The 144179-nt window shown below is 45.9% G+C and overlaps 2 protein-coding genes across 8 annotated transcripts in view; one reads left to right on the forward strand and one right to left on the reverse strand.

Moving 5' to 3' along the window:
• Nucleotides 1–2668: 2668 nt before the first annotated feature.
• SERPINF1 (serpin family F member 1) lies at nucleotides 2669–85030 on the forward strand. 2 transcript variants are annotated; one of them, XM_069226132.1, is made up of 8 exons: nucleotides 2669–3103; nucleotides 17559–17644; nucleotides 18628–18826; nucleotides 20097–20252; nucleotides 24565–24768; nucleotides 28360–28502; nucleotides 33877–34087; nucleotides 84327–85030. In XM_069226132.1, the coding sequence occupies exons 2-8, from the start codon at nucleotides 17567–17569 to the stop codon at nucleotides 84578–84580; spliced, it is 1245 nt and encodes a 414-aa protein (XP_069082233.1). In that variant the 5' UTR covers nucleotides 2669–3103; nucleotides 17559–17566; the 3' UTR covers nucleotides 84581–85030. The 2 variants fall into 2 exon arrangements, with proteins under 2 accessions (XP_069082233.1, XP_069082232.1); XM_069226131.1 differs by having other exon boundaries at nucleotides 2846–3103; nucleotides 17535–17644.
• Nucleotides 85031–106235: 21205 nt separating this feature from the next.
• The window catches only part of SMYD4 (SET and MYND domain containing 4), a 128209-nt gene continuing 90265 nt past the window's right edge, over nucleotides 106236–144179 (reverse strand). For 5 of the 6 annotated variants that reach the window (XM_069226136.1, XM_069226133.1, XM_069226134.1 and 2 more), the window contains 6 exons: nucleotides 139980–140162; nucleotides 120597–120757; nucleotides 120081–120213; nucleotides 116068–116184; nucleotides 115091–115214; nucleotides 106236–109834 (listed from right to left, as the gene is read on the reverse strand). In XM_069226136.1, coding sequence (XP_069082237.1) covers nucleotides 109666–109834; nucleotides 115091–115214; nucleotides 116068–116184; nucleotides 120081–120213; nucleotides 120597–120757; nucleotides 139980–140162 — 887 coding nt within the window. In that variant the 3' untranslated portion in view covers nucleotides 106236–109665. Of the gene's footprint in view, nucleotides 109835–115090; nucleotides 115215–116067; nucleotides 116185–119096; nucleotides 119550–120080; nucleotides 120214–120596; nucleotides 120758–139979; nucleotides 140163–144179 lie in introns of those variants that run through there. The other variant, XM_069226138.1, reaches the window with a different exon arrangement.

A 144179-nucleotide genomic window follows, 5' to 3' on the forward strand; every position in this document is an offset into this window, starting at 1 on the left:
GGGCTGCAAAATGAAGAAAAAAAACTGCTTTATTTAAAAAGCAGTCACAGACATGGAGGTCTGCTGACTTCAGCAGGCCACCATCCCTGTGAGTGCAGGGACTCGCTATGGGGTCGCAAAATGCGACCCACCTCATGAATATTGATGAGGTGGGTCTGTGCGACCCCATAGCGAGTTGCAGACGGTGTCTGAGACACCGTTCTGCATCCGGGATTGCGACTCGGAAATTGCGAGTCGGACAGACTTTCTGGTCCCCTTGTACCCCATGAGGACCAGTTGAAGGAAGATCTGAACTCCACTACCACCCCGAGTGCCAGGAGGCTCTGGGCCTTGGGAGTGTGAGCAGTAGGGTGCACTGCTGGCTGGTAGCAAAGGGGAAGCACAAGAGACCCCCGCCAACAGGGGAGCAGCACCAGGAGCCAGGATAGGAAAAGACTGTCATAAGGAGCCAATAAAACCATGAGCCTGGAGGTAGCAGAAGCAAAATGAGCCACAGAGCAAGGAAATCGGCCCGATAACTCACAGTTTTGGCCTGCAAAGACTTAACCTTTTGAGAAAGGAGCATGTGTGGCTTCCCTGTGTTTCTCAGAAATTCCCCCGGGGTCGGCGCTTGTTTAATCATTGCATTCTCCCAACTAGGGGACCCCTTCCACGATACCCAATGCAAGGAGACACCCCTACAGGATTGGTACAACTGTGTTGTGGAAATTTATGGGAGAAGGGGTGTGGGTGTACCTTCCAACCCTATACTCACTTTAGCTCCAGGGACCCCACTCACAAGTGCACAAAGCAGGATGAGGGCTGCACAGTCATGGAGGATATCAGGACCCCAAGACCCAGCAAAATGGCCTGAGGAAGGTACTGGTGGGCGGCCTCCCCACTTCCTGTGTCATTCCTGGCGGGAACCAGACACCACACATTGCTGCTCTGGATGCAGCCAGGAGTGGGCTCCCCGAGGTGCCCAGGTGGGCAAGGGCATCTGGGTTTAAAAAAAAGAAAAGGCCTGTGTGGCCTGAGGCTTAAAGAAATGAGCATGGGAGACCCGCTGATTAAATATGCACATGTAATATGTACCCCAAATGCCCTGCAGGGGCTAATTTCAATATCCTATGTGCTTTATGGTGGCCCTGGGAGGGGCATGGGCACCACCAATGTTTTGCCATGTGTTGTGAGTGAGCTGCAGGAGGCACAGGACCCTCACACTGCTTTTATAAAATTGCACTAAGTTTCTGGGGACTGGAATAGTATGACCTTACCAGCAAAGCCATCTTATATTCTTTTCAAAAGCACTCCTTAAGCTAAACTTTTGTTCTTGTGCTCTGGAGTTCAGGGACTCAGTGGTTGGTGTTATGGCTATATTACATGGCTTGAGCAGAGTAAAAGAAATACTCAGACACCTGTATGTTTCTTGAATGTAATGCTTTACTTAAAATGCTTGAACATAGGAATTCACTTGTTGTTGAATGTATTGGTGTTAATTGTGATAATAAAATGTGTAGTAACCCTGACAAAGCCAATAAGCTTGCTTTATATATTGATGAGGTGCCACCTTGACAAAGCCCATAGGCCAGCTTGATTTAAAATGACAGCTCCTTGTATTGTGATGTTGCTTCTGAAATTGGTGGGGGTATTGAGATTATGGAGTTTATGACCCACTAGTGGTCAAATGAGATACAAGGGTGTCAGCAAAGGAATTTCCATCTGCCTGATGTATTTATTTGTACATTACTGTACAGTACTTAGTAGTGGGTGTGCAAGTAATGTACTTTTCCTTTCCAAAGAAAAAGCACCGAATCGACAATAGTGTATTGAGTGTTGTGGGCCAGTGCATGGAGATTACCAGCTTACACCTCCTCTGAACAGGCCTTAGCCTGCTCTGTTTTGCTACCCTGAGAGACTCAAGTGCTACAAGGGTGTACTCAGGAAGGAGACAATGGTGGACCTATTAGTTGCAGGAGTCAGTCACCTCCTGCACAACTAATAACCCGTCTTCTGCTCACGCCTTCAGCTCTCTCAGAGTTTCGCACTTTCCTGTCTTCGTCAGTCCTCTGTCTTCACAGCTGCTCGGAAAGCACCGAGTCAGCGCCTGACAGGGGGCTGTCACATAACTCGCATCACGCGCACACGTGTGGTCCCGGGGTTCCTTATACGTGGCCTCTGAAAGAATCGAGAAGATACGGATCATCTTTCACGTGTGATGGGAGATTGTATCTTTCGGAGTAGGGGTGGTTATTGGGAGGTAGTGGGGGAGGGGTTAAAAACTGTTCTTCAGCTTTCTTACATAAATTCTAGGGTGCGTTCAGGAATAAAAGGGAGGGGACGTGAGGTAACGCGCCCCTCGTGCTCTCTTCCTCTCCGCCACTCCCCTCCCTCTCCCCACATCTGTTCAGCCACTCCCTCCGGTGCCCCCATATCTTTCTGCCTCAATAATAGGCGAGCCCTTTATACCTCCTTCTGGCATGCTTCTCCCTCCTTTCTGAAAATGTTTCCTTTGCTGCGCACAGGATGAGGCACTAAGTTAGGCATATCGTTAAATAGCGACATATGAGATTGAATTCGCCTCTGACCCTTTTCACCCTCATTCTCTCTGCCCCTTGTGATCTGCTCTCTCCTTACTCGAAATCTCCTCTCCTCCATCTACGTTCGCTCCTCCCCCCCCCCCCCCTTCATTCCCTCTCTTGCCTTTGCTGACTTCTGAGCCGTTCACGATATCCATCCTTTCTCTAACCCTTTGTCTCCCTTTTCCCTCCCCCTTCCCTTGCCCCCTCACTTTCTCCCTCCGCCCCACAGCGTGCCTCGCTCTCTCCACTCCCTCCTGCTCGGGCTTGTTCGCGGCCCCTGGCTAATCCCTGCTCTCAGACTGAAACTTGTCAGAGGCAGTTCGGACCGGGCTCCCACGTCAGCCAGCCCCACGGGCGGGGAATAAAAAGGTGAAGGGGACCCGCAGCACCCGAGGGAGGAGAGACTGTCAGTGTGGGCAGCCCCGGGAAACCGAGAGCAGCACTCGGAGAAGAACACGGTCTGGGGCTCCAGGGAGCCTGCGCCTAGAAGAGATATCGAACAAGAGTGGTGCTAGGTCCCAAGGGAGGGCATTGACTTACAGGTGAGTAAAGGGGCATTTGTCTCGTATCCTGCACTCGGAACAAAACGAAGGGACGTTTATATTTTTGTGGCTCGAGTGTAGCGCTAGACTGAGCAGCACAGAGCCTGGGGTATGTAAAGATACGAGATGACTAGGTGCTTGAACCCTAGCTTTTTCGATATCAACTTGATGCATCCTGGGAGTTGTCTGTTTGGTTAATTTCAATTGATCCACCTAGCCTAACACAACTGGAAAAATGACTTCTAAATTAAACCCCAATGCTGGAACCTGGGGTTTCTGGCGACATTGTCGTCAGATATTTAGGAGTATACTAACTGCCCACATTAGCCATCGGTGCCTCCCGCTGGGTTGGACTGGTTAAAGGGGCGCCTTCGGTGTTTGGCCCCTCCGCTAAAGGCTTCGGTGAGAAAAGAGACAAGAGAAGTGCCTATTACGGGGCTCTCAAGTTGCGCTTGTGATAGTGTATGCGTGGAAGCTGAGAGGGTTGCAGGGAAAGGGGTGGGAAGGTAGTTATCTGTGAGCCCAAAATCCACAGGCCCAAAGAAAAGTAGCTTTTCCATGCATTTTCTGATTTTTAAAGCAAACGAAGTACATACCGGTGATACCCCCTGCCGACTTACGTCAGACCGAAACTTGGCTGGAAGTTACAGGGCAGGAGCCTCCAGATGCTGCAACACCTGTCAATCAAGCTCGCTCTTTTCCAAAGTCACCCCCGCCCCCCAAACTCTGGGTTCCTCATCTCAGCTCTACATGAGCCTCCTTTGTTTTATACTGACTCCCTCCCTCCCTCTCACCACAACCGTGTTTTATGTCCTGAGGGCTATTCTGGACTCTTGTTCAACCCAGAGGAACCCCCTCTCCTCTCCCAGTCTAACATTCCTTTGCCTTCCTCTTTATCCTTCCCTCCCACCTCTCCATTTATCCCATTTGGATCGCCCTCCGGTTCATTGTCCAAGACTGATCTTTGATCTCCGCTCTCTTGCGCCTCAAGCTGCCCCCGCACCTCTCTCTTCCGTCCCCGCCTGCTCTCTCGACGTGTCTTCTAACCTTCGCTCTCCCCTTTGCATTGTCCCAGAGTGACCTCTCTCCTGTCCTCTTTCTCATCAAGCTCACCCCGTGACACGCGCTCCTTTGTTCCAGCCTATCCGATGTCTTGACCCCAGGCTGACTTCTCTCTTGCCCTATGTCCCCAGCTGTCCTTTTTCATATCAGCCCCAGGTGTACCTCCGCGACCTCTAATCTGACCTGTCCTTTGCACCAAGATTTGCTCTCTCCTGTCCTTTATCTAAGACCAGCCCCCCACCTTTCATTTATTCCGGACTTGCCCTCCTTTGACAAGGTTCCTCCCCTCTGATACTCTGTGCTGTGCATTCCCCGTGTTTTTTTATCTTTTCATTTTTAAGTCTGGAATTATATACATTATACACACATTTAAAGGCTGCCAGTCAGCCCTCTTCACGGACTGGTCTGTTACAGTGGAATTCACATTTAGTTTTCGCCCACGACAGCATGGAGCAATATGTTGTTTTACATCAAAATTATAAAAATATTCGGTTGTAGACAATATATGTTGTCATGCAATGGTTGCCTTCATACAAAAAGCATTCATAAAGAAAATAAGCATTGGCGAAGCCAAAATGTCAGCAGCCAACGCCAGACCTGTTGGCTTTGATAATGCATGTTAATTTTGGTGTTAGCCAGTACTTTCTGGCATCCCTTTTCATCCATTGGCTTGCTACTGTGTCATTCACATTTTTTTTTTTCAACCGACTACTGCAAACCACATGGGCGAATGGGTCAGTTGAATCCAGTCATTAGGCAACTCCACAATGAGTGACAAGGTACCCTTTCACAAGGAGCACATCCCCTCAAAAAAGTAGTTCCTTTCAGTGGCAAAGATTACTATTGCACAGGGTGCATTCTGAAACTCAAAAACGTTTTTGGTTTTAGGCGTTTTTTTTTTTTTTTTTTTTTTTTATCGGACCGGCGTCTTCCCCAACATCAAAGTTTTTAAAAAAACATGACACAACAAGCACACTTTGACAAAGTCAAACGGTGGGCAGTCAGCGCCAGACCTACTGGCTTTGCCAGTACTTGTTTCCTTCAGTCCCTGGTTAATGCTTACATTTAGAAGACTAGTGATCCCTCTAAATGAGTGCAGTACAGAATTGATCTTGAATGTGGCATTTGTACCACCTGACCATATAGCCAACATACCTTATGTCATTATTGGCATTGTGTCACACAAAATAATGTATGTGAATTTACACAAGTGTCTTCTAAGCACTTCTAAATTAATTTTGTACAGTGTTGCAGCCTCACTCATCAACTACAAGCACTATTCACTCACAATTCATTTAAGTTGGCACGTTGACCTAACATAGGAACAAACCCATTTATACTTCTGATAACACACCTCAACAAGACAAATCAGGCACCTGACTGTGACGGAAAACTCAGAACGATTTGGAAAAGAAACTCCCAGTCAACTGAACGCAAAGCAATCTCATAACAGTGCAGATCAAGTGCTCCACAACTGCCAATAACCTAATGTATTCTATTCGGAGTTGTGAGGCTGTAGCTATATCTAACGATTCCCTCATATGTGATTGAAGCTGACCAGTTCTGATTTATTCAGGCTTTAGTCACCACTGAGTGCTTGGTTTTTGATGACTATTTGCCATCATAAGGTGTATTTGTAAAGGGTACACTCACCCATGGGTTTCTTGGCTCTGAATAACAGATGTTTATTGTTACTTGACTTAAAAGTGCTGATTTTATTAGCCTTGAGAGAACGAAAGGCTGAGTAGATCACCTATGGCCATGGGGAGATCACTGGAGCGGATGCTTAATCTACTAATCCATCAGACCCAGCATATATCCTGACATGAAAAAACAGTGGCCCAGATTTAAGAGGGCCTAGCGCCATCTAATGACACATTAGCATCATTTTTATGACACTAATGTGGCCTTAGATGGTCAAAAACGCTTCGTCATATTTACAAAGTGGCACAATGTATGCATTGGACCACTTTGTAACCCCTTGCACAACATTATGCCTGCGCCAGGCATAATGTATGCAAGGGGGGCGTTCCTCCATTTGGGGGGGCAAAACAATGCGTATTTTCTTCCGGCATTTTTTAACGCCTGCTCAGTGCAGGCGTTAAAAGGGGGCACACCTTTGGTTACAATGGGCCCCTATGTACTGTTCGGGGATAGTGGCAACATTTTGGTGCTAACCCTGAACAGTACATCAATAGCGTCAATTCAAAAATTGACGCTATTGTCCCCTACCTTGTTCCATGACGCACCGTATTTCAAATATGGCGCACACGTGGTGGTGGTAGTGGTGCACTGAGGGTGCATGGAAAGTGGCGCTACACTGGGTGCAGGGCCACTTTTTTAAAATATGCCCCAGTGTATCATTGGTGTGAGTGCAAGGATTTCACAGGGAAATCTATGAGCAAATCATGGCTTGATTTGAAACAATATTCAGCATAAACGGAGTACCATGAGGGTCCCTTCACATGTTGGTAATATCAGGTTAGGTTATGTTGTTTCTTGTTTGGTGTTATATATATTCCTTAAACCTATGAAAGCACTGAAAGGGGACAGGACAGATAAAAGAAAGGAAAGGAGGGAATAAGAGAGAAGGATGAGGCTTTGTAAATGCTCAGGATGGAGGCACAAAGACAACAAAACAAAACACTCAGCAGAAGAAGGAAGGAGCAGATGAAATATTCAAGGTCTAAACGAATCATTGAGGTGGAGCCTGACATTTAGAACTTCTAGGAAAATGCTGTAGGGGTTTATAGAAAACAAGAAAAAGCCTAGGAAAGCAGGAGTCGTTTTATTCTGGCATCTCTCGCTGACAATTTACCTGTCAGTCTACTACCAGAGAGAGTTGGAGCAATGGTGAGGCGGGGTTGCTAGGTACTCTCTACTTTTTTACGTCTTGCCTGAGACAGCGCATGCTCTGTCACTTGCAAGATTTTTTGTTAACTTAAAGAGGGTTTAGAATCTTCTCATTACATGCCATTGGCTGGCTTCATTGTCACTCTCATTTCCTTGCTCCTTGTTGGTCACTGCGTGCCAGTTTCACTTTCTAACCATGTGCTTTTAGCTTTGATGGAGCATTGACCATGTACTGATTAATTCCTTGAGTACTATCCTTCTTCTGCTCTCACCCTGATTAAGGTACTTTTTTTCCTTGCTTTCCTCATCGTTTTAGCTTCCTCATTGCTTAACTGTTGTTGCTTGTACCCGTCCACTTCCTGTCGTTGTGTGCTTCTGCCCACTCTAGTCACTGTAGCTTTCCCACCCATCATTGTTTGTACCCTTCCCATCATCTTGCTTGCTTCCCCTCCTTGCCCCCTCTGGTCTTTTTTGTTTGCCATCCTATTGTTATTGTCTGCCACCCATCCTCTCGTCGTTGCTCGCCTGCCCCAATTCCTACCTCCCACCAAAAAAAACACACTATGATGCAGCCAACACTGGCCATGTCAAAGGGCTCGCGGTGTCTCTGATCACCCCGCCCCCTAAAGTTGCTGAGACCGCCATATATAAACACCTCTCCTGAGGTGGCTGCTTTGGCAAAGCCATTCTCTCCTTGACTCAAGGGGATTCATCTGTTTTCCCAGAGTTTCCTTTCTAGATATGGATCCTCTCAGAATGTTCTTGATAACCATAAATATAAGATTGGTCTCTATGCCAAGTCAGTGCTTAACTTGTAAAATAAAAAGTTCCAGGGCCCAAAGTTTTCTTAGAAACCCGCAGCTGACACTGCCTGTCTGTGTTTGCCGAATGCCAAGATTGTCCAATCTGATATTACCTCCTGCCTCTTTCATCCACCAACATACTTTTATCTCACATTTGCAGGTTCTTTTTCATCCCAGTTGCCTTTATCTCTCTTGTTCTGGGCCAAAATCTGATAATTAAAAATAAGTGCCGGTTCCCTAAAATAGTGCCATTGGGTCCCACCTGCACCACTGGCTCAAATAAAGTACTGCTAATTATACACTATTTGAAAGTGCCTGTAAGTGAGAACATACATCGGCTCAATAAATGCCGCATCCTTATCGCAAGTCTGGATGTCAAGTGCCTAGATCAAACTCAACCCAGAAAATACCAAATTCATCTACTGAAAACAGCACTAGTTCACCAACACAAAGCTGGATGCAATCACATCAGATACACTCTGCGTATTCATAAACCACAGTCGCAATTCCCTCAGAACCCAGATGGTCAAGAAACTCCAGCATCCAGACATCAGCTATCACTTATACACAGACAAACATACTTGCATGTATTGTATTTCAGAACCACAGGTTGATCCCTGGTCATTTCGCACCTGGACTGTTGTAAGACTTTACTCACAGTTAACTTGACTCTTCCTTTGCTCCCTTGGAAAGCACCAGCCCAAACATACTCGACTGATCAAAGGGCTAAAGTACTACAGCTACCCTGACAGCCCCTACAGTGACTGCCCCTACAGGCCCAATGCTGTAGGGGCAGGACCTGCTGCATCACCAACAAGGCAGTTAGAACCAATATAAAGCCCTAAGTGGCAGACAAACTCACCACCTCTGAAGACTTAACGCTCACCGCTGTGATATCACCAGACTTGGAATCAAGAAGGTAATACAGATAAAGAGTCTTCTCAGGTAACACAAACAAAACCTGGACAACAGGACATCAGAGTGCTTCTTCAGACCTCTCCTTCTGAAAGGAGCTCACAACTCCTAAATGGAAGGACCGTAGAATACACCACTGATGCAGACACGTCCCTGTTTACTCCTCAGGCCAAACTACGAAGAGAACGCTCCCGTCCCTGCCTTCATCCTCCCACTAGCCTCCCACTTATTTTATGTCCACAGTCCTGAATCATTCTCGACCCCTTTTTGCTATGTACAATACTCAATTATTTCCTAGATCACTTTGTGCAATGGAAGTTCCACTACATATATAAACTACATGTAGGATTTGAGCTTGCATCAGTGACATGCAAAGCAAAACCGGTACAAAAACCTGCAAACTCGTGGACATCACCAAGGAGAAAGTTACAGGACCTGAGCCTTATGACTAGAGGGCTTACAGGAACAATTTGTTGTACTATGTTGCAAAAAAGGGAAAGCTCTTAATTGGAAGCTCTTAATTTGGCGAACGCTAGCTGGAACCCTATGATAGGCTATAGGTCCTTGTATTAAAGGGGCTAATTTTTTTATGTCACCAGGTACCAACCATAGAGTAGAACAGCGCCCTACTTTAGCAATTAAAAGCAACATGCACAGTACAATACTTAATGATTCAAGCGATGCACAGACCCCCTGGGCACTGGGTAGGTTTCATTCAAGCCCTGGTGCTTTTATGTTTTTTTGTTACAAGTTAAAGCGCCCTCTGTAGGTTTCTCAAAGTTTGAGAATATGGAGTTAACATAATCATCTATTATCCTTACTTTAATATGATTTACATGATAGTGTCTCCATTCACCATATCCGATTGGTCACCATCCAGATTCACTACAATTAGAGGTGGAGAACAACATCTATTTCTCTCCCTTAGAAACTTTAATCTCCAATGATGTGATTTGCTACAAATGATGTCATTTATTCAAGTGCGCTCTTGTCATTTTTCCCCAAACATGTTTGATTTCTTCACACGATTATCTCACATGGTTAACATGGCTATGGATTTCTAACGGAGTGTAAAATTTTACTGGTTTATGTTCACTGAAGCACATAAAGCTCTAACTAGGAGTATATTTCTTCATGGAGGAGAATAAAGCTGTAAACTGTGAAATGCTTTGGACAGAATCCAAAGCCCTTGACTAGAGGTGACCTCTTCTTATCCATGCAGTTTTATTTTTTTACATCTTGCAATATGTGAAATCGTTCGTTTGAATTTATGTCTGTGTGTGTGTTGAAATATCGTTTTATTGCTCTAGTCAGGACCCTCCTGTTCTCACTTGTTGTGGTAAACTGTTTATACCTACAGTCATCTTTGGTTTATGCCATCTGCTTGTGGCTTTTCTGAGGGTGATTTTCATGACTTGGGGTCATATCAATTTTTGTTCGACAAGTTTTGACAGTGCTTTTACTGTTTTGATGGTTTCTATCTAGTTCATAATAGAGGTTAGTATATCAGATTAGATAACAGCTTAGATAAAATTGCATTTGTTTTAACTAAGCGTCAATACAATTAATTGATATTGTTGTTGCTTGCTTATGTAATAACATTAGATATTTTCTTTATATATCAAAAAAAAAAAACGGAGGAGGAAGAAGGATTTGTTCAAGGTGGGTTCCGCGTCTGGTAATCTGTATCATAGAGGATGCTTATCTCTCCAACCAGGAATACTATACCTCAATTTCCAACCTACAGGGTGGGTAAATACATTCTTTGACTTAAGGGGGTCTAATCCACATGATTCCGTGTGACATGCTTCATCATCAGGTCCTCACCCCATATGACCAAATTCACCGGGTGGGCTTCATCTTACTTTTTGAGGGAGCACTTTGATATTACCAAGCAAAAGTTATTTTAAATGTTGGGGGGGATCTTAGTTGTTTGATATATACAGGCAGCTGGTTACAGATCGTCTCTCTGCTTATTCCATAATGGTCTGTCCAGGTTATTATGCCAACTTCATTATCTGTTAGCCTTTCATTTTTGGCTGTCATATAGCACGACATGTCCCTTATATTGAGTTGGTTTTATAATTGACCAGCGAATTTCACAATGAGGCCAGTACACACGGACCAACAGATACTTCTCAACACCCAGAGATCAAAAATACTATAAGACGCCCAAACACGATCAGATGTCTAAAGCTCAAGCATATCACTCACCCAGAGACCACCAAACCACCATACAAATCCCACAAAAATACACACTGCTAGCTGTACAAAGAGCAGTAAGGACCATGAGCTATCTACAGACCAACAAAGGTAGCATAAGCCACAGTTCAACATATACCAGTAACGATCCTGAGATCGATGGGCAGACCAATAGATACATTCCAATTTTGCATTCCAGTGGCTATGCACATGCAAAATATTAATTCATTTAATTTATCGGATTGCATTGATGTGTTTATAGGAAACATATGGTGTCATTTATTTTATGGATGCGGATTTGCTTGCGGTGTCTAAATGTATTAAGTAATTAATTACTGAATTGCACTTGTAGAGCCATGATTACTGTCAGCCACCCAGTCACCAACAAACTTCACTAGCTCCTTCAGAGACCCTGGAACATTTGTAGAGAAAGTGAAACCAGTGGTTATTATCTAATACCCACACACCAATAGATATTTCAAAACATTCAGAAATCAACAACCACTGTCATGCACAGAGATCGAAGAATACTATCACATGCCCATAAAACAAGAAAAACATCAGGGTCCAACAAACACTATTAGTGACTCAAAAACCTATAACATTATGTGACCGCAAAAGGCTAACACACACATAGAAGTCAAGAGATGCTATTAGACACCCAGAGACCGACAAAGATTGACAGATAGCCACAGACCAAATAGAGCCAGAGACCAACAAATGCTGTTTGAGATCCAGCTTCTTGCGCGGGTTCTAGGACACAGAAAGCCCAACATGCCTTACCAGACCTCTAGAGATCAACTGGCAGCAGCAGTCAACCCAGAGCCTTAAATGACTTTATCAGAGACAAACCAGTCATAAATGACACCAACGGAGAAACGGGCACTAGCATAAAGCCTTCCCAACTTAACTTAATTTCAGATGGTAAATGACGGCTCGAAATGTCTGTCTTTATTTCATATTACCACTACGTGTTTGTATGTATTGAAAATGAAGCCCGGTTCTCAACATGAATACAGATCATATAAAATGTAAGAGTGAATATTTATTCCTAAATGCAACATTTTCATGTTAAATAAGTTAAGGTGAATGTGTTCATGAAAACACTAACCTATTTTAATGCAACAGTGAAGTTCCATAAGTGCATTCCCCTTATTCCTTTTGTGCGGGCTCTGTGGAGCAATAACTTCTGTACCTACAAAGTCCATAGGTGTATGTCCACACTAGGACAGGCTGTGTAGGTGTAAAGTGTGGGGTTGTCAGGCAGTCTTCATAAGTGCAGTGCCTATGAATGAAATGTCTTTAAATACATATCATCTTTAGGGGGATTCTATTTGGGTGTATAGTGTTTAAGTGCAGTTTGTGCAGTTAAGCACCGTTAAAGGCAGTGTCTGCATGTGTATATCCTCTCCAAAGGCTATCTCTATGCCCATATGCGTATCTATAGAGGTGGTCACTAGAGACATATTTGCTTCGTCTATATTCCTTGTATGGATAGTCTAGGGTTATAATCTTTGCCTGTTGGTGATATAGTAAAAGATGTATATTTTCACAATGTTAGTCTCAATAGGTGTATCTTGTCTACTAGGACAGTTGGTTTAGGTTTACATCCCCCATAGAAGCAGCACTCGTGGAGTGTATACCCCCTAGAAACCATTTCTATTGGCTTCTACTTCCTCCAGCAGCCGATCCTATAGCTGTCCACAGTACACTCTTCAGGGGCAGTTGCTACATGTGCACAGTTGCAGCTGGCACTGTTAATGAGGAGGGGGCGGCGCGGGTAGGGCAGCAGCGTGCGGGAGCGGGTATAAAAAATAAAATTCAATAAAAACTTACCTAGCTCCTCGCTGCGCCGCTCCTCTCCTCTGTCTCGCTGCAAGCACAGGCTCCCAGCCTGCCCTGCGCCAATCCTGACGCTGCTCTGAGCAACGTCAGGATTGGCTGGGAGCGCTGACTGGGAGCCTGTGCAGGCTCTTTCCAGCCCAGCAACCGTGTTGCTGACAGAGCCTACAGCGCATGTGTGTTTGGCCAGCCCGAGACGGCCGGCCAAACACACATGCACTCTGAGCACTCCCCTCAAAGGCTGTCATCCCCAATGCCCTGCCCCTTTCATCACGGAGGAATAATAAACCTGGTTTATTTTTAATTCATGGTGAAAGTGTTGCAGCTTCTGCTGCTGGCGGGGGGGGAGGGAGGGAGGCAACGCTCCTCCACCCCAATGGAGGAGCTGCCCCTGCATGTGCATATCATTCACAGAGAGTATCACATAGGCATGTATCCTCTACAAGAGCAGTCCTCTTACATCCATCAATCTGCCTGTTGGGTACAGTCTTTATAGAAATATACCGCTAATCGATAGCGGCAAGAGATGAAGATAGATTGATTTCCCACAGTCGCTCTATGAAGTAGTAACGAGGGGCTGTGGTTGGTTGGTATTATCTGGACTCTGCATGGTTTCTGTCAATGTTGTGTTTATTTTTCTTCTGCTAATCTTATGCAAACAGCGACTATCTGATTAGTGGGTCTGGTGGTGCTGAGGGTCGACATCAAAGCCATCCCACTGAATGTCAGATATTATTCCGTGTGCTTTGGTGCTAAGGATCAACATGGTGATCAACTCCCCACTCCCTCCTCCACCCAGAGGTATGTTTTATATTAACACCACTATTGGACCCCGCCTCTTGCACCAAGTGGGGGCTGCAGGGTATGCTGTGCATTTATTAACCATATGTCACTGGGGACACACCACCATCAAGGGTCATCAACAGTGGTACGGCACCAAGATTGAGAACGTCATGATGGGGAACTAGCCTGCGGAGGTGCACAGTTCTGGTGCCCCGTCCACAGTAATAACGTCATGTACAAAATAGTGCTCTCTCTATATACGGAGAGAACTGACCTTTCGGGGCCTGAGTTTGTCACTGTTGCAGAGTGCTGTAGCGGGGTGGGCGGACAGAGGTGTCCTGTATTGGAGGGGTCCAGGCAGGGCCAGACAGGAAAGTAAAATCAGCCTCGGCAAAAGTGTTGACCCGCCATCCCCATCTGCTACTACACAGTCCGGGCAGGGTGCCTGAGGGCCAGGGCTAAGGGGAGGGGGATAGTGGGAAGTGGGGTGAAGGGGAACATGACAATGGAGTTTTGGGAGGTAGTAGCTGCATGGACATCACGAGTGAAGTAGCAGATGGGGGAAGCTCGGGGAGGTAGGTCATCATTTCCCACCTTCTGTTGGAACTCCAGTGAGAGAGTGGTCCACTGGGCGGAGAGGGGATGCTTGCGAAGGTGCTGGACTTCCTCATACTGGAGGGCTTCCTCCTCCGCAGTTGCCCACTTACGCATTTCCCCATACCAAGCCTCTACTGGCGGGGATGTTAGGGAGCACCAGTGAAGTGTGAGTGCATGTTTAGCGAGGAGGAGCGCTAGAGCTGCGAAACAGGTACTCACTATGTGTTTCTTTTGCTGCCTAAAAATACCCAGGGTACACGCTTCCCATGTTGTGTAGGTCTGTAAGTTACATGACCTCTTGCAGAGTAGTGTGTATAATACGCCGATAGCTGCGAATTGACAGGCGTGGCTATCGTATGTTTTGAGATCAGCGTCTGAGTCGTGACAGCAGGGGAAGCTAGCCTGCGCATCTGGATAGTAGCGGTTTAGCTGGACGGGGGTGAGGTGCGCTCTATGTAGTATCAAGAATTGGATATTTTTGAAGTAGGAGTTTCGCGATACCTGCTGTAAGTGCTCCAGAGCCTGTTCTCATGTAAGAATCTCCCACAGTCTTCCTCCCATCCATTCCTTAGCACAGTGAGAGGGATTTTGAGAAGTTCTCGTATCACCTTATAAATTCAGGTGATGAGGTGGCGATCCACACCCATTGTGAGTATAGAATGTAGGATTGGAATTGTGTTTGGTTCTGTGTCCAAAGTATCGCAGAGAGTATGGCAAGTATTTTGTAGTTGTTTGTATGTAAGAAACTTACCTGGGGGGAGCGCGTGATCTGTCATTAACTGTTCAAAGTAAAGGAGTGGGGCGGACGTTAAAGAGATCACTGATTGTAAGTAATGAGAGCTGTGTCAGGTGGTCAAATCTGCTGGGGGAAAAAATATGGGAAATCTGGAAGGCCAACCAGGAGATGGTTTTGTGTGTGTAGGCCAGTCTGTCTCATGCCATGCAGGGGATTCAAAGCATGCAAGCTTGTGCCACAGACCCCTCTAAGGGGCAAGGAGATGGGGGCAACACCCCAGGGAAGAGGAAATTATGCACCGTAGCAGCTGACAAAACTACGTACATCTCTAGTTTCACCCATGTTCGGCCTTCAGTCCAGCGTGAGAGCCACTGTAGCTCTGCAGCTTGAAAGTAGGACTAAAAAGAGGGGGGGCCGAGCCTGCCATGCCCTACTGCTGGTCGCAATTGTTTGAGGGCAACATGGCGTCACTTGGAGCCCCAGGTAAGTGTACACAGGAGGAAGTTCAGTGAAGTATGACCGCAAGGGAATGACAGGACGGTTGGTGAAATAGTATAATAGTAATGGGAAAATCCCATTTTCAACAGGGCAATTTCGCCAATAGATGTGAGGGCAAGTCATCTTTTTTCACTTACCACTCATGTTTTCTTTTGCTTTTGCTCAGTGCTTTTCTCAAAAGATGACAATTAACTTGTTCAAAATATTGCAAATCAACAGTGTTTCTTTATTATGTGTAATCTCTGAAATGCTTTAACACATAATTCTGCAGTACACCCCAATCCAACCCACATTACCCCACACCAATCCACTCCAACCCACCCCAGTCTAATCTGCCCCACTATAATAAAAAACAATCTGCACCACTCCAAAACAATTAACCCCAATATTTTTTTATTCAATAAAAAATGAACGTTTCCGGAGTGTCAGAGTAGATTAGTTTCAATGGAGTAGAGTAGAAGGATTGCAAACTAGTAATGGCAAATTCAGAGCAAAGGAATCATAATCTAACCCGGAGAACACTGATGGGGAACCAAGAAAGACTTTGAAGTACAGAGACTTAATAAGAAACGACGAGCCATGGAAAGAGAATGGTGTAGAGAGCCATTCGTTATTTTCAGGGAAATGCTTTTCCTTGATTTTTCTCAGGTTGTCTTAGTGCCGACTAGAGCAATCTCAGTTTTCCAGACAGTTACTAAAGGAACTGCTTGGTTTATGTGAAAAAAATATATACTGATAAGACACGTTTGCAGCAGCTCTCCTCTTTGGTAAGAGCAGTGAAGCAATCTGGATTGTTGGCAGGAGGGAGGCCAAAAGGCTGTAGAGGACACATGTTTTTCCTCATCCTGAAAAACTATAACTGGTTGAACACTTTGGGGGTCATTCTGACCCTGGCGGTCCAACGACCGCGGAAGCACTGCCAACAGGCTGGCGGTGCTTCCATGGGCATTCTGACCGCGGTGGTACAGCCGCGGTCAGAAACGGGAAACCGGCGGTGTCCCGCCGGTTTCCCGGTGCCCCAGGGAATCCTCCACGGCGGCGCTGCTTGCAGCGCCGCCATGGGGATTCCGATCCCCTTACCGCCATCCTGTTCCTGGCGGTTTTCACCGCCAGGAACAGGATGGCGGTAATGGGTGTCGTGGGGGCCCCTGCAGTGCCCATGCCAATGGCATGGGCACTGCAGGGGCCCCCGAACAGGGCCCCACATTGATTTTCAGTGTCTGCCAAGCAGACACTGAAAATCGCGACGGGTGCCACTGCACCCGTCGCACGCCTTCAACTCTGCCGGCTCCATTCGGAGCCGGCTTCCTCGTTGAAGGCGCTTTCCCGCTGGGCTGGCGGGCGGCCTTCTGGCGGTCGCCCCCCAGCCCAGCGGGAAAGCCAGAATGGCCGCCGCGGTCATTTGACTGCGGTGCGGTCATTCGGCGGCTCCCGCCGGGCGTGCAGTTACCGCCGCCGGCGGGAGTCGGAATGATCCCCTTTATGTGGTTGGGTGATTCTCCTAGTTTATTTCTCTTGTTACTCCTCCATGGCTGTCTTATGTATTTTTTCGGGGAGTTGTGTTAGCCAGCCAGCAATTCTGGTTGTGGGGTTGTGAAAGTGGTACTCTATTGGAATTAGCATGGCAGATTTAAATTAGGATGCTAAATGGCAACATTTTCATTTTTGGTTGCAGATAGAGGAAGAAGGTAATGGAAGTGCTTTATTTATATGCAGGACCACTGGAATTGTGTGAGGAAAAGACCAAATTATGAGACTGGGTTATCCAATTTATGTGGCAAGAAAAGTCCAGTTATGAATATACAACACCAATAGTTCTAGCTCAAGCAAATGAGAGACCTGTTGCACTGGAAAAATACCCCCTTCTGATCTTCTCTCCATATAACCAACAAATAAAATGCACATTTCTAAATCAAACCCAGCAGTAATTTGAACTTCAAAGAGGTACCAAGTCCTTTGTTAATACGTTTTGCTGAAATCTGAAATTTTTGTTGTATTTATATAAAAACGTATGCTTTTTTGGAAAAAAAGTAAAACCATAATGTTCATAATGTGTGTAAAAGAACGAGCAGGAAACTGCACAACATGTTAATGAAGCAGATGCACCAGTTACACAAGCAACAATCTAACCGCATTTTAGTCGCCACTTGTTGTGTGGTTGCAGGTCTCAGAATGAAGCTCTTGCTCGTCTTCTTGTTTGTGGGGATTCTTCTTTCACCCACCAGCTCACAAGACCCGGCAGGACAGGAGGTGAGTCTTACCCTGGGTCCTCCCAGGCCCTGGAACATTATGACCTTCCTGGAGAGTGGGGGATTAAGTCCAATTGTGAATGAAGAAGTAAAATGTCTATGGTTGTTTACCATGCCTTTGTAAAGTGTAATTGACTATACCACGTGGTTAGTTTATACTATCGAGAGAGAGAGAGAGAGAGAGAGTGGAGAATCAGGCTACAGTTAGGAGAGGCAGAGGAGGAATGAGAAGGAGAAACGGTGAAAGAAGGACGAGAGTTGGTTGGGCATTTAAATGAACCAAAGAGAATTGGTATGTAGACTGTCAAAGTTAAGTGGAGGCTGGAGGGAGGTGAAAAAGTGGGAAAAGAAGGCGTGGAAGAGGCAGAGGTATTGAAATGCAGCCTTTATATAACATTTACTACCCCAAATGTGGGGCACTGTGGTACTTGCCTAGGTGGGCAGAAAGCTACGCCATGTAGGGAATGTGGTTGGAAGACGTGTTTGTTTTGTGAACCTATGTGGGAAGAGTGTTCATGTCATGCGTGATGACCATCGAGGTGTAGTTATCGTTTTCTGGGATGCAACTCTTAGTGTGATGGACGTTGAGGTGTGAGAGACAGTCTATGGTTTTCAGTTAGCTAGATATAGTGAAACAGTTAAAAGAGATACTGTAATTGACTGGTTTCCAACATCTCGTTATTTCCTACACAGTGATATGGGTAATCTCCTCATCAGCCACTGCTAGCTTCAATTCAAAGTGGATTTCCCCTAATACTTTCCTTCCCACTTTCCCCACAATTGTGTAGTTTAGTTATTTCTAGAGAACATTAACTGAATGTCATAAGAAAGGAATAAAGAAAAACAAAACAAAAAAAAAACTAATAAAGGCGTGTATGGGGAGCACAAGAAGTTGATTGGTCTATTTGCCTTGAAATATGCCAATGTGTTTTACTGTGTGATCTCCCATTTCTATCTCCACACCACACACTTCAACCGCCAAAGGAGCCTGAGGTGACTGATCCTCCTGCAGGGGAAGTGGAAGAAGAAGATCCATTCTACAAGACTCCACAGAATAAACTGGCAGCAGCTGCCTCCAACTTTGGATATAATCTGTACCGACAGCAAGCGCTTAAGAAGGCATCAGGCAACGTCATCTTGTCCCCACTGAGCATTACCACCGCCCTTTCCTGTCTCTCCTTGGGTAAGTCCACACTTTGCCCAACACACATCTTCAAATCTCCCCTGAGTCGCACCACTGCCCCTCTCCTGGCTGTCCTTAGGTAAGTCCACAGTTCGCCCGACAAATGTCTTGATACCTCCCCTGAGTATTGTCACTGCTCTCTCCCGGTTGTCAAAAGCAGAACACACATCTTCATCTTTTAGCTGAACATCACCATCAACCTCTGTCAGTCTGTCTTTGGGTAATTAAGGGTTATAACCAGCATATGCCTTCCTGCATTTGGCCTTCTCCAAACTGTCCTTTGCTTAAGCAGCATTCTGCTTTACCTTCATGCCAAACTCAACGTTGTCCTCACACTTTCTAGTATGTCCCTGGGTTAGTGATAACTCCACTCCACCAACATCTTTAGGACTCTCCTCCCTAAGAATTCCCATAATCCTTTTCAACATGTTCATCTGTATGTTATCAGTTCAACATACTCTACCTTCATGTTCTATTCAGTGTTGCACCTCTGTCTCCCCCCTGTTTGTGGGTAAGTCAAAACTATTCCCAATAACGCCTTCAGGAGCTTATGTACTATACACCATCACTCCTCACTCTCTCCATTTCTCCCCCTTGGGTAAATCAGCACTTCACCCAACCCACATTATTACCCGCGCCAGCTTACCATTTGTTTGGTAAATCAGCACTTCACCCGGCCAATATCTTCATGCTAACACTCTTTTCTGCTCCACAAATCATCACCTTCCTCTCCAGCCAGTATGTGGGTAATTCAACACTTCACCAGATCTATCTTCATGTCCCAATCAGTTTTCAATGTACATACTCCTGTCGATCGGGGGGTAAGTTACTACGCCCAACCAATTTAGTAATATCTTCCTTGAAAATTCGAATGGAGAGCCACCACTTTAAAGAACTGAAATTTGAGGAACCTTCACCTAGTCACTGCCATCTCAATTATGTCATTGAGTAGGCCGTTAATACTCTCAAGCACATCTTCATGCCCAACTTGAGCGCAATCCATGCTCCCTCCACTTTGTCCTTACAAATGTAAGTTCTACACCCACCTGCAATGTCAAATTGCGCATGGATCTCCATAGAGCATCTTTGGGTAGGTCTTTACCTCTTTCCAGCATGGCCACAGCCCTCTACAGCCATATTTAGGTGACACCTGTCCTCCTATGCAACTCTCACCTTGCCCTTTTTATCATGAAGTCAGATATTACTCCTCCCTCATACAGCTTGACTCTCACAGCAATGATTAACTCTCAAGCTTACCTTGTGTTTGCAGGTGCTGGAAAGAGGACCGAGTCTGTGATTCATCGGGCCCTGTTCTATGATCTCCTCAGCGATTCAGATGTTCACAACACCTACAAGGAGCTTCTTGCTGGTCTTAACTCCCCAAAGAATGGATTTAAGACAGCATCTCGCATTGTGCTGGAGAAAAGTAAGACTGTGCAAAGTTTCCTGCTACATGTGTCACGGGAAGACAAAAACATGCAGCTTCAACATTAAAAGTGGTTGTATATAATAAGAGCAGCATAACAGTTTTGTCAGCGCCTGGGTAATAATAAGAATAGCAAGTTTGCCCTTTCAATTCCTGGTGACTGAGGTACTCTGCGTGTGATCCTCAAAGTACTGCTAACTTAGTTCACAAACTATCTAAATAGATAGGATTTAGGTGAAGAAGGGGCTGAGCCAGCTGCATAGCAAGTAAGTTATGGGCCCTAGTGCAAGGAAGGCTATGGGGCCTCCAGCTGTTCTTTGAAAGAGGAAATACATCAATCAGCAGAATTCAGTGCGCCCTTCAGGACTCTGGGCCCGGGTGCCAACTATGCCCCTTGGCTGAGCGTTCTTAGGGCGGAGTGCCAGAGAACGTCAGCTGCTTGAGGAAAGGACTGTTGTTGTAGTTTGAGTATTGTGTGATTGCACTGTGAGCTTAGTGAGTATACTTCTGTCATTCTGTGGTGAGCATTAAATGTTTGTGGTGTGCATGGTACGTCTGACTGTGGTGTGCACAGAATGTTTAGCTGTGGTGTTCATGGAATGTGTGACTGTGGTGTATATGGAATGTTTGTGGTGTGCATGGCAAGTTTGACTGTCATGTGCATGGTATGTCTGACTGTGGTGTTCATGGAATGTTTAACTCTGATGTGCATTGTATCTCTGACTGTGGTGTTCATGGACTATTTAGCTGGCAGCGTTCCATGTCTGAGAGGGTTCTACTGGAGACAGTTTGAGTCTCTTGGGGAAGGACTGAGCTGAAGAGATCTGGAGCTCCTAATGGGTATTATTATGCTAGAGCTATGCCTTGATGGGGTTATTCACGTTATTCATATAACTGAACTTGAAGAATAGAGTAACTTGAATACATGAGCAACAATCAGTCATCTTAACAATTGTTGATGAGAGATAGATTTAAGCATCGGTTAGTCTAGCAGCAATGAGCCTCTACTTCTAAGTCCTTTTGGGCCTCTGGAGATGGTACTTAAATCAGGTCAGTAGGGAGAGTTTTTTTTTTTTTTTTTTTTTTTTTTTTCTTTTTCTGCAGTGGGTGGCTTTATGGATGTGACTGCATATTGGGAATTAGATCCTGGCTGATCCTGAGTGGATCTCTGGCTGTCAGGGTGACTTCTACCAGTGAGATATTTCCAAAATCTAGTTTTTGTTACCATCAGCAAGTCAATCTCTTTTCTGAGATCAATCAATCAATCAATCACTCATATATTTGTAGAGCGTGACTTGTCACCCGTGAGGATATCCAGGAGCTGAGGATGGTCTCATTCGAAAAGCCAGGTTTTGAGCCCTTCCTTGAAGTCTGAGTGACGGGGTGATGAGGAGGTGGAGGGAGTTCCAGGCTTTGGCAGCGAGGAAATAGGAGCATCCTCCTGTGCTGCAGCGATGGGTGTGAGGGATCTGTGCAAGGGCCTGGTGTGCGGCGCGGAGGTTCCTGCTGGGGGGGTGGAAGTGCAGGCACTGGTTCAGTTAGTCAGTTCCTTGGTCATGGAGGGCTTTGAAGGTGTGGGTGGGGAGCTTGAAGTGGCACCGCTTCTGGAGCAGGAGTCATTAGAGGTCTTTCAGGTGCTGGGATATGTGGGCTCTCTTGGGCAGGTCGAGAATCAGTCTGACTGCAGCGTACTGTATTGTTTGGAGCCGGTGCATGAGTTCGGTGGAGGTCCCAGCATAGAGTGCGTTGCCGTAGACAAGCCGGCTGGCTTTCTTGTGTTGATGGGGAGCCACTTGAATATTTTTCTGAGCATGGGGAGCGTGTGGAAGCAGGCTGAGGTGACGGAGTTGACCTGACGTCTCATGGACAGCTTGCCATCTAGGATGATGCTGAGGTTGTAGGCGTGGTCTTTTGGCATGGGGGTGGGTCTGAGATCCGCTAGCCACCAGGAATCGTTCCAGAGGGCTAGTGTTTGCTGAAGATGAGAACTTCCGTTTTATCTGTGTTCAACTTTAAGCAGTTGTCCTTCATCCATGCTGCAATGCTTTTCATGCAGTTGTGGAAATCCTTCTTGGTTGCAGTTGGGTCAAGCGGAGAGCGATAAAACGAGCTGCGTGTCATTGGCGTAGAAGGTGATGTTGATTTCGTGCGATCTGGTGATGTCAGCGAGAGGCGTCATGTATATGTTGAAGAGTGTGGTGCTGAGGGATGAGCCCTAGGGTATGTCACAGATGTTATGCTTGATGTGTGATGTGAAGGGGGAGGCAAACCTTCTGGATGCGTCCTGTGATGAAAAATGCCATCAATGTGAGCGCGTCACTGGTTATTCCTACCTCGTGAAGGCAGTGGATATGTGTGTGGTGTTGAAGGCAGTGGACAGGTCGAGGAGGATAAGGGTGGTGGATTCTCCTCTGTCGATCATGGCGCGAATGTCGTCTAAAGCAGTGATCAGCGCTGTCTTGGTGCTGTGGTTGGTTCTGAAACCAGACTGGGAGGAGTCTAGTAAGTTGTGTCTCTTCAGGTGTTCAGTGAGTTGGTGGTTGACAGCCTTCTCCAGGACTTTGGCAGGAAACAGGAGCAAGGAGATGGGTTGGTAGTTTTGTAGTTCGTAGGCTGGAGATGCTGGAGGGCGTCGAAGTTTTTGTATATGGTTTCAATTTTGTTGTGGAACTGGGTGGCGAGTGCATCACAGAGCTTCTGTGATGTGGGGATTGAGTTTTTGGTGGCTGTGGGGCTGGTGAACTGTCTGACAATGGTGAAGAGTTCCTTGGCTTGGTTGGTTCTAGTCTCAAATCGGTCAGGCCCTCCCTCTTTGCTGTTTTGATCCTTCGGAGGTAGTGGTTGAGGGCTGACTTAAATTCGGCTCTGTCGATTTCGTTCCTGCTGGAGCGCCATCTTCTCTACTGCTGTTTGCATTTGCATTTTGACCTTCTGCGTTCCAGGGTGTACCAGATGGTTTGTTTGGCTGGTCTGTGCTTTTTTGCCGGTTTGGTGGGAGCCACTTGGTCGGTGGCGTTAGTAATCCAGTCGTTGAAATTCTGCACTGCTTGGTCCAGGTTTGGGGGGTAGTTGGGGTGAGTGGTGCAGTGGGCGTCGGTCCATTGTTGCGTGACCTTGCTCCAACTGTGGTTGGGGATGGCGAAGTATGCAAAGGAGTGGTCCGTCCAGGTGAGGTCTGAGGAGTGAGTGTATCTGATTCTGTTGCTGGATGAAAGTATGTGCGTGGGGTCACTGACTAGCTTCTTAAGGCCAATGTTGTCCAGTCTTTCCAAAAGGTTGGTGAGGTCTTCCAGGTGGAAGTTGAGGTCTCCCAGGAAGATGTAGTGTTCGGATTCTAAGGTGAGAGGAGTGATGAAATGTGCAATGGCGTTGCTGATTCCGGTCTGCGGGCCTGGCTGTCTGTAGACCAAAGCACCTTTGGTGGTGTTATTGTTGATGTGGAGCTGGAAATTAATGTGTTCCATGATTGTCGTGGTCTGTTCGTTGGTTATGGTGCAGTTGATCGACTCTTTGTGTACAATAGCAATGCCGCCTTTGTGTTTATTGGGGCGGTCCCTGTGTTTCATCTTGTATCCAGAGGCTGTTGCATTGGCTACATCCGGAGCAGACATTGGGGTGATCCAGGTTTCGGTGATGAATGTTACACCAGGTGTGAGAGAGAAGATGGTGTTGCAGATTTTGGTGCCGTGCCTGCAGAAGGATCTGGTGCTGAGAAGGATGCAGTTGAGTTTGCCCGCTTTGGTCGGTGCTGGCATCGAGGAGAGGGGTACTGCGGTGGTGTTTTGAGCTGGCGTGGCAGTGAGGCAGCAGTGACGACAGCGGAAAGGTTCTGCTGTGTTGCGGGGTGATGCCAGGAAGAAGTTGTTCTTGCGTACAGGGTTCAGGGCATAGAGATAGGTGGCAGAATACCTAAGGGGGTCCGGAGATCCAGGGTTCCTTGGGGCACTCATGGGACCAGGAGTACTTTGGTTTGGCTTGCTGAATATGAGGTGATGTCTAATGAACTAACAAAGTGGAGGATTCATCCATAGTTGATGCACATTACAGGGACTCGGAGCTATGTCCATGCAAGGGCATAAAAGGCCTCCACCGTCACCTGAAACAACAGTAAAGAGGCGTAAATTCTAACACTACAGCACTATGAGAAATGAGGAAAAATGAACAGCTCCAAAAAATGGATTACGAAAGCAATCTTTAGAGTTCTGTTTTCAGGATGCAATATAAGGCATCTGTCTAAAAAGTTTGGTGATAATGAAGAAAGAGGATCTAGTTCGAGGAAACTGGAATTTCAGATGTTGTTTTTGGTCCTCAGGGCTGCGGCTAAAACTAGATGTTGTGAACCAGGCAGAGAAGTACTACGGGGCGAAGCCAAAGGTTCTGACTGGGAACCCTCGTGTAGACCTACAGGAGGGCAACAACTGGGTGCAGCAGAAAACAGAGGGCAAAGTGACAAGGTTCTTCCAGGAAATTCCCAAGACACTCAGCATCCTCCTCTTGGGAGCTGCATACTTCAAAGGTAAACGTTTTGCAGGTTGAAGGGGGGTATTGGTAAGAACCTATAAAAACAAAGTGTGGAAGTAATGAACAACCAAGGAGATGAGAGAAAGCAGGGATAGAAGGTATGAGTACAGAGTAAGCAGAGGCTTTGGTCAGCTGACTGAGCCACTCAGATTTTCATCAGAGGACAAGACTGAAGCAGTCTTCAGTACTTCACAGACAGCAGGCATTCTGTCTGCCTGCTCTTTGTGAGGCTGCTCTGTGTAGTACTCGTGAGTAGTGGTCAGTAGCTGTGCCTTTATGTAGGAGCGCGAGCGAGTGACTAGAATTACTTCATAATTAAGCGAGGAGCACAGTAGGTTTTAATATGCTTTATTTAAAGTAACGTTGATCAGCTCAATATCTTCGAGCGCGACAGGGCATGGCTGCTCTAATCCTCGCAACCGTCCTCGCCCTTTGAATGACGCCCGTCCACAACCTAGCACCCCCTCCACATATGAGAATTCTAGCCACTCGCTCGCGTTCCTACATAAAGGCACAGCTACTGACCACTACTCACAAGTACTACACTCAGCGTTGAGGCCTGTGGTGGGTCTAAGAAGAAAGTCCGCTCCTGCTGAGTCCACAGTTATGGTATAGAAACCGCATTATAATACTGTAGAGGTGGTTCTACTATAGGAGACAGGAGACAGGACACAGGGAAGGGATGTTTGGTTTCCTTCTCTCCCCTTGTAGTCAAACTGGAAAGTCTATGTGGTGGCTCCTCAGCCTCCTTCCTCCTCCACTCCATGAAATAGCCAAAATCCCTCAGGACATGTTGTTGGTACCCAACCATTAGGGTGCAGAAAGGGTTGAATTTGTTAAGGCAACAATGCCATTCCACCTGGCCTAATTGGGCAGCTCAAAGGAAAAGTAAAGCACACAACTGGTCTGAGTGAATAGTTCTTTGTCCTTTCTGGACAGCCCTAAACTAATTTTGCAGGCAGTGGACCTAAATGGGTCTTCTCACCCAGACTTCAAAAGCCTCTTACTCTTCAAGACTATCATTTTTGGGACATATTAAATTGCTAGTATTTTCCGGCATTCTCCATCTTTGCTGGATGATCTACTGGTTGTTCAGCACCAGGTCCTGAAAATCTACATGTTGCAACTCACTCTTCTTCTATGTTCTTGAACCTAAAGCTCTCTGAGGCCACCAAAGGGTGGTTAGAATCTGTACAAAAACACAAAAAAGATAATTTGGCAGATCTCTGTTCTTCGTTTAATAAACCTGTGCCATAACTGAGCAGCACAACTGGCTTAATTTTGGCAGACCCTCAACATAATTGATTTTTTAAAGTGAAACATTTTCAGTAGCAGCACAGTGTTTTTGGAGAGCAAATTAATTCTATTGAGCCAAGCTGCTATAAGCAGACTTGTCAAAAGAATCAACCACACCAGAGCTAAATATTAGAAAGAGTAGAAGACAAAACGATCTTTTTTTTAATTTTAATTTTTTAATTATTATTAAACAAACTGAAGAGAAAGTCATCTTGATGGATTCATAAATGACCAACCATAAACATCAAAATTAAGCGACAACATACTTTTTCAATGTACCTGCGACATACAGTTTACACATGTATAGCATGAAAATTACTTTTTTACATAATATTGTGTATTTCTATTTTTTGGAGGAGGCAACAAGTTGATATACATAAGAAATAATAACAGCACTGATTTTGCACTTAGTATAGACTTATCTCATAACAGGCGCTTATGACCATAACATGTATTCACTGATCTCACACACAAGCTGATTACAGAACAGAATCTTTGTTCAACCGGTAGTTGTATATAGATGACAGTTAAAAGTCAATGTATTGAAGATAAACAGTAGCAAATTCACCTTCATAAAGATGCTGACTATGTTTTGGTTGAGTGAATTGTCAAATGCTCATCAGGATTTAGGAGGCAGCAAACAGTTTTTAGAGGGTTCTCAGGAAATAAATACAGTCATCAGTAACATGAAAATGGATTAGAGCCAGATGTACAAAAATAGTGATTACCTAATTGCGATTTTTTTTGTGAATCGCAATTATGAAATCGCTATTTCTAATGTATGAAACTCTTTTGAGTTTCATTAGTGATTCGTGGTGGATTACAAATAGACCTACCTCATGAATATTAATTTGTGACCCACTGGGATTCGCTGCTATCAAAGGGATGGTGGCCTGCTGGGGTCAGCAGTCCACCATGCCTGTGATGGCTTTTAAATAAAGCAATCCTTTTATTTTTTTTATATTTTAAATGCAGCTTGTCTTCCTTAAAGGGAAAAGGGATGCATTTAAAAGAAAGAAAAAAAAAATCAAACGTTTAAGTTTCATTTTTGAAGAGAATTCTCTTGAACCATTGCCTGCTCTTAAAAATAGGTTTCCAAGCATTCTCAAAGAGGCAGGGGGTCCTCTTCCCAATTGCACATGAATTACCACTAAATTTAAGTTGGCCTTAAATTGCAGATATTTTGCAAGTGCATTTCGGTCGCAAAAACATCCGTACACAACACTGCAATTCAGTATTGGGTAGAGACACCATCAACACGCCCCTTCCAAATACTGAACTGCAAAACCAAAATTGTGATTTGGTAACAAGTTACTGAATCGCAATTTAGGTTTTGTACATCAGAAAAAGCATTTCTGCAGTTGCAAACAGACCAATTCTGCGAATCGGGCCATTTGTGAATGCAAAAATGCTTTGTACATTTAGCCCTAAGCCATTCCTTTTCATACTAGTGACAGGTGCACCTGGTTGTATGGGGTTTTTGTGGGTAAGGCAGCAGGTTTTAACGTGGAGAAAATAACAGTATGGTGGCTGCTGTTAAAAAACTTATCAATGGGGCAGGAGTGACTTTAGGACCCCCCTGTATTAAATAGACCCCATGTTGGATGTAGAACAAACCTGCATGTCCTGTAGGCACTGTGGCCCATATTTATACTTTTTTAGCGCCGCATTTGCGTCATTTTTTGACGCAAATGTGGCGCTAAAAAAGTATAAATATATAGGCCTGTGTTTTTACAGGACATTTATTTTTAAGCGGCATACATGTGTATTTCTATTATAGAGGTATACAACCTACAGACACTGATTCATTAGATCATTTTACGAGTTCCCTTTCAAATAGCCAATAAAACCATGTATTTTATATAAAAGGCAAGGGCATATTTGGCCAAAAAGGAACATTTTGTCACATCTTGTTAAACGTAGGTGATTCTACTGTTTTGCAAGGGTGAGGCTCACCTACTATTTTGGTTTGCTCAGTGAAACATCTTGATTGTAGTACAATTCTCTTCTAGGTCTGCATTTGGTTGCTAATCTGGCTCTTGCAGGAGGGTAGGGAGAGGGGAGTATGTGTAAGCGAAACAAAGGCAGGTTGAATCTGAGATTGGATGAGGATATTGTAGGGTATAAGAGAACTGGAAATTATGATAGTGGGTAGGATTGTTAATTTGGAAGGTGTGAGGATGAGATGACAAGCAGAAGAGGGGCAGAAAAAAGGTGCACTAATATTAATCAACGCACTGCCATATGCAACCGGTGTATATATCCAACTTTTATTTTTGGTTTATTATAGGCCAGTGGGGATCAAAATTTAACCCACAGGATACTGCCCTACGGAACTTCCATCTGGATGAGCAAACATCAGTCAAGGTTCCTGTCATGTCAGCTAAAAGCAGAGTCGTCAGATATGGATTGGACTCCGACTTCAACTGTAAAGTGAGTTAAAAGAAAAAAACACTTAACCCACCAAAATGTTTATTCACCAGACAGTCACCAGGCACTTACTAATCTTTACGGTCATTTAACTTTAACTTTGCTCACAAGTGACTCACTTTACTTACATGACACTAACTTCACTCTCCAAACACTCCTGTCAGACAGAACAGGTTCTCAAGAGGGATTTCAACGATACTTTTGTGATGCGCTTGTTATTATTTGAAGAGTTATTTCTAGCAACACTAAAATGGCTTCTGGGATTAAACAAATTTGCAAATGAGGCAAAAATATCTCTTACCACAAAGTGTCCACAAAGCCATATTTCTATATGTTATAAATTAGGTTTCTGGTTGGCTATGGTAGGCACCTACGCCAGGCAGAACCCACCACTGTAGTCAGGATGAGGGTGCTAGACACCCTAGACCTGTCAGGCTTATCTCGGTGGCAATGTGTAAACTATAAGACACACACACACAGACACACACAGACACACACACACACACACACACAGACACACACACACACACACACACACACTCTCTCTCTCTCGCTGGGTCCCCTGCCTAGGAAGAAATCTAGTGTAGCTGCCCGCAAACACATAGTGCAGCTGCCTTCACTGTGCGGCTCGATCTCCTCCTCCAACGGAAGGTATTGGAACACAAGGGAGGAGCCCTCTGCTGGGTCCTCCCCTCCATGCTGAACCAGCACGGTGACTACCAGGCAGCGCAGGCACTGGTAGGATCTGCCGTGGGATGTCTCCTCTGGCTCTGCTTGCCGCAAAGGTGAGGCAACTCCGGCACTTGGCTGGCTGGTGGGCACTTTCCCACGCTCAGCAGCTCTGATCCTCTGGGAAAGGAAAAGGCAGGCAGAAGGTCCCCTTACTCTGAAGGGACACGGCCCTGTGGGCCATTTGTGCTCAACACACGCCGGCAGTAAGAATCACGTCGGGAACACCCCAGCACGGTTCCCACTGTAGTTCACCCCTCTGCCAGACTCACAGACCACCAGAGTCACCTAGCAGTGGTGCATCAATACCCCCTCTTAATGATCCTGGTGTCACAAACAACCAGGGGCCAAGCCAACAGACATTGGGAGAACACTGGGGGCCCACAAGCAGGGATGTAGGAAGCAGGCGAGCACACCAGGCTCCAGTAGAAGAGAGGCAGTCCTTCTTACAGCCTATCAGGCAGCAGGTCAGCACTACAAAGCAACAGAGTCCAATGGCAGTTCCTCCTGGCAGTCCTCTGGCAAGGTGTAGCACGTAGAGCCAGCAGCATCTGGCTACAAGTCCTACACAGTGTCTCAAAACATGGGGCTTAAGCCCCTGTACTTATACTGAAAATGTCTTTGATGTATGCGACACTTCAAAAGAACCTTCGAGCACCCCATTTCAACCCCAGCCCTGGCTCCAGACATCAGTAGGAGGTAAATGAGCCCTTTGTGTGAGGGCAGGACACAGCCTATACAAATATAAGTGTGGCCCACCTCCCTCCCGGCCCACGAAGACCATTCAGTATGCAGATGTAATCCTGTTACAACTCCACCCTCTCTGTGTGATGGCTGTCTGTAAAGTATGCACAAAGCCCACCTGTCACGTTAACCTAGTCATGGATTGGAGTCACGCTGCAAAGCACAATAGTCATACGCACAGTGAAATGCCCACTTTCTAAAGGTGGCATTTCCACAATAGTGATTTAAAAATTCCACCTACACCAATAAGCAGGCGTTCTCACTACCATTCCAAACATGCCCAAGCTACTCCTCACAGATCAGAAATGACCACTTAAGTACCTTTAAGGGAATTCCCAATGAAAGCCTATGAGAAGCAGTGAGAAACCAAATAGGCTGTTTCTCACTACTAAGACATGCCACACAATGAAGGCACGTGTCCTACCTTTTACTTACACAGCACCCTGCCCATAGGACTACCTAGGGCCTATCTTAGGGATGACCTAAATGTAGTAAAAGGGGAGTTTCAGGCTTGGCAGGAAACTGTGCACATAGGCCCTCAGTGGCAAGCCTGAGACAGGTTTGAAAGGCTACTTCTGTGAGTGGCTGCAAGCTTCACTGCAGGCCACTAGTAGCATTTAATTTACAGGCCCTGGGTATATTGGATACCACTCTACAAGGGACTTATAGGTAAATTAAATGTACCAAATGGGTGTAAGCTAATCATACCAAATTTAAAGGAGAGCGCACATGCACTTTAGCACTGATCAGCAGTGGTAAAGAGCCCAGAGTCATAATGCCAAAAAAGAGGGACCGAAAAACAGGAGGAGGAAGGCAAAAAGTTGGATATAACCCTGCAAAAAGGGCCAGGTCCAACACTAGAGATTAAAATGACTGTTTTCTTTTCAGTGCCCATTCTATCATGCATCTTTCATTCTGAGAAAGGAACTTCCTTTCTCTAGAACCACCAGACTGTAGGTCATAGTTAACCAATTCTAGTTTTTCACTTGCAATACTACAGATGGAAATTTGCTCTAGACATAATGTATAAAATGGTTTGTTAGACTATGCAAATTAATTTAAAAAGAGTATATCTTTTTAAATCAATTTACACAGTTTACAATTCGTTTAAACATTATTTCTTGAGCAAACCTCAATGTGTTTGTGTTCAATATGACTTTTGCAAGGAACCCCTTCCTCTGGAGGTAAACAAAACTTAATTCTACAGCAAAAATCCGAATACCTTACCAGTAATCAAGTATGCTGATATTTAATATGAATTACTTCTATTTCATCGTCATTGCTTAGTTATTTCAATCTTGATTTTCAGGGCATCTTCCCTTTCTCTTTTATCAGTGCTGCATACACGTGTTCATTTTAAAAGAAAGGAGGCTGGTACATTTTTTTCCGCTATCATTTTATGTTATTTCCACGAACATGTGACTAGTCTTTCTTCATGTTTATAGTAAATCTTTGGCTATCATTTAAATGGATGTTAACAATTATTAATGTGTAAAAAGCATGCCATGTTTAAGGATTCATTTAATCCTTTCAATTTCATTAGATCTAGATTTTCTATCTAGCAAATTTCTTGCCCAAGTAGTCTTTCTTTGTTTTCACTTTCTATGTAGGTGGTAATTCTATAACCTGAAAGATGATTTGTGATTGATTGTGGGTGTTTAAAATATTACTGTGTGGACGTGTGCAAGCAGAGAAGTCAAAGTATGGGAAATGTTTCAAAAAGTATTATGCAATAAAACAACCTCTACATTCCATCCATCTAAGTCTTAAGGGAATGGGGCACTGCTTTTAAGTAAACAGAAAACGTTATTAACCTGTAAAAAAACATCTGGTGTTGTAGGTTCACACGTGCCACCCACCTCTGCTGTGGTTAGAAAGTAAAAGGTTTGAAAGACTGCTTAGCAAAGCAATTTAAGTTTTATATTGCACATGCAGAAGCAGACACATCTACTCTGATGTTGGCTAAAACACAATAATCTAATATTGAGTCTGCCTACTCTGGGATTGTATGATTCAGCTACGATATCAAGATTCATTCACAAAACCGAAACGCAATCTTTGAAGTAAACAAGTTGTTAGATCCTGAACCTGATACAAAATGGCAGGATAGTGTAAAGCATGTGAGCTACAACAAACACATGCTGTAAACGTAGGTCCTGTGCACTTGTATCCCTTTCCCCTGAGGATTTTTAGGGTCAGGCCTACCAGACTGCACGCAATCTGTCTACCTTTTGTCAGCATACCAAGAGCCTACAGTGGGTCTAAAGACCACCCTTGCTTACGATTGGTAGGCTTTACTGTCACTTTCTTGCTTTTTATGTGATGGCATATGTTGTCCATCATGTATTTGTCCCTCCCCTGGAGCACAGCCTTCTTACTTGTGTCCTTTTAACTGTTCACGTTTTAGAGAATTTCTTTTATCTTTTTGTTTAAGCACTCCATAAGAGTGTGAGGGTTGGGTGTCCTGTGTGTAGCTACACCAATGTTTTAACCTCACTCTGGCTCATGGTCCCTAGTATGAGATTGGTCTTGTTGACCCAAAAGGGAGAGAGAAAGCATGCCTCCCTGTGTCTGCCTCCTCCACTGGAGTGCAGTAGATACCTAGTCCATCACCCATTGAAAAGAAACGAAAATGCAACTAAAAATTAGGCAACCTGTGAAATTAAACAAAGCATTTATGGCTTAAAAGGCCCTTGAGCTAAATATTATGTTGGCGTGACAGAAAGAAATGTAAACAATGGTGGAATGAACAAATTTCAAGTATGTCTGTAGAATCGAAAATTCTCAATTGCATGTATTTTGGCACAAACGGGCAATAGTCTAGCACAAATCCATATTAATATTCTAGACGTACTGCCAACTAACACAGAATGTGGAGAGGGCAAAGCAAGTCTATTCAGGTATGAAATTTACTGTATGGAACTTCTGGACACAATGGACCCAAAGTGATTAAATGAATCGATGGGGTTCACATGCTTTTATACACATAATTGTTAGCATTCATTCAATGACAGTTAAAGATTTGCTACAAACTAGACAAATATTAATCACATGACCAGGGAAAAGACATAAGAAGAAAGCAGAAAAGATGCACACACCTATATTTTTTTCTAAATGGATGAGGATGTGGCTGACTGACACAAGCACAATACAACAGGAAAGAGCAGCAAATTATATTGAACATCAGTGTAACTGATTAATGTTTTGGATTCACCATAGACTCTGACCTCTCATGCAAAACATTGAACCCAAAATACATAAAGGAGTATAAACATATTGGAAGTTTGTTGTAAAAATAATCTCTTAACTGAGTGTTGACGTTTGTGATGTGATTTAAAAATAGAGTACATTTGATATGTAACCGAAGTATTATAATTAAATATTTCTATGATTAAAATATCATCTCTAATGTGATATTTCTTGAGAGGGAATGTTCTCGTAGGGAAGTAGCATAGCAGTATGAAGAATGTGCGGTGAGATATACTTGAAAAGCAGGTGTATCTCACCCTTCTGTTCCATGGTACAATGTCTGACCACTTCCATCAGCGATGGATCCTTAAAGACCAACTTACTCCTCTCTACACCCCATGCCATTATTTTCAGTACTCCCCTTCTCATGTCATAGGGTACTTTCTGTAACTTCTTGCATCAGTTTTAGAGCATTCCAACATGGATTTACATTGTGAGCCTGTGCTACGTCATTACAACATTTTCCCATATGGTCATGAAGGATGACCTTTGTGAACTCCACCTGGGTAAATTGAACAGTCTTGCTAAAAACATAAGGTCTGTCATAAGCTATGTATTTACACTGTGACTGAAGAGTGACTGTACAAATACAGTTTTGTGTATGTACAGCTCAGGTTTACACCCCACAAGCAGTGACTTCTTCTGTGTCATTTAGATTGCCCAGCTGCCTCTGACCGGCGGGGTCAGCATCATGTTCTTCCTGCCTCTTGATATAACACAGAACCTAACCCTCATTGAAGAGGGGCTGACCTCAGAGTTTGTTCACGACATCGACACTGCACTCCAACCCATCACTGTGGACCTGACCGTACCCCGGCTGAAACTGAGCTCTGACGGTGACCTAGGCGACACCCTCCAAGAACTGAGTACGTATGACCAACGTGTGGTCCTCCAGGAAGGGGTGGTATTAACATTACTGGGGGGGGCTATGGTAAGCAAAAGTAAAGGGAGATGTATAGTTATGTAATGTTGTGAAAAAGTTACGAAATGCAGGATGTCAAGCCAAGCAGTTAACTGCATAACAAGACTCAGAACAGACCAAAGTGCAATTAATACAGACTAGAAGTGAGATTAACAGAAGAAAAACAGGCCATGTTATATCAAAGTAATTGCACCCTATTCATACTACAATCAAGTGACCTGCTTCTTTTATGTACATCCGGCATTTGTCTCAAGCATCGGAGTTTGCATCAAAATTGCAACTTCTTATTTTTCAAGTATCTTTCCCATGTTTATGAAATGGGTACACAGTTGTAAAACATAACTAGTTTGCAAGTGCTACTTCTTGAGTATTCATGGAGAGCCAACCATCACAGAAGCCCAGACTCTTAAGTTTACCACTGGGAGAGCAATGTTAGGAAGGTGCAACCTAAAATTCTCAATACAGTCCAAATATATTACATTAGTAAACTTCATATTTTTCATACAAAGTACAAGACATTTCATCAAGAATAAATCCAAGCAAGTGTGGTTTGGTTGGAGATACAAGACTGCCGCATCTCCTGAAGGCTCAAAAGCAACCATAAATGTGCCCGAACTAACCAATTACGCAAACAGCTTTGAGTGCTTTCTTTTAATTTTCGAGATGCCAAATGGCTGAAAAAGACCACGTGGAGAAAGGCTAAGGTAAGGTTTTTGCCTTTCAAGGAGAAGACTCAAGAGAAGCAACTTCTAGCTTGTGCTTCCTAAGGACAGTCTCCCATTCTAAACGAGCTCTCAAAGGCTCCGTCCAGATAAAAATGGACAAGGAGGCACAAGAAATAAAGGATTTCAACCCAGGCTGATTAATGAGAATAAATCATTGGCAGCATGCACGGAGGCAAATGAGACCAGCAAGAATGCAGATAATTGGTCTCCCAGGGCAGGCAAAGTGAGATGACTTGGAACTGTTTGATAGTGCTGGCTTGAAAATCAACTGAACTTTGTACATGAGGTGTTGGGATTGGGGGTTGCGAACTGTCGCTGCATGAAAAGAAGAGTTGTGGGCATAGAAGACAATCATGGTGTTTATGAGAGGTGGGCCAGCAAGAAAGAAAATCTTGAGAAAAGCATGATGGAATAACAAGGTGCTCTGCAACTCGCAGTGGGTCCTCTTATTTGAATAGTTGAGGCAAGTGACTGAGTGGAGAAGAAAGACATGGAACACGTTAGGTAGACATTCTGGAAAATGTGCGTACAGGTGGGAGTTCCTATAAACATTTAAACATTTCCTATAATGGTAGGCAATACTTTTTTTTCTGAGATCCTAACACAGAAACCACCCTACTAGAAGGTTGCCAAAAACACCCACGGCCCGTGGAGCAAGAGATTGAAGTATAAAATAAAGGATGATAATGATATGAGCTAACCTGAAAGGCTAAGTGAAGGATATTAGATAAGATGAAACTTCAGGTATATATAGTCGACACAAAGTTCAATAGCTACTCTTGCTTTATACAGATGTGACAGTGTTATCATTCTAGTCACTGGTCCCGATGTAGGTTGGGCAGAGTTTGTGGTGAAAATTGAATATCCCATTTTGAAAGATACGTGGGGGATGTAGCATACCTGTTCTCTTGTCTAAGCAGTCCAAAAGAGACTGTCAACCAACTTACCTTCAAATGATTCGGCATGGTGATAAACATAATTAATCAGACCACACAGACCAAGTTCTGAGGGGAACTATTTTATGTAGTGTAATTATTCGTTATTAGGAGCAGGTGCCTTACTGTGCCCAATGAGTAACAGTTACCATGTGGAAGGGGCCAGGTATTCAATGAGAAGTGATTGCCATGTGTTAGCTGTGTGGTGTCCAATGCGAAGTGATTTCTTAGGGTTCGCTGCAGTTCCATTAAGACATGATTACCATATAGTAGTGTCATAGTGCTGCTCAACAGTTATGACCTGGCTACACTGTGCGCAAATAAAGTTGATTAGGTGCCGGTTGTATGGTGTAGGAAGTTGGCTCTGTATGCACTATTTCAAAGTAAGGAATAGTATGCACAGAGTCCAAGGGTTCCCCTTAGAGGTAAGATAGTGGCAAAAAGAGATAATACTAATGCTCTATTTTGTGGTAGTGTGGTCGAGCAGTAGGCTTATCCAAGGAGTAGTGTTAAGCATTTGTTGTACAAACACACAGGCAATAAATGAGGAACACACACTCAGAGACAAATCCAGCCAATAGGTTTTGTTATAGAAAAATATATTTTCTTAGTTTATTTTAAGAACCACAGGTTCAAATTCTACATGTAATATCTCATTTGAAAGGTATTGCAGGTAAGTACTTTAGGAACTTTGAATCATTACATTAGCATGTATACTTTTCACATAAAACACAATAAGCTGTTTTAAAAGTGGACACAGTGCAATTTTCACAGTTCCTGGGGGAGGTAAGTTTTTGTTAGTTTTGTCAGGTAAGTAAATCACTTACAAGTCTCAGGTTTGGGTCCAAGGTAGCCCACCGTTGGGGGTTCAGAGCAACCCCAAAGTTACCACACCAGCAGCTCAGGGCCGGTCAGGTGCAGAGGTCAAAGAGGTGCCCAAAACGCATAGGCTTCAATGGAGAGAAGGGGGTGCCCCGGTTCCGGTCTGCCAGCAGGTAAGTACCCGCGTCTTCGGAGGGCAGACCAGGGGGGTTTTGTAGGGCACCGGGGGGGACACAAGTCAGCACAAAAAGTACACCCTCAGCAGCGCGGGGGCGGCCGGGTGCAGTGTGCAAACACGCGTCGGGTTTTCAATGGTTTTCAATGAGAGATCAAGGGATCTCTTCAGCGTCGCAGGCAGGCAAGGGGGGGGCTCCTCGGGGTAGCCACCACCTGGGCAAGGGAGAGGACCTCCTGGGGGTCACTCCTGCACAGGAGTTCCGTTCCTTTAGGTGCTGGGGGCTGCGGGTGCAGGGTCTTTTCCAGCCGTCGGGAAATGGAGTTTCAGGCTGTCGCGGTCAGGGGGGAGCCTCGGGATTCCCTCTGCAGGCGTCGCTGTGGGGGCTCAGGGGGGACAACTTTGGTTACTCACGGTCTCGGAGTCGCCGGAGGGTCCTCCCTGAGGTGTTGGTTCTCCACCAGTCGAGTCGGGTCGCCGGGTGCAGTGTTGCAAGTCTCACGCTTCTTGCGGGGAGTTGCAGGGGTCTTTAAATCTGCTCCTTGAAACAAAGTTGCAGTTCTTTTGGAGCAGTGCCGCTGTCCTCGCGAGTTTCTTGTCTTTCTTGAAGCAGGGCAGTCCTCAGAGGATTCAGAGGTCGCTGGTCCCTTGGAAAGCGTCGCTGGAGCAGGTTTCTTTGGAAGGCAGGAGACAGGCCGGTAGGACTGGGGCCAAAGCAGTTGGTGTCTTCTGTTCTTCCTCTGCAGGGGTTTTTCAGCTCGGCAGTCTTCTTCTTCTTGTAGTTTCAGGAATCTAAATTCTTAGGTTCAGGGAAGCCCTTAAATACTAAATTTAAGGGCGTGTTTAGGTCTGGGGGGTTAGTAGCCAATGGCTACTAGCCCTGAGGGTGGGTACACCCTCTTTGTGCCTCCTCCCAAGGGGAGGGGGTCACATCCCTAATCCTATTGGGGAATCCTCCATCTGCAAGATGGAGGATTTCTAAAAGTTAGTCACTTCAGCTCAGGACACCTTAGGGGCTGTCCTGACTGGCCAGTGGCTCCTCCTTGTTATTCTCATTATTTCCTCCGGCCTTGCCGCCAAAAAGTGGGGGCCGTGGCCGGAGGGGGCGGGCGACTCCACTAGCTGGAGTGTCCTGCGGTGCTGGCACAAAGGGGTGAGCCTTTGAGGCTCACCGCCAGGTGTGACAGCTCCTGCCTGGGGGAGGTGTTAGCATCTCCACCCAGTGCAGGCTTTGTTACTGGCCTCAGAGTGACAAAGGCACTCTCCCCATGGGGCCAGCAACATGTCTCGGTTGTGGCAGGCTGCTGGAACCAGTCAGCCTACACAGATAGTCGGTTAAGGTTTCAGGGGGCACCTCTAAGGTGCCCTCTGGGGTGTATTTCACAATAAAATGTACACTGGCATCAGTGTGCATTTATTGTGCTGAGAAGTTTGATACCAAACTTCCCAGTTTTCAGTGTAGCCATTATGGTGCTGTGGAGTCCGTGTTTGACAGACTCCCAGACCATATACTCTTATGGCTACCCTGCACTTACAATGTCTAAGGTTTGGCTTAGACACTGTAGGGGCACAGTACTCATGTACTGGTGCCCTCACCTATGGTATAGTGCACCCTGCCTTAGGGCTGTAAGGCCTACTAGAGGGGTGACTTATCTATACTGCATAGGCAGTGTGAGGTTGGCATGGCACCCTGAGGGGAGTGCCATGTCGACCTACTCGTTTTTGTTCTCACCAGCACACACAAGCTGACAAGCAGTGTGTCTGTGCTGAGTGAGGGGTCCCCAGGGTGGCATAAGATATGCTGCAGCCCTAAGAGACCTTCCCTGGCATCAGGGCCCTTGGTACCAGGGGTACCAGTTACAAGGGACTTACCTGGATGCCAGGGTGTGCCAATTGTGGAATCAAAAGTACAGGTTAGGGAAAGAACACTGGTGCTGGGGCCTGGTTAGCAGGCCTCAGCACACTTTCAATTCAAAACATAGCATCAGCAAAGGCAAAAAGTCAGGGGGTAACCATGCCAAGGAGACATTTCCTTACACAACCCCCCCCCCCCCCCCCCAAACGAAAGAGGATGAGACTAACCTTTCCCAAGAGAGTCTTCATTTTCTAAGTGGAAGAACCTGGAAAGGCCATCTGCATTGGCATGGGCAGTCCCAGGTCTGTGTTCCACTATAAAGTCCATTCCCTGTAGGGAGATGGACCACCTCAACAGTTTTGGATTTTCACCTTTCATTTGCATCAGCCATCTGAGAGGTCTGTGGTCAGTCTGAACTAGGAAGTGAGTACCAAAGAGGTATGGTCTCAACTTCTTCAGGGACCAAACCACAGCAAAGGCCTCCCTTTCAATGGCACTCCAATGCTGCTCCCTGGGGAGTAACCTCCTGCTAATGAAAGCAACAGACTGGTCAAGGCCATCATCATTTGTTTGGGACAAAACTGCCCCTATCCCATGTTCAGAGGCATGTGTCTGCACAATGAACTGCTTGGAGTAATCTGGAGCTTTTAGAACTGGTGCTGTGCACATAGCTTGTTTCAGGGTGTCAAAGGCCTGTTGGCATTCTACAGTCCAGTTTACTTTCTTGGGCATTTTCTTGGAGGTGAGTTCTGTGAGGGCTGTCACAATGGATCCATATCCCTTCACAAACCTCCTATAGTACCCAGTCAAGCCAAGGAATGCCCTGACTTGAGTCTGGGTTTTTGGAGCTGCCCAGTCCAGAATAGTCTGGATCTTAGGCTGGAGTGGCTGAACTTGGCCTCCACCTACAAGGTGTCCCAAGTAAACCACAGTTCCCTGCCCTATCTGGCATTTGGATGCCTTGATAGAGAGGCCTGCAGATTGCAGAGCCTTCAAAACCTTCTTCAGGTGGACCAGGTGATCCTGCCAGTTGGAGCTAAAGACAGCCTTGATAGAGAGGCCTGCAGATTGCAGAGCCTTCAAAACCTTCTTCAGGTGGACCAGGTGATCCTGCCAGTTGGAGCTAAAGACAGCAATATCGTCAAGATAAGCTGCACTGAAGGACTCCAAGCCAGCAAGGACTTGATTCACCAACCTTTGGAAGGTGGCAGGGGCATTCTTTAAACCAAAGGGCATAACAGTGAACTGATAATGCCCATGAGGTGTGGAGAATGCTGTCTTTTCTTTTGCTCCAGGGGCCATTTTGATTTGCCAGTACCCTGCTGTTAAGTCAAAGGTACTTAAGAATTTGGCAGCCCCTAATTTATCAATCAGCTCTAGGAATGGGATGGACATCTGTCTTGGTGACAGAGTTAAGTCCTCTGTAGTCCACACAAAACCTCATCTCTCTCTTTCCTTCTTTGGTGTGAGGTTTGGGGACTAAGACCACTGGGCTAGCCCAGGGGCTAGCCCAGGGGCTGTCGGAGTACTCAATTACTCCCAATTCCAGCATCTTGTGGACTTCCACCTTGATGCTTTCCTTAACTTGATCAGACTGTCAGAATATTTTGTTTTTGACAGGCATGCTGTCTCCTGTGTCCAAATCATGGGTACACAGGTGTGTCTGACCAGGGGTTAGGGAAAAGAGCTCAGCAAACTGTTGCAGGACCTTCCTACAGCCAGCTTGCTGTTGGCCAGAGAGGGTGTCTGAATAGATCACTCCATCTACTGAGCCATCTTTAGGGTCTGATGACAGAAGATCAGGGAGAGGCTCGCTCTCAGCTTTCCTTATCCTCATCTGTTACCATTAACAGATTTACATCAGCCCTGTCATGGAAGAGCTTAGGGCGGTTCACATGGATCACCCTCTTGGGGCTCCTGCTTGTGCCCAGGTCTACCAGATCGGTGACCTGACTCTTCCTCTCTAGCACTGGGTAAGGGCCACTCCATTTGTCCTGAAGTGCCCTGGGAGCCACAGGCTCCAAAACCCAGACTTTCTGCCCTGGTTGAAATTCAACCAGTGCAGCCTTTTGGTCATACCAACACTTCTGGAGCTGTTGGCTGGCCTCAAGGTTTTTGTTTGCCTTTTCCATGTACTCTGCCATCCTTGAGCGAAGGCCAAGTACATAGTCCACTATGTCTTGTTTAGGCTCATGAAGAGGTCTCTCCCAGCCTTCTTTCACAAGAGCTAGTGGTCCCCTTACAGGGTGGCCAAACAGAAGTTCAAAGGGTGAGAACCCTACTCCCTTCTGAGGCACCTCTCTGTAAGCGAAAAGCAGACATGGCAGGAGGACATCCCATCTCCTTTTGAGTTTTTCTGGGAGCCCCATGCTCATGCCCTTTAATGTCTTGTTGAATCTCTCAACAAGGCCATTAGTTTGTGGATGATATGGTGTAGTGAATTTATAAGTCACTCCACACTCATTCCACATGTGTTTTAGGTATGCTGACATGAAGTTGGTACCTCTGTCAGACACCACCTCCTTAGGGAAGCCCACTCTGGTAAAGATACCAATGAGGGCCTTGGCTACTGCAGGGGCAGTAGTCGACCTAAGGGGAATAGCTTCAGGATACCTAGTAGCATGATCCACTACTACTAGGATGTACATATTTCCTGAGGCTGTGGGAGGTTCCAGTGGACCCACTATGTCCACACCCACTCTTTCAAAGGGGACCCCCACCACTGGAAGTGGAATGAGGGGGGCCTTTGGATGTCCACCTGTCTTACCACTGGCTTGACAGGTGGGACAGGAGGTGCAAAACTCCTTAACCTTCTGGGACATGTTGGGCCAGTAGAAGTGGTTGACTAACCTCTCCCACGTCTTGGTTTGTCCCAAATGCCCAGTGTAAAGAAATGGCTCCCTGTTGCAGTTACCCCCCACTTTTTGCCTGATACTGATGCTGACTTGACTGAGAAGTGTGCTGGGACCCTGCTAACCAGGCCCCAGCACCAGTGTTCCTTCACCTAAAATGTACCATTGTATCCACAATTGGCAGACCCTGGCATCCAGATAAGTCCCTTGTAACTGGTACTTCTAGTACCAAGGGCCCTGATGCCAAGGAAGGTCTCTAAGGGCTGCAGCATGTCTTATGCCACCCTGGAGACCTCTCATTCAGCACAGACACACTGCTTGCCAGCTTGTGTGTGCTAGTGAGGACAAAACGAGTAAGTCGACATGGCACTCCCCTCAGGGTGCCATGCCAGCCTCTCACTGCCTATGCAGTATAGGTAAGACACCCCTCTAGCAGGCCTTACAGCCCTAAGGCAGGGTGCACTATACCATAGGTGAGGGTACCAGTGCATGAGCATGGTACCCCTACAGTGTCTAAACAAAACCTTAGACATTGTAAGTGCAGGGTAGCCATAAGAGTATATGGTCTGGGAGTCTGTCAAACACGAACTCCACAGCACCATAATGGCTACACTGAAAACTGGGAAGTTTGGTATCAAACTTCTCAGCACAATAAATGCACACGGATGCCAGTGTACATTTTATTGCAAAACACACCCCAGAGGGTACCTTAGAGGTGCCCCCTGAAACTTAACCGACTGTCTGTGTAGGCTGACTAGTTCCAGCAGCCTGCCACACCAGAGACATGTTGCTGGCCCCATGGGGAGAGTGCCTTTGTCACTCTGAGGCCAGTAACAAAGCCTGCACTGGGTGGAGATGCTAACACCTCCCCCAGGCAGGAACTGTGACACCTGGCGGTGAGCCTCAAAGGCTCACCCCTTTGTCACAGCCCAGCAGGGCACTCCAGCTTAGTGGAGTTGCCCGCCCCCTCCGGCCACGGCCCCCACTTTTGGCGGCAAGGCTGGAGGGAACAAAGAAAGCAACAAGGAGGAGTCACTAGCCAGTCAGGACAGCCCCTAAGGTGTCCTGAGCTGAGGTGACTCTGACTTTTAGAAATCCTCCATCTTGCAGATGGAGGATTCCCCCAATAGGGTTAGGATTGTGACCCCCTCCCCTTGGGAGGAGGCACAAAGAGGGTGTACCCACCCTCAGGGCTAGTAGCCATTGGCTACTAACCCCCCAGACCTAAACACGCCCTTAAATTTAGTATTTAAGGGCTACCCTGAACCCTAGAAAATTAGATTCCTGCAACTACAAGAAGAAGGACTGCCCAGCTGAAAACCCCTGCAGCGGAAGACCAGAAGACGACAACTGCCTTGGCTCCAGAAACTCACCGGCCTGTCTCCTGCCTTCCAAAGATCCTGCTTCAGCGACGCCTTCCAAAGGGACCAGCGACCTCGACATCCTCTGAGGACTGCCCCTGCTTCGAAAAGACAAGAAACTCCCGAGGACAGCGGACCTGCTCCAAGAAAAGCTGCAACTTTGTTTCCAGCAGCTTTAAAGAACCCTGCAAGCTCCCCGCAAGAAGCGTGAGACTTGCAACACTGCACCCGGCGACCCCGACTCGGCTGGTGGAGATCCGACACCTCAGGCGGGACCCCAGGACTACTCTAAGACTGTGAGTACAAAAACCTGTCCCCCCTGAGCCCCCACAGCGCCGCCTGCAGAGGGAATCCCGAGGCTTCCCCTGACCGCGACTCTTTGAATCCTAAGTCCCGACACCTGGGAGAGACCCTGCACCCGCAGCCCCCAGGACCTGAAGGACCGGACTTTCACTGGAGGAGTGACCCCCAGGAGTCCCTCTCCCTTGATCAAGTGGAGGTTTCCCCGAGGAACCCCCCCCTTGCCTGCCTGCAGCGCTGAAGAGATCCCGAGATCTCTCATAGACTAACATTGCGAACCCGACGCTTGTTTCTACACTGCACCCGGCCGCCCCCGCGCTGCTGAGGGTGAAATTTCTGTGTGGGCTTGTGTCCCCCCCGGTGCCCTACAAAACCCCCCTGGTCTGCCCTCCGAAGACGCGGGTACTTACCTGCAAGCAGACCGGAACCGGGGCACCCCCTTCTCTCCATTCTAGCCTATGTGTTTTGGGCACCACTTTGAACTCTGCACCTGACCGGCCCTGAGCTGCTGGTGTGGTGACTTTGGGGTTGCTCTGAACCCCCAACGGTGGGCTACCTTGGACCAAGAACTAAGCCCTGTAAGTGTCTTACTTACCTGGTTAACCTAACAAAAACTTACCTCCCCCAGGAACTGTGAAAATTGCACTAAGTGTCCACTTTCGAAATAGCTATTTGTCAATAACTTGAAAAGTATACATGCAATTTTGATGATTTGAAGTTCCTAAAGTACTTACCTGCAATACCTTTCGAATGAGATATTACATGTAGAATTTGAACCTGTGGTTCTTAAAATAAACTAAGAAAAGATATTTTTCTATACAAAAACCTATTGGCTGGATTTGTCTCTGAGTGTGTGTACCTCATTTATTGTCTATGTGTATGTACAACAAATGCTTAACACTACTCCTTGGATAAGTCTACTGCTCGACCACACTACCACAAAATAGAGCATTAGTATTATCTCTTTTTACCACTATTTTACCTCTAAGGGGAACCCTTGGACTCTGTGCATGCTATTCCTTACTTTGAAATAGCACATACAGAGCCAACTTCCTACACCCAGCAAGGGGAATATCATGGGCTAAGGTCAGAATAAACTCTCTGAACCCCTGAGGCACTACCACTGTCCTAGTGGCACCAGGTTTGGGATCTCTTGCCTCAGTGTACAGGAGTCCATCTTCCCAATAGACCCTATGTGTTCCATTTTTCTTGCCTTTGGACTCTTCAGCAGCTTGCTGCCTAAGGCCTTCAAGAGAGGGACAGGTTTCTTGTCCCTTACACAACTCTTCCCTTGAGGGTCCCCCTGGGCCCAAGAGCTCAACCTGATAAGGTTCCAGCTCCATAGGCTCAGTTCCCTCAGAGGGCAGAACTTCTTCCTGAGAAGAGAGGCTCTCTTTTTCTGGTTGTGTTGCAGCTGGTTTCCCAGCTGACTTTCCTTTTCTCTTGGTAGGCTGGGCCTTTCTTCCAGACTCCAGCTCTACTTTTTCACCCTGTGCCTTGCATTGTGCCCTCGTCTTGACACACACCAGTTCAGGGATACCCAGCATGGCTGCATGGGTTTTCAGTTCTACCTCAGCCCATGCTGAGGACTCCAGGTCATTTCCAAGCAAACAGTCTACTGGGATATTTGAGGAGACCACCACCTGTTTCAGGCCATTGACCCCTCCCCACTCTAAAGTTACCATTGCCATGGGATGTACTTTAGTTTGATTGTCAGCATTGGTGACTGGATAGGTTTGTCCAGTCAGGTATTGGCCAGGGGAAACCAGTTTCTCTGTCACCATAGTGACACTGGCACCTGTATCCCTCAGGCCCTCTACACTTGTCCCATTAATTGAGAGCTGCTGCCTGTATTTTTGCATGTTAGGGGGCCAGGCAGCCAGTGTGGCTAAATCCACCCCACCCTCAGAGACTAATGTAGCTTCAGTGTGACACCTGATTTGCTCTGGGCACACTGTTGATCCCACTTGGAGACTGGCCATTCCAGTTTTAGCTGTAGTGGAGTTAGAAGTGGTATCTTTCTTGGGACAGGCCTTGTCTCCAGTTTGGTGTCCAGACTGACTACAGCTACGACACCAGGCCTTTTTGGGATCAAAGTTATAACCCTTGTACCAATAATTGTTTTGTGAAGAGGCTCTGGGCCCACCCTTCTGTGCAGGTTTTTGGGGGCCTGTAGAAGACTCTTTACTATTTTTGTTTTTGGCTGTCTCACCACCTTTCCCCTGGGGAGGTTTTGTGACCCCTTTCTTTTGGTCACCCCCTGTGGAAGTTTTGGACACCCTAGTCTTGACCCAATGGTCCGCCTTCTTTCCCAATTCTTGGGGAGAAATTGGTCCTAGGTCTACCAGATGCTGATGCAGTTTATCATTGAAACAATTACTTAATAGGTGTTCTTTCACAAATAAATTGTACAGCCCATCATAATTACTTACACCACTGCCTTGAATCCAACCATCTAGTGTTTTTACTGAGTAGTCTACAAAGTCAACCCAGGTCTGGCTCGAGGATTTTTGAGCCCCCCTGAATCTAATCCTATACTCCTCAGTGGAGAATCCAAAGCCCTCAATCAGGGTACCCTTTATGAGGTCATAAGATTCTGCATCTTTTCCAGAGAGTGTGAGGAGTCTATCCCTACACTTTCCTGTGAACATTTCCCAAAGGAGAGCACCCCAGTGAGATTTGTTCACTTTTCTGGTTACACAAGCCCTCTCAAAAGCTGTGAACCATTTGGTGATGTCATCACCATCTTCATATTTAGTTACAATCCCTTTAGGGATTTTCAACATGTCAGGAGAATCTCTGACCCTATTTATGTTGCTGCCACCATTGATGGGTCCTAAGCCCATCTCTTGTCTTTCCCTTTCTATGGCTAGGATCTGTCTTTCCAAAGCCAATCTTTTGGCCATCCTGGCTAACTGGATGTCCTCTTCACTGGAGTTATCCTCAGTGATTTCAGAGAGGTTGGTCCCTCCTGTGAGGGAACCAGCATCTCTGACTATGATTTGTGGAGTCAGGGCTTGAGAGGCCCTGTCTTCCCTAGATAGGACTGGTAGGGGGGAATCACCCTCCAAGTCACTATCATCATCCTCTGTGTTGCCATCCTCAGAGGGGTTGGCTCTTTCAAACTCTGCCAAAAGCTCCTGGAGCTGTAGTTTGGAAGGTCTGGGGCCCATTACTATTTTCTTTAGTGTACAGAGTGACCTTAGCTCCCTCATCTTAAGATGGAGGTAAGGTGTGGTGTCGAGTTCCACCACATTCATCTCTGCACTAGACATTATGCTTCTAAAAGTTGGAATACTTTTTAAGAATCTACAACTAGTTCTAGGTTCTAATTCAAACTTTTACCAAACTTTTAAACTCTAAAAGGAAATGCTAACAGGGACTAACACAAGGCCCTAGCAGGACTTTTAAGAATTTAGAAAAATTTCAAATTGCAAAAATCAAGTTCTAATGACAATTTTTGGAATTTGTCGTGTGATCAGGTATTGGCTGAGTAGTCCAGCAAATGCAAAGTCTTGTACCCCAGCGCTGATCCACCAATGTAGGAAGTTGGCTCTGTATGCACTATTTCAAAGTAAGGAATAGTATGCACAGAGTCCAAGGGTTCCCCTTAGAGGTAAGATAGTGGCAAAAAGAGATAATACTAATGCTCTATTTTGTGGTAGTGTGGTCGAGCAGTAGGCTTATCCAAGGAGTAGTGTTAAGCATTTGTTGTACAAACACACAGGCAATAAATGAGGAACACACACTCAGAGACAAATCCAGCCAATAGGTTTTGTTATAGAAAAATATATTTTCTTAGTTTATTTTAAGAACCACAGGTTCAAATTCTACATGTAATATCTCATTTGAAAGGTATTGCAGGTAAGTACTTTAGGAACTTTGAATCATTACATTAGCATGTATACTTTTCACATAAAACACAATAAGCTGTTTTAAAAGTGGACACAGTGCAATTTTCACAGTTCCTGGGGGAGGTAAGTTTTTGTTAGTTTTGTCAGGTAAGTAAATCACTTACAAGTCTCAGGTTTGGGTCCAAGGTAGCCCACCGTTGGGGGTTCAGAGCAACCCCAAAGTTACCACACCAGCAGCTCAGGGCCGGTCAGGTGCAGAGGTCAAAGAGGTGCCCAAAACGCATAGGCTTCAATGGAGAGAAGGGGGTGCCCCGGTTCCGGTCTGCCAGCAGGTAAGTACCCGAGTCTTCGGAGGGCAGACCAGGGGGGTTTTGTAGGGCACCGGGGGGGACACAAGTCAGCACAAAAAGTACACCCTCAGCAGCGCGGGGGCGGCCGGGTGCAGTGTGCAAACACGCGTCGGGTTTTCAATGATTTTCAATGAGAGATCAAGGGATCTCTTCAGCGTCGCAGGCAGGCAAGGGGGGGGCTCCTCGGGGTAGCCACCACCTGGGCAAGGGAGAGGACCTCCTGGGGGTCACTCCTGCACAGGAGTTCCGTTCCTTTAGGTGCTGGGGGCTGCGGGTGCAGGGTCTTTTCCAGCCGTCGGGAAATGGAGTTTCAGGCTGTCGCGGTCAGAGGGGAGTTCCCTCTGCAGGCGTCGCTGTGGGGGCTCAGGGGGGACAACTTTGGTTACTCACGGTCTCGGAGTCGCCGGAGGGTCCTCCCTGAGGTGTTGGTTCTCCACCAGTCGGGTCGCCGGGTGCAGTGTTGCAAGTCTCAAGCTTCTTGCGGGAAGTTGCAGGGGTCTTTAAATCTGCTCCTTGAAACAAAGTTGCAGTTCTTTTGGAGCAGTGCCGCTGTCCTCGCGAGTTTCTTGTCTTTCTTGAAGCAGGGCAGGATTCAGAGGTCGCTGGTCCCTTGGAAAGCGTCGCTGGAGCAGGTTTCTTTGGAAGGCAGGAGACAGGCCGGTAGGACTGGGGCCAAAGCAGTTGGTGTCTTCTGTTCTTCCTCTGCAGGGGTTTTTCAGCTCGGCAGTCTTCTTCTTCTTGTAGTTTCAGGAATCTAAATTCTTAGGTTCAGGGAAGCCCTTAAATACTAAATTTAAGGGCGTGTTTAGGTCTGGGGGTTAGTAGCCAATGGCTACTAGCCCTGAGGGTGGGTACACCCTCTTTGTGCCTCCTCCCAAGGGGAGGGGGTCGCATCCCTAATCCTATTGGGGAATCCGCCATCTGCAAGATGGAGGATTTCTAAAAGTTAGAGTCACTTCAGCTCAGGACACCTTAGGGGCTGTCCTGACTGGCCAGTGGCTCCTCCTTGTTATTCTCATTATTTCCTCCGGCCTTGCCGCCAAAAAGTGGGGGCCGTGGCCGGAGGGGGCGGGCGACTCCACTAGCTGGAGTGTCCTGCGGTGCTGGCACAAAGGGGTGAGCCTTTGAGGCTCACCGCCAGGTGTGACAGCTCCTGCCTGGGGGAGGTGTTAGCATCTCCACCCAGTGCAGGCTTTGTTACTGGCCTCAGAGTGACGAAGGCACTCTCCCCATGGGGCCAGCAACATGTCTCGGTTGTGGCAGACTGCTGGAACCAGTCAGCCTACACAGATAGTCGGTTAAGGTTTCAGGGGGCACCTCTAAGGTGCCCTCTGGGGTGTATTTCACAATAAAATGTTGTAGGAAGTTGGCTCTGTATGTGCTATTTCAAAGTAAGGAATAGCATGCACAGAGTCCAAGGGTTCCCCTTAGAGGTAAAATAGTGGTAAAAATAGATAATACTAATGCTCTATTTTGTGGTAGTGTGGTCGAGCAGTAGGCTTATCCAAGGAGTAGTGTTAAGCATTTGTTGTACATACACATAGACAATAAATGAGGTACACACACTCAGAGACAAATCCAGCCAATAGGTTTTTATATAGAAAAATATCTTTTCTTAGTTTATTTTAAGAACCACAGGTTCAAATTCTACATGTAATATCTCATTCGAAAGGTATTGCAGGTAAGTACTTTAGGAACTTCAAATCATCAAAATTGCATGTATACTTTTCAAGTTATTCACAAATAGCTGTTTTAAAAGTGGACACTTAGTGCAATTTTCACAGTTCCTAGGGGAGGTAAGTATTTGTTAGGTTAACCAGGTAAGTAAGACACTTACAGGGCTTAGTTCTTGGTCCAAGGTAGCCCACCGTTGGGGGTTCAGAGCAACCCCAAAGTCACCACACCAGCAGCTCAGGGCCGGTCAGGTGCAGAGTTCAAAGTGGTGCCCAAAACGCATAGGCTAGAATGGAGAGAAGGGGGTGCCCCGGTTCCGGTCTGCTTGCAGGTAAGTACCCGCGTCTTCGGAGGGCAGACCAGGGGGGTTTTGTAGGGCACCGGGGGGGGACACAAGTCCACACAGAAATTTCACCCTCAGCGGCGCGGGGGCGGCCGGGTGCGGTGTAGAAACAAGCGTCGGGTTCGCAATGTTAGTCTATGAGAGATCTCGGGATCTCTTCAGCGCTGCAGGCAGGCAAGGGGGGGGTTCCTCGGGGAAACCTCCACTTGGGCAAGGGAGAGGGACTCCTGGGGGTCACTTCTCCAGTGAAAGTCCGGTCCTTCAGGTCCTGGGGGCTGCGGGTGCAGGGTCTCTCCCAGGCGTCGGGACTTTAGGTTCAAAGAGTCGCGGTCAGGGGAAGCCTCGGGATTCCCTCTGCAGGCGGTGCTGTGGGGGCTCAGGGGGGAGAGGTTTTGGTACTCACAGTATCAGAGTAGTCCTGGGGTCCCTCCTGAGGTGTTGGATCGCCACCAGCCGAGTCGGGGTCGCCGGGTGCAGTGTTGCAAGTCTCACGCTTCTTGCGGGGAGCTTGCAGGGTTCTTTAAAGCTGCTGGAAACAAAGTTGCAGCTTTTCTTGGAGCAGGTCCGCTGTCCTCGGGAGTTTCTTGTCTTTTCGAAGCAGGGGCAGTCCTCAGAGGATGTCGAGGTCGCTGGTCCCTTTGGAAGGCGTCGCTGGAGCAGGATCTTTGGAAGGCAGGAGACAGGCCGGTGAGTTTCTGGAGCCAAGGCAGTTGTCGTCTTCTGGTCTTCCGCTGCAGGGGTTTTCAGCTGGGCAGTCCTTCTTCTTGTAGTTGCAGGAATCTAATTTTCTAGGGTTCAGGGTAGCCCTTAAATACTAAATTTAAGGGCGTGTTTAGGTCTGGGGGGTTAGTAGCCAATGGCTACTAGCCCTGGGGGTGGGTACACCCTCTTTGTGCCTCCTCCCAAGGGGAGGGGGTCACAATCCTAACCCTATTGGGGGAATCCTCCATCTGCAAGATGGAGGATTTCTAAAAGTTAGAGTCACTTCAGCGCAGGACACCTTAGGGGCTGTCCTGACTGGTCAGTGACTCCTCCTTGTTTTTCTCATTATCTTCTCCGACCTTGCCGCCAAAAGTGGGGCCTGGCCGGAGGGGGCGGGCAACTCCACTAGCTGGAGTGTCCTGCTGGGTTGGCACAAAGGAGGTGAGCCTTTGAGGCTCACCGCCAGGTGTGACAATTCCTGCCTGGGGGAGGTGTTAGCATCTCCACCCAGTGCAGGCTTTGTTACTGGCCTCAGAGTGACAAAGGCACTCTCCCCATGGGGCCAGCAACATGTCTCGGTTTGTGGCAGGCTGCTAAAACTAGTCAGCCTACACAGATAGTCGGTTAAGTTTCAGGGGGCACCTCTAAGGTGCCCTCTGTGGTGTATTTTACAATAAAATGTACACTGGCATCAGTGTGCATTTATTGTGCTGAGAAGTTTGATACCAAACTTCCCAGTTTTCAGTGTAGCCATTATGGTGCTGTGGAGTTCGTGTTTGACAAACTCCCAGACCATATACTCTTATGGCTACCCTGCACTTACAATGTCTAAGGTTTTGTTTAGACACTGTAGGGGTACCATGCTCATGCACTGGTACCCTCACCTATGGTATAGTGCACCCTGCCTTAGGGCTGTAAGGCCTGCTAGAGGGGTGTCTTACCTATACTGCATAGGCAGTGAGAGGCTGGCATGGCACCCTGAGGGGAGTGCCATGTCGACTTACTCGTTTTGTCCTCACTAGCACACACAAGCTGGTAAGCAGTGTGTCTGTGCTGAGTGAGAGGTCTCCAGGGTGGCATAAGACATGCTGCAGCCCTTAGAGACCTTCCTTGGCATCAGGGCCCTTGGTACTAGAAGTACCAGTTACAAGGGACTTATCTGGATGCCAGGGTCTGCCAATTGTGGATACAAAAGTACAGGTTAGGGAAAGAACACTGGTGCTGGGGCCTGGTTAGCAGGCCTCAGCACACTTTCAATTGTAAACATAGCATCAGCAAAGGCAAAAAGTCAGGGGGCAACCATGCCAAGGAGGCATTTCCTTACACAACCCCCCCCCCAAACGAAAGAGGATGAGACTAACCTTTCCCAAGAGAGTCTTCATTTTCTAAGTGGAAGAACCTGGAAAGGCCATCTGCATTGGCATGGGCAGTCCCAGGTCTGTGTTCCACTATAAAGTCCATTCCCTGTAGGGAGATGGACCACCTCAACAGTTTAGGATTTTCACCTTTCATTTGCATCAGCCATTTGAGAGGTCTGTGGTCAGTTTGAACTAGGAAGTGAGTCCCAAAGAGGTATGGTCTCAGCTTCTTCAGGGACCAAACCACAGCAAAGGCCTCCCTCTCAATGGCACTCCAACGCTGCTCCCTGGGGAGTAACCTCCTGCTAATGAAAGCAACAGGCTGGTCAAGGCCATCATCATTTGTTTGGGACAAAACTGCCCCTATCCCATGTTCAGAGGCATCAGTCTGCACAATGAACTGCTTAGAATAATCTGGAGCTTTTAGAACTGGTGCTGAGCCCATTGCTTGTTTCAGGGTGTCAAATGCCTGTTGGCATTCTACAGTCCAGTTCACTTTCTTGGGCATTTTCTTGGAGGTGAGTTCAGTGAGGGCTGTCACTATTGATCCATATCCCTTCACAAACCTCCTGTAATACCCAGTCAAGCCAAGGAATGCCCTGACTTGAGTCTGGGTTTTTGGAGCTACCCAGTCCAGAATAGTCTGGATCTTGGGTTGGAGTGGCTGAACTTGGCCTCCACCTACAAGGTGTCCCAAGTAAACCACAGTTCCCTGCCCTATCTGGCATTTGGATGCCTTGATAGAGAGGCCTGCAGATTGCAGAGCCTTCAAAACCTTCCTCAGGTGGACCAGGTGATCCTGCCAGGTGGAGCTAAAGACAGCAATATCATCAAGATAAGCTGTGCTAAAGGACTCCAAGCCAGCAAGGACTTGATTCACCAACCTTTGGAAGGTGGCAGGGGCATTCTTTAAACCAAAGGGCATAACAGTAAACTGATAATGCCCATCAGGTGTGGAGAATGCTGTCTTTTCTTTGGCTCCAGGTGCCATTTTTATTTGCCAGTACCCTGCTGTCAAGTCAAAGGTACTTAGAAATTTGGCAGCACCTAATTTATCAATGAGCTCATCAGCTCTTGGAATTGGATGGGCATCTGTCTTGGTGACAGAATTGAGCCCTCTGTAGTCCACACAAAACCTCATCTCTTTCTTTCCATCTTTGGTGTGAGGTTTGGGGACTAAGACCACTGGGCTAGCCCAGGGGCTGTCAGAGCGCTCAATTACTTCTAATTCCAGCATCTTGTGGACTTCCACCTTGATGCTTTCCTTAACATGGTCAGATTGTCTAAAGATTTTGTTCTTGACAGGCATGCTGTCTCCTGTGTCCACATCATGGGTACACAGGTGTGTCTGACCAGGGGTTAAGGAGAAGAGTTCAGGAAACTGTTGTAGGACTCTCCTACAATCAGCTTGCTGTTGGCCAGAGAGGGTGTCTGAGTAGATCACTCCATCTACTGTGCCATCTTTTGGGTCTGATGACAGAAGATCAGGGAGAGGTTCACTCTCTGCCTCCTGATCCTCATCTGTTACCATCAACAGATTGACATCAGCCCTGTCGTGGAAGAGCTTAAGGCGGTTCACATGGATCACCCTCTTGGGGCTCCTGCTTGTGCCCAGGTCCACCAGGTAGGTGACCTGACTCTTCCTTTCTAGTACTGGGTAAGGGCCACTCCATTTGTCCTGGAGTGCCCTGGGAGCCACAGGCTCCAGAACCCAGACTTTCTGCCCTGGTTGGAACTCAACCAGTGCAGCCTTTTGGTCATACTAAAACTTCTGGAGCTGTTGGCTGGCCTCAAGGTTTTTGGTTGCCTTTTCCATGTACTCTGCCATTCTAGAGCGAAGGCCAAGTACATAGTCCACTATGTCCTGTTTAGGCTCATGGAGAGGTCTCTCCCAGCCTTCTTTAACAAGGGCAAGTGGTCCCCTTACAGGATGACCAAACAGAAGTTCAAAGGGTGAGAATCCTACTCCCTTCTGTGGCACCTCTCTGTAAGCGAAAAGCAGACATGGCAAGAGGACATCCCATCTCCTTTTGAGTTTTTCTGGGAGCCCCATGATCATGCCTTTTAATGTCTTGTTGAATCTCTCAACCAAGCCATTAGTTTGTGGATGGTATGGTGTAGTGAATTTATAAGTCACTCCACACTCATTCCACATGTGCTTTAGGTATGCTGACATTAAGTTGGTACCTCTGTCAGACACCACCTCCTTAGGGAAACCCACTCTGGTAAAGATACCAATGAGGGCCTTGGCTACTGCAGGGGCAGTAGTCGACCTAAGGGGAATAGCTTCAGGATACCTGGTAGCATGATCCACTACTACCAGGATATACATATTTCCTGAGGCTGTGGGAGGTTCTAGTGGACCAACTATGTCCACACCCACTCTTTCAAAGGGAACCCCCACCACTGGAAGTGGAATGAGGGGGGCCTTTGGATGCCCACCTGTCTTACCACTGGCTTGACAGGTGGGGCAGGAGAGGCAAAACTCCTTAACCATGTTGGACATATTGGGCCAGTAGAAGTGGTTGACTAACCTCTCCCACGTCTTGGTTTGTCCCAAATGTCCAGCAAGGGGAATGTCATGGGCCAATGTTAGGATGAACTCTCTGAACAGCTGAGGCACTACCACTCTCCTAGTGGCACCAGGTTTGGGGTCTCTGGCCTCAGTGTACAGGAGTCCATCTTCCCAATAGACCCTATGGGTTCCAGTTTTCTTGCCTTTGGACTCTTCAGCAGCTTGCTGCCTAAGGCCTTCAAGAGAGGGACAGGTTTCTTGTCCCTTACACAGCTCCTCCCTGGAGGGTCCCCCTGGGCCTAAGAGCTCAACCTGATAAGGTTCAAGCTCCAAAGGCTCAGTTCCCTCAGAGGGCAGAACTTCTTCCTGAGAAGAGAGGTTCCCTTTCTTTTGCTGTGTTGCAGTCGGTTTCCCAACTGACTTTCCTGTTCTCTTGGTAGGCTGGGCCATTTTTCCAGACTCCAGCTCTACTTTTTCACCCTGTGCCTTGCATTGTGCTCTTGTTTTCACACACACCAGTTCAGGGATACCCAGCATTGCTGCATGGGTTTTTAGTTCTACCTCAGCCCATGCTGAGGACTCCAGGTCATTTCCAAGCAGACAGTCCACTGGGATATTTGAGGAGACCACCACCTGTTTCAGGCCATTGACCCCTCCCCATTCTAAAGTAACCATTGCCATGGGATGTACTTTTTTCTGATTGTCAGCGTTGGTGACTGTGTAAGTTTTTCCAGTCAGGTATTGGCCAGGGGAAACCAGTTTCTCTGTCACCATGGTGACACTGGCACCTGTATCCCTCAGGCCCTCTATTCTAGTCCCATTAATTAAGAGTTGCTGTCTGTATTTTTGCATGTTAGGCGGCCAGACAGCTAGTGTGGCTAAATCCACCCCACCCTCAGAAACTAGAGTAGCTTCAGTGTGGACCCTGATTTGCTCTGGGCACACTGTTGATCCCACTTGGAGACTAGCCATACCAGTGTTACCTGGATGGGAGTTTGGAGTGGAACCTTTCTTGGGACAGGCCTTGTCTCCAGTTTGGTGTCCATGCTGTTTACAGCTATGACACCAGGCCTTTTTGGGATCAAAGTTTTTACCCTTGTACCCATTGTTTTGTGAAGAGGCTCTGGGCCCACCCTCCTGTGCAGGTTTTTGGGGGCCTGTAGACGACTCTTTACTATTTTTAGTTTTGGTTGTCTCATCACCCTTCCCCTGGGGAGTCTTTGTGACCCCTTTCTTTTGGTCACCCCCTGTTGAAGTCTTGGACACCCTTGTCTTGACCCAATGGTCCGCCTTCTTTCCCAATTCTTGGGGAGAAATTGGTCCTAGGTCTACCAGATGCTGATGCAGTTTATCATTGAAACAATTACTTAACAGGTGTTCTTTCACAAATAAATTGTACAGCCCATCATAATTACTTACACCACTGCCTTGAATCCAACCATCTAGTGTTTTCACTGAGTAGTCAACAAAGTCAACCCAGGTCTGGCTTGAGGATTTTTGAGCCCCCCTGAACCTAATCCTGTACTCCTCAGTGGAGAATCCAAAGCCCTCAATCAGGGTACCCTTCATGAGGTCATAAGATTCTGCATCTTTTCCAGAGAGTGTGAGGAGTCTATCCCTACACTTTCCAGTGAACATTTCCCAAAGGAGAGCACCCCAGTGAGATCTGTTCACTTTTCTGGTTACACAAGCCCTCTCAAAAGCTGTGAACCACTTGGTGATGTCATCACCATCTTCAAATTTTGTCACAATCCCTTTGGGGATTTTTAACATGTCAGGAGAATCTCTGACCCTATTTATATTGCTGCCACCATTGATGGGTCCTAGGCCCATCTCTTGTCTTTCCCTTTCTATGGCTAGGAGCTGTCTCTCTAAAGCCAATCTTTTGGCCATCCTGGCTAACAGGAGGTCATCTTCACTGAGAGCATCCTCAGTGATTTCAGAAATGTGGGACCCTCCTGTGAGGGACTCACTATTTCTGACTAACACAGTTGGAGACAGGACTTGAGGGGTCCTGTTCTCCCTATTTAGGAGTGGAGGAGGGACATTGGCCTCCAAGTCACTAATTTCTTCCTCTGTGATGTCATCATCAGAGGGGTTGGCTTTTTCAAACTCTGCCAACAGCTCCTGGAGCTGAATTTTGGTAGGTCTGGAGCCAATGGTTATTTTTTTGATATTACAGAGAGACCTTAGCTCCCTCATCTTAAGATGGAGGTAAGGTGTGGTGTCGAGTTCCACCACATTCATCTCTGTATCAGACATTGTTTTGCTAAGAGTTGGAAGACTTTTTAAAGAATCTAAAACTGTTTCTAGAATCTAATTTCAAACTTTTAACAAACTTTTAACTCTAAAAGACAATGCTAAACAGGGACTTAACACACAAGGCCCTAGCAGGACTTTTAAGAATTTAGAAAAATTTCAAATTGCAAAAATGAATTTCTAATGACAATTTTGGAATTTGTCGTGTGATCAGGTATTGGCTGAGTAGTCCAGCAAATGCAAAGTCTTGTACCCCACCGCTGATCCACCAATGTAGGAAGTTGGCTCTGTATGTGCTATTTCAAAGTAAGGAATAGCATGCACAGAGTCCAAGGGTTCCCCTTAGAGGTAAAATAGTGGTAAAAATAGATAATACTAATGCTCTATTTTGTGGTAGTGTGGTCGAGCAGTAGGCTTATCCAAGGAGTAGTGTTAAGCATTTGTTGTACATACACATAGACAATAAATGAGGTACACACACTCAGAGACAAATCCAGCCAATAGGTTTTTATATAGAAAAATATCTTTTCTTAGTTTATTTTAAGAACCACAGGTTCAAATTCTACATGTAATATCTCATTCGAAAGGTATTGCAGGTAAGTACTTTAGGAACTTCAAATCATCAAAATTGCATGTATACTTTTCAAGTTATTCACAAATAGCTGTTTTAAAAGTGGACACAGTGCAATTTTCACAGTTCCTAGGGGAGGTAAGTATTTGTTAGGTTAACCAGGTAAGTAAGACACTTACAGGGCTTAGTTCTTGGTCCAAGGTAGCCCACCGTTGGGGGTTCAGAGCAACCCCAAAGTCACCACACCAGCAGCTCAGGGCCGGTCAGGTGCAGAGTTCAAAGTGGTGCCCAAAACGCATAGGCTAGAATGGAGAGAAGGGGGTGCCCCGGTTCCGGTCTGCTTGCAGGTAAGTACCCGCGTCTTCGGAGGGCAGACCAGGGGGGTTTTGTAGGGCACCGGGGGGGGACACAAGTCCACACAGAAATTTCACCCTCAGCGGCGCGGGGGCGGCCGGGTGCGGTGTAGAAACAAGCGTCGGGTTCGCAATGTTAGTCTATGAGAGATCTCGGGATCTCTTCAGCGCTGCAGGCAGGCAAGGGGGGGGTTCCTCGGGGAAACCTCCACTTGGGCAAGGGAGAGGGACTCCTGGGGGTCACTTCTCCAGTGAAAGTCCGGTCCTTCAGGTCCTGGGGGCTGCGGGTGCAGGGTCTCTCCCAGGCGTCGGGACTTTAGGTTCAAAGAGTCGCGGTCAGGGGAAGCCTCGGGATTCCCTCTGCAGGCGGCGCTGTGGGGGCTCAGGGGGGACAGGTTTTGGTACTCACAGTATCAGAGTAGTCCTGGGGTCCCTCCTGAGGTGTTGGATCGCCACCAGCCGAGTCGGGGTCGCCGGGTGCAGTGTTGCAAGTCTCACGCTTCTTGCGGGGAGCTTGCAGGGTTCTTTAAAGCTGCTGGAAACAAAGTTGCAGCTTTTCTTGGAGCAGGTCTGCTGTCCTCGGGAGTTTCTTGTCTTTTCGAAGCAGGGGCAGTCCTCAGAGGATGTCGAGGTCGCTGGTCCCTTTGGAAGGCGTCGCTGGAGCAGGATCTTTGGAAGGCAGGAGACAGGCCGGTGAGTTTCTGGAGCCAAGGCAGTTGTCGTCTTCTGGTCTTCCGCTGCAGGGGTTTTCAGCTGGGCAGTCCTTCTTCTTGTAGTTGCAGGAATCTAATTTTCTAGGGTTCAGGGTAGCCCTTAAATACTAAATTTAAGGGCGTGTTTAGGTCTGGGGGGTTAGTAGCCAATGGCTACTAGCCCTGGGGGTGGGTACACCCTCTTTGTGCCTCCTCCCAAGGGGAGGGGGTCACAATCCTAACCCTATTGGGGGAATCCTCCATCTGCAAGATGGAGGATTTCTAAAAGTTAGAGTCACTTCAGCGCAGGACACCTTAGGGGCTGTCCTGACTGGTCAGTGACTCCTCCTTGTTTTTCTCATTATCTTCTCTGACCTTGCCGCCAAAAGTGGGGCCTGGCCGGAGGGGGCGGGCAACTCCACTAGCTGGAGTGTCCTGCTGGGTTGGCACAAAGGAGGTGAGCCTTTGAGGCTCACCGCCAGGTGTGACAATTCCTGCCTGGGGGAGGTGTTAGCATCTCCACCCAGTGCAGGCTTTGTTACTGGCCTCAGAGTGACAAAGGCACTCTCCCCATGGGGCCAGCAACATGTCTCGGTTTGTGGCAGGCTGCTAAAACTAGTCAGCCTACACAGATAGTCGGTTAAGTTTCAGGGGGCACCTCTAAGGTGCCCTCTGTGGTGTATTTTACAATAAAATGTACACTGGCATCAGTGTGCATTTATTGTGCTGAGAAGTTTGATACCAAACTTCCCAGTTTTCAGTGTAGCCATTATGGTGCTGTTGAGTTCGTGTTTGACAAACTCCCAGACCATATACTCTTATGGCTACCCTGCACTTACAATGTCTAAGGTTTTGTTTAGACACTGTAGGGGTACCATGCTCATGCACTGGTACCCTCACCTATGGTATAGTGCACCCTGCCTTAGGGCTGTAAGGCCTGCTAGAGGGGTGTCTTACCTATACTGCATAGGCAGTGAGAGGCTGGCATGGCACCCTGAGGGGAGTGCCATGTCGACTTACTCGTTTTGTCCTCACTAGCACACACAAGCTGGTAAGCAGTGTGTCTGTGCTGAGTGAGAGGTCTCCAGGGTGGCATAAGACATGCTGCAGCCCTTAGAGACCTTCCTTGGCATCAGGGCCCTTGGTACTAGAAGTACCAGTTACAAGGGACTTATCTGGATGCCAGGGTCTGCCAATTGTGGATACAAAAGTACAGGTTAGGGAAAGAACACTGGTGCTGGGGCCTGGTTAGCAGGCCTCAGCACACTTTCAATTGTAAACATAGCATCAGCAAAGGCAAAAAGTCAGGGGGCAACCATGCCAAGGAGGCATTTCCTTACAAATGTACACTGGCATCAGTGTGCATTTATTGTGCTGAGAAGTTTGATACCAAACTTCCCAGTTTTCAGTGTAGCCATTATGGTGCTGTGGAGTCCGTGTTTGACAGACTCCCAGACCATATACTCTTATGGCTACCCTGCACTTACAATGTCTAAGGTTTGGCTTAGACACTGTAGGGGCACAGTACTCATGTACTGGTGCCCTCACCTATGGTATAGTGCACCCTGCCTTAGGGCTGTAAGGCCTACTAGAGGGGTGACTTATCTATACTGCATAGGCAGTGTGAGGTTGGCATGGCACCCTGAGGGGAGTGCCATGTCGACTTACTCGTTTTTGTTCTCACCAGCACCCACAAGCTGACAAGCAGTGTGTCTGTGCTGAGTGAGGGGTCCCTAGGGTGGCATAAGATATGCTGCAGCCCTAAGAGACCTTCCCTGGCATCAGGGCCCTTGGTACCAGGGGTACCAGTTACAAGGGACTTACCTGGATGCCAGGGTGTGCCAATTGTGGAATCAAAAGTACAGGTTAGGGAAAGAACACTGGTGCTGGGGCCTGGTTAGCAGGCCTCAGCACACTTTCAATTCAAAACATAGCATCAGCAAAGGCAAAAAGTCAGGGGGTAACCATGCCAAGGAGGCATTTCCTTACATATGGTGTCTAACCATAAACAATAAACCATGCGTTAGCTTCAAAGGGTCCAGTACGACATAATTCCAAGGTGGTGATCATCGTGCCCAATGAGTGATGATTGTTATGTTGTGGATTCCCAGTGTATCATGAGATACGATTTCCATGTGATGGCTGGATAAAAATATAATAGAAATTGTCTAATAGAAATTGATTACAATGTATAAGCTGCATATTGTTGAATGTGAAATGAGTACCAGGTACAGAATCATACTTTTCAGTAAGAAAGATTACTATTAAGCATGCAAGATTCACAGGACAGCATGGCAGCTAGCAGAAAGTCACTTTTGCAGCATGAAATCTTTTCTAGATTCACATGCTGTGCATAATCCGCTATCAGGTGGTTGGAGCTGGAAAGTCCTACTTGTTTTATCCTTTTTTTAAAATCTTTCTCTTTTCTTGGAGATGTGTGTGTCTGATGAAACTAGATCCCTTGAGAGTAGGATATTAAACCCCCTTTGTGTGGCCAAGTATTGAGATTATTTTATCCCCACCATGGAGCTCGGAAGTGCCTGCTATGCTGCAGAAAAGGGCAAAGGGAAGAAGACCCCAGAAATAAACATTAATATGGGTGGTAGGAATAAATGTTGCTGGAGAGGAACATCCTGGTTTTGAGTGTTCGGGATGTGGAGTCACTTTAAGCCTGCCATAAATAGTTTTTAATTGCACTCAGACAATGCTCTTGGCAGCCCTGAAGCAACAATTAATACTGGTTTCTGCCCTTTGCAAACTAAGGGGGTCATTCTAACTCTGGCGGGCGGCGGAGGCCGCCCGCCAGAGTTCCCCCCTCCAAAATACCGCACCGCGGTCAGTAGACCGCGGAGGGTATTCTAAGTTTTTCCCTGGGCTGGCGGGCGGTCGCCAAAAGACCGCCCGCCAGCCCAGGGAAAAACTCCCTTCCCACGAGGATGCCGGCTCGTAATCGAGCCGGCGGAGTGGGAAGGTGCGACGGGTGCTGTTGCACCCGTCGCGTATTTCACTGTCTGCCAAGCAGACAGTGAAATACTTGTAGGGGCCCTCTTACGGGGGCCAGGGGCCCCCAGGGGCCCCGTGACCCCCCCTACCGCCATCCGGTTCCCGGCGGGCGGACCGCCGGGAACTGGATGGCGGTAGGGGGGGTCGGAATCCCCTCGGCGGCGCAGCTAGCTGCGCCGCCTTGGAGGATTCCAAAGGGCGGCGGTACACTGGCGGGAGACCGCCAGTGTTGCCGGTCCGACCGCGGCTTTACCGCCGCGGTCGGAATGCCCTTGGGAGCACCGCCGGCCTGTCGGCGGTGCTCCCGCCGACCCTGGCCCCGGTGGTCTTAGACCGCCGGGGTCAGAATGACCCCCTAAGTGTTCAATGGCATGTGGGACTGTAGATACACATGCTTTGCATAACTGTTGGGTCCAGAGTGTTACAAGTTGTTTTTGTTTGAAGAATGCTTTCGAGTCACAAGATTGAGTGACTACTCCCCTCTGTGATACTGCGCATGGGCTTCTAATTCTTTATTAGATTGTTTTCTCTCAGTCGTCAAATTCAGACGTGTGTTCCTCTCGCTCTAGTATTTCCTCGGCTCAGTTTATTCTGAACTGTTCTCTTCCATCTTTCTTTAAGCGACAGTATTGTCATTTGATCAAGTTACCTATGTATTTAGCAGTCTGTCCGAATGTCTGCACCAGGAGCTGGCTTACTGCCCTTCGGGGCATCCACGCCTGTCACAGGCCTAATCTTCCGTGTGGTGTCGGACTATGCAGAGCTGATGGGACGTACTCCATTTAGTTTTTGCCCTCAATGCCACTCGAAATTTCTCCACACTGATCAACATCTGGTGTGCAATTTGTATCTCTCACTGCACTACAACAAACAAACCTACAACGCCTGCCATTCCTTTCGATCCAAGAAGACACTCCGGGACCAAAGAGCTCGTAGGTTGGAGATAGTATCCAAAATACCAAGCGACACTCCTAATATCCTCGGGCAAGAGCACGCGAAAGGAGGAGCCAGAACAGGAGGAGGCCTTCTCTATCAAAGATTCAGAGTTGGACGTCCAATCAGACATCAAGAGCCAGCCAGTCACCTCTGCGCAACCTGTCAGTATAACAGCCCCTACTTCCCATACAAAGACTTTAAAGAAGTCCCAGAAACAGGCTGCCGGACTACCACTGCCTCCGTGCCATGGTTGGATCTGCAAATCACCTTCGGATACCCGCTCTCCGGCTCAGCACCGAAAACAGCAAAGACCAAGACGTCTTCTGCAGCAACCTTAGGCACTGCAACATCCCAGGCAGCCTCGGGATCGAGCAGTTCCATCAAACTGAGCACATCGGCACCAGGCAAAAAACCCTCTGCAACCACTTTGGAGCCGACAGCTTCGACTCGAAGCAAGACTTTGGCTCTGACAATTCCAGAACATAAGACTGTGTCTTCTAGAGATTCCAGTCATTCCTCCAAAGCAGCTTCACCAGTGGAGCCCATGTTAGAAATAATGGACGCTCGTCAGTGCCAACTACATAATCAAAAAGGAACAGGGAGAATAATTGCTCCCCCCTGTTCCAATCAAAAAGAAGCTCACCTTTGAGGAAGCCTTGGACACTGCTACTTCCCCTAAACAGGCCTCCAAGGACAAAGCTCCAGTTTGACCTCCGCCTTCTCCACCACACTAACCAGTGCTTCCTTCTACCTCTCCACCACCTCCCCAATCTCCTACACCACTTATTGAACCACAGCTTTCATCACCACCTAATGAGATGATTTGGGTGACATGCCATAGGACATAGACCCATACGATCCAGACATCATTTTGCCAAATTACCCTGACTTATATCCAGCACGGCCATCACCACCTGAACACACAATATTGTATCATACCACAATGCCCAGCCTACACACTGAGCCTATTGAAGAGGATTTCCTCTTTGACACCCTGACTACCACACGTAAAGATAGTTAATTTTTACCCATGTTGCCAGGCATGCGTAGGCATGCCAATTATATTTTTAAAGAGCCCGTAAAGTCTTGGGTTATCAACCCAAGGGTGGATAAGAAATGCAAGGCTGCACTTACAGACCCTCTATACAGGCTCAAATCCCTCCGACTCCATGGTCATCAGTACAGCATGAAAAGGTGCCAATAGTCAATCCACAGGAGATATGCCCTTTCCTGATAAGGAAAGTAAAAAACTAGATGCAGCAGGAAAAAGAGTGGCTGCCAATCATTGGTGTATTGCCAATTTGCAGGCACTTTTGACAAGATACATCATGGCCCACTGGAACAAAATGGAGGATATCCTCCAGTACCTCCCAGAGGAACACCGTAAAAGGGCCCAAGAGATAGTTTCAGAGGGTCAAACCATCTCTAATAATCCTATTAGGTGTGCAGCTGATGCTGCAGCATGCAGTATTAACACTAGTATCATTATATATAGGCACACTAGGCTTAGGTGTCCAGGATACAAGCCCAAAATACAGCAGGCAGTCCTCAACATGCCATTTGATAGGGAACACTTATTTGGCCAAGAAGTAAACAACACCATAGAAAAACTTTTTAAAAAGACTCAGAGACAGCAAAGGCTATGGGCGCATTACTCAATGCCACACAATGTGGAAATGTTCGTCACCCACAATTTAGGGGAGGTTTCAAACCATCTTGTACCGAGCCTTCCACCTCTCAAAACAAAAAGGCTCCCATTTGTACGAGAGAGGTTTCTTTAGAGGATCCTACAGAGGTGCAAATAACAAAGGCAGAGCACAGCCATTTACCTCCAAAGGATCTGCCTCCCCTGTATGCCAGTGATTACTTGCATCTTCCACCCTCCCTCACACCTCTCCAGTAGGGGAAAGACTCAAAAATGTTTACCCACAATGGTCTAATATCACCATAGACCAGTGAGTTCTCTCAATTATCCAACATGGTTACTGTCTGGAGCTCACTTCCACTCCACCAAACATTCCCCCTCGCACTTACAAACTCACACGAATATCTTACTCTTCTCAAAAAAAGAGGTGCAATGCCTTCTTCTCAAAGGGACTGTAGAATCAGTCCCCTTCTCACAGCAAGGGTCAGGAGTTCACTCCCTATACTTCCTTATACCAAAGGACGGGTCAATCAGGCCAATTTTAGATCTAAAGGATGCATACTTTCATATTCCCATTCATCCCGCACACCGCAAATACGTCAGATTTGTTATTGCAGGGAAACATTATCATTTCAAGGTTTTACCATTCAGGGTAACAACCACACCCAGGGTCTTCACAAAATGTCTAGCAGTAGTTGCAGAATACCTCAGGCGTCAACACATGCATGTCTTCCCTTATTTGGATGATTGGCTCATCAACGCCAGTACGTTCCAACACTGTCAGCATCACACCCGGAGCACAGTAAACCCCCTTCACACTCTGAGATTCACAATCAACTTTCTCAAATCCCATCTCCAACTTTTGCAGATATAACCTTACCTAGCAGCAATTCTCAATGCTCAGATAGGGTTAGCATATCCAAGTCCAACCTGAATTCAAACTTTTCAGACTTTGATTTCTCAGTTACAGGAAAACCATACTTACATAGTGAGGATAATCATAAAACTATTAGGAATGATGACGTCTTACATTGTCTTAGTCCCTCATGCCAGACTACACGTGTCCCCTACAGCAATTTCTGTCTCATCAGTGGTCTCGGGCACAGGGTCATCTTCAGGATCTAGTGTTGTCGGACTTCCAGGCTCACCTGCTCATTGTCTGCAATGGTTTAATCCCACCAACCTCTCCAAGGGGCAGCCCTTTCAGGTCCCTGTGCCTCAGATCACTCTGACTACAGACTCATCACAGACAGGTTGGGGATCTCACTCCCCTCAAATACAAGGTCTATAGGATCCCATTCAACAAGCATTACGTAGCAATTACTTGGAGCTGCAAGCAGTTTTTCTAGCAATGAAGGCTTTTCTCCCAAAAATCTCCCACATAGTGGTTCTAGTTCCTACAGACAACATGACAACCACGTATTATCTGCAGAAATAGGGGTGAGGGTGACACGTTCTTCTCAATTGTCCCATCTTGGTCAGACAATATGGAAATGGGCAATTCACCACCACAATCATTTAATCGCAGAGGATCTCCCAGACATGGACAACCAATTTGCAGACCTCCTCAACAGGATGCAGCAACAAGTCCATGAATGGGCTTTACCAGTACTTTCAAAAGTGGGTAACACCTAGACCTCTTTTCAACCGCATAAAATACAAAATGCCAAAACTTTGCGGCGAGATACTCACACCTTCAGTCCAAGGGCAATGCTCTATGGATGATTTGGTCAGGGATATTTGCTTATACTTTTCCACCTCTTCCAATCATTCCATCTCTAGTTCGCAAATTGAGACAAACCTCACTCACGAAGATCCTTATAGCGCCCACATGGGCCGGAGGAGTAACAGCTCAGGGAAGGAAAACGCAGGGCAGTGCAATGCTGGACTCGCAACTAGTAAATGCTAGGCGGGTACAGAGGTGTAGACGCTGAAGGATAAAGAGGTGAATTGTGACTGACTGCGTTTAGTGTTAGAGAAGCAAAACGGCGTGCAACAGCAGAGGCAGTTTTTAAGGACACTGTTCAGAGACAAGTTGGAAACGTGAGGGAAGCACAGTCTTCAAATGTATCCAAAGATGTGAAGAGTTTAATACGTAGTTGGGAAAAGCTGTCCAAGAGAGAAATTAATAAATGGTGGGATGTCAAATCACTGAAGAAGTATTTGGAGGTCAACATGCCAAACCATCATGATGCTACTGGGGAACTGCCCCGAGAAGAGTGGAGTATTTATTGAATGTGTCTTTGGGGCTGATTCCAATCCTGATAAAACATAGTGAAAAAGCTTTAGAGAAAACACAACAGGAATTAAATTGGTGGTAGAAAATTTGGAGAAATTGCAATTAACAGAAGAGCAGATAAGATTCACTGAGGAAATTAACAGAAAGATTGAAAATCACACAGAGGTGGTGAAACTGAGGAAAAACTAAACTTGCTCGAGATAAATCAGATTTTGAAGAGAGGATATTCACATTTGCTAACAGATTAAATGAATTATGTCAAAGGGAGCTGACTGATGTGAGAGCAATGAGACAATCAAGTTGTGAATCCCTAACCACAGACACTGATTTGGCAGAAGGCAGTGGTCATTCAAAAAAATGGGGAAAGATGACTTTGGAAAGCAAATAGTGCCTTGCCCTCCAACAACAGCATTAACGGGAAAGAGAAAAAAAACAGCAGCAATGGGAAAGAGAACAACCTACCCCAGGGAGAGTAGGCAGAGGCAGGGTGTCGGCAGCAAGGGGAGATGTTTAAGGAGAGGCAAGAGGAATAGAAGGAAGAGACAGATCTGGAGTCAGGACAATGTTCTCAAACAAGAAATGAACATTATAAATCTCTCCAACGGGGAGCTGTCAACAATAGAAGAGGGGTCCTGAAGAAAGGATTGAACTTTTGTCCCACAAAGCATTTTGATATCTCACAGACTCAAACTGACATTTATAAGTTCATCAGGAAATTAAAACTGAAGAAGGGGTTTGCAGACAAAGAAAGCACAATTAAAAAAGTGGAACCGAGAACTGAGCTAGCAGGAGAAGATAGAGAAAATCTGATAACACTATCAACTCTGGATGAAGAAGCAATTGAAAACACATGACCTGGAGGATTTACTTGCATTAGGATCAGGCTTGAGCAAGTTGAAACCTACATTTTATTTCTGTCCAGTTCTTCCGCCTGGAAATAAAGTGGATCAATACAATGAAAGAGTTATCAATGATCTTTACAAACTAAGATTGGTGAAAACAAAGGACAACTTAACATAGCAAAAACGAGCAGCACTAAGTGCATGACAGTCAGATGAATCAGTGAAAATTAAACCTGCTGACGAAGGTGGGAACATAGTGATTTTGAATAAAAGTGATTATGAGAAGGAAGCAATGAGACAGTTATTGAATGCCTCTTATAAGAAATTAGACGGCAACCTCATTCAATCACACAGGGATTAACTGATACAGTTACTAGAAGAGAGTGTGAAGTCCAGTTTTTTAAATCCAGATAAAATTAAGCACATAGTAGTGGAACATCCAAAGAATCCCACGATTTACTTTGTTACCAAAGGTACATAAGAGCTTTAGAAATCCACCAGGGAGACAGATAGTATCAGCGAAAGGATCCCTGTTTGCACCAATATCTAATTACATAAATCAATTTTTGTTAAACTGTTTTTATTAGGATTTTTTATATATCAAAGTATGCAAGCCAGGTTGCAGAAGGCGTCAAGCCACTCACAATATGCTGCGGATTCACCCCGTCCCTCCCTGACCAGGTCTTAACATAACAATTAGGAGAAAAGTACACACCTCATTACGCACGACGCACGCAGCAGTTGGCGTAGTAGTTCACTAAGTTTGTAAAACATTAAACATAGTAAGAACAAAACTTAACAAAACAACAAATGTCCCTCTCAGCACAACAGACGAGGATTGAAAGGACTTCAACCTGTGGGTCCCCTCACTAAGCCCAGATACTTCACCCTTCGACACACTCATCACCCCTTCCTGATCCAGCCCCAACACATGGAAAAGATGCAGAGCCCGAAGGCGTGGGCTACAAGCTGTGAGAGGCAGGCCCTTTGAGAGGAACAGAACCAGGGTGTCCCAAATATAGTCAAAGCTTCTTCGCGAGTCATCCATTTTATCTGCTAAACGCTCCATGGCGAGGCCGCGCCACAGCCTCGCATACCACAGAGCTATTGAAGGTGGGTCCACTTTTTTTCAATATGATGCTAAAGCCATCTTCGCAGCCCCCAACGCCAGCCACATTATGGAGCGATCTCCTCGCGTTTGATGTTTCAGTTCCGTGGCGCAGAGGTACCAGTTGTAAAGTAGCTTATAGTGTTCCTCCCTGGTTCCCATTGAGCGGTTGTATTTGGTTATATCCTGAAATAGGTGATGCCAGAGACCCTCCTCCACTGAAAAACCCAGCACCTGCTCCCAAAAAGGGATGTGTCGGGGGTATGCGCAAGCTGCGCCGAAACCAATACTTTGTACAGTGTGGATACACTACCCCTCGCTACTCCTCCCTGCTGAACAAATCTCTCAACAGGGAGTAGGTCACTGGTGGCCGCCTCTCACATGTGAGGCTGCGTAACCCAATGAAACAGATCTGCATTCCGCAGACAGCCTCCCTCCCTCCACCTATCAAAGGGCCCAGAGAATTCCCCGGAGGAAAGGCCGTATTAAAATGGATGGGGGTATGCAGTGAGGGAAAAGTTGTAATCTCATTAGCTCTTGTCACCGTATTCCACACCTTAAGGGTATTAGCGGTGGGGGCACTACAGTATGCATTATTTGGTTGTGCCCCTTTGGGCTTCCAAAGGACGTCCCATAATGTCCGTCCCGTCACTGCCCTGTCCATATGGAGCCACAACCTGTCCGACTCTCGTAGGGACCACTCAGCAATGACGCAGAGTTGTGACACTCTGTAATACTTGAGGCGGTCGGGAGTGCTAAACCGTCACCTTCTCTGGTGCACATAAGCACTTTGTTGGACAGCCTGGCCATGGTGCCCTGCCATATAAACCTTGTGAAAAACATACGAGTCTCCGTAAAAAAAAGTCTGTAGGAATGTGAATAGGCAGGCTCTGGAACAGATATAGGTAGCGGGGAGCACTGTCATCTTGATGATATTAATACAACCCAGCCATATAAGCCAGAGTGACGACCATCTTTTGAAATCCGCTTGCAGGGTCCTAAGTAGGGATGAATAGTTGGCCATAAACAGGTCGGCAACCCTAGGAACGAGCTTGACTCCCAGGTATGTAATTTCTTTTTTAGCACAAATAAATGGAGACGTGGATGCTATCTGTCCCATTTCAGCTGTGGGTATGGTCAAATTAAGAATGTATGATTTCCCCTTATTTACTTTAAAACCTGCCACTTGCTCATAAAGAGCCAGCTCCTCCTGGATTATCAAAAGGGACGTGCGGTGTTCAGTAACAAACAGCAAAATGTTGTCGGCAAACAGGGACATTTTATGGTGGTCGGGGCCAAACTTCATGCCCTGAAAGTCCGGACATGCCCTAAACTGTGCCGCCAGAGGTTCCACACTAAGTGCAAAAAGCAACAGAGAAAGAGGACACCCCTGTCTTGTTCCCCGTGACAAGTCAAAAAAATCAGATATCATCCCGTTTACCAGTACTCGGGACCGGGGACATGAGCAGTTGCTCATCACCATTGCAATGAATTGTTCCCCGAACCCAAAACGCCGCAGAGTCGCCACCAGAAAGGGCCACTCCACCCTATCGAAAGCTTTTTCAGCGTCGAGCGCCAGCATTAGTGCGGGTACCTGTTTCTTTCTTACTTTGTCCATCAGGTGGATTACTAGTCTCAAATTGTCATGGGTTTATCGGCCCTTGAAAAAGCCAGATTGACCAGGATGAATTAAATCCGGTAGCACCTCCTCAAGTCTCCGCGCTAGAATTTTGGAATATAATTTTGCATTGAGGTTGAGTAGGGCAAAAGGCCTATAAGCGGCACAGAGTTGAGGGTGCTTCCCCGCCTTGGGAATAAGTGTGATCAGGGCTTCTCCCATAGTGGAGGACAGTGCACCCTCCGTTCTTACATAATTGAATAGTTCGGTAAGATGCGCTGTTAGCTCCGCAATAAAGGATTTATAAAAATGTGCACCATACCCATAGGGACTGGGTGCTTTAGGAAGTGGTGAATGGGGCCGCTAGAACGTCATTAGCCTCCCGGGAGATCTGCGGAAGGTGGGTGTGTTGCAGGTAGCTCTCTTGAGCGAGGGCATTAGACTTAACCGATTGATATAGATGTGCATAGAACTCCCTAAAAGCTTGCGCCTTCTCATCATTGGAATAATGTTTCCCTGTCTCATCATTCACCTGCGCTCTATAGTCCTTGGCTTGTTTAGCACGTAGTTGCCTAGCCAGAGGTGTGCCTATTTTATTATCCTTTTCGTAGTGTGTTTTCTGAAGTCTCAACAGTGCCATTTCTCCTCTATTCGTATATATGGATTGTTTGCCTTTAATGGCAGTCACCTTCCTCTGGGCCTGCCAGGTAGGGGAGAGCTTATGGGCCTGTTCGGCTACCTTCAGTTCATTTTCTAAGACCTGTTGTTCTTCAGATTTTAACTGATAAAGCGCGGACGCTAAGGAGATGCGGTGCCTCCAATGACAGCCTTGAACACATCCCAGAGAATTGGGTGGGGGGTAGTGTCTCCTGCTTTATTGTTGGAACAATTCTCTGATAGCTCTCCGCAAGTCATCGCGGGTTGCTGAGTCAGAGATCAGAAAATGTTTGGGAAGTACCACTGCCTGGCCTTCGAGCGCGCAATGGACCAATCCAGACCCACCTCCACCGGAGCTTGGTCAGATATAATAATCTGATGAATGGTTGCCGATTGGAGAGTCTGACGAAGGGGTCGACTCAAAAATATATAGTCTATCCTTGAGTGGGATCTGTGAGAATGGGAGAAAAAAGTATAGTCCTTCTCCGTGGGCTTAAGGGTACGCCAAGAATCAAAGAGCCCTAACCTGTGGAGGGCTGACTTAACTGATTTTGCAAAAGCACTTGCAGGCATTCTCTGGTGATGGGTTGTTTCCTGGGCGGCATCCCAGATCAAATTAAAGTCACCCAGTATCATTATCTCTCCCTCTGCAAATCCCTCCAACCCTTCCAGAAAGCTCAAGAGAAACTGGGTTTGTCCACTGTTGGAAGTATAGAGAGTGGCCGCTGTGCAAACCCTCCCCCCAGGCTACCCTTGACCATTAGAAATCTACCCTCCTTATCTTGTTTTGACCCCAAAATCTGGAAGCAATTAGACCTGTGGAATAGCAGGGCAACCCCACAATGCTTTGTTGGCGCTGAAGCAGTGTATACCTGTGGGTACTGTTTGTCGTGTAGGCAATGACCTTCTCCCCTCTTAAGGTGCGTTTCCTGCAAGGCCACAATATCACAGTGATGATCGTCAAAGTACTTTCGCAGCTGTAAAAAAACACACAATGAGGCCCCCCACTTATTGACATCTGAAAATTTGGTATAAAAGTATAATAGAAAAATTATCAGTTCATGTCACAATAGACAAAATTCCAAAACCATCCGGTGAATCCAGTAATTTATTTGAAATGAATCTTCACATCAAGTTGTCATTGATCCAAAGAAAATTTCTATTCCAGCCAACACGTGTTTCGTCTTGGGAGATATTACATCCCATACGACTTCTTCAGGGCTAGAAATTATAAGCATATTATACGAGTTAAGATCAAAATGCTCAAACATCAAGTTTAAATTTTTTGTGTAAAAACCCAGACAAGAACTACTAATCCAAAATCAGAAATGTGTGAGAGGAAAGTAAATGAGTGTAAATACTAAATTACCACATTACACCTGACAACCACCAGTGAACACACAAAGTCTATACTTTTCGCATCAAATTCTGTGTTTAAACAGTACCAAACATATTGTAAATAAGCAAACCAAAACCTACAACATGCTCAATAGGTTAGTGACAAAACACAACCAAAATTAACCTTTAAGAAAAACGCATGCAAACCAAAGTGCACAGAAACCACTACATTTATAGTGTCACCCCAAAATCATTTAGAAACACATGTACCAAAATAAATAGATACCTTATCTATCTGCAAAGATTCAATGTCAAACCGTAATAATAATCAACCAAATGGATCTGTTCTCACACTGTATCCTATATCAAATAGAAATCAACATCTAATAACAAAGAAAAGAGAGAATTTTTTTTTAACATTTAGCTACCAAATGGTATCATCTAGATACCTTATAGTCCCATCCTAACATTAGATAACCTGACATACACCACATCTATAGTCTAACACGACCATTATTCACGGTGAAAAAGGGGAAACATTCTTTTATATATATTCCACACAAAGAAGAACTCATCATTACGCACCCACTTTCACTATTCAGCTAGTTCAAAACAATAATATCACAACGAAAAAACTAATCATTCTCAGATGCAGGATCGTATCCAAAAAAGAAAGAAAACCGGCGTCTCCGGGCAGGGGAGGCAGTGTTAAATGCGGTGTATACCTTTAGTGAAGATAATGATAGTGGGAGCATTGGAATAGTGTTAAAATGCACATCTTAGTATACGAGTTGAGCAGGACGGATTAGAGCCGCTCATGTGAGATTTAGATAATTGGTGTTGCTGCGTAGAATTTAAAATGTGAATCCGGATGGCAAGGTAATTTTGGAGTGGTGCCTCACCTGGAACATCGAGTGAACAAATACAGACTTTAAAGCAAAGCACAATTGCATGAGAAATGCACTGTAACAACAAGAGTAAAATACGGTACAGCAAACTACCTGACCTGCACCTTTTAAGCTAAAACATAGTGCACTGATTTTGAAAATGGTTAACAAACCTCAAGTTGCACTTTAGATTCAATGTCTAGCATGAGGGAATATGTGTGGGAGCTTGGGGAAATAGCACAGGACTGGTCACACGTCTTTGAGAAAAGGAAAAAAGACTATTGACATATAAATAGATGGTAGCATCGTGAATAATGCGTCCTGTGATCAAGGTCGCGAGACCGAAACGCAGTGCATTTTTTTTTGCCTCAGGAGCGATTCAATAAAAGCACTCCATAAGAGAAACCACTGTGAGCACGTCCCATTTGCTTCATTTGGTGAAGGAGCAGCACACTAGTGTGTATATATATATATGTGTTCGATGGCATGTGTAGCGGCAGATGCACATGCTGTGCATTATCCTGCCATCTAGTGTTGGGTTCGGAGTGTTACAAGTCGTTTTTCTTCGAAGAAGTGTTTATGAGTCACGGGATCGAGTGACTCCTCCTCTTCGGTTCCATTGCGCATGGGCATCGACTCCATTGTTAGATTGTTTTCTTTCCGCCATCGGGTTCGGACGTGTTTCCTCTCACTCTGAGATTTTGATTCTTTTTGTCGGTATGGTATCGATCGGGTTAATATCCTTCAATCGACACAGCAGTACCATCGGGAAAACAACTGTGTTCGCCCTTCGGGGCGCGTGCACCCAACTTGGGCCTATTCAGGCCGACCGCGTGGAAGCCTCATGGATCAGACTCCATTCCGATTCTGTCCTCGGTGCCACGCGAAGTAGACCATGTGGATCCATGGGACCTTTATGACCCAGATCCCATTCCTAGTATCGATCCAGACAGTTATCCCTCCAAACCATCACTACCTGAGGACAGTAATGTCTATAACCAAGTTATAGCTTGGGCTGCAGCATATCATGGTGTCACCATGCATACAGAGCCTCTTGAAGAGGATTTCTTATTAAACACCTTATCCTCAACACATTTCAAATATCATGCCTCCCTATGCTCCCAGGCATGGTTAAACATGCGGATCAGATATTTAGTGAACCTGTTAAAGCACGTATCATAACACCTAGAATTGAAAAAAATATAAACCTGCACCCTCTGACCCTGATTACATCACCCATCCGGTACCTCCCGATTCTGTAGTAGTTAGAGCTGCCAGGAAGAGGGCAAATAGTCAGTCATCAGGAGATGCATCCCCTTCTGATAAACAGAGCAGGAAATTTGATGCTGAGGGGAAAAGAGTTGCATCCCAGGCAGCAAATCATTGGAGAATAGCCAACTCCCAAGCGTTATTAGCTCGCTATGACAGAGCCCATTGGGATGAGATTCAAGACATAATCCAGCATCTCCCCAAAGAACACCAGAAAAGGGCACAACAAGTAGTGGAGGAAGGGCAAGCCATTACTAACAATTAAATACGATCTGCCCTAGATGCAGCAGATACCACTGCTAGAAGTGTCAATACTGCGGTCACTATACGCAGGCATGCATGGCTCAGATCTTCTGGATTCAAACCAGAAATCCAGCAGGCTGTATTAAATATGCCGTTCAATAAAAAAACATCTCTTTGGGCCAGAAGTAGACACAGCAATAGAAAAATTGAGAAAGGACTCTGACACAGCAAAAGCAATAGGCGCACTCTACACCATACAGGGGGTCCTTTCGAAATCCTCAGTTTCGAGGTGGGTTCAGACCACAGAACGCTGAGGCATCCACCTCACAGGCGAAGCCAACCTACCAACCGCAATGCCAACGGGGTGGTTTTAGGGGCACATATAGAGGACAGTACCCCAGAAATAAAGGAAAATTTCAGGCCTCTAAGCAACCTCCACAGCACCAAAAACAGTGACTTCTTTCATTCCCTTCCGCTCCACACCTCTCCTGTGGGGGGAAGACTACAACAGTTCCACACAAATTGGCAAAATATTACCACAGACAATTGGGTGCTATCAATTCCCAAAAAAGATGGCACCCTCAGGCCAATATTAGGCTTCAGGGCCCTCAATCTTTACATCCTGTCAGAACATTTTCACATGGTAACTTTACAGGATGTCATCCCACTATTACAAAAACAAGATTTTATGACTGCTCTACAGGGAGTGCAGAATTATTAGGCAAATGAGTATTTTGACCACATCATCCTCTTTATGCATGTTGTCTTACTCCAAGCTGTATAGGCTCGAAAGCCTACTACCAATTAAGCATATTAGGTGATGTGCATCTCTGTAATGAGAAGGGGTGTGGTCTAATGACATCAACACCCTATATCAGGTGTGCATAATTATTAGGCAACTTCCTTTCCTTTGGCAAAATGGGTCAAAAGAAGGACTTGACAGGCTCAGAAAAGTCAAAAATAGTGAGATATCTTGCAGAGGGATGCAGCACTCTTAAAATTGCAAAGCTTCTGAAGCGTGATCATCGAACAATCAAGCGTTTCATTCAAAATAGTCAACAGGGTCGCAAGAAGCGTGTGGAAAAACCAAGGCGCAAAATAACTGCCCATGAACTGAGAAAAGTCAAGCGTGCAGCTGCCACGATGCCACTTGCCACCAGTTTGGCCATATTTCAGAGCTGCAACATCACTGGAGTGCCCAAAAGCACAAGGTGTGCAATACTCAGAGACATGGCCAAGGTAAGAAAGGCTGAAAGACGACCACCACTGAACAAGACACACAAGCTGAAACGTCAAGACTGGGCCAAGAAATATCTCAAGACTGATTTTTCTAAGGTTTTATGGACTGATGAAATGAGAGTGAGTCTTGATGGGCCAGATGGATGGGCCCGTGGCTGGATTGGTAAAGGGCAGAGAGCTCCAGTCCGACTAAGACGCCAGCAAGGTGGAGGTGGAGTACTGGTTTGGGCTGGTATCATCAAAGATGAGCTTGTGGGGCCTTTTCGGGTTGAGGATGGAGTCAAGCTCAACTCCCAGTCCTACTGCCAGTTCCTGGAAGACACCTTCTTCAAGCAGTGGTACAGGAAGAAGTCTGCATCCTTCAAGAAAAACATGATTTTCATGCAGGACAATGCTCCATCACACGCGTCCAAGTACTCCACAGCGTGGCTGGCAAGAAAGGGTATAAAAGAAGGACACTCTAACATAGCTAAAACTAAAAACAAACTACTTCCAAAAATATTCAGCTTTGATATTAATGAGTTTTTTGGGTTCATTGAGAACATGGTTGTTGTTCAATAATAAAATTAATCCTCAAAAATACAACTTGCCTAATAATTCTGCACTCCCTGTAGACCTCAAGGATGCATAGTTCCACATATCCATCCATCCTGCACACAGAAAATATCTCAGGTTTGTCATTCAGGGAAAACACTACCAGTTCAAGGTGTTGCCATTTGGCATAACAACAGCTCCAAGGGTGTTCACAAAGTGTCTAGCAGTAGTAGCGGCATACTTAAGAAGACAACACCATCACACATCCATGTCTTTCCATATCTAGACGATTGGCTAGTAAAATCAAGCAATCTTACACAATGCCAAAAACATACTTGTTATGTGATAGAAACTCTGCACACACTAGGGGTTTCTATGAACTACCAAAAGTCACACCTTCCTTCAACCAGCGCAAGTACAACCATTAACCTAAATACTCAACTAGCTCTAGCGTATCCAAATATACACAGGATATAATCTTTCCAAAATGTAATACCACTCATACAGCCAAATCAACAATACACTGTAAGATTTGTCATGGAGATTCTAGAAATAATGGCATCTTGCATAGCAATAGATCCACATGCAAGATTAAACATGAGGCCCTTACAACAGTGCCTTGCACAACAATGGTCACAAGCACACGGTCAACTTCAAGATCTAGTGTTGATGGACCGCAAAGTACTTCAAAGGTACTTTCAAAGGTGGGAAACATCAGACATAGATCTATTCGCAACAAGCGAAAATGCAAAATGCCCAAACTTTGCATCTAGACACCCACATCCCCTATCCCTTATCCAACAGCAATGCTCTATGGATCAATTGGTTAGGTATATTTGCTTATGCTTCCACCCCCCCACTCCTTCCATTTCTAGTCAATAAATTACGTCAGACTATTGCATCAAAGTGGGCATGCCAGCCTTGGTACACAACACTATTAGACCTATCCATAGTACCTCACTCCAAACTACCAAACAGACCAGACTTGTTAACGCAAAACAAAGGTGAAATCAGGCATCCAAACCCCAATGCTCTCAATCTAGCGATTTGGCTCCTGAAGTCATAGAATATGGTTATTTAAATCTTCCATCACGGAAACCTACTATTAGACAGTGCTACGCAAACAAGTGGAAAGGATTTGTCTACTATTGTCAATCTAAAACCATAGATCCACTTACAGCATCTATACAAGGTATTGTATGCTATTTACATCATTTACAGAAATCAAATTTGGCTTTTTCATCCATTAAAATACACCTTACTGCAATATCTGCATACTTACAAACTATTCAACATACTTCTCTATTCGGAGTTCCTGTTATCAAAGCCTTCAAGGAAGGATTAAAACGCATCATTCCACCCAGAACACCACCTGTTCCATCATGGAATTTAAATATTGTACTTACCAGACTCATGGGACCACCTTTTGAACCCATGCAATCTTGCCAAATTCAATTTTTAACATGGAAGGTCGCCTTCTTTGTGGCTATTACTTCTTTAAGAAGAGTTAGTGAAATACAAGCATTCACTCTTGAAGAACCTTTTTTCCAAGTGCACAAACATAAGGTTCTACTAAGAACAAATCCAAAATTTCTACCAAAAGTAGTATCTCCTTTTCACATCAATCAAACAGTGGAATTGCCAGTCTTCTTTCCACAACCAGGTTAGGTGGCAGAAAGAGCTCTTCATACCCTAGATCTCAAAAGAGCTCTTATGTACTACATATACAGAACTAAAGATTTTAGGAAAACAAAGCAACTTTTTATTGCTTTCCAAAAACCACTTACAGGCAATCCTATATCAACATTTTATTTATGTATTTATAGTTTCTCTAGAAAATATGTATCGCTACTATGTCATAACAATAAAATACACACACACTCTTTACACCTTTTTGACTAAGTATTTTTTTACCCATGGTTCTAATTATGTATTGTATGTGCATATGTGTGTGTGATGTGTGTATATATATATATATATATATATATGTATGTATGTATGTATGTGTATATGTTGTTTCTGTGCTTGGCATGTTCGTGGATCATTGCATGGCTCCTGGGTGGGTTGTTATACTAGATATCTATGAATTCCTGCTCTCATCTTATCACACTTATCTACTCATCATCATATGTCATGTCTCTATCAAACTATCCTCCATTCTCACTCTGACTCATCCGAAATCCCTTCTACTACTTTCATCTCCTAAATAACTCTGCCTAAGCTCTTCCCTCCGCTTCCACCTCTAACTCACCAAACCTCACTCTACTACTGTGACCTCCCACACAACCCTATTAAATTCTCCCGCATTTATCTCACCCTGCAACTATGCTCTCCCTAACCGTTCCACATACTCTTCCCTCCTCCACCCACCTTTACTCATCCCAAGCCTTTGGGTTGAGTAAATGAAGGATATACTCCCAATTAACACTTCTGGATTTCTTTCCTCCTCCACCCCTCCATTACTCCAGTCAATCTAACTAACAAACTCTCTCGGCTCAAATTAACTCATAATAATACTAAAACTGTACTCATTATTTCCCAATACTAATCCATCACTAATTCTTGTTTGGTTCCAGAGTAGCGTGCTACTCATCGAAAAGCGCTTCGATGCCTCGTCAGGGGTAGTAAGCGCTATATTAATACGAATACAATACAATACAATACAATACAAAACAAGGTTTAGCAAGATGGATTGTTAGATGTATACAAACATGTTATATCAAAGCAAAGAGACAACTTTTGATCACTCCAAAAGCACATTCTACTAGAAAGAAAGGTGCAACAATGGCTTTTTTAGGAAACATACCAATGGTTGACATATTTAAAGCAGCTACATGGTCAACCCTGCATACATTTACAAAACACTACTGTGTTGATGTGTTCTCACAGCAACAAGCCACTGTAGGCCAAGCTGTCTTAAGGACTTTATTCCAAACAACTTCAACTCCTACAGGCTAGCCACCGCTTTTTGGGAGGACTAACTGCTTTGTAGTCTATGCATAGCATATGTATCTGCAGCTACACATGCCATCGAACGGAAAATGTCACTTATCCAGGGTACATCTGTTCGTGGCATGTAGTGCTGCAGATTCACATGCATCCTCCCTCCTCCCCATAAGCCTGTAGTCGTTTAAGTTTCTAACATTTGTACATATGTATATACATTTACGTTTGCATGGACATCTCTTTATATTTCTATACTCTATCATTCCTTTCTTCACCCTCTGCGGGAAAACGATCTAACAATGGAGTTGATGCCCAATCGCAAGGGAACTGAGAGGAGAAGTCACTCAATCTCGTGACTCTGAAAATACTTCTTTGAATAAAAACAACTTGTAACACTCCGAGCCCAATACTAGATGTCGGAAGGGATATGCATACCATGTGAATCTGCAGCACTACATGCCATGAACAGATGTACACATTGTAAGTGACATTTTCCATAAAAATAATACCATAAGTGAATTATACCTTTGTTAAGCAAACCTAAAAAGTATCTATATGTTTTTTTAAAAACATAGTTATTATACACATTTGTACAAAGAAGTATGCATATCTTTATATATACATGTAATCAAATTATAAATGTTTAAACACACAGAGATACGTTGTACATTAGTGTTTGAGTATGGAGATTATGTAGGAAAGACCCAATTCTTGAGTAGCCTTCTGAATATAAGATAGTTATCCGTGGATCTTATATTTGGGGGTAATGAATTCCATAGTTTGGCTGCTTAAACAGAAAAAGATGCACCACCTATATTCTTTTTCTTTTATGGTGGGGTTTTGAGGCGAGGTGCCAATCTTGAGCAAAGGTTCCTTTGTTAAATGTATTTGATCATTTTATTCCTGATGGAAAGCAGCCCTATTCCATGTATTTGTGTTAAAACTAAGGTGTACCAATGCACAAGATCAAACTCACTCTGTTACAACATATAAAGATATAGGACCTCATTTTGAGTTTGGTGGGCGGAAGAGGCTGCCCACCAAACTCTTTCGGACGGAAAACTGCAACTCCGGTTTTCCACCCGCCGGCCCAATTATGAGTTTTCTGCTGGGTCAGCGGGCGGAAACAGTGTTCATAATGTTGCGGTGCGTCAGGTGCAGAAATTCGGGCAGGAAAAGCTCAACGGGGCTGTCCATGGGGACCCCTGCACTGCCCCTGTCAAGTGCATGGGCAGTGCAGGGGCCCCCAGCACCCCATCTCCACCAGCCTTTGTATGGCGGTGGGACTGCCATGCAAAAGCCAGTGGTGAGGGTACTCGTAATACCCAAGGCAGCACTGCTTGCAGCGCTGCCCTGGACGATTAAGACCGCCGGCACCGCCAGACTGGCGGCAGTCAGACCGTGGCGGCTCCTCCACTATGGAGGCAAGACCGCTGCTTTGGTGGCAGTCCAACCAGCATGGCGAGTCTGGCGGTCCCAGGACCACCATACTCATAATGAGGCCCATAATTTCACTCATACTCTACTGCCTAACTGAAATGCAGACTATCTCTCTGCATACTATGGTCTTAGATCAGTGAGAGGATGTGGCAGAGCACTTACTGCCAAAGAGATCCAATGGCAGTAGGGGGTTTGAGTGCACACAGTTACACATAAACTATGGCAAAGATAATATTTAATAAATAAGTTGCAAAATCGATATCTACATAGTAAAAGCAACAATGACTCATGATGGGATGTTGTTGGAGCTACAAATTTCAGTACTTCATGACAACTGCTTGCAATTGACTTAAAGTATAATATGCCAAATCACCTCAGCGTCCAAAAACACTGCTTCAGCATTTCACACTCCCTCAGGCACCTTGCTATACAGACAAACTTACAGAAGGAATACAATAGAGCTATAACTATGTCATACACTATTGCATGCAGTAAAAAAATAATCTGAAAGCTTGGCCATAAAATGGGGGAGGGGGTTATAGCTTACTCTCAAGGGATCTAGTTTCAGCACACACACTCACCTCCAAGAGGAGAGAAAGAGAAAAAGATAAAAAACAATTAGTACTTTCTGGCTCCAACCACTAGATGTCAGAATATGCACAGCATGTGAATCTAAAAGAGATTCAGGCTGCAAAACCATTGTTACAGGTAAGTAACTTGTTTCTTCTAAGAAGGAAATAAGTAATGACAGGCAATGCAGACACAAAGTGAGAAACTAGAATAATCAACAGCCACATTAAACAGTAACATTGGAAGGCTTACAGTATAGTTTGTACCCTACAGTTTAAAGATCAACACAAGAAAATGAATGGTTACTGTGTATTGCACAAGTGTTGGTTGTGCAGGACGTCAACAGCTAACACAGAGGTTACCTCTACTAGGGAGCTGCAAAGCTACTGATAAATTGGAAGAAATCAAATGAAAATCAAGTTAAAACAAAGTATTTTTAAATAAGCAGGGGGAACAACTGCCACCAACTCAACACAAAGAAATGCAACTAATGACCGAGGGCAACCCAAAAGATAAAATAGGAGTCGTATTCTTTTAGGGATGATAGTGTGTAATTTTGTCAAATGTTTGACTCAAAAATGTCCAAATAAACATGCATTTAAAAACACCAACATAAAATGCATAACAATTGATGTTAGGCCTATCTCTTGAGAAAAAAGTTATCTGGGACCAGCATTGGCAAAGCCAATAAGTCTTGCCTATCTGAGAGCTATTTTCTTTGCCAATGTCTTTAAGCAATGTTGTAGGGTAGTGTGGCTGCTGTTCAGCATGTCTAAAAGTTAGTGGCATGCAATAGAGGACAGTGGAATAAAGGAGACTGGAGTAGCGCAGAGGAGTGGCGTAGAGTTGAGTAGCATTGAGTGAAGTTGGCTAAAGTATCAGAGAGGAACAGAGTAATGTAAAGTGGAGTGGCCTAGAGTGACAGAGTGAAGTGGTGTAGAGTGGCATGGAATAGCATAGATAGACTGGCAGAGTGGCGTAGAGTGGAGTGGAATGCATGGCATAGAGTGGTACAGAGTGGGTGGTGTAGAGTAGAGTAGAATTGAGTGGCGTTGAGTTAGAGCTAAGCAATTGAAAGAATGCAAATGAAAGCGACAGTGATAACAACTAATGGTATATCCTGGGTTGTAAGCCCACTGAATTATAAACAAAATGTCTTTCATTACAGTGTAGGCGAGACCTAAAACGAACAGTGCATTCTGCAGCAACACCACATTCATACTTAGGATATCCCAATTGCTTCTGCAACTGAACCACTAACTGCAAAAGAGCTGAGGAGTTGTGAAGTATAACATTAGAAAATAAAACACAAGGAAGCAGTCAACGGAACAGAGAACGGAAATTACATTAAGTATAGCCTGCAAATGCTGCTTTAAGCAACCAGCAAATGTACAAAAAAAAGGTGCTAAATAAATCTTTGCATGGGAAAACACGGTCCCAACCCTGAGAGGAAGAAATAAGGGAAAGGCTTCTTGTAAGCAACCCAGCTGGCATGCAACAAAGTTGGGTGGGCACTGCAAAGCAGCCCCATCACAAAAGTAAAAATTGAAGCATGGGAGTGAAATTAAGCCATTTAACTGTAAGCAGATGCTAGAATCAATTATTCACCAAAGAGTGAGTCTTTGACTCAGGAACCACACCTCCAGCGAAACCATGTGCGACATGCTTGGATCCAACCCTCAATGGGCATCATAAGGGGCACTCCATGGAGAATTATAATCCTTTTCTCTCTCGCCATACATTTGCTGCCTTGTGTCCTGAATGGAAATACCTGATAATTGCAATGCAGAGGCTCCATTGAGTCAAATGACAACTGATTACTAAATTGACACTAGTAGTTTTCAGTAAAGAAGTATGTCTCGCACAGCAGATTGGTAAGCACGTATGGCTGCCTGTCTTCCCAAGAGCAGAGACTTTAAGTCCTCATCTTGTACACCTGTACAAGACGTGTGGATGAACTCTTAAGGTGCTGTGAAAAATTGCATTTAGCAACCAAGCTCTCTGTTGTAACTGTTCTGTGAACTGAGCTGAGAATTTACCAGAGGCATGGCAAAGGCAGAAGATGAAGGAGTGCAGATCTCATTGATAGGCTGTGTATTCTGAGATGCTGCTATTGGAGTACTGCTGAACAAGTACCCATAGGGGTGCTTCACAAGCTAGTTTGAGTAACAGGCATGGATGGCAAAAGTGACACAGCAAAATGAAGCACTAATCGCGTTATGTCAAACTCGGCTTTCTATTACGTTTACCCCATGAACACCATGGCCCTAATTAGGACCCTGGCGGTCATGATACTGCCCGAGGTCGTGGTGGCGGTTGGACCACCGCCAATGTGGTGGTCATGCCTCCACATTACAACTTTGGCGAACGCGCCACGATTGGACCGCTGGCACCGCCATATTTCTACCGGCCAAAGGCCTGGCAGTGCTGGTGGTCTCAATCCGCCAGGGCAGCACTGGGGATTACGACCCCTCTCTCTGCTGGCGTTTACATGGTGGTTGCACTGCCATGAAAATTCTGGCAGAGACGGGGTGCAGGGGGTCCCATCGGGCCTCCCCATCATGCTTTTCACTGTCTGAATTGTAGACACTGAAAAGGCAAACAGGTGCTGGTGCACCCTACGCACGCAACATTGCCGCTGTCTCAATTATGAGCTGGCACCAATGTTATAGGCTGTTTCCCGCTGGGCCAGCAGGCAAAAACTCAGTTTCACAGCGGGAAACGAGTAATAGGGGCCGCAGGAAGGTTACCGCACTGGCAGTGACCTGACCGCGGGACTTCGGCGGACGGGCTTTTACATCCGCTGAAGTCAAAATGAGGGCCTATGTTTTCCAGAAGGGGGTATAATCAGTCCACATAATCTACTTCAATATGATGGGTTACCAATAGAATGTTAAGATATTTCTAATAACCCAAGATAGGAAAAGGTTCTTACCTGTGATGTCAGTTCCTGTTAATACCGTAAATGAGAAAGTTTTTCCAAGCACTGAATGTGTCACAACACATTCACACCCTTATTGAGAGTTGTTTTCATGGCCACTTGTTACTTTTTTTGTCTGTTTTTAAAAAAAATTGACATTTTTGTAGATTTGTACGCCTGGATTATTTTATTTGCCAATTTCTTCTTCCTGATGTCAGAAAGAGTTTGATGCATTATTGCTTTCTCTAGTACTACATTCCAACTGCAGTCAAAAGTTACAAAATTGCCAAAGAGGTTTTTCCCCTTTGTGTATTATTTATCATAAATGGGTGTCTTTAAAGGAGATACATGCCTTTCACATGCACTGTTCTGGGCAGTGTAGAACCAGGGCTACTTGAAGGAGTCATCCTTTCCTCAGGTAATCAAGAACATGAATCAACAGACGTTTTTGGGGTCCAGTCCTTGACACCTTCACTTGAAAGGCCTCCAGGGTTTATTACCACTCACTGTTGATACCAGAATTAGAATTTCTATGCTGGTGACCAAATTTAATATATCACCTTTTGCCACTAGCTAGATTAATCTGACTTTTGTACATTAATTCTTTTTGTGGCTCAATTTATTGACAAACTGTTGTTGTCACAATACTGTTCCAAAGCGATCAACTGTCCCTGGACACTGACTGCCAACCCCTATATAAAGACAGTGTCAACTGAAAATGATGGTATATGTGATCTGGGTTAGAAGTATGAAAAACTAGTTCAGCTTTATGGACTCCTCTGTTGGGCAGCGTGACAGGTTAGTCACAGCTCATATAACGTCTGTGACCTTTTTATCACCATAGCCTACCAGCCGAATTCTATACAAATGCACTTCTGCATCTATTAGTGATCTCACAGGTGCATAGGGTTTTACCTGAGGTGCTTTGAAATACTCTTTGTGAATGTTTAAACATTCTGCAGGCAAACATTTATTAACTCTGCATTAATTAACTTTGTTCTCTCTTCCCTCCCTCTTTACCCCATTTCTTTTGACCTTTCTTACAATCTTTAGAACTTGAGTCTCTCTCCACTTTGCCTGACTTTAGCAAACTCACTGCCAAAGCTTTGAAGATCACCCAGGTAAAGCACAAGGCCTTGCTGGAGCTAAATGAAGATGGAGATGAAGGCCGTCTGATAACAGTGGAGCCTACCCGCGTGGGACTCACCCTTGACTACCACATAGATCGGCCCTTCATCTTTGTTCTGAGGGATGACACAACTGGCACTCTCCTCTTCATTGGCAAAGTTATGGACCCCAGAGGGTAATCTTTGAACGCTGCTGGCTGTTACCACGCTGAATGGCGCCTTCGAGAAAGGCTGGGGTGTTGTTAGGGTGACAAACTCTAGTCTGGTCCTCCAATTACTGGAATAGCCTCCATACTCCTGCCCCAGCACGGGCAGCCTTGGGACTGTCATTTCCAACTGCTACTTCCATGTGCATGCACCTTTACTGATCTGCTTTGCTCAGACTTTAAAATTTCATCATTTTATTCAACGGTGCTACTTTTGGGCAGTCAACTGCCCTTTGATGGTCCTTCCAAGTAATACAAGATTAGTCAAAATTGTTCCTCTACATTCTCGGCTCTGTCACACTGTATTTCTCCAACTGTTGTTTCCTCCTGCTGCTAATATTTTAAACACTATGTAAGAATGACAATGCCAGAGTGGTATGGAAAGACCACAAAATATAAAAGGTGGAGGGGGATTCCAATGTGACAGTTGTACTTTTGCTGACTCAATTATAATGCTGTAGCTGTGCAGACAATTTGAACCCTGCATAAGCTACTGTAGACTACTGTTTCACATGAATGAACATAAAACTAAGTGGTGACAAGGTATTACATATCAGGGGAATACACAAGCTGCTATACACGGAGCCTTGGTGTGAGCTACTCACATACAAATGCACTTCCCAAATCCCAGAAATATTGAGTTCTTCACCTTGCCCTAACACACACTAACGATACAAGTAGAAGAAGTAGGCTCATTTGCTTCCAAGCAATCTTCCCTAACATTCATCCACAAACGCCACAACATATTACCATCCCCACACCAATCAACATCTGTAAGGAACAGAATATGGAAACATTCAAGCAGAGACTAAGCATTCAATAATCTACATGAACGCTTATCAAAGCGAGTCTAATAGCATTCCAGATCAAGGTTCGTCTAGATCTTATCCAGTTATACACACACATTCCCACTAATTCTCCAAATTAAATGTAGAGTTAAATCAAGCAACAATTTAAAAAACCTACCACCATTAAAAATATCACACAAACTGAGGGGGCACTATGACTAACACCTAAACACATATGCCTGTGGTTAGAGACCCCAAAACAAGGGGTGTGCAGAGGGGGAAGACCTACCTCTGAAGCAGTGGTCGTCACCACTCATACTATGGCATCCAACTAACCATAGTGAACAAGACAAATCACAAAATTAGCAACAATGCCCACCCAAACACCGTCAAAAGAAATGACACCAAACTAATGAACAATGTGACAGAGCACCAACTCTCATCTACATCACCCAATCTGTCACACAGCACATTCAAGGGGCCTCATCTCTGACATACATCTATAGCCACCAACACTCTAAAGACTCAACAAAGATGCCTGTCTTTTACGCAAGTATGTTGAGATTAGGCACAAATTACCAATGCACGCCACATGAAATCTAACAAGAACACCACCCAAACAAAGACAAAAATGTACCACTCACCAAAGCTTAATACTAATCCATTATCTTCCAAACAATTCACCCATGCCTATTCAACTAAAGGTGAGCATACTGCAAAGCCTCTTGGACAGTCTCTTTTTCTCATATCTTACCCAACAGTCCATCCACAATCTCAAAAGGTGCAACCAACATCCCCCACACTAGCTTTATGAGAACCTAATGACAGAGTGACCACACCACAAAGCCTAAAACGTGGTCCAAAACAAAATTGCCCTGGAAGCCCCTATATCAAATACTGAAACCAAATCCTACAAACATGATCCTTTCCAAGTACTGCCACATGGCCAATTAAAATGAGACTTAGGTCGCACTCATTCCTAACAGAGGACTGTGGATGAGGTGGAAAAATGAATTTGAAAGCTGAAAAACAAAATACTTAATGAAAACTTACAGTACAGACTAATAATTTCAATTATGTGACTAAACCTCAACTCCGACCCCCGTCCCATTCTGTAAAAACAAATACTTCTTGCATTTACCACAGAAAGCAACATGAATAGGAAATGAAAAGCAGTGCAAACGTATCAAGACAAGCACTGGCAAAGCCAAAAGGTCTATTTTGGGACCTTTTGGCTATGCAAATAATTTTTAGCAATGCTGCTCAGCATCTCCGAAGCTTTGTACCATGACTTCAGAAGAGTGAAAAAGAGCCAGTAATTGAGCTGCCCCTGTCATTTTGTAGGTGCATGCACCACGCAAGCAGGTGCACGCTAAGGGCCATATTTATGGTCAAGTCATGCAGCGCAGCAAGTCACCTTACTGTGCTGCACTGCATGACAGGTAAAGGGCAGGAATGCACTACATGTATCCAATACAGCATATTCCTGTCCTTTTCCCCTGATGCTGGGCGCTTTTTGGCAGCCTAGCACCGGTGCAGGCACCCTAGCACCATAGTGCAAGGGTGCCTGTGTTGTAGGCAGGATTTGGACACCTTCCTGCACAAAAACAATCCAGAGAAGCTTTTTCCTCTTTTTATGTGTGCTTCTGCAGCACACATAGACTAAGAAAAAAAGGAGGAGAAATAAAGTTTTACAGCATGAAGCATTTTCTGACTTTACATGCTGTGTATTATTCCACCATCTAGTGGTTGGGTCCGGAAACATTCTAGTCTAGTCTTTTTTTTTCTCTGGACGTCCGTCACCACCATTTGGTGCTAAGTCCTTCCTCTGTGTAACGTCAGACAGCACCCCAGAAGTTCCTGTGCGTGGTCGCCATCATCCGATTTATTTTTCTACTGTTGGATTAGGAAGCATGACGGAGGAGTGCTGAAGAATTTTTGAATTTTTCCAATTTTCTTTTGGCAGAAATTGAATGAAAAACAAAGAGGTCATCAAGCGAGATGAGGAAATCTGCAGAGGAGATGCCTTCTCAGCCCCATCAGGGGATCCCACTGGTAAAGATCACTATCGACAAAGAATGAAGAGAGAAGGGACGGTAAAGAGTCATGAAAAAAAAAAAAAAAAAACTTTGAAATTTTTTCCCAGTTGCCACCACAAGTTCGCCAAGAGAGACGCCCACGAGGTCTGCAACCTTTGCCTTCCAAAGAACCACAACCCTGAAGACTGAGGCCTGAACCGAGTTTATGCCTAAGACATTAAACGGATGACACCGACAAAGTCTCAAGCACCACGCCATTGAAACAGCTCAGAAGCAAGAATCGCTTAGACACCTAGGCCTTTCAAGTGATGAAGAGGAGAACAATGGAGAAGACTGAACAAGCGAGAGGGGTAGTCTCAGATGTCGAAACTTTCAGGACCCACCCGAGAAAACTCAGGTGCAGAAAATGGGGACAAAAGACACAGAAAGAAGGAAAAACCACTGAAAGTCCACAGAGCATAGTTGAAAGAGCCACACGGATCCCGACCGAAGGATAACGAAGGCCTAAAAGCGCAGTTGAAAGCCTCGACAAAGACCATCTCCTGAGAGGGAGCGAGAAAGAAGGCAAGATCGTCAGAAGCCGAAAAGAAATTCTTCGCCAATGCCCGAAACAGAACAAAAGGCATTCAAGCTTGAAAAGAAGAGAAGGAGGCCCAAAGCAGAAATAGTTCATACAGAGGAAAAAAAAGAGTTTGACGATTTCTTGAAAGAATTCTGCATTCCCACCGACTCGACAGCTACGGAGGATGAGGATCACCAATTGGCAATACCGGAACCCCACGAGGAAGAGCATGAAGAGTTCTTCAAAATTGAGGAGGCTGAATATGAGCAGGAGTTTGACGACTCCAGCCATTTAGAGGAAATATGTCAGGACCTTAATGCAGAATCGCCCGAAGAGAGGGTAGATAATTACCCTTTGAGGCCATCCCCCCGTTTGTGTACAACAGCCTTGTTAAAAGAGCTGCAGAATCCTATGGGGTTCAGCTGGAAGAAGAGGAGGAGGGAGCATGTTTCCCTCCCAGAGACTCTGGTGCCTGCCCAAAAGGGGAACTTATACCTGCCCAGGCTGCCTAGAATCCTTGATCAAGGTAAGGAGCCCTTCAGAGAACCAGCCACTATAAGGGTGGTCACACCCAGAGTGAAGTAGAAATATAAACATTCCACCCACGATCCGAAGTACATCAAGGGTAATGTTGCTGCATATTCGATTACTGTGACTACCGCAAGGAAAAGAAACAATGTCCTCACCTCCACTGGGATGCTACCCGAGAATGAAAGTATGAGGCTGGACTTGGTAGGCAGGAAGATGGAAAGGAAGACTGCTACCCAATGGAGAATAGCTAGCTCCAGTGCCCTCATGAACTGATATTGGCATCAACAGTGGCAAGAAATAGAAAGTCTCATGCAACACCTCCCTGAAGAATATCGGAAAGGAGCCAAGATAGTCACACAGGAGGGAAAAAATATTGCACACACATTCCTGAAGTCTGCACTGGATGCAGCAGATACAGCCAGCAGACAAATATACACTGGAACAGCAAGGGCAATGGGAGCAGTGCAATTCTGGGGCAGACAAGAGAGGCATCCCCAGCAGAGGAACACTAGTAGGGCACCCTTTATGACAGGGCAGCATCATCATCACACCTGGCCACACACAGTGGCCGCACCCAGTGAGGCAGCCCTTTCAAGGAAGGGCAAGAGGAAGTTGTGTGGTGCAAGAGCAATGGAAACTGGGTCACAAATATGGCCCTAAATGACACAGGCACATTTTTAAAAAAAATTTACTGATCTGAGTTGTTCAGTAAATAAAAAGAAAAAAATGCGTGAAAGTGTTTTTTCTGTAAAGTGGGTTGTGTGGAGGAAATAGCCTTTACCATGCCGACCCTTTACCACGCACATATTTACCACACAGGTAAGCAATTATTATAGATTTTAACCTTTACCTTGTTGTAATTTACTATGCAGGTTTTTTTTTATAACAATTTTTCATATTATTAAAAAAAAAGGTAAAGGTGAGTGTTGAGGTAAGGGTGAATTTGGGGTTTAGGGAGGGTAGAAGAAAAGAGAGTTAAGGAGAATATTAGGGTTTAGGGGTGGGTAGAGGGAAAGGGAGGTAAGTGTGATTTTAGGGTTAGGGATGATAGAGGTGAATGGAGGAAAGGGTAGATTTAGGGTTTGGGAGATGTAAATGGGGGCCAGGAGTTAAAAGAAAGGGCTAATTCGGGATTACCCCAAAAATAAAATGATAATAAATATATATATATGTTCGATGGAATGTGTAGCTGTAGATACACATGCTGTGCATAAGCTCGCCATCTAGAGTTGGATTCGGAGTAGTAAACCTTGTTTTTGTTCGAAAAAAGTTTGAGTCACGGGATTCAGTGACTCCTCCTCTCGGTAATACTGCGCATGGCAGGGCATCGAGTCCTTTGTTAGATTGTTTTTCTCTGCCGACTGGTTCAGATGTGTGTTCCTCCCGCTCCGAGTTCTCGGCGCCAAACAGTCTAAAAATTGTATTCTTTCTGTCTTACTATCGTCATCGGTATTGTTTCCGAATGCGTATTATTTAATAATTCAACTCTTGCTTCATTTTTATATACTCAGAATTGAATTTCTCGACCCTTTCGGGAACAGAAAGGCCCTCTCAGGCCCTCCTTAGGCCTACCTCTTCCACGTGGTATCGAACAATGCAACCCTGATGGAACCTATTTCGATTTTGCCCTCTATGCCATTCAAAGCTTCCACACACCCACCATCACCAGGTATGTAATTTGTGTCTTTCACCAGCCCACAATGACCAGACCTGCAAAACTTGCCGTTCTTTTCAGTCGAAGAGGATACACCGGATATTTTCAGCAACGAGCACGCGCCAGAAGACTTGGAACAAGAGCAGGGGTCTTCTCCGTTAAGGATTCAAACTCTGATGTGCAGTCGGATATCGAGAGTCACCCATTGCAACCCGCACAAACTATAAGTAAAAAGCCCCCTTTCCCATTGGATAAAACAACCACAAAAGAGGTCACGGGTCCGGCAAAGCCTTCCAGCCATAGTCGGTGCCGAGAAACCTATTCGGATGCCTTGCATACCAGCTCGGCAATGAAAAAAGCCAAAGATAAAACTTTGGCATTGACCTCCAGTACCTCCATTTTGGCAGCGACAAAACAAAAACTATATGGTGCTTCAGTGCCGACCACTTCGGCACCGGAAAAGAGACAACAGTCAGCTTATATTTTGGCACAGAATATTTTCCATCCTAAAAACCTTCAGAACCAAAAAAAACACAAAAGACTTTCAGTAACGCTGGACAGTCTATAACATCCCATAGATCACAGGTAGAACCAACTTTAGAAGTTATCGACGCTAGGTAGCGCCGACTTCAAATTCAACAAGGAACAGGGCGGATTATAATATCACCTCCACCACCTTTAAAGAGGAAATTAACTTTTCAAGAAAGTCTTGATTCTTCTACACCTCCAAAGAAGACTACCAAAGAAAATACTTTTTTTTCATACTCATACATCTCCACCTTTACCTACTTTTCCACAACATACTCCTCCACCAACATCTCCCACTTATTCAGGATTCACACCACCTGGTGGGCCTCAAGATATAGGGGATACATTAGACGAACAGGACCCATGGGATGAATACGATCCGGATCCTTTTACACCAAATGATCCAGATCTTTACCCAGCTAGACCTTCACCACCTGAGGATTCCACATCATACAGCAGCATTTCATAACGAGCACATGTATAATGAGACAAGAGACTAAGATTTTTTATTTGACACACTTGGTGCAACACATAAAGAAAGTCAGCTCCTTCCAATGCTTGCAGGCGTGCTCAGACATGCAGAAGAGATATCGAAAGAGCCTGTTAGAGCAAGGTTATCATTCCTAGAGTTGATAAAAAGTACAAGGCTGCACCCACTGATCTTTTATATATAAAAGCACAAATTCCTTCAGACTCTATTGTTGCATCTACTGCACGAAAAAGGGCTAATAGCCAGTCAAGAGGAGACACACCTCCTCCTGATAAGGGAAGTAAAAAATTAGATGCAACAGGGAAAAGAGTGGCAGCTCAAGCAGCCAATCACTGGTGAATTGCTTATGCTCAAGGCTTACTTTCCAGATATGATAGAGCTCACTGGGATGCTACGGAGGAACTTTCACAATACCTACCAGAAGAACATCGTAAAAGAGGGGTAAAAATTGTAAATGACTGACAATTTCCAATAACTCCATTCGATGTGCATTTGATGCTGCTGATACAGCAGGATGCAGTATTAGTACAAGTGTCATCATAAGGTGTCAGGCATGGCTCAGATGTTCAGGTTTTAAACAGGAGGTACAGCAGGCAGTTTTAAATATGCCTTTTGATAAAGAGCATTTATTTGGTCCACAAGTTGATACCACACTTGAAAAATAAAATAAGGACAATCAAACTGCCAAAGCTATGGGAGCCTTACAAGTCAGTACACATAGGGGTAATTTACGTTGTACAGGCTTTAACAGAGGATTTAGGTCATCATGTCAGGAACATTCCACAAATCAAACTAAACCCACCCACTTTAGAGGATCATATAGGTGAAACAATAATAAGGGAAGAGGAAAACCATCTATGTCTAGAGGTTCCTCGTCCGGCACTAAACAATGACTTACCACAAACAATACTAACATACACCACTCCTGTAGGGGGGAGGTTACAACTTTTTTACTCCCAATGGACTCAAATTACCACAGATCAATGAGTACTTCAAATTATCCAAAATGGTTATTGTCTGAAGCTCATTTCCACTCCACCAAATATACCCCCTCATACCCACAGACTCTCACAAGATCATCTAACTCCTCTATAAGAATACGTACATTATCTTCTTCTAAAATGAGATATAGAACCAGTGCTATTGTAATAGCAAGGAACAAGAGTTAACTCCCTGTATTTTCTAATCCCCAAAAAAGATGGGTCTCTTAGACCAATATTAGATCTCAGACCCTTAAACCACTACATCCTATTAGAACATTTTCATATGGTCACTCTTCAGGATGTTATTCCTCTATTACAACTAGAAGACTTAATGACAGCGTTAGATCAAAAGGACGCTTATTTTCACATTCCCATTCATCCTGCACACCACAAATACTTAAGATTTGTAGTAGCAGGAAAAAACATTACCAATTCAAAGTATTACCATTCGGATTCACAACTACTCCCAGAGTATTCACAAAATGCCTCAGAGTGGTTGCAGCACATCAAATTCATGTTTTCCCTTATTTGGGCAACTGGCTCATCAAAACCAATTCATTCCCACAGTGTTAAAAAGATACTCAAACGCAACCATATCTAGGAGCTATCCTCAATACACAATTAAGAATCGCCTTTCCCAACTAAAACAGGGTCCAAGCTTTTCAGACATTAATTGCAACATTAAAACAGAACCAAATATACACAGTACGAACTGTTATGAAAGGGTTAGGAATGATGGGATCTTGTATTTCCATAGTGCCTCATGCAAGACTTCATATGCGTCCTCTTCAACAATGTCTCTCTCATCAGTGTTCTCAGGCACAGGGTCAAATGGAAGATCTAGTGTTGTTGGACCGCCAAACATATCTCTCTCTACATTGGTGGAATACCACAAACCTTATGAAGGGGTGGCCCATTGTAGACCCTGTGCCTCAGATTACTCTCACAACAGATGCCTGAAACAACGATTGGGGAGCTCATTTCCTCAACCTAACAATTCAGGGGATATGGGACGATACTCACTGGTCTCTTCGTATCAATTACCTGGAACTACAAGCAATATTCTTGACAATGAAAGCATTCCTTTCACAATTGCAGCACAAAACAGTGTTGATACGTACAGACAAACATGACTATCATGTACTATCTTCAAAAACAGGAGGGGGGTGGGGGAGAGCGGCACAATCTGAACAACTGTCCCACCTAGCACAAACAATATGGAGATGGGCGATTCGTCACCATATTCACATAGTGGCACAATATTTCCAGTGGACAGACAACCACAGACCTACTAAGCAGGATGCATCAACAAACACACAAGTGGGAACTTCACCCACAGGTCCTTCAACAATATTTTTTTTAAATGGGGAACACCTCAAATAGATCTGTTCGCAACAGATCAAAACAAAAAATGTCAAAACTACGCCTTCAGGTACCCACACCCTCAGTCCAAGGGCAATGCTCTATGGATCAGTTGGTCAGAGATATTTGCTTATGCTTTTCCCCCTCTCCCACTCTTACCATGCCTAGTATGGAAGATAAAACAATCCTCCCTCAGCATGACCTTAGTGGCCCCTACATGGGCACATCAACCATGGTACACAACACTTTTGGAACTCTCAGTTGTTCCTCATCAAAAGCTTCCTAACATACCAGATCTTCTGACACAAAAACAGGGACAGATAAGACATCCAAATCCCAAATCACTCAAGCTAGTGATATGGCTCCTGAAGTCGTCGAATTTGGATATTTACATTCACCGCAGAAATGCATGCATATCCTTAAACAAGCACACAAACTTACCACCAACCAATGCTATACAGCAAAACAGAAACATTTTGCTTGTTACTCTCAAACAAAAAACATTGACCCTCTTAAACCAACAGTACAGGACATTGTACAATAGGCAAATTTTGCCTACACATCTATTCGTTTACATTCAGCCGCCATAGCTGCATATCTTTGAAATAGACAACATATTTCTTTGTTTAGAATTCCAGTTATCAAAGCATTCACGAAAGGACTAAAAAGAATAATTCCACCAAAGATTTCTCCAGCTCCATCTTGGAATCTTAACATTGTACTCACAAGGCTCTTGGCTCCACCAATTGAGCCACTTCACTCCTGCCCCCTACAATTCCTTTCATGGAAAGTAGCCGTTTTTAATTGGTATCACCTCTCTTAGGCGTGTCAGTGAGCTTCAGGCATTAACTTTAGAAGAACCTTTCTTTCAAGTTCATAAAGAAGAAATTGTATTAAGAACAAATCCAAATTCCTTCCAAAAGTTATTTCGCAATTTCATATTTATCAAACAAAAGAATTGTCAGTTTGCTTCCCAAAACCAGAATCAGTAGCAGAAAGAGCTGTACCTACTCTAGATGTTAAAAGAGCTCTTACGTACTATATAAAAGGAACAAAACTTTTTAGGAAAACAAAACAACTTTTTGTGACTTTCTCCTTACCCCACAAGGGAGATCCTTTATCTAAAACAACTATAGCAAGATGGATAGTCAAATGCATTAAAACGTGCTATACTAAAGCTAAGCGACAATTACCTGTACCACTTAAAGCACATTCCACTAGGAAAAAAGGTGCATCTATGGCTTTTTTGGTTAACATACCTATAGCAGACATTTGCAAAGCAGCAACATGGTCTACACCACACATGTTTACTAAATATTATTGTGTAGACGTCTTTGCGAGACAACAAGCAAATGTTGGACAAGCTGTAATTAAACCACTTTTTCAAACAATTACAATCCCTGCACACTAGCCACCACTTAATGGAGGGACTGCTTTACAGTGTATGCACAGCATGTATATCTACAGCTACACATGCCATTGAATGTAAAATGTTACTTACCAGTAGACATCTGTTCGTGGCATGTAGTGTTGTAGATTCACATGCACCCCTCCTGCCTCCCTAGAAGTGTGTACAGGTTGCAATTTAGTCATATACATAAAATGTGCATATGTAAATACATTGTATGGACATCTTTCTATCCTAATATATATTTTTCACTACTTTTCCAACTCAAACTATCGGAGCGAAAGTAAACACGTCCGAACTCGATGGCGGAAAGAAAACAATTTAACATGGAGTCGATGCCCATGCGCAATGGAGCCGAAGAGGAGGAGTCACTCGATCCCATGACTCGAAAACACTTCTTTGAAGAAAAACAACTTTTAACACTCCGAGCCCAACACTAGATGGCAGACTATGCATAGCATGTGTATCTGCAGTTACACATGCCATCGAACATATATATACACACACACACACACACATGTATATGGAAAATATTACCAGTAGACATCTATTCGTGGCATGTTAAGCTGTAGATTCACATTCTGTGCATAAGCTCGCCATCTGGTGTTGGGTTCAGAATAGTACAATTTGTTTTTGTTTGAAGAACGTTTTCAAGTCATGAGATCGAGTGACTCCTCCTCTCGATAATACTGCGCAAGGGCATTGAGTCCTTGGTTAGACCACGACTTTTTCGATACCGAAAAAAACAGCTTCGGAGCCAAAAAAGCCAATTTACACAGAGGAACATGGACTTTCACAAGCACTCAAAGAAAGCCAAAAAATTACTGAGGAACACTCACAATAGGAGGCAATGGATTAAAGGCAAACCAGGATTCACATCCATAAAGAGACTGGCAGAATTTTAACAGCACCTCCTCTAAAGCCAAAGAGGAAATTAGCCTTTCAAGAAGAATTGGACACTGCTCAGCCTCCAGCTAAAGTGCCAAGAACCAAAGAGAAACCTCCACCTCCTCAATTCTCTCCTCCTCGGTCTCATCCTCACTCTCCTGATTTACTTATTTCACCCCCTACTAGTCCTACACCTATGCAATCACCAGCACACTCATTCGATTCGCAGCAGGACAATGTGGATCCATGCGATTTTTATGATCCAGATCTCATTCCAGACAACAACCCAGATTGCTATCCCTCAAGCCCTCACCACAAGAGGATAGTACAGGCTACACTCAGGTTATAGCTAGGGCGGCATCCTATCACAATGTCGCCATGCATACGGAGCCGTCAGAGGATGACTTCCTTATTAATACACTTTCCTCTACACATGCAACTTATCAGTCGCTTCCCATGCTCCCCAGCATGTTAAAACATGCTGACCAAATATTCAAGGAGCCAGTAAAAACTAGAATAATTACTCCTAGGGTGGAGAAAAAATATAAGCCACCTCCCTCTGATCCTGTCTTTATCACACAACAGTTACCTCCAGACTCCATAGTAGTAAGCGCAGCCAAAAAAAGAGCAAACTCGCAGTCATCGGGGATGCACCCCCACCAGACAAGGAGAGTAGGAAATTTGATGCTGCGGGGAAAAGGGTGGCATCTCAGGCAGCCAACCAGTGGAGGATAGCCAACTCTGAGGCATTGTTGGCTAGATACGATAGGGCCCACTGGGATGAGATGAAAGACATAATACAACATCTCCCCAAGGAACAACAGAAGAGGGCACAACAAATAGTTGAGGAAGGGCAAGCCATCACAAATAATCAGATCAGGTCAGCCCTAGACTCTGCAGATACAGCAGCTAGAACCATCAACACTGCTGTCACCATAAGAAGACACGCATGGCTTAGGTCTTCAGGATTTAAGACTGAAATACAACAGGCTATCCTCAATATGCCGTTTAACCAAAAACAGCTTTTTGGGCCAGAGGTAGACACGGTGATTGAAAAAAATGAAAAAAGATTCGGACACAGCTAAAGCCATGGGTGCTTGTATACCACGCAATACAGGGGATCCTTTCGTAAACCCCAATACAGAGGTGGATTTAGAACCCAAACAGCTGAGGCTTCCACCTCACAAACAAAGTCGGCCTACCAACCTCAATATCAACGAGGTGGTTTTAAAAGTACTTACAGAGGCCAGTACCCCAGAGGCAGGGAAAAATATCAGACAGCAAAACAAGGTTTGTCATTCAAAAAAAGAATTATCAGTTCAAAGTGTTGCCCTTCGGAATAACAACAGCTCCAGGGGTATTCACAAAATGCCTGGCGGTAGTCGCAGCCTACCTAAGAATACAACACATTCATGTCTTTCCATATCTAGACGAATGGCTAATAAAATCAAACAGTCATTCACAGTGTCAAAACCATGTGCATTATGTAATACAAACCCTGCACACCCTAGGGTTCTCAATAAACTACCAAAAGTCACAACCACAACCTGAGCAAATTCAACAGTATTTAGGGGCAACACTAAATACTCAAAAAGCGCTTGCAAGTCCAAATACGCAAAGAGTACAAGCATTTCACTATATATTAGCACAAATACAGACAGGTCAACAGCACACTGTCAAATTCGTGATGAAAGTATTAAGCATGATGGCATCCTGTATTGCAATTGTTCCACATGCAAGACTAAACATGCGGCCCTTGCAACAGTGCCTTGCACAACAATGGTCACAAGCACAGGGTCAACTTCAAGATCTAGTGTTTATAGACCGCCAAACATACATGTCCCTTCAGTGGTGGAATTCTACAAATCTAAACAAAGGGCGGCCATTTCAAGACTCTGTGCCTCGGACCATACTTGCAACAGATGCATCAATGATTGGCTGGGGAGCTCACCTGAACAATCACAACATTCAAGGACAATGGGATGCCCAATACAAACAGCTACATATAAATCACTTAGAGCTGTGAGCTGTCTTCCTAGCACTCAAAGCTTTTTAGCCTCTCCTTATTCACAAAAATGTCTTGGTCAAAACAGACAATATGACCACCATGTATTATCTAAACAAACAAGGAGGGACACATTTGTCCCAACTCTCCCTCCTAACTCAAAAATTTTGGAAATGGGCAATACACAACCAAATTCACCTAGTAGCACAGTACATTCCAGGGATACACAACCAATTAGCAGATGTTCTCAGCAGAAATCATCAACAGACACATGAGTGGGAGATTCACCCTCAAGTACTTCAAACATACTTTCTTCAATGAAGAACACCAGATATAAATCTGTTCGCCACCAGCGAAAACGCAAAATGCCAAAACTTTGCATCCAGATACCCACATTCCCTATCCAAGGGAAATGCTCTATGGATCAATTGGTCAGGGATATTTGCTTACGCTTTTCCCCCTCTCCCACTCATTCCATTTCTAGTCAACAAAGTGTGTCAAAACACGCTCAATCTGATACTCATAGCGCCAACGTGGGCACGTCAGCCGTGGTACACAACACTATTAGACCTGTCAGTAGTACCACACTCCAAACTCCCAAACAGACCAGATTTGTTAAAACAAAACAAAGGGAAGATCAGGCACCCAAATCCCAACACACTCAATCTAGTGATTTGGCTCCTGAGGTCGTAGAATTTGGGTATCTACAACTACCAACTGAATGTATGGAAGTAATTAAGCAAGCAAGAAAACCCACTACCAGACAATGCTATGCCAACAAATGGAAACGATTTGTATATTACTGTCAATCTAAACAAATTACCCCTCTTTCAGCATCAATACAAGATATTGTATGCTATTTGCTTCATTTACAAAAATCAAATTTAGCTTTTTCTTCCATAAAAATCCATCTCACTGCAATTTCCGCATATTTGCAAAATATACAGCACAGCTCTTTATTTAGAGTTCCTGTTATCAAAGCCTTCATGGAAGGTTTAAAATGCATCATCCCACCTAGAACACCTCCAGTGCCTTCGTGGAATCTAAACATAGTGCTTATGCGACTTATGGGCCCACCATTTGAACCTATGCACTCATGTCAAATACAATTCTTAACATGGAAAGTTGCCTTCCTTGTCGCAATTACACCATTGCGCAGAGTTAGTGAAATTCAAGCTCTTACAATTGAAGAACTGTTCATACAAGTACATAAACATAAAGTCGTACTACCAACTAACCCTAAATTTCTTCCTAAAGTAGTATCACCTTTTCATATCAATCAAACAGTGGAATTACCAGTCTTCTTCCCACAGCCAGATTCTGTGGCAGAAAGAGCTATACACACATTGGATATTAAATGAGCTCTAATGTACTATATAGATAGAACAAAACCATTCAGGAAAACTAAACAGCTATTTGTAGCTTTTCAGAAAGCTCATACTGGTAACCCCATTTCAAAACAAGGTTTAGCAAGATGGATAGTAAAATGCATCCAAACATGTTACCTTAAAGCTAAAAGACAACTCTTAGTTGCACCTAAAGCACATTCCACAAGAAAAAAAGGGCCTACAATGTCCTTCTTAGCAAATATACCAATGGCTGAATTATGTAAAGCAGTTATTAGTTCAACACCACATACATTTACTAAACATTATTGTGTAGATGTTTTAGCAGCACAGCAGGTCAAGCTGTACTAAGAACATTATTTCAAACAACTTCAACTCCTACAGGCTGACCACCGCTTTTATGGGAGGAATAACTGCTTTCGAGTTTATGCACAGCATGTGTATCTGCAGCTACACATGCCATTGAACGGAAAATGTCACATACCCAGTGTACATCTGTTTGTGGCATGTTCCACTGCAGCTTCATATGCACCCTCCCACCTCCCCAGAAGCCTGTAGCCGTTTAAGTTAAACAAACACTTGTACATATGTATATATATGGAAAATGTCACTTACCCAGTGTACATCTGTTCGTGGCATGTTGCGCTGCAGATTCACATGCTGTGCACTGTTCCTGCCATCTAGTGTTGGGCTCGGAATGTTACAAGTTTTTTTTCTTCGAAGAAGTCTTTTCGAGTCACAGACCGAGTGACTCCTCCCTTTCAGCTCCATTGCCAATGGACATCGACTCCATCTTAGATTGTTTTTCCCGCAAAGGGTGAGGTAGGAGTGGCAGAATGAGGATACTAAAGATGCCCATGCAATAGAATAGATATGTATGTACATAGTTTGTGTTAAAGGAATGTTTATTTACATATATACAATTTTTAATGAAACTTAAACGGCTACAGGCTCCCGGGGAGGAGGGAGGGCGCATGTGAGTCTGCAGCGTAACATGCCACGAACAGATGTACACTGGGTAAGAGCCATTTTCCGTTCGATGGCATGTGTAGCTGCAGATACACATGCTGTGCATAGACTACAAAGCAGTAATCCTGCCCAAAGAGGTGGTCAGCCTGTAGGAGTTGAAGTAGTTTGAAATAATGTTCTTAGTACAGCCTGTTCTACTGTGGCTTGTTGTATTGCTAACACATCTACACAGTAATGTTTGGTAAACGTATGAGGTGTAGACCAAGTGGCTGCCTTACATATCTCTGTCATTGGTATGTTACCTAGAAAGGCCATTGTTGCTCCTTTCTTTCTAGTGGAGTGAGCCTTTGGTGTAATGGGCAACTCTCCTTTAGCTTTAAGGTAACAGGTCTGTATGCATTTAACTATCCATCTGGCTGTGCCCTGTTTGGATATAGGGTTACCAGCATGGGGTTTTTCGAAAGCAACGAACAATTGCTTAGTTTTTCGAAATGATTTTGTTCTGTCTATGTAATATGTTAGTGCTCACTTTATGTCTAATGTATGCAGTGCTCTTTCTGCTACTGAGTCTGGCTGTGGGAAGAAGACTGGGAGCTCTACAGTTTGGTTTAGATGAAACGGTGAAATTACTTTTGGCAGACATTTTGGATTTGTGCGGAGAACCACTTTATGTTTGTGTACTTGTATAAATGGTTCTTCGATAGTGAACGCCTGTATTTCGCTAACTCTTCGTAGTGAAGTGATGGCTATTAGAAATGCTACCTTCCAAGTCAAGAATTGGATTTGGCAAGAATGCATGGGTTCAAAAGGTGGGCCCATGAGTCGTGTAAGTAAAATATTAAGATTCCACGAGGGTACTGGTGGGGTTCTTGGAGGTATGATCCTTTTTAGTCCTTCCATAAAGGCTTTAATAGCTGGGATTCTAAAAAGTGACTTTGTATGTTTAATCTGCAGGTAAGCAGAGATTGCAGTGAGATGAATTTTGATGGAAGAAAAAGCGAGATTTGCTTTTTGTAGGTGTAGTAAGTAACTCACAATGTTTTGTATGGAGGCATCTAATTGTGTGATTTGGTTTGCTTGGCAGTAGAAAACAAACCTTTTCCATTTATTAGCATAACAAAGCCTTGTTGTCGGTTTCCTTGCCTGTTTAATGACTTCCATACACTCATTTGAAAGGTTTAGATAACCAAATTCCAAGACTTCAGGGGCCAGATTGCTATGTTGAGGGATGCTGGATTGGGGTGTCTGATCTGTTGTTTGCGTTGTGTTAACAGATCTGGTCTGTTTGGGAGTTTGATGTGAGGTACTATTGAGAAGTCCAACAGTGTGATGTACCACGGTTGGTGAGCCCACGTTGGTGCTATGAGTATTAGTTTGAGTTTGTTTTGACTCAGTTTGTTGACTAGGAAAGGAATGAGTGGGAGAGGGGGAAAAGCGTAAGCAAATATCCCTGACCAATTGATCCATAGAGCATTGCCCTTGGACTGAGGGTGTGGGTACCTGGATGCGAAGTTTTGGCATTTTGAGTTCAGTTTTGTTGCAAACAGATCTATGTCTGGTGTCCCCCAGTGGTAGAAGTAATTGTGTAGAATCTGGGGATGTATTTCTCACTCGTGAGTTTGCTGGTGATCTCGACTGAGATTTTCGGCTAACTGATTGTGAATACCTGGTATATATTGAGCTATCAGGCGAATGTTGTTGTGAATTGCCCAATGCCAAATTGTTTGTGCTAGGAGGCATAGTTGTGACGAGTGTCCCCCCCGTGTGTTTAGATAGTACATTGTTGTCATATTGTCTGTTTTGACAAGAATGTGTTTGTGGACTAGAAGGGGTGGAAAAGCTTTTAGTGGTAGGGAGACCGCTAGTAGTTCTAAGTGATTTGTGTGTAGTCGTTTTTGTTGATTGTCCCATTGTCCTTGTATATTGTGATTGTTGAGGTGTGCTCCCCACTCAATCATGGAAGCATCTGTTGTGATAATAACGTGAGGCACCGGGTCTTGAAATGGCCGCCCTTTGTTTAAATTTACAGGGTTCCACCATTGAAGCGAAAAGTGTGTTTAGTGGTCTATCAACACTAGATCCTGAAGTTGACCCTGTGCCTGCATCCATTGTTTTGCTAGGCACTGTTGTAAGGGCCGCATGTGTAGCCGTGCGTTTGGGACAATAGCGATGCATGAGGACATCATGCCTAGTAGTTTCATGACAAATCTGACTTTGTACTGGTGATTTGGTTGTATGTTTGACACCATAGCTTGAAACGATTGAACTCTCTGTGGGCTTGGAGTGGCAATTGCTCTTTGTGTGTTGAGTGTTGCTCCCAAGTATTGTCGTGGTTGGGATAGATGCAAGTGAGATTTTTGGTAATTTATAGAAAATACTAGTTTGTGCAGGGTATCTTTTACATATTGCGTGTGATTTTGACACCGGTGTTGAGTGTTGGCTTTTATTAGCCAGTCGTCGAGATATGGGAATACATGCATGTGATGTCTCCTTATATGAGCTGCTTCTACAGCGAGGCATTTTGTAAATACTCTGGGCGCTGTTGTTATCCCAAAGGGCAATACCTTGAATTGGTAATGTTTGCCCTGTATGACAAATCTGAGGTATTTCCTGTGAGATGGATGGATGGGTATATGGAAATACGCATCTTTTAGATCCAGTGTTGCCATGTATTCTCCATGTTTTAGTAAGGGAACTACATCTTGTAGCGTGACCATGTGGAAATGTTCTGATTTGATGAAGAGGTTTAGTGTCCTGAGATCTAAAATTGGTCTTAGTGTTTTGCCTTTTTGGGAATAAGGAAATATAGGGAATAAACCCCTGTTCCTTTTTGGTGGTGAGGTACTAGTTCTATGGCTTGTTTTGTTAATAGTGCTTTTACCTCTATTTGTAGCAGGTCTAGATGTTGTGGCGACAGTTTGTGCGCTCTTGGGGGAACATCTGGAGGGAAATGTGTGAACTCTATGCAATAACCATGTTGCATAATTGATAGAACCCATGTGTCCGTGGTTATGTCTGTCCAATGTTTGTGGTAGTGTGTTAATCTTCCCCCTACTGGTGATGTGTGTTGGGGAAGTGTGACATTGAAGTCACTGTTTGTTACCCGGGGTCTGCTTGGTAGGCTGAAACTTTCCCCTTGATCTTGGGAATTGTCTCCTGAATGAACCACGAAACCCCCCTCTCTGGTATTGGGACTGATAGGTGGGTTTTGCTTGAGAGGTGGATGCCTCTGAGGGTTGCTGTCTAAAACCTCCCCTAAATTGTGGCTTTCTAAATGTCCCCCTATACTGGGAAGAGTAGAGCGCGCCCATGGCTTTGGCCGTATCAGTGTCCTTCTTCATTTTTTCGATGGCGGTGTCCACCTCCGGCCCAAATAGTTGCTGCTGGTTAAACGGCATGTTTAATACTGCCTGCTGTATTTCAGGTTTGAATCCTGAACTTCGTAGCCAAGCATGTCTCCTGATTGTGACTGCCGTGTTTACAGTTCTTGCGGCGGAGTCAGCGGAGTCCAGTGCCGAACGGATCTGGTTGTTGGAGATGGCTTGTCCTTCCTCAACCACCTGTTGAGCCCGTTTCTGATATTCTTTCGGTAGATGCCGAATGATATCATTCATTTCATCCCAGTGGGCTCGGTCGTAACGGGCGAGGAGGGCCTGTGAATTCGCAATACGCCATTGGTTGGCAGCTTGTGACGCCACTCTCTTTCCCGCTGCGTCAAACTTGCGGCTTTCTTTATCAGGAGGTAGTGCATCCCCTGATGATTGCGAGTTTGCACGTTTCCTTGCGGCCCCAACCACTACATAGTCTGGAGGGAGCTGCTGTGTAATGAACACAGAGTCCGACGGGGGTGGTTTGTACTTTTTTTACACCTGCGGTGTGAGGGCTCTTCCTTTGACCAGCTCTTGAAAGACTTAATGTGCATGCTTAAGCATGCCTGGTAGCATAGGCAAGCTTTGATATGACGCATGCGTGGATGCCAGGGTATTGAAAAGAAAGTCATCCTCCAGTGGTTCCGAGTGCATAGTGACATTATGGAATGTTGCAGCTCTGGCCAGGACTTGTATATAGGAAGTGCTATCCTCTGGAGGAGATGGCCTTGAGGGGTAGCACTCAAGGCTATTGTCTGAAACCGGGGTTTCGTAAAGGTCCCAGGGATCTACATCGTCTTGTGTTTGCACAGTATGTGTGGGTGGCTGTGCAGTTGGCATGCCAAATGGCAACCCTGTTCTTTGTGGCGAATGTGGTGGCGACATTTCTGGCGATAAATGTGGAGTTGGTGACGTCTCTCTAGCCACTTTTGCTCTTGGCTGATCAGTTTCAGTCTCTGCCTGTGTATGAAAACCCAGTTTCCTCTTAAATTTGAGAGGAGGGATAGTTTGAATTTTTCCCGTATCCTTCTGGATTTGCAATCTTGGTTGACTTTGATCAAACTCTTCAACATCCAGCTCCTCTTCAAACCTGTGCTTCTCTTTCAGTTGTTTTGAGAGCCCATGTTCTTCTGTACAAGAGGCCTTTTTCGGCTACGACGCCGGCTTTCTCTGCACTGAAATACCCATGGTAATGGTTGGCCTCGGCTCTGAAAGGCTCTTTCGAGGCTTAGTGGTTTCGACCAGCCGATGTCGGCTTTTTTCGACACAGGTTTCTCGACTCAAGTCGGAAGACTTCGGCACGATTTTGGCCTTCTTCGGTGCCGAAGATGTTGCTTGGTCACCGCTTTTTTTGTGGGTTGAGCCATGGCCTTCAGGCAGTGGCGTCCCCGAGGCCTTTTGCTTTTTCGGCTGACTTTGGGGTTGGGTCGGGGCAGGTGTACTCACTTTTTGGCCTGCTGTCGGTCTCCGTTGGAGTCGTCCGATTCCGATCCCTGGATGGAGCTATCCATCTCCTTCTCTTTGATGTCGAGGTGTTGCACGATTTCAACGCCATCTGTAAGCGCCTCGCCCTCCGATCTCTCAAAGTCTTTTTCAACCAAAAGGCCTTGCAGGCCTCGCAGGTATCCTCTCTGTGCTCCGGTGACAGACACAGATTACAGACCCGATGCTGGTCTGTATAAGGATACTTGGCGGGGCACGTCGGACAGAAACGGAAGGGGGTCCGGTCCATGAGGCTTCGACGACAGGTGTGGTCGGGCTGACCAGGCCTCGGCTGGGCGCGGAAGCCCCGAAGGGCCGTTGAAGCGGTTGTCTCGTCGGTGCCAATGTATGGATAGAAGCTCGTTCCCGAACGAAACAATACCGACGGATTTTCGATGATTTTAATACTTTACCGACTCGAATCATGGGGCAAAGAGGAACACGTCCGAACCCGATGGCGGAAAGAAAACAATCTAAGATGGAGTCGATGCCCATGCGCAATGGAGCCGAAAGGGAGGAGTCACTCGGTCCTGTGACTTGAAAAGACTTCTTCGAAGAAAAACAACTTGTAACCCTCCGAGCCCAACACTAGATGGCAGATGTATGCACAGCATGTGAATCAGCAGTGGAACATGCCACGAACAGATGTGACATTTTCCATATATGGCTAATTGAAGTATGTATAACTCGTGCCCCTGTAATGCACAATAGTGTCACAAATTAGGTCATCAGTCGTGTTATCAATGTTGTGGCTGAACATGTCATGAGTGATGTAATATGTGAGAGTATAAGCGGTGCAGTCCAATCCCAATGGACAGGCCACCCAGCACTGTGCACGACATTTGGCTGCTGTGCGCAGCATGGGGTAAGGTGCAGGGCCTGGCCTGCGGCCAAGCCCTGTACCCAACCCCTTATGGGCAGCTGTACATGGCTTTGGGATGGGGGCAACTCCCTATGGGCAGGTAACCCCACATGGCATGGTATTGGGAGCAGGGCATGGCCTGCACCCAAATCCCTTTGGGCAGCCTACCTAAATGGCTGCGCAATGCCCCAGTTCTCCACTTTCTTTTTGTGGTGCCACGTATTTGCGGTTTCTGCTCTGCCTGCTTGCTCTTGCCTCTTCTGTACAAAGTCCAAAGGGGGTTACAAGGGATAACTCAAAGATACCTTCAGGTAGTTATTAGTGTCTGCCATTATAGAAAGGTTAAAAGAAAAGAAGAAAATAATTTGGAAAAATATTCTTTATTCAAGACTGCATTTTCTTAAATAGTAAAGTATCATTTAGGCCTCACAGTTTCTTGCTTGGGCTGCTCAGCTCTGCTGCAAATCTCACGCAGACACACACTGAAGAGTGCTCATAAGGGAACAAGTGAACAGAGGGTAGAGAGAAACTGTGAGGGCAAGCTAGATATTCCCTCGTAGTCAGACCTCCTGCAGACCAGAGTTCACAGTACGACACAGGGAAGTTCCTTACAGGTGCAAGGATGACAAGAAGTAGACAAGTGTCTTCTAGGTCACAGATCATATGACTAGGCTTACTGTAGTTTCTTACAGATCAGGCATGCACACAGCTACAAGTACATAAGCTTCCTTCCGGTTGAGGGGACACAGATGCCAGAACGTTTAAGGTACAACGTTATAAATAATATTGGTTAAAAAGCACACAGAGTTCACAGTCCCTCTGTTAATGTAGGATTTGCGGTTGTCCTGACTGCAGGAAAGCACATCAGGAATGTCTTTGTACAGCAAACAATGTTTTAAAAGTTGGAGCCTGGTGTGCAAGCAGTCACATATCCTGTCCCTATGCACACAAGCTGTATGCACTTCAGTCATTTTGTTCTCCATGTCAAGGACTTTATAAGTTCACAGGACTATATTAAAGATTAAGAACGTTATTCGCTTTGGCAGGGGAAGCCTACTTGTTATAACCATTTCAGTCAAAAATATTCTTCAGGATGCTTTGGCCAAACTAAGCAACTGACTTGGAGTTAAAGAAAAAAACACTCTATGTGAAAGGAGTAACGATGTCCTACAAATGACACCTTAAGGGACATGGGACTGGAAGTCTACTAATGAGCCTAAATATTCTCTCAAGGAGAGAACTCTCTACCCTAGCATCATCGGATATATCACATTGCTTGCCAGGAGACCCCCACCATCCGTAACAATGCTTTGATAGCCTTCAGCTATTCCAGGCAGAGTTTAAGATAGGTATATCATTATTGGGTAAGAAAGGTTCTCTTTCTCTCAGAGAACGCACAAGAAAATAAAGAAGGCAAAAAAGGGGTCATAAAAAATGAAGTTCTTATAATATATTTTTTTTTTTTAAACATATGGATAATGCTCATAGATTTAAAGAGCCGGCTATAGACGAATGCTGTACCCACTGATACCAAAAACAGTAACAGCGTTCCAGGTCACTCGTTTATGGTCACTGGTGGCTGCGTGTTCAAAACACTTTTGAGGACAAAGAACAATATTATGAGACCAAACTAGATTGCGCTTTCTGACACACAGAGATAAATGTAGGAATCATTAATGAAGAGGATGAAAGTGTTAATGGAGTGAACTTTCGCCTGCAGCTCCAGGCTGATGCCTATGGTGGTGCTGCAGAAATTTTCCAAAGAGTTCATGATTATGCTTATCTCAAGATCTGATGGGAGAAAGTTGGTTTGTGCAAGTCGGTGAGACACTGGATCATCGTGTGGAGAGCCCTCGGGTGTCCATACACATGAAGACAAACATGATAGGCGATTTCCACTCACGGATACATCCAAGACGAGGAAAAGAAATTGGATTCATGTACACAGAAAAAAGCTCTTCTTCAATCGGGCATCAACACTGCTGGGTCTCTTTGCAGAATCTAACGCCATTGACCCCATAATGGTTGACTGCTAGGTAAGGGACACTCTACTGCCAAGCAATATCATATATATATATATATATATATATATATATATATACACACACACATATATATATATATATACACATATATACATACATATATATACACACATATATACACACATATATATATATATATATATATATATATCCCACCGGTGTATGATGACAGCAACCAGATCTACCACACGGTGGATGGCGGATCTAGAGATCAACACCAAAAAAGCAAACTGTTTGCCAGATGCCCAGGAGGGGTTGAAGTGTAATAATAATTGCTGCTACAGTCAAACGACTTTCTGCACCCATTATTCTTCCCTTTCTCTTGGCCTTGTCAACAGCAACTCCTATAACACCTCTACAAGAAGTCCACATTCCAGCCATGCTGTTTGTTACCCTTCACCCCTTTCATAACCCGACCACCCGCGAGAGCATTCTATCAACTGCAAATATTCGAAAGAGTCCTCCCTCATAAAATCACCATAGAGCTTGTTGCAGATGTGGCACTGCAACGCCTCCCTCACTGGGCTTATTATAAACGTTCTTTCGAGCTCCAGAGAATTCAGAATCATACCAGGAGACATGACTTCCTCTGGGCTGCTCCTAAAGCACTGAGCATTGGTAGTTCCCAGCTCCCGCTAGTTTCATATTGAGTTGTTGGTGCCTTGGGCTTGTAAGGATTTCGTGGAAGGCTCAACAGATTTAAACCAAGCAGGTATTTTGAAGTGTGTTCTTGTACAGTTCACAGTAGACGGTACCCTGTCTACAGATTCAAGAACACGCTTTGCTGGTACCCGAGGGTGTACGCTGATGTCAGGGTGTGCAGTACAGCTTGCTCTGCCTTGTACAAGCACAGGATCTGGTAACAACTGTATTGAGGCTCTGAGGAATCTTTTGCTGGCAAGACAAAACTGTCCTAAAATGGTATGGGGAACGACATATAGGGAAAACAACGTTTTTTTTCACCTGAGGTTTTAGGTGTCTTTTTCACATCGAAGCCCCAAAGTCCTCTAGATCCCAAGAAGTGGCAAACTAAGAGATATAAACCTAGGATTTAGAAGACTGTTTAGAAGGTGAGGCAAAAACCTATTAAAAGAGAGAAAAAAAGTAGGGGGCCCACTATACAAATAACTTTCAAATGCGATAGGCAAAATCACGTGACTGGCGTGAGGAGAGCAGGCAGGTATATCAGGGGCAAAGCTCTGCACTGGCGCACCATGCACACAATGGTCTGGTATGTGGTGCGACAGAAAAGATATCCCATGTGTATAAAGCGGGGGGGTGGCTGACAGTACATGTACATTCATTACTCATTCATACTTGGTCTCCAGTACAACTATGACAGCCACACAATTCCTACTCTGAGCTGTTAACCTGGCAGAACGTTGAACAAGCATGCATACATGCACTCAAACACATACGTGTGTATACCCCCACACATGTTTTCCCAAACAAATTGGTGTGTACATCCCCACATACGAAAAATTCTATGTCCAGATTACAAAAATAGTTCACAGGAAGCCCGTGAATAACCAAACTGTGAGAATGCCTCAACTGCACTATACGCCAGCGGCAGGTCCTCATGCCTCTGTAACTCCACCCCCATGGTCAACTTGGGCAAACAGGCCTTCATTCCTCTATAAGCCTTCTCATCATGAGCAGAGTATGCAGAGCTAGGTTCTCATGCCTCGGTGCACCAGTGGACATCCTGTGCAGGACGCCAGACCAAATCCCTTAGTGATGCTGCTCGGTTCAGCTGGCCGGTGTTGACTTCATCCGTGACCCTGTGACCTTGCGCAAGTCCAAAAGGCAAGCTTTCATCTCTCGGAGTTCCTGCAGTAGTTCATGCTGAGTGCCATAATGCACTGTTAGAATCTGTTCAGCTCTGAGAATAGTATCCATGGCTTCCGGCACAGCACGCCTGAAAGAAGGAACATATATGGAGGGCGTGAGATGAGATAGATGTGGAAATCACACTATATACCAGCAGGCTTGGTTTACTCACTCATCTGGAACATCACACACATTCAGGCCCCCACTCGGACTCGGGATACCACCCTGCATTATTAACATTTTACGGGGGCTGTGAGGTCTGTGCATGGGGCTCTAGGGGATGTCCGCCGTGGGTAGTGTCATTGGTCACTGACTGAAATTTGATTGAAATTTGATATGGGAGACACAGTCTAAACTAAACTCTAAATGTGAATTAACATTCTACTACTGAGCGATTCTTAAATTGATGAAGTGACTCGCACTGGGAACCTACTGTGTTTTTTTTAACCCAGGATTCAGTTTTGAAACGAATAAGGGACGTAGGTGCATCTAATGTGGATGGTATCTGAAGTGGCACTACATTACTAACAGAACTTGGGGACGGTGCCTAAGTGCGTCACCTGCCAGTCTCGAAGTTCTAAATGCCGAGGTGAGGCCTGTTTGAGCCTGCTGATGTTGGGTAGGCCTGAGGAGCTTCCCTCTCACTGCAGGGTGGGCCTGAGGCGTGTTTATGGACCTCTAGGAAAGATCCCCGTTTAGATCGGTGGGGACGGGGTGGTTAGTCACTGGCAAGGAGGGAAACGAAAATCCAAAAATATATGCCTACTTTACATCAATACAGCGACATAGCGCAGGGGCCACCGACCTTTCGGGGGTGCCCCAACACTTTAGGGTGCCACCATTCAGCCCAAGCTCGATGGATATCAGTGAGATATGGGCGAATGAGGGACCCCTCATCACATTCTCCTGAGGGCCCCCATCAGTTTGTGGTACGGCGCTGTATTGACATAACAAGAGGCAGGGTAAAAGTTTGGCATATTACATCAACGCTGACCAACGTCAAACCCTCAGGACAAACGTGACGACTGCAGATCAAGAGATAGTGCCCCATGTTAGAGTTAAGGTACGCCCACAACAATGCAGTCTGCGGTTGCACTTTCAGTGCGTGTTTTTGACTCCTTAACTTGAGTTGAGCTGGACTGTCGATTCGTAATGAATGCGTGGTTAAGAAACTATTCAATCCGGTTTTGCACCACTTTGTGCCATTCGGGTGTTCTACTAAGAAAACAAACGAGGTATGGAATAGACAATATATTTAGAACAATCATTGGCAAAGTCAATAGGTCTCGCCTATACAAGAGCTATTAGCTTTGACAGTGTGTTTGCCATGTTGTACACCAGTGAAGCTGCTGTTCAGCATGGCTAAAATTTAATAGTGTGGAGTGTCAGAGTGCAGTGGGGGAGTAGAGTGTCAGAGTAGGTTGGTCGGAATGTCATAAAGTGGAGTATGAGGAGTACAGTGTCAGAGTTGAGTGTCAGAGTGTATAGTATAGTGGAGTGGGTGGAACATTAGGCTGATTAGATTGGAGTGCGGTGGACTGAACTGGGATAGGAGTGGAGCAGATTATGGTTGATTGGACTGGAGTGGGGTAGATTGGAGTGGGTTGGATTTGATTTGTGTGGGGTGGACTGGATTGGTGTGCGATGGATTGGTTAGAGAGAGGTGTTGTGATTGAAGTGGGTTATATTAAGGTGGTTTGGAGTGGGGTGGATTGGACAGGAGTAGGGTGAATTAGTGTGGACTGTATTGGAGAGGGGTGGATTGAGTGGTGTGGGTGGATTAGAGTGAAGTGGGTTGGAATAGGTTGGGTCTGATTGGATTGGGGTGGGTTGTATTAGTGTAGGGTGGTGTGGGTTAGATTGGGGTGGGATGGACTGGATAGGGGCGGGGTGTATTTGACTTGGGTTGGGTTTGTTGAGGTGACGGGGTGGAGTGGGGTGGGGTGGTTTGGAGTGTAGTAGATTGTGTTGGATTGGAGTAGGGTAGATTGGATTGGAGTGGGCTGGTTTGGAGTGGGGTGGATGGATTTGATTTATGTGGGGTGGATTGGATTGGTGTGGGTGGACTGATTACAGAGGGGTGGACTGGACTGAAGTGGGTTAGACTGAGGTGGTTTGGAGTGGGGTGGATTGGACTGGAGTAGGGTGGATTAGTGTGGACTGTATTGGAGTGGGATGGACTGAGTGGTGTGGGCGGATTGGATTGTAGTGTGGTGTATTAGAGTAGGGTGGGTTTGACTGGAGTGGGGTGGGCTGTATTGGAGTGTGTTGATTGGAGTATGGTGGGTTGGAATGGGGTGACTTGAGTGAGGTTGGGGTGGTATGGTGAACTGGAGTGGGGTGGATTGCACTGGAGTGGGGTGGATTGAACTGGGTTGGATTGGACTGGAGTGAGGTGGGCTGGATTGATGTGGGGTGGACTGGATTGTAGAGGGCGGATTGGATTGTAGTGAGGTGTATTAGAGTAGGGTGGGTTTGAGTGGGGTGGGCTGTACTGGAGTGTGTTGATTGGAGTATGGTGGGTTGGAATGGGGTGACTTGAGTGAGGTTGGGGTGGTATGGTGAACTGTAGTGGGGTGGATTGCACTGGAGTGGGGTGGATTGAACTGTGTTGGATTGGACTGGAGTGAGGTGGGCTGGATTGATGTGGGGTGGACTGGATTGTAGAGGGTGGATTGATTGGAGTGGGGTGAATTGGGCTTGAGTGCAGTGGATTGGATGAGGATAGGTGGATTGGAGTGGAGCAGATTGTTTTGGATTGGATTGTTTGGAATTGGAGTGGGGCAGGGTGGAGAGGTGCAGGTTGGAGTGGGGGTTGTTTTAAATTAAAGTGGGGTATAATGGAGTGGGGCACGCTGAAATGGATTGGAGTGGGTCAGGTTGTTTTGGATTGAAGTGTGGTAGATTGGAGTGGGTAGATTTTTTTGGAATGGAGTGGGTCAGATTGTTTTGGATAGGAATGGGGCAGGTTGGAGAGGGGCAGATTGGAGTGAGACCGATTGCCTTGGATTGGAGTAGGCAGACTGGAGTGAGGCAGATAGTTTTGGATTGGGGCAGATAGCATTAGGGTGGAATGGAGTGAGGTGGATTGGGTTGGTGGGGTGGATTGTATTGGATGGGAGTGGGTGGACTGGAGTGAACTAGGATCAAGTGGCGTGGACTAGTTTGGGGTGAGATGGATTGGATTGGTGTGGGGCATATTGTTTTGGACTAGAGTGGGGCAGACTGGAGTGGGACAGATTGTTTTGGAGTGGAGTGGGGCAGACTGGAGTGGGATGGATTGGAAAGGGCAGTTTGTTTTAAATTGGAGTGGTGCAGATTGGAGTGGGGTGGATTTGAGTGGGACAGATGGATTTGTATTGTAGTGGGGCAGATGGAAGTGGGGCTGATTGTTTTGGATTAAAGTGGGGCAGATTGGATTTGGGTGGGTTGGACTGGATTAGGGTGCTGGTTTGGATTGGAGTAGGTTTTTGGGTGGACTGGTATAGGGTAAAGTGGGGTTGATTGGGGTGTACTGCACGACTGTGTTTTAAAGCAACATTTAATAAATTTCACATAATAAAGAAACAGCATTGCAATATTTTGAACAAGATAATCTTTTAAGAGCACCCGCCAAAACAAAATAAAACATAAGTGGAAAGTGAGAAAACACAACTTGGCAAAATAAAAGTAAGTTAGCTATAAAACAGAATTTTGTTTGTCCTGCTGGGCACGTTTTTGCCAGTCATAAGCCTTCTGTTTGCAGGGCACTAGAAGTTCAAAAGAACAAAACAGTACCTCAATCACGTCTGGCCAGAGGACGGGCACTGATAAAGTTGAATCAATCAGTGCTTGGTCCCTGTGCCACATAAAGGAGCGGAAATGATGCCAGGCCTGAAGTGGATGAATTACGAGGCTGTAAAGAAGAGTGCTATGCAAGCCAACAAAATGGTGAGCCACAGGCGGGCTTCAAGCCCTTTACTGTACACAAGAGTCTCACAAGCGAGACGCATGCGCTAGTGCATGCCCTCGCAGGCTTGACCCTAATAAATAGAATGGAGTCCCTGAGTACCAAATGCAAGTGACACTTAAGGATGCAGCAGCCTTGTTAATTAATATAAAAACCACAAATTGAACATTAAACACTGCAAATTTGCTGCTCGCTAGGAGAACAAAGCAGGTTTCTGGGTCATTTTCAAGAAACTTTGGCCACATATTTACTAGGTGCTCATCATCGTTTGAGTAATAATATTTGCATTGATTATATCAACCGCCTTTAAACAGAGTCTTTCCTTCAACTGCTTGACACTCAGTTTATCTTGTGCGCAGACTCAGAAGAAGACCAGCAAGGAACTCAGAAGGTATTCCAAAGGTACTCTACTGGATAAGTCCATAACAAACGAAGGATGAACCCTTCAAACATGAGCAAAACCATCGACAGGCATTGCATCCAGGGCTCAAAGCCAGGTTTCCTGAAAGCACACTCGGATAAAGAACAAGATAACCCCTAGAACCTCAACTCGGTAGGCCAAAGGAAGCCCCAAACCGTGCAAATGGCTTCATATTTCAAACTCCCGTGGTATGCGCAGAGGAGAATCGTGGGCAAGGCCCAGTGCCTGACCCTGAGTGTAACTAGGGTGTGCTGCCAAATACTGTCTCCAGAGGCTCCCGGCAATAGACTCTGAAAGGGTCCTTGGGTGACAGTATGGTATTAACCCCTAGAACAAACTGTCTAAGGCCATTTTCAGAGTCCTCAAAGCAGTTTTGTAGTCTTAGTTAAATTCAATTTAACTAAGTACACCTGAAAACAATGGCTTTTTAAAGAATAGTCCAGGAGTAGAATGGTTTTCTTGTGACATACTTACATGGTTACCCTACATAAAAAATAAGTTTAAAATGATATGAAATCCCTGAGCATGAAAGCGGGCCACAAGACCTCTTCACGCTAACGCGTGGTAAGAGCTACTGGGGATCTAGGAGCAGATAGGTGTGGTATGAGATTGTGGCTCGTTGCAGTTGGATTGCCCATGTGCTCTGGGTGCTTTGGTGCATTTGATAGGGACAGACTCTGGTGCCACGCAGGCAAGGAGGGCAACGCTACTGGGGGCAAACCCTAGAGTTACTGGGAGCTGATGTACAACTCATAATGCCGTTGGATGCTGTCCGCATCATCCAGTGCTGACGGACGCAGTGGGGCAACTACTGTGCGATAGGTAGCAAGGTGAGAACCACCAACAACGCCTGTGACGATAATGGGGATAAGCTCTAGTGATGTTGGCTGCAGGCAGACTGGCCCTGGTTGGGTGCAGCCCCATTACTGATGGACACAAGGGGATGAGCAGTATTGCTAGATGGCAACTCTCACCCATTAAAGAAGATTTGCGCTAGTTTGACGAGTTCATGCCCCAGTTCGATGCTGGATGCCCCGTGTCGTAGCTCCACGTTCCTGAGACTGCTACGCAAGTGCACAGCTGCTGACTGCCAATCACCTGCCAAGACAAGGAACAAAGTTAGAAGTCACACCTCCATTTTCACTTCATACTGTCAGTCACCAGTAACAAACTGAGTCAGACACTCTGACTTCCACTGTGACTGCTCAAGAAACACAGCAGCCTCGCTGGCACTGCACATGGCCTGAAATTTGCAACCACAGAGGCAAGTAAAATACACAAACTCTCACACATGGATATCAACAAATTAACTACCAACTTAGGGGAGACACAGCCAGCACTCGTCAATGTGGACCTGTTATTAACCACTGAAGTCTAGAATTAGCCAATGAGCTTTTTTTCTCTCACTACAAACTTCAGACTAGAAGCCAATGGCAGGAGAGACAGATACCCAGGCTCTTAATCTCACTGCAGCCTGCTAGTTACCCCTCACGACTAGGACGTGAGGAAGGCAACAACCTCAACCGGACACAGCTCTCTGACAGCAGCCTCCTACCAAGATAAGAAGTCAGACACTGCCTAAATGTTAAGTTTAATACGGGACTTATGCTCAACCACAACCCAGCAAGGCTCCTTATCCAGGGCCGGACTGGCCGTAGTGGGCATCTGTCGTTTCCCGGGACGCTGGAAGGGTGGGTGCCGGTTCTGCAGCAGTGGGGGCTAGTTTTGTTACTGGGGGCCGGCTTTGCAGTGGTGCTGCAAACAGCCATACTTCGCTTTCCTCCCCAATCCAACCCGGGGGCTGGGCTGACAAAATTGCCAGGGCTGCTTTGGTTCCCAGTCCGGCCCTGTCCAGATCTTACCACCCACCAACCCCCTCCATACTCTCAGCCACTTCCTTATGGTGCGGTGCCGTCCACTGCAAAATTTATAGAGCAAAATAGAAGAATACCGCGTGCAGCATGTGCTCGTGCCAAATGATCTTCGATCCGTGCAGCCAGCACGTGCTCTGAACACAGGAAGCCTTGTGCCCTGGACCGACAGTCCGCCAAAATCTGGAGCGCCAGACCTGGGAAAGAGAAAGACACGAGTGAGTGGCTTGGGCTGAAGAGTGTGGGGATGAGAAGTGAGTACCTGAGTGTATTTATAAAGTAAACGATGAGAAATGAACCACCTGTGTGCCCAATGACTAATAAACCTTGGTACAAACACAGCTCCATCTTCATATCCGTCAGAGTTCCTCTGAGCACACGTATTGAAACACCACATGCCCATAAGGGCACAAAGACCTCCCTGCATTCCCAGGAGTCAGTGGAATTAAACTCTTCGTCTGAGGGCAGCAACAGCGAGGGACAAATAGAGGGCCCCCTTCACTGCCCTCGACTCCGGGGTCAGCAGTACTGGGGCTCACAGTTACTCTGCAGCACGGAGGGGTTCGGTGTGTGTGTGTGTGTGTGGGGGGGGGGGGGGATGGTTCCCTGCCTGCTCGTAGGCCAGCAGCAGAGAGGGCCCCAAAAGTGTCGCACACTTTACTCACATCCGGTTGGAAAGTAAAGCTAAAGGTCGGGGAAAGGGGGCGGGAGATGATAACCGTGGAGGCATACAGTGGAGCTGATAACATCGTTTTTAGGTCTGGCCTGAACAACATAAGGGAAATTGAGCTTTAGGAAGCACTAGTAAAAGAGGGGCTTTAGCTCTGCCCATATGTTGGTTAAACTGAGTACATCTTTTGATTGGGCAGAAGTTGAGTTGAGTTCCTTCTTGCGCTGCACTCCTATGTGCTCCTAAGGGGTGTTCCCTCGCCTAACATGGCCGCTACATTTGTAATGACGTGGCAGTGGGCAAAGGGAAACCCCTCCATCATGATGTATTTCATTGGGTGGGAGAGTCTCCCCCTCACCAAGTTCCATGAGCCAGCAGCAGTGTGACAGACAGAAGCGTCATAACGTGCTAACGGTAGAAATTAATTAAACTACAGATCATGTTCCGTTAGGCTAACCCTACTGAAGTACACAGCATCCTGATGAGGGTGCTTCTCTCACTCAAAATGGCCACTGCGCCCATCACGATGACATCTGACCCCCATCTTCTTTTGCAGTTCTATATCTGTGTCCCTGCTATGCAGAAAAGCTAGTTCATTCTTCCCACATGCATATTATGGTCAGCAGCAGAGCAACTACTTGTTACAAAACATTCCTGTGATAACTGAGGCTTTCCATTGAGCCACCCACTGCTACTTGCACAAGCTCCTACCTATACTGTTTACATGCCCTCACCCCCAACAGGAGCACACTGAGGCAACCTTATTTTGATGATGCCAGATTTCAAGTAGAATGTAGTTTTTGAACATTCTCCAGGCTACAAGCAAACAAAATCAAGGCAAATATTACAAACACGTCGAATGGGAAGGATCTGCAGAAAGAGTTAGGTTTGTCAGTTGCTCAATAATTTGCACAGGACAAAGCAATATGTAAGGAGAGAAAGTAGTTGAGAAATATCAACATTTTGTTGCCAAAATATTGATTCTCCATCGCTCTCACAGTTAACATTGGCACATTAGATCACATGCACCACAATGCAGCCAGAGTGTGGGTCATGAGATCAATGCAAGAGACCAAATAAAAGAAATACACATAAATAAGTTCCAGAAAGGCCAGTGCATCGGATAGGCTGGGAAAGATGAACCCTCATTTGGATAGTTTGGGTGACCCAGACTAAGACCCTCATGCCTGAGATCCCCTTACCTGATAGACCTTTAACGGTACATTCACTTTTTGAGAAACAATGATTGAGGTCTCTAAGATGATGGACAGCCTCATGTCTGATGGGCTCACCTAAACTCACTTCTGTGGCACCCCGAATTTGAGGGGCTCTGAGGAAACCTTAGCTTGAGGTGCACTGACTGACATTCTCACATCTGTGGGCTCCTTATTAAGAGCATCATACATTAGGTGCACTGAGTGAGACCCTGACCAACAACCACATCTGTGGGATTGTGAATTACATCTTCACACCTCAGGTGTCTTCACTGAGATTATTACATTTAGGTGAGCTTTGGGGTCTCAGAATGTGGGGCGAGCTGTTGGGTAGAGTGTTGGGATGAGAGAAAGAGATTACCTTTTTAGAGGTCAATGTGTAGTGGAGAAGGCCAGGCGATAGGCGAAAGTACCTTTCTAAAGGGAAAAAGATGGGAGAAAGACAAGGACATAAGCAGTGTTGATTATCTCCTTTTCTGCTGGCAAGGAGCATAGCAGCCCAGAACTGTGGGGAACAGCAGGAGGTTGAAACTTTGCTATGGATGGGGCTGAGTGGATTAATTTTTTTGAAGGGAAAGAGTGAGCAAGGAATCTCAGGACAATGTTGGCAGTGACAGACAAGACTTCCTTGAGGAGTGAGGAGACCCAGAGCTAAGGGAGGCAAAGAGCTTTGGGGTTATAATGGGGAAGGATCAGAGCTGTATGGGTTGCTTTTTGGCAATTAAGAGATAGTTGAGGACCAGAGATGTTCCTCTGCTTAACCAGTGCCTCCACTTTGAATATGAATCTCCCTTTTCCCTGTTCAGCTGGGTTTCACTAGCAATCAGGATTAAGTGTCCCATGATGTCTAGAGACGATCCACAAACCACCTCTAGATCGAACCTGGTCTTTCCCTGCCAGCCCAAAGCTGAGAATAAACTTGAAAAACATGGGGAAGACACTCCACCCTGATTGGAGTAATTGGAATAAAGGTGATGGGGCTTTGAAGCCCTGTGTATCCTTCTGCAATGCTAAAGCACATTTTAGAAGGGCAATTGTAGGCGTATGTATGCATTTTAAGGTCCATGGGCAGGACCGCAGTTTCAGAAACATGCATTGCACCACATAGTTCAATACATAACTCATGTGATCAATAGCGTTTTATTCTCTCATGTGAATTTCAGTAATACATAAATCAACTCGTCTTTTCAACTGTTTCTTGAGAATAACTTTATTGATGGTTCTTTGGGTATGAGTTATATTCATTCAGCAAAGGACAGCAAACAACCAGCACAAATTCACGTTAGTTGATGTTCTGCGAGGGCGGTTGAGGAGCTACACGTCCTGGTCACCTCCATCTCTGCAGTTATTGGTGGTGCAGTTCGTGTCAATTGGCGGTGTGTGCAATCAGGGTCGACTGGGGGACCAAAAGCAGCCCTCGCAAAAAGGCTTAAATCAGGCCCGCTCACTTCCCTTCCTTCTGTTATCTCTCTCTTCCCAACCAATCATTCTCTTGACTCTGTCTCTTCTCTGATCGCTTTCTCTCCATCTTCCTCCTCCTCGTGGCTGCTGCAATGAACATTGGGAGGTGGGGAAAGTGACAGAGGCACCAGCGGCGGCCTTGGGCTTTCAAACCTGGCCTCCAAGTGGCCCCAGCCCACCGCAGAGAAGCTTGGTGGAATTAACGTCCTGCCCGGCCCTGTGTGATTTACAAGAAACAGCTGAACAGACAATAATTGTCTGTCACTGAAATTTACATAACAGTATTCAATACTATTGATCGTGTGGTGTCTGCATTCATTTGTGACTGTCTGGAGGAGTGTTTAGATACTTGCTTGAAGCTTGGTTCTGGTTGGCCATGGCTTTATATAGGAAGGACAAATAATGGCATGTCATGCTGTGACAAAACAAATACGGAGACAGTGGCTGGAAGCTAATAAAATAAAGGACAATTATTTTGCATGCACGTTTGAGACAACCTTGAACAAAATCTGACAAAACCAATTTGTGGATCAGGTGTCATTGGTTTCTGGCAAAGGCAATCAATTTCTGGAATTAATTTCTGCATGGTTGCACAGAAACTCTTTTGTTTTAGATGTGTAGCCATGTAGGCTCCTACACAGCAATACCCCTTTTAAAGAGGTGCAACAGGGCAGTGAACTCCTGCAGCGACTCACTACAGCACCTGGAGAATAGGTTTGTAATCACAAGGTAATTCGGAGATCATTACCTGGCTTGTCAGCCTCAAGTAGATCCACTGCTTTAGAGACGCGCAGTTCAAGGTTGTGCTGCTGCGCAACCAGGCACTCACTGGGGATGGTGAGCCCGCAGACTCCACTAGAGCAGCTCAGTAAAGTTTCACCCTATAAAAGTCAAGATTCACATTAACGTCTTGTATAAAGCGGGGACATAAGTAACATGTAGACACATACAGTGAGGTACAATATTGTGACCGAAATATTGACCTAGAGATATACTACATTAACATGACTCCCAAAACCACAGACAGGAGGTGTAGGCTGCAATAGTAATTAATTGCACACAGAGAAACTGGTAGAGGGGTATTTCCAAATCTATTTCAAAAGGTGAAATGTAATGTACACGATACTAGACTTTTATCAGTTTGTAAGGTACTATGGTTGTGAAGATGACATCATCGAATGGCACGTCTATCACAGGTTAAGGTATAGCTTGGTTTGTTCCCTAAAGGCTCCCCCACCTCAATTAAAGTACCATAACAGGTTACCTGCATTGGGGCCTTGCACGTTGGGCAACTGAAGGAATCCAATGAGCTTTGCACATTTGATGCCAATTCTTCCAGGCAAGCATGGCACTGACACTCAAAGAAATATTGATGGCTCAACATTTGGCGTCTCTTTGAAAGAGTCATTCTGCTCCGGTGTGGCCCTGCCGGATACAGTAACAACAATTAGTCACAGTGACAAAGTGAGAAGACGGGGTAACATGGTCCCTCAACAACTTCTACTTCCATTGTAGTATGGACCATGGGGTGGGATGAAATAAACATAATGGAGCAGTAGCCTTTATTCTAAGAAATGCCCTAACATGGGCAAGTAGAATGAAGTGGCCAACTTGCATGTGTTCCATCACAAAATGCACCTATGTATGCCTTGTAATACAGTCAGGAAAGGCTTACATGAGGCAAGTAGAGGTTGACTCAAGGCTGTGGTCATACTCTCAGAGGACACATCCTTCCTTCACAAATTCAAGAAATCCCCACCTTACATTTGTGGCCGTCCTTCAGCTGTGGACTCCCTATTTCTGCCATTTGACATTTCCCTTGTGGGCTGGAAGCTTTCTCCAGGCGGTAGGTTTCTGAAGGCAAAGGGCCACTGCTGGCACCTCTGCTACTTTCTCGACCTTCCACAGGTTAATTCATCATCAAAAACCTTTATTTCGGCATTGCACCATAATAGCCAAATAAATACAACAATAAAAACATGATACAATAAATATGCGATTGAATTGCTCAAAAGCAATCCATCCAAATTTCATTTTAATAATGATTTAAGAATCTCAAGAAAAATTATACTATGTAAATTCATAAAGTTTACTACAAGAAATAATGCTTGCTAAACCTAAAACAGGATAAAGTTCCCCCAAGAGAGTAGCAAAATACAATTTCCCGAGAGTGGAAAGCCATGGCCCAAAATAACTACAGATATACAAGTAGATAAGATTACCAACCACTTCCATCACTTCCACCCACACGGGAGGGAACTCCCTGGGGTTGTGCATATGTTGCATCTCTTCCAAGGTCAATGGAATACAGAATCTAAAACTAGAATTCAAAATTAAAGAAAATTAAGAGGGTTCACTGGGCGATATTAATCTCCTTCCTACATACCACACAGCAAATAAAAATGTTGATACCACATACACGATGTGTTGGCTTGTGTCTGTTTTTAGAATTCTAAACGCATCTTTATAGTGTAGGGTCCCGAGATTCCCGCACAAAGGCACAATCCACTTCTGGACTTACAATAGGCCTCACAGAAAAAGAGGACGTGGACTTCTGATACTGTAGGACCCACTGCATGATGGGCAGGACTGATTTCCAATTACCCCAGGGGTGGTCCATTTAAGAGTAAATGAAAATAAGGGCAAAGTACCAAACCTAAAGTGGATATGCAATTTCTTGGCCAAACTAGGTTCGATTTCGTCCATGAAGCCATCTAGGCTAATTGCATGTGGCACAGCATGTGCTTTAGGATAGACAGAGGAAAGACAGGGAGGAAAGGCAAAAAAGAGAGATGGAAGGGAAAGAGGTTGGTTTGAACATTTCTGTTAAGACTGCAGCCAGCCGGCCCTGTTGCCCTTTCCTTTAGCACAGAGGAAAGCACAAGGTACAGAGAAGACAAAGGTACAAGATACTTACCTTCGGTAACAAAATATCTGGTAGAGACATATTCTAGTTGCAGATTGTTTACCTTAGAATCTCCCCCAGGCGTCAGACTGGATCCAGAGATTTTTCTTCGAGTAATATCCTTGCGCGTTGGTAGGTGGGGTTGGTCGACTCCGCGGGCGTCATTGGCATCGTAGTCGCCGTGATGACGTCGGGGGTAGTACATAGACGCCGCCTCAGCGCAGTGACGTCAGTTTCTTTTAACGACTTTCCACGCCAAAGCACAGAGCCGCTAAGAACACAAAGATTGGTGAGCCAGAGCTAAGGGCCTGAAGGGGGAATCCCTGTCCCTAGAAACAAATTCACAAACGGGGAGGATGGGTGGGTCGGTAAGGAATCTGCAACTAGAATATGTCTCTGCCAGATATTTCGTTACCGAAGGTAAGTAACTTGTACATCTGATAGAGACTTATAGTTGCAGATTCCTTACATTAGAATAGATACCCAAGCAATGCCATCCTCGGAGGTGGGCTGTGAACCAAGATCATACTAGAAAGTCTTGCAGGACCGAACAACCAAAGTAGCAGTCCCGTCGGACCTGACTGCGTAGGCAGTAATGTTTAGCAAATGTGTGCAGGGATGCCCACGTAGCTGCCTGGCAGACATCCAGGACAGGAACTCCATGTGCTAACGCAGTGGAAGCAGCAGTCGCTCCGGTGGAATGAGCGCGCAAGCCCTCAGGGGGTTGCTTCTTGGCTGAAGCTTAGCACATCTTGATTCAAGGAAGTACCCATGGCGAGATGGTACGTTTATGCACCGCCTTCCCTTTCTTCGCACCCACATACCCGACAAAGAGTTGATCGTCCACCCTGAAATCTTTAGTATGATTGAGATAGAACGCCAACGCTCTTTTTGGTTCCAGACAGTGGCCTCTCTCCTCCTCATGGGAATGATGTGGAGGTGCATAAAATGTAGGCAGGATGATGGACTGGCCTACATGAAAAGGCGTACCAACCTTGGGAAGGAAGGAAGCCTTAGTGTGCAACACCACTTTGTGCACATGGTGCACAGACAAGAATGGAGGTTTGGACGAAAGGGCCTGAAGCTCACTCACCCTGCGAGCAGAAGTAATGGCAACAAGAAAGACAGTCTTGAAAGTGAGGAGCCGCAAGGGGCAATTGTGAATCGGCTCAAAGGAAGTACGCACTAAATAATTAAGGACAAGATTGAGGTCCCACTGAGGAATGATAAATGGAGTGAGAGGAAATAAATGGGTGAGATCTTTTAGGAATCTACTCACAATAGGAGATTTAGAGAATGAGGGCTGATCAGCTAACCTAAGAAAAGCCGAAATGGCAGATAAATACCCTTTAAGGGTGCCCAAAGCAGATACCTGCTGGGCCAAGGAAAGAATGAACAAAAGAACCAGCAGAGAGTGGATCAACAGATTTGTTGGTGCACCATGCCACAAATTTATGCCAACAACAGGCGTATACCGTTTTGGTGGTGGGACGCCTGGCTGTCAAGATAAAATCACAGACTTCCGGTGGAAGATCAAAAGTCCGAAAGAAAGGCCGAAATGGCAGAGAAATACCCTTTAAGGGTGCCCAAAGCAGAACCCTGCTGGGCCAAAGGAAGAATGAACAAAAGAACCTCAGATAGAGGGGAAGAGAGCGGATCAACAGATTTGTTGGTGCACCATGCTACAAATGTATGCCAACAACAGGTGTATACCGTTTTGGTGGAGGGATGCCTGGTTGTCAAGATAACATCACAGACTTCGGGTCAAGATCAAAAGTCGTCAACTGTTGCTGCTCAATCTCCACGCATGAAGGCGGAGACTGGACAGGTTCAGGTGGAGAACCATCCCCTGCTGCTGCAACAGAAGATCCGCCCGAAGACGCAGTCTGAGTGGAGGATCAATGGCCGTACTCAATAGATCTGTATACCATACTCTCCGTGCCCAGTCATGAGCCACCAAGATGACTTAGGCCAGGTCGTTCCTGATCTTCTTGAGAACTCTGGGCAGAAGTGGTATAGCGGTAAAGGCGTAAAGGAGGCCGGCGTTCCACTTGAGACGAAAAGCGTCTCCAAACGAGTGTCACCTTGGAAACTCCAAAGCGCAAAACAGCTGACATTGCACGTTCTCTGCAGAGGCGAACAGATCTAACCAAGGCTCTCCCCACTGCTGAAAGAGACCTTGCACCACCTCCAGGTGGAGATGGCATTCGTGATCAGCTGTGCATCGACGGCTGAGTTTGTCCGCTCTGGCGTTGAGAGAACTCACCAGATGTTGAACCACCAGGGTAATGCCCTGATGTTCCAGCCATGTCCAGAGGCGTAGTGCCTCCTGACAAAGGGTCCAGGACCCTACTTCGCCCTGTTTGTTGAAGTACCAAATGGCGGTAGTATTGTCCGTGAACACCTGCACTACCTTCCCTTTTAGAGAGGGAAGGCATGCTTTCAACGCAAGCCTGATCGCCCGGAGCTCCAGAAGGGTGATGTGGAGCCCAGACTCCACCGGAGACCAGAGGCCTCTGATCTCCACCTCTCCCATGTGGCCACCCCAACCCAGGAGCGACGCATCTGTCACTATAGATAGATCTGGATGGGGAAGGGAAAGGGATCTGCCATGGACCCAATTCGGATTCGAAAGCCACCACTGCAGGTCTTTCGCAGTCCCCTCCGAGAACAGGACCATGTCAGAGAGATTCTCCTGATGCTGCGCCCACTGGAACTTCAAGTGCCACTGCAGAGCCCGCATATGCCATCTGGCATGTGTCACTAACAGGATGCAGGAGGCCATGAGGCCCAGCAGCCTCAGTCAGTCTCAACGAAAGCCAATACAGAGGCTGAAAGATCGGAATCATAGCCTGAATATCCTGGACTTGCTTTTCGGGAGGATAAGCCAGAAACTGCAGTCCAGAACAGCCCCGATGAAAGGGAGTGTCTGAGAGGGAGTCAGGCCTGACTTCGGCACGTTGATAGTGAACCCCAGCGTGTGCAGGAGGCTCACCGTAGTCTGAATGTGGAAGATGACTTTCTGGGGCGAGTCCGCCTTCAACAGCCAGTCGTCGAGGTAGGGAAAGACTGAGACCCCTAACCTGCGCAGGTGAGAGCAACCATCTCCATCACTTTCGTGAACACCCCAGGGGCGCTGGTAAGGCCGAAGGGAAGCATGGTAAAAACAGTGCTCGTGACCTACCATGAATCGTAGGTAACGTCTGTGGGCAGGCAGGATAAGGATGTGGAAATAAGCGTCCTGCAAGTCCAACGCTACCATCTAGTCTCCTGGGTCTAAGGCAGACAGAACCTGAGGCAGGGTAAGCATTTTTAATTTCTCCTTCTTGAGGAAGTAGTTGAGGTCCCGAAGTTCTAGGATAGGACATACGCCCTTGTCCTTTTTTGGCAACAGAAAGTAGCGGGAATAACAACGACAACCTACTTCTGACACAAGGACCGTCTCTATAGCTCCCTTGGCCAAGACAACATCGACTTTCTGGCGGAGAAGTGCCAAATGATGCTCCAGAAGTTGGCTGAGTGATGGAGGCATGGCCAGTGAGGCAGATTAAAAAAGGAGGGAATAGCCCTTTCAAACTATCTGCAAACCCACCTGTCCATAGTGATGGATTCCCAGTGGGGCAGGTGATGGCGAATCCTGCTGCCAACTGGATCGGAGTGAGGGGACGGACTAGGAGGGTTTGGCAGCTGCAGCTGGGGCAGGGGTGGACTGGGCAGACCTCTGGTTGCCTGTGTCACATGGGATTCCGCATCCCTGACTGCGCAGAGGCTGAACAGCATGGGTGGCACAGTGGCTAGGTGGGGGATGCAATAGGGAGCCCCTTCTGTGGCCACGAAAGGGGCGAAAAGCAGACTGCTGGGGGAGAGGGGCAGCGGAAAGACCAAGGGACCGGGCCATAGCCCGGGAATCCTTGCATCTCTTGAAGGCTGAGTATGCTTTGTCTCCAAAGAGATGGGAGCCATCAAAGAGCATGTCCATGAGAGACTGTTGGACATCCCCCGAAAAAACAGAAGTACGCAACCAGATGTGGCATTTCAAGGCCACTGTCATAGCAATTGATCTGTCCAAAGAGTCAGTCGTGTCCAGCCCACATTGGATCGTGAACTTTGCCGCATCTCTCACATCGTTGACAGCTTGGGAGACAATAGCATGGGCCTCCTCTGGTATAGGCGGCAGAACTTGCGCAACCATATCCCACAGAGAGTGGGTATAGCGTCCCAAAAGGCATGTGGTTTTCACGGACCGCAGCGCGAGAATGGAAGAAGAAAACATCTTCTTCCCAAATTGTTCCAGCCTTTTTGATTCCCTATCCGTAGGTGTGGAAGGGAATGCGCCTGAGGAAGAGGAAGCCTGGATGACAAGACGCTCAGGCGTGGGGTGTTGGGACAGGAACTTAGGGTCGTTTGGGGCGGGCAGATGGCGGCGTGCGATAGTCCTATTCACAGGAGCCCCTGTGCTGGGTTTGGACCAAGTACACAAAAGGACATCAGTGAGGGCTTCAATGAATTGTAAAAAGGGCTCAGATGTGGAAGCCCCTGGTTGAAGCACCTCCGTCAGTAGATTGAACCTGACCTCTACAGTAGGTAGCTCAAGGCCAGGGACCTCAGTCGCCCTACTGACCACCATTGCATAAGTCGCTTCCTCCGCCGTAGCCACAGTAAGAGAAGACAGCATGCCAGCGTCTGGAGAAGTGTCCGGTCCACTGGCCTCACCCAATTCCTGTGCCCAGTCCAAAGATGGGTCATCATGGTATTCATAAGGGTCCAGGGACCCCTCCAATCCTTCACCGAATTCGTACCTGTAGGAAAAAGGGTCAAAATCCGACAGGGGTGAGTAGGCCCCATTGAGGACAGAGGCGGCGGCCGACGCCGCTACAACTCGGGGATAAGGATCGGGTCATGTCGATAGTGGGCACTACCGGTCAGGAGCGTCGACAATCGAACTGGCACCGGGGAAGGTCTCAGTGGTACGACCGGCATCGGTGCAGATCTGCGAGCGGATCCGCAGGGGACCTCGGTGGCTGGAGCCGAAGCCGCTGGCGCGGAACCCGAAGGCCCCTCAACCGAACAACTTGGGCCCAAAGTCACCATATCTGGGTTGGTCTGCCCAAAAATGAGGCGCATGGCCTCATAGAACTCTTTAAGTTGGGCGCGGGTCGATCCAGCTCCCAGAAATACAGGGAAGTGCGGAGCGGACCCAGGAGCAAGCTCAGAGGACAGAGGCCTTGAGCGTCAACGCTCCTCCCGCGTCTCATCAGCCGAGCGACGGGGTGAAGTCAAAGGGCGACGGGACCGCTTCAACAACTTCTTTTTCTTACCTGTGCCCAAAGATTTGGAGGAAGACGAATGGTGGTGGCTTTGCGTACGGTCTCGAGACCTTCCTATCGAGCGAGACTGGGACCTACTCGGAGTCGAGCGACGGGCCGCATGAGCTTGAGAGAACGCTCCCTCAAGACCTTCGGGTGCATGGCCTGGCACTCGGAGCACGACTTCGGGTCGTGGTCGCGGTCCAGGCACCACAAACAAACCCGATGCGGATCCATCACTGACATCATGTGGTGACAGTACTCGCACAGCTTGAAACCGGGCTGCAGGGACATCCTTGACGCACCAAAAAACTCACACAAAACTCGACAAAAGGGTCAAAAAGAGACCAGGTTAACTCTCTCCGGATCAGCACGTGGCGCGGAAAGAAAAGAACTGACGTCACTGCGCTGAGGCGGCGTCTATATACTACCCCCGACGTCATCACGGCGACTACGACGCCAACAACGACCACAAAGTCGACCGACACCACCTACCGACGTGCAAGGGTATTGCTCGAAGAAAAATCTCCGGATCCGGTCTGACGCCTGGGGGAAATTCTAAGGTAAGGAATCTGCAACTAGAAGTCTCTATCAGATGTGACAATTTTTCTTTCAACAACCACTCAACAAAACGCTTACTGACATTGCATGAGCAGCACAGTCCATATTTCATTTCTTTTCCTCTAATTCCTCTAAAGTAGTACTAAAGATACTGATCATTAATTGCAGAGAAGTACCTTTATAAAAAGTGAAGGATCAAAAAGAAACTGGTCACAAACATCAGTCTCCCAGTTGGCTTGTCAGTTAACAGAAGAGCCAGCAGAAAATGTAAGTGACCACCTCCCCAGCGAACAAGACAATAATTTCCACTAAAGTAGAACTTAAATCCAAACTTTTACAAACTTTTAAATTCTAAAAGAAATGCTAATAGGGACTTACACAAGGCCCTAGCAGGACTTTTAAAAATTTGAAAAATAATTCAAATTGCAAAAATCAGTTTCTAGTGACAATTTGTGGAATTTAGTTGTGTGATCAGGTATTGGCTGAGTAGTCCAGAAAATGCAAAGTCTTAGACCCCACCGCTGATCCACCAATGTAGGAAGCTGGTTCTGTATATACTATTTCAAAGTAAGAAATAGTGTGCAGAGCCCAAGGGTTCCCCTTAGAGGTAAGACAGTGGCAAAATTAGATAATTCTAATGCTCTGGAATGAAGTGGCCAACTTGCATGTGTTTCATCACAAAATGCACTTATGTATGCCTTGTAATACAGTCAGGGAAGGCTTACATGAGGCAAGTAGAGGTGGACTCAAGGCTGTGGTCATAGTCTCCGAGGACACATCCTTCCTTCACAAATTCAAGAAATCCCCACCTTACAGTTGTGGCCGTTCTTCAGCTGTGGATTCCCTATTTCTGCCATTGGACATTTCCCTTGTGGGCTGGAAGCTTTCTCCAGGCGGTAGGTTTCTGAAGGCAAAGGGCCACTGCTGGCACCTCCGCTACTTTCTCGAACTTCCACAGGTTAATTCATCATCAAAAACCTTTATTTCGGCATTGCACCATAATAGCCAAATAAATACAACAATAAAAGCACAATGCAATAAATATGCGATTGAATTGCTCAAAAGCACTCCATCCAAATTTCATTTTAATAATGATTTAAGAATCTCAATAAAAATTATACTATGTAAATTCATAAAGTTTTCTACAAGAAATAATGCTTGCTAAACCTAAAACAGGATAAAATTCCCCACAGAGAGTAGCAAAATACAATTTCCCGAGGGTGGAAAGCCATAGCCCAAATTAACTACAGATATACAAGTAGATAAGATTACCAACCACTTCAATCACTTCCACCCACATGGGAGTGAACTCCCTGGGGTTGTGCATATGTTGCATCTCTTCCAAGGTCAATGGAATACAGAATCTAAAACTAGAATTCAAAATTAAAGAAAATTAAGAGGGTTCACTGGGCGATATTAATCTCCTTCCTTCATACCACACAGCAAATAAAAATGTTGATAAAACATACACAATGTGTTGGCTTGTGTCAGTTTTTAGAATTCTAAACGCATCTTTATAGTGTAGGGTCCCGAGATTCCCGCACAAAGGCACAATCCACTTCTGGACTTACTGTAGGCCTCACAGAAAAAGAGGACATGGACTTCTGATACTGTAGGACCACCGCATGATGGGCAGGCCTGATTTCCAATAACCCCAGGGGTGGTCCATTTAAGAGTAAATGAAAATAAGGGCAAGTACCAAACCTAAAGTGGATATGCACTTTCTTGGCCAAACTAGGTTCGATTTCGTCCAAGAAGCCATCTAGGCTAATTGCATCTGGCACAGCATGTGCTTTAGGATAGACAGAGGAAAGACCGGGCGGAAAGGCAAAAAAGAGAGATGGAAGGGACAGAGGTTGGTTTGAACATTTCTGTTAAGACTGCAGCCAGCCGGCCCTGCTGCCCTTTCCTTTAGCACAAGGTACAGAGAAGACAAAGGTGCAAGTTACTTACCTTCGGTAACGAAATATCTGGAAGAGACATATTCTAGTTGCAGATTGTTTACCTTAGAATCTACCCCAGGCTTCAGACTGGATCCAGAGATTTTTCTTCGCGTAATACCCTTGCGTGTTGGTAGGTGGGGTTGGTCGACTCCGCGGGCGTCATTGGCATCGTAGTCGCCGTGATGACATCGGGGTAGTACATAGACGCCGCCTCAGTGCACAGAGCCGCTAAGAACACAGAGATTGGTGAGCCAGAGCTAAGGACCTGAAGGGGGAATCCCTGTCCCTAGAAATCAATACACAAGCGGGGAGGATGGGTGGGTCGGTAATGAATCTGCAACTAGAATATGTCTCTGCCAGATATTTTGTTACCGAAGGTAAGTAACTTATACATCTGATCGAGACTTCTAGTTGCAGATTCCTTACATTAGAATAGATACCTAAGCAATGCCATCCTCGGAGGTGGGCTGCGAACCAAGATCATACTAGAAAGTCTTGCAGGACCGAACAACCAAAGTAGCAGTCCCGTCGGACCTGACTGTCCAGGCAGTAGTGTTTAGCAAATGCGTGCAGGGATGCCCACGTAGTTGCCTGGCAGACATCCAGGACAGGAACTCCATGTGCTAACGCAGTGGAAGCAGCAGTCGCTCTGGAGGAATGAGCGCGCAAGCCCTCAGGGGGTTGCTTCTTGGCCGAAGGTTAGCACATCTTGATGCAAAGAAGTACCCATGGAGAGATGGTACGTTTATGCACCGCCTTCCCTTTCTTCGCACACACATACCTGACAAATAGTTGATCGTCCACCCGGAAATCTTTAGTATGATTAAGACAGAACGCCACCGCTCCTTTTGGGTCCAGACGGTGGCATCTCTCCTCCTCATGGGAAGGATGTGGAGGTGCATAAAATGTAGGCAGGATGATGGACTGGCCTACATGAAAAGGCGTACCAACCTTGGGAAGGAAGGAAGCCTTAGTGTGCAACACCACTTTGTGCACATGGTGCAAGGACAAGAATGGAGGTTTGGACGAAAGGGCCTGAAGCTCACTCACCGTGCGAGCAGAAGTGATGGCAACAAGAAAGACAGTCTTGAAAGTGAGGAGCCGCAAGGGCAATTGTGAATCGGCTCAAAGGGAGTACACATTAAATAATTAAGGACAAGATTGAGGTCCCACTGAGGAATGATAAATGGAGTGGGAGGAAATAAATGGGTGAGACCTTTTAGGAATCTACTCACAGTAGGAGATTTAAAGAGTGAGGGCTGATCAGCTAACCTAAGAAAGGCCGAAATGGCACATAAATACCCTTTAAGGGTGCCCAAAGCAGAGCCCTGCTGGGCCAAAGAATGAATGAACAAAAGAACCTCAGACAGAGGGGCAGAGAGTGGATCAACAGATTTGTTGGTGCACCATGCCAAAAATGTATGCCAACAACAGGCGTATACTGTTTTGGTGGAGGGATGCCTGGCTTTCAAGATAAAATCACAGACTTCGGGTGGAAGATCAAAAGTCCGAAAGAAAGGTTGAAATGGCAGATAAATACCCTTTAAGGGTGCCCAAAGCAGAGCCCAGCTGGGCCAAAGAAAGAATGAACAAAAGAACCTACGATAGAGAGGAAGAGAGCGGTTCAACAGATTTGTTGGTGCACCATGCCACAAATGTATGCCAACAAGAGGCGTATACCGTGTTGGTGGAGGGACGCCTGGCTGTCAAGATAACATCACAGACTTCGGGTCGAAGATCAAAAGTCGTCAACTGTTGCCGCTCACTCTCCACGCATGAAGGCGGAGATTGGACAGGTTCAGGTGGAGAACTATCCCCTGCCGCTGCAACAGAAGATCCGCCCGAAGTCGCAGTCTGAGTGGAGGATCAATGGCCATACTCAATAGATCTGGATACCATACTCTCCGTGCCCAGTCATGAGCCACCAAGATGACTTGGGCCTGGTCGTTCCTGATCTTCTTAAGAGCTCTGGGCAGAAGTGGTATAGGGGTAAAGGCTTAAAAGAGGCCGGCATTCCACTTGAGACGAAAAGCGTCTCCGAGCGAGTGTCACCTTAGAAACTCCAACGCGCAAAACAGCTGACATTGCGCGCTCTCTGCAGAGGCGAACAGATCTAACCAAGGCTCTCCCCACTGCTGAAAGAGACCTTGCGCCACCTCCAGATGGAGATGGCATTCGTGATCAGCTGTGCATCGACGGCTGAGTTAGTCCGCTCTGGCGTTGAGAGAACTCGACAGATGTTGAACCACCAGGGTAATGCCCTGATGTTCCAGCCATGTCCAGAGGCGTAGTGCCGCCTGACAAAGGGCTCAGGACCCTACTCCGCCCTGTTTGTTGAAGTACCAAATGGTGGTAGTATTTTCCGTGAACACCTGCACTACCTTCCCTTCGAGAGAGGGAAGGCATGCTTTCAGCGCAAGCCTGATCGCCCGGAGCTCCAGAAGGTTGATATGGAGCCCAGACTCCGCCGGCAACCAGAGGTCTCTGATCTCCACCTCTCCCATGTGGCTGCCCCAACCCAGGAGTGACGCATCTGTCACTATAGATATATCTGGTTAGGGAAGGGAAAGGGAACTGCCATGGACCCAATGCTGATTCGAAAGCCACCACTGCAGGTCTTTTGCAGTCCCCTCCGAGATCAGGACCATGTCGGAGATATTCTCCTGATGCTGCGCCCACTGGAACTTCAAGTGCCACTGCAGAGCCCGCATTTGCCATCTGGCATGTGTCACTAACAGGATGCAGGAGGCCATGAGGCCCAGCAGCCTCAGAGTCAGTCTCACCGAAAGCCAATACAGAGGCTAAAAGATCGGAATCATAGCCTGAATATCCTGGACTCGCTTTTTGGGAGGATAAGCCAGAAACTGCAGTCCAGAACAGCTCTGATGAAAGGGAGCATCTGAGAGGGAGTCAGGTGTGACTTCGGCACGTTGATAGTGAACCCCAGCGTGTGCAAGAGGCTCACACTAGTCTGAATGTGGAAGACGACTTTCTGGGGCGAGTCTGCCTTTAACAGCCAGTCGTCGAGGTAGGGAAACACTGAGACCCCTAACCTGCGCAGGTGAGAGCAACCATCTCCATCACTTTCGTGGACACCCCAGGGGCGCTGGTAAGGCTGAAGGGAAGCATGGTAAAATGACAGTGCTCGTGACCTACCATGAATCGCAGGTACCGTCTGTGGGCAGGCAGGATAAGGATGTGGAAATAAGCGTCCTGCAAGTCCAACTCTACCATCCAGTCTCCTGGTTCTAAGGCAGACAGAACCTGAGGCAGGGTGAGCATTTTGAATTTCTCCTTTTTGAGGAAGTAGTTGAGGTCCCGAAGTTCTAGGATAGGACATAAGCCCTTGTCCTTTTTTGGCAACAGAAAGCAGCAGGAATAACAACCACAACTTACCTCTGGCACAAGGACCGTCTCTCCAGCTCCCTTGGCCAAGACAACCGTGACTTCCTGGCGGAGAAGTGCCAAATGATGCTCTGGAAGTTGGCTGAGTGATGGAGGCATGGCCAGTGTAAGGAAATGCCTCCTCGGCATGGTTACTCCCTGACTTTTTGCCTCTACTGATGCTAAGTTATGATTTGAAAGTGTGCTGGGACCCTGCTAACCAGGCCCCAGCACCAGTGTTCTTTCCCTAAACTGTACCTTTGTCTCCACAACTGGCACAACCGTGGCACTTAGGTAAGTCCCTTGTCACTGGTACCCTTGGTACCAAGGGACCTGATGCCAGGGAAGGTCTCTAAGGGCTGCACCATGTCTTATGCCACCCTAGGGACCCCTCACTCAGCACATGCACACTGCCTCACAGCTTGTGTGTACTGGTGGGGAGAAAATGACTAAGTCGACATGGCGCTCCACTAAGAGTGCCATGCCAACCTCACACTGCCTCTGGTATAGGTAAGTCACCCCTCTAGCAGGCCTTACAGCCCTAAGGCAGGGTGCACTATACCACAGGTGAGGACATATGTGCATGAGCACTATGTCCCTACAATGTCTAAGCAAAACCTTAGACATTGTAAGTGCAGGGTAGCCATAAGAGCATATGGTCTGGGAGTTTGTCAAACACGAACTCCACAGTTCCATAATGGCTACACTGAAATCTGGGAAGTTTGGTATCAAACTTCTCAGCACAATAAATGCACACTGATGCCAGTGTGCACTTTATTGTAAAATACACCCAGAGGGCATCTTAGAGATGCCCCCTGAATACATACCCGACTTCTAGTGTAGGCTGACCAGTTCCTGCCAGCCTGCCACACATCAGACATGTTGCTGGCCACATGGGGAGAGTGCCTTTGTTACTCTGTGGCCAGGAACAAAGCCTGTACTGGGTGGAGTTGCTTCTCACCTCCCCCTGCAGGAACTGTAACACCTAGCGGTGACCCTCAAAGGCTCACCCCCTTTGTTACAGCGCCACAGAGCATCCCAGCTACTGGAGATGCCCGCCCCTCCGGCCACTGCCCCCACTTTTGGCGGCAAGGCTGGAAGAGATAATGAGAAAAACAAGGAGGAGTCACTCCCCCAGTCAGGACAGCCCCTAAGGTGTCCTGAGCTGAGGTGACCACTGCCTTGAGAAATCCTCCATCTTGAATTTGGAGGATTCCCCCAATAGGATTAGGGATGCGCCCCCCTCCCCACAGGGAGGAGGCACAAAGAGGGTGTAGCCACCCTCAAGGACAGTAGCCATTGGCTACTGCCCTCCCAGACCTAAACACACCCTTAAATTCAGTATTTAGGGGCTCCCCAGATCCCAGGAAATCAGATTCCTGCAACCTGAAGAACGAAGAAGGACTGCTGACCCACAAGCCTGCAGAGAAGGAGTAAGACGACAACTGATTTGGCCCCAGCCCTACTGGCCTGTCTACAACTTCGAAAACCTGCTCCAGCGACGCATCCGACAGGGACCAGTGACCTCTGAAGCCACAAAGGACTGCCCTGGGCTACAGGACCAAGAAACTCCTGTGAACAGCGGCCCTGTTCAAAACCAGCTACTTCTTTGCAACAAAGAAGTAACTTCCAAGGACTTCACGTTTCCCACCGGAAGGCACTCTGCACCAGACGCCCCCGGCACGACCTGCAGAAAATCAACACTTCAGGGAGGACTCCCCGGTGACTGCGAGCCCGTGAGTAACCAGAGACGACCCCCCTGAGCCCCCAAAGCGACGCCTGCAGAGAGAATCCAGAGGCTCCCCCTGAACGCGACTGCCTGTAACAAGGGACCTGACGCCTGGAACCAACACTGCACCCGCAGCCCCCAGGACCTGAAGGAACCGAACTTCGACGCAGGAGTGACCCCCATGCGACCCTCTGCCTTGCACAGGGGGTGGCTGTCCCGAGAAGCCCCCCCGGTGCCTGCCTGTATCGCTAGAGTGACCCCCGGACGCCTGCTTTGCCCACTGCACCCAGCCGCCCCTGTGCCACTGAGGGTGTGTTTTGTGTGCCTACTTGTTTCCCCCCCCAGTGCTCTACAAAACCCCCCTGGTCTGCCCCCCGAGGACGCAGGTACTTACCTGCTGGCAGACTGGAACCGGAGCACCCCTGTTCTCCATAGGCGCCTATGTGTTTTGGGCACCTCTTTGACCTCTGCACCTGACCTGCCCTGAGCTGCTGGTGTGGTAACTTTGGGGTTGCCTTGAACCCCCAACGGTGGGCTGCCTATGCCCCAGGACTGAGACTTGTAAGTGTTTTACTTACCTCCTAATCTAACCTTTACTTACCTCCCCCAGGAACTGTTAATTTTTGCACTGTCAACTTTGAAAATAGCTTATTGCCATTTTTACAAAGACTGTACATGATATTGTTTCCATTCAAAGTTCCTAAAGTATCTAAGTGAAGTACATTACATTTAAAGTATTAACTCTAAATCTGGAACTTGTGGTTCTTAAAATAAACTAAGAAAAAATATTTTTCAATATAAAAACCTATTGGCCTGGAGTAAGTCTTTGAGTGTGTGTTCCTCATTTATTGCCTGTGTGTGTACGACAAATGCTTAACACTACCCTCTGATAAGCCTACTGCTCGACCACACTACCACAAAATAGAGCATTAGAATTATCTACTTTTGCCACTATCTTACCTCTAAGGGGAACCCTTGGACTCTGTGCACACAGTTTCTTACTTTGAAATAGTATATACAGAGCCAACTTCCTACAGCCAGTGAGGCAGATTCAAAAAGGAGGGAATAGCCCTTTCAAACTATCTGCAAAACCCACCTGTCCATAGTGATGGATTCCCAGTGGGGCAGGTGATCGCGAATCCTGCCGCCAACTGGATCGGACTGAGGGGTCGGACTAGGAGGGTTTGGTGGCTGCAGGGGGGTGGACTGGGCAGACCTCTGGTTACCTGTCCCACACCCACGTGGGATTCCGCATCCCTGACCGCGCAGAGGCTGAACAGCATGGGTGGCACGTTGGCTAGGTGGGGGATGCAACAGGGAGCCCCTTTTGTGGCCACAAAAGGGGCGAAAAGCAGACTGCTGGGGGTGAGGGGCAGCGGAAAGACCAAGGGAACGGGCCATAGCCCGGGAATCCTAGCATCTCTCCAAGGCTGAGTCTGCTTTGTCTCGAAAGAGACGGGAGCCATCAAAAAGCATGTCCATAAGAGACTGTTAGACATCCCCCGAAAAAACAGAGTACGCAACCAGGCGTTACATCTCAAGGCCACTGTCATAGCAACCGATCTGTCCAAAGAGTCAGTCGTGTCCAGCCCACATCGGATCGTGAACTTTGCTGCATCTCTCACATCGTTGACAGCTTGGGAGACAATAGCATGGGCCTCCTCCGGTATCTGCGGCAGAACTTGCGCAACCATATCCCACAGAGAGTGGGTATAGCGGCCCAAAGGGCATGTGGTTTTCATGGACCGCAGCGCGAGACTGGAGGAAGAAAACATCTTCCCAAATTGTTCCAGCCTTTTTGATTCCCTATCCGTAGGTGTGGAAGGGAATGCGCCTGAGGAAGAGGAAGCCTGGATGACAAGACTCTCAGGCGTGGGGTGTTGGGACAGGAACTTAGGGTCGTTTGGGGCGGGCCGATGGTGGGGTGCAATAGTCCTATTCACAGGAGCCCCTGTGCTGGGTTTGGACCAAGTACCCAAAAGGAAATTGGTGAGGGCTTCAATGAATGGTAAAAGAGGCTCAGATGTGGAAGCCCCTGGTTGAAGCACCTCCGTCAGTAGATTGAACCTGACCTCTACAGTAGGTAGCTCAAGGCCAAGGACCTCAGTCGCCCTACTGACCACCATTGCATAAGTCACTTCCTCCGCCGTAGCCACGGTAGGAGAAGACAGCATGCCAGCATCTGGAGAAGTGTCCAGTCCACTGGCCTCACCCAATTCCTGTGCCCAGTCCAAAGATGGGTCATCATGGTATTCATAAGGGTCCAGGGACCCCTCCAATTATTCACCGAATTCGTACCCATAGGAAAAAGGGTCAAAATCCGACTGGGGTGAGTAGGCCCCATTGAGGACAGAGGCACAAGGAGGGCGTAGCCACTGGCCCTGAGCTGCTGGTGTGGTAACTTTGGGGTTGCCTTGAACCCCTAACGGTAGGCTGCCTATGCCCAGGAACTGAGACTTGTAAGTGTCTTACTTACCTCACAATCTAACCAATACTTACCTCCCCTAGGAACTGTTGATTTTTTCACTGTCTATTTTTAAAATAGATTATTGCCATTTTAACAAAAACTGTATGTTATTGCTCTAATTTAAAGTTCCTAACTTACCTGTGAGGAGTACCTTGCATTTTATTAATTTACTTCAAATCTTAAACTTGTGGTTCTAAAACTAAATTAAGAAAAGATATTTTTCTATACAAAAACCAATTGGCCTGGAGTAAGTCTTTGAGTGTGTGTTCCTCATTTATTGCCTGTGTGTGTACAACAAATGCTTAACACTACCCTCTGATAAGCCTACTGCTCGACCACACTACCACAAAATATAGTGTTAGAATTATCTAATTTTGCCACTATCTTACCTCTGAGGGGAACCCTTGGACTCTGTGCACACTATTTCTTACTTTGAAATAGTATATACAGAGCCAACTTCCTACATTGGTGGATCAGCGGTGGAGTCTAAGACTTTGCATTTGCTGGACTACTCAGCCAATACCTGATCACACGACTAAATTCCAAAAATTGTAATTAGAAACAGATTTTTGCAATTTGAACTATTTTTCTAAATTTTTTAAAGTCCTGCTAGGGAGGGCAGGCGGGCACATCTCTATTCCTATTGGGGGAATCCTCCAAAACCAAGATGGACGATTTCTAAAGGCAGGGGTCACCTCAGCTCAGGACACCTTAGGGGCTGTCCTGACTGGTGGGTGACTCCTCCTTATTTTTCTCATTATCTCCCCTGGACTTGCCGCCAAAAGTGGGGCCTGTGTCCAGGGGGGCAGGCACCTCCAATAGCTAGAGTGTCCTGGGGCATTGTAACACGAAACCTAAGCCTTTGAGGCTTACCGCTAGGTGTTACAGTTCCTGCAGGGGGGAGGTGTGAAGCACCTCCACCCAGAGCAGGCTTTGTTTCTGGCCTCAGAGGGCACAAAGGCCCCATGGGGTCAGAAACTCGTCTCTCAGCAGCAGGCTGGCACAGACCAGTCAGTCCTGCACTAAAGGATTGGGTAAAATACAGGGGGCGTCTCTAAGATGCCCTCTGTGTGCATTGTTTAATAAATACAACACTGGCATCAGTGTGGGTTTATTATTCTGAGAGGTTTGATATCAAACTTCCCAGTACTCAGTATAGCCATTATGGAACTGTGGAGTTTGTTATTGACAAACTCTCAGACCATATACTTAATATGGCCACACTGTACTTACAATGTGTAAGAATAGACTTAGACACTGTAGGGGCATATTGCTCATGCAGCTATGTCCTCACCTGTGGTATAGTGCACCCTGCCTTAGGGCTGTAAGGCCTGCTAGAGGGGTGACTTGCCTATGCCACAGGCAGTATTTTGTGTGCATGGCACTCTGAGGGGGATGCCATGCCAATTTTGCCTTTTTCTCCCCACCAACACACACAATCTGCAATGGCAGTGTGCATGTGTTAGGTGAGGGGTCCTTAAGGGTGGCACAACACATGCTGCAGCCCTTAGAGACCTTCCCTGGTCACAGGGCCCTTGGTACCACTGGTACCTTTTATAAGGGACTTATCTGTGTGCCATGGGTGTGCCAATTGTGGAAACAATGGTACATTTTAAGTGAAAGAACAATGGTGCTGGGGCCTGGTTAGCAGGGTCCCAGCACATTTCTCAGTCAAGTCAGCATCAATATCAAGCAAAAAGTGGGGGGTAACTGCAACAGGGAGCCATTTTCCTACACCTCCTCTATCTTTTTATCTTTGCTCCTTCAACAAAACACGTAGTTATTATAATCCAGAAAAGGAAAGGCAACTTTAAAGAGCTTGATGGAGGGGATGTCAACTTTATCCAAAGAGATGAAACCGCAGTCTGGTACAAAAGGGAGAGAGCTGGAATATGACTCCATGTCATCAGGGGCATGAAGCTACCTTACTCTGGAGAAAACAAAGCCACCCACACATTAGAACTGGTAGCTCAATGAGCTGAGAATAAGAGGCAGATCCCTATGCTTTAAGGATGCTGAGCGCCTCTCACTCATTCACTCTCTGCAACAGGTACCAGCATAAACTGGGACAAACCAGCATCCTTCCTTACACTGAAAGGTAGCAGAGTTTCTTTTTGCTGGGAGGAACTGGCAGTGGCATAAACCTTGAGAAACTAGCAGCTCCCTTATCCTGGAAACAAATCCCTCCACACCGAAACTGGCATCCACATGTCACAGATACATCAGATGTCGAATACATTGGAGTACATTTTTCTAAATAACCAGAGTTAAAAGTCAGACTCCAGTCTTAGATGACAATGCCCAATGCTCATGTATTCTCTGTTCGCCCTCTGTGTCAAGCTTTGGACTTACCGTAGCAAAGGGTCACCTCCTCCCCACTCCTGATTGGCTGTGCTGCTCGGATTATTGCAGACCTCCCTCTGAAGGAAATGCTGGTGTTGGGGTCACAGGAATGGTTCAACAGACTGGTCACTGGGAACAGTGCAGTGGCCAGGCGCACCTGCTCTTGACTCTCCACTGTGGATGCGCTCTCACCTGGAGACAGAGAAGACTCAATATAAGGGGGACTGACACATAAAGTAAGATAAAGAGCCCATAAAACAAATAGTAGATTAGACCCACATCCAAAAATGCCAGACAATGGTTGTACTTTGAATGTGGCAGGGCAGAATGATGACGAAAGGGCTGTACAGCAGGGATTTACATCTCACACACACACACATATACGGCATGTGCCATATATACATATTGTATTGTATTGTAATAGTATTTATATAGCGCTTACTACCCCTGACGAGGCGTTGAAGCGCTTTTCGGCGAGTAGCACGCTACTCCGAAACCCAACAAGAATTAGTGACGGATTAGTATAGGGAAATAGGAGTACAGTTTTAGTAATATTATGAGTTAATTTGAGCCGCGGATATGAGAGTTTGTTAGTTAGATTGCCTGGAGTAATGGAGGGGTGGAGGAGGAAAGAATCCAGGAAAGAATAATACATGCTATAGCCCTTAGGGACCCTCTTTAGTACTCATGCCCCCATTTACTAGGGACATACAGAGCAGAGGTGCTAAAGTGTGTTGCAATTGTGCACAATTGAGTATTTCGGTTTTAGGGGAAAGAACACTGGCGCCTGCACTGTGAGAATCAAAAACCAGCATCTAGCAGTTTGGGGGGGGGGGGGAGAGAGCATAGGAAAGGGAAAGGGAAAGGTAAAGGGGGAGAGGGAGAGGGAGAGAGAGAGAGAGAGAGAGAGAAAAAAAAAAAAAAAAAAAAACACCTGCAAAAAAAAAAACTGCCCTCCTACACTGGTGACCACATACTGGAGTACTGTGGGCTTGTGTTAATTCGGAAATAATCATGTTTCCGGACCCCAGCAACTACATGGTGCAATGATGAATATCAGGAACCAAGAAGAGATTCCTTCTACACACCTAGCTTTAAAAATCTAAGCCAGGGTAGATTCTGCTCAAAACACCTCCAAGAGAAATGAAGAGTCTATACTATCACATCACTCCTCTTAATGATGTGAAGATGGTTGACGAATCTTCAAATGAACGCAGCGAGTCAATCTATATATTTACCAGAGAACTTTTTTTAGAGCATAATTTATCCCACCTACGCTTGCTGCTTTGTGCCACACTTATCTGGGACAGTCCCTTGCATGAAAACTCAGCTGTATGGGGCGAGGGCTGAGTCAAAGGTAGATGGAAAGAGAGGAATGTAAGAGGCTGCATAGTTTTTGGGGGGGGGGGGGGGGTGAGACGCTTTAAAACATCAAAGCACTGCAAGTGAACGGTTTCATGCTAGAAATAAACATTTGCTTACATATGGAGAAGAGCAGTCACAAAAGGGGTGTATATACATGGTTAGAACCTCAACACACGCAACGGGACAGTGGTACGTTAAAGTCTGTTTGGTAGTGGTATCTGAAACTGATGACAGCTTTGTGAGAAATATATGTGCTATGAGTAGGCTGTCCATTTTGGTACTGTGGCATTCCCGGCACCCACTTCATACATTTTTTAAATACAAGTGCTACAAAACTGATTTCTTTTGCCTGGAATATCCTTGCTGTAGAACAGAGGTTCGTAACCTTTCCACTTCTGTGAAACCCACTGAATCACAACTGGAAGCCCAGGACCTTCAAGATAATTTTACAATTTGTACTTAAACAATATTGGACCAACCTTTACACACTGTATGAACTGGGCACGTCTTCTTCCCCTGCAGCTGTGGATTTAAATGGTGGGATAGACGCTGTAACTGGATTGACAGTGGTCCCTGACACATGCGGGGAAGTACTCAAGCTTGGTGTGGACGAAGATGGGGGCCACAGAGGGTCTTTGTCTCAAAATGCAACAAATACCGTGAGTGCATAAAAGCTAGAAAACCAGGTGCTCGTTTTGGCAGAGCATATACTGCCTACAGTTGAAGTATTTCAACTGAACAGCGGAAGTATGACGCTTTTTCCAAAAAACGAAGTGTAGGCGCATGTAAAGATGTGATTGGGGGGCCTTTTGCAGAGTCTGCAGGTGTATAAGGCAGAAATCACTGAGCGCCTTGAACAGGGCTGTGTAAGTGTACAGATGTGTGTGATTTTCGGGAACATTGTAAGCAATTCAAAATAGTTTTTAGTCAGAAGTGGATTGCTAGTTCAGGTTAGGGCATTTTAAATGCAAAGAAATGACTGCACGTTTGAAGATGCTCCATCCTGAACTAACAATCAGCTTCTAGCTACAAACATTTTTAAAAAGTTTATGAATATTTTAAACATATTAGTATTGATTATGTTAATACTTACATCAAACAAGTTGTGCAGGCAATGCAGTAGACTTAAAAGTAAATATTATTTCTACTTGAGGAAACTTTTAACCTTCGCAGGAGGAACCGGTAATGCAGTTATTTAGTTCAGATTGCTTATGATTATGGCAGAAAATAACGATTAGATGTCCGCGGACATCATGAATAGGCGACAACACCACAGCCATCCAGTGAATGTTGTCAGGCTGGCCCCAGGGCGCAGAGACAAGCACCGGGCCCCTGCCTTGAATGCAAGTAGAAGGAAATCAGTAACACGGAAAACAGGGGTCATACGATCAGTGCCAGCAAAGACAGAGCAGAACGAGAGGCGCCTTGAGCTTCAGAGCCTGCAGTGTGTGAGCAGGCCCACGTGACCGGAGGTGACTGGCAGCCACCTGGCCCTTTCAGTTTCCCCCTTCCTTTAACAAAACAAAAGCTACAAAGTTGAACTCTACTTAAAAGGATGGCATTTTGGAATTCATATCTGACTTCTTCAAGTCCAATGTATGTTTACTGGTCTACAGACCCACCCAAGGATGAGCCACCCTGAAATTATTTAATTTTTAAATTCCTTGTGTAAAATAACAATAACTCCAGTTTTCTTTTTTTCATTTGCTCTCTGGTACCTGTAATCGTGTTTTATCACTAAAATATAGGACTACATGTCGAGAATGTAAAGGAAACCAGACTGAATGAGTTGCACCCCTGTGATGTCAGGATAGGGTGCCCTGAATTTTAAAGCCAAATACCAGGACTTTTCACAAAAATAGAAGGACTACAACTTTACTTCAACTGAGCGCGCAGAATGACAGCGCTCATCAGCACAGAATTATAGAAGAGGCACTGAAAACATAATTAAAATTTACTTTTTAACTCTTTCGCTGCCAGGCCTTTTCTCCCTCATGTGCCAGGACTTTTTTGGGCTATGTGTGGCAGTTTTCACTTAGGCCCTCAAAACTTTTTGTCCACATAAGCTACCCACGCCAAATTTGCATCCTTTTTTTTCAGCATCCTAGGGATTCTAGAGGTACCCAAAGTTTTTGGGCTCCCCTGGAGGAGACCAAGAAATTAGCCAAAATACGTCAAAAATGTAGGTTTTTTTTTTAATGGGAAAAAAGGGCTACAGAAGAAGGCTTGTGGTATTTTCCCTGAAAATTGCATCAACAAAGGGTTTGCGGTGCTAAAATCACCATCTGACGAGCTTTCGGGAACAAGCAGACTTGAATCAGAAAACCACACTTTTCAACACAATTTTGGCATTTTACTGGGACATACACCTTTTTTACTATTTTTTATGCTTTCAGCCTCCTTCCAGTTAAAGACAGAAATGGGCGGGAAACCAATACTGGATCCTGGACAGCTAAACATTTCTGAAAAGTAGACAAAATTCAGCAAGGGGCGTTTGTGTAGATTCTACAAGGTTTTCCTACAGAAAATAACAGCTGAAATGAAAAAATATTGAAATTGAAGTGGAAAAAACAGCCATTTCTTTCCATGTTTTACTCTGTAACTTTTTCCTGCGATGTCAGATTTTCAAAAGCAATATACTGTTACGTCTGCTGGACTCTTCTGGTTGTGGGGATATTTATGGCTTGTAGGTTCATCAAAACCCCTAGGTCCCAGGGCCAATAAAGGAGCTGCACCTTGCAATGGGTTTTTATTGTAAACCGGGTATACAGCAATTCATTTTCTGAAATATAAAGACTGAAAAATAGGTATCAAGGAAACCTTTGTATTTCCAAAACGGGCACA

The sequence above is a fragment of the Pleurodeles waltl genome, chromosome 3_1, assembly GCF_031143425.1.
Source record: "Pleurodeles waltl isolate 20211129_DDA chromosome 3_1, aPleWal1.hap1.20221129, whole genome shotgun sequence".
NCBI classification, from domain to species: Eukaryota; Metazoa; Chordata; class Amphibia; order Caudata; family Salamandridae; genus Pleurodeles; species Pleurodeles waltl.

Coding starts and splice junctions, on each gene's coding strand:
- SERPINF1 (XM_069226132.1), top strand. CDS start 17,567: ATGAAGCTCTTGCTCGTCTTCTTGTTTGTGGGGATTCTTCTTTCACCC. Junction 18,827..20,096: donor CCTTTCCTGTCTCTCCTTGG/GTAAGTCCACAC, acceptor TTGTGTTTGCAG/GTGCTGGAAAGAGGACCGAG. Junction 20,253..24,564: donor TCGCATTGTGCTGGAGAAAA/GTAAGACTGTGC, acceptor TTTGGTCCTCAG/GGCTGCGGCTAAAACTAGAT.